The 137,398-nt window shown below is 54.1% G+C and overlaps 7 protein-coding genes and 1 pseudogene across 22 annotated transcripts; 5 read left to right on the plus strand and 3 right to left on the minus strand.

Annotated features, from left to right (window-relative positions):
* Positions 1–710: 710 nt before the first annotated feature.
* On the plus strand, positions 711–46,990 carry STIM1 (stromal interaction molecule 1). 9 transcript variants are annotated; one of them, XM_085216697.1, is made up of 14 exons: positions 711–838; positions 1,194–1,397; positions 15,250–15,383; positions 19,216–19,330; positions 22,203–22,314; positions 23,197–23,312; positions 28,911–29,088; positions 32,155–32,332; positions 34,712–34,879; positions 35,525–35,625; positions 36,236–36,471; positions 37,763–37,843; positions 39,741–40,119; positions 45,338–46,990. In XM_085216697.1, the coding sequence occupies exons 2-14, from the start codon at positions 1,289–1,291 to the stop codon at positions 45,855–45,857; spliced, it is 2,427 nt and encodes an 808-aa protein (XP_085072823.1). In that variant the 5' UTR covers positions 711–838; positions 1,194–1,288; the 3' UTR covers positions 45,858–46,990. The 9 variants fall into 9 exon arrangements, with proteins under 9 accessions (XP_085072823.1, XP_085072822.1, XP_085072821.1 ...); XM_085216696.1 differs by having other exon boundaries at positions 783–859; XM_085216695.1 differs by lacking the exon at positions 711–838 and having other exon boundaries at positions 1,061–1,397.
* Positions 46,991–47,544: 554 nt separating this feature from the next.
* LOC100545254 (sodium-dependent proline transporter-like) lies at positions 47,545–53,925 on the minus strand. Of its 4 annotated transcripts, none has more exons than XM_010706257.4 (15): positions 53,789–53,925; positions 52,327–52,525; positions 51,540–51,671; positions 51,299–51,447; positions 50,763–50,812; positions 50,521–50,659; positions 50,310–50,444; positions 50,101–50,204; positions 49,855–49,979; positions 49,653–49,765; positions 49,197–49,331; positions 48,983–49,082; positions 48,585–48,703; positions 48,303–48,476; positions 47,545–47,728 (listed from the first exon to the last, which is right to left on the minus strand). In XM_010706257.4, the coding sequence occupies exons 1-15, from the start codon at positions 53,852–53,854 to the stop codon at positions 47,594–47,596; spliced, it is 1,875 nt and encodes a 624-aa protein (XP_010704559.1). In that variant the 5' UTR covers positions 53,855–53,925; the 3' UTR covers positions 47,545–47,593. The 4 variants fall into 4 exon arrangements, with proteins under 4 accessions (XP_010704559.1, XP_085072831.1, XP_085072832.1 ...); XM_085216705.1 differs by lacking the exon at positions 53,789–53,925 and adding an exon at positions 52,842–52,960; XM_085216706.1 differs by lacking the exon at positions 53,789–53,925 and adding an exon at positions 52,685–52,705.
* Positions 53,926–58,055: 4,130 nt separating this feature from the next.
* Positions 58,056–75,893, plus strand: RRM1 (ribonucleotide reductase catalytic subunit M1). The gene is made up of 19 exons (XM_085216692.1): positions 58,056–58,338; positions 59,108–59,196; positions 61,303–61,480; positions 61,904–62,004; positions 62,581–62,640; positions 64,440–64,479; positions 65,317–65,479; positions 66,239–66,380; positions 66,947–67,030; positions 67,645–67,806; positions 68,298–68,377; positions 68,869–69,070; positions 69,972–70,121; positions 71,033–71,254; positions 72,182–72,258; positions 72,565–72,700; positions 73,285–73,380; positions 74,201–74,389; positions 74,706–75,893. The coding sequence occupies exons 1-19, from the start codon at positions 58,194–58,196 to the stop codon at positions 74,886–74,888; spliced, it is 2,499 nt and encodes an 832-aa protein (XP_085072818.1). The 5' UTR covers positions 58,056–58,193; the 3' UTR covers positions 74,889–75,893.
* Positions 75,894–87,166: 11,273 nt separating this feature from the next.
* Positions 87,167–88,132, minus strand: LOC100545720 (olfactory receptor 52K1-like). The gene has a single exon (XM_085216693.1). The coding sequence runs from the start codon at positions 88,130–88,132 to the stop codon at positions 87,167–87,169; it is 966 nt and encodes a 321-aa protein (XP_085072819.1).
* Positions 88,133–92,097: 3,965 nt separating this feature from the next.
* Positions 92,098–93,064, minus strand: LOC100545870 (olfactory receptor 52I2-like). The gene has a single exon (XM_010706254.3). It carries the CDS (start codon positions 93,058–93,060, stop codon positions 92,098–92,100), a length of 963 nt encoding a protein of 320 aa, XP_010704556.1. The 5' UTR covers positions 93,061–93,064.
* A 15,975-nt stretch (positions 93,065–109,039) lies between these two features.
* Positions 109,040–110,184, plus strand: LOC146545862 (olfactory receptor 51H1-like; annotated as a pseudogene).
* An 11,935-nt stretch (positions 110,185–122,119) lies between these two features.
* LOC100546335 (olfactory receptor 51E2-like) lies at positions 122,120–135,414 on the plus strand. 4 transcript variants are annotated; one of them, XR_792317.4, is made up of 3 exons: positions 123,497–123,614; positions 130,853–133,666; positions 133,761–135,414. XR_792317.4 is itself a non-coding variant. In XM_010706252.4 (2 exons), exon 2 carries the CDS (start codon positions 130,901–130,903, stop codon positions 131,855–131,857), a length of 957 nt encoding a protein of 318 aa, XP_010704554.1. In that variant the 5' UTR covers positions 122,120–122,255; positions 130,853–130,900; the 3' UTR covers positions 131,858–135,414. The 4 variants fall into 4 exon arrangements, 2 of the variants coding, with proteins under 2 accessions (XP_010704554.1, XP_010704552.1); XR_792316.4 differs by having other exon boundaries at positions 130,853–133,367; positions 133,472–135,414; XM_010706252.4 differs by lacking the exon at positions 123,497–123,614 and adding an exon at positions 122,120–122,255 and having other exon boundaries at positions 130,853–135,414.
* Positions 122,138–130,888, plus strand: LOC100546179 (olfactory receptor 51G2-like). 2 transcript variants are annotated; one of them, XM_010706249.3, is made up of 2 exons: positions 122,138–122,255; positions 125,908–130,888. In XM_010706249.3, exon 2 carries the CDS (start codon positions 125,936–125,938, stop codon positions 126,908–126,910), a length of 975 nt encoding a protein of 324 aa, XP_010704551.1. In that variant the 5' UTR covers positions 122,138–122,255; positions 125,908–125,935; the 3' UTR covers positions 126,911–130,888. The 2 variants fall into 2 exon arrangements, with proteins under 2 accessions (XP_010704551.1, XP_010704550.1); XM_010706248.4 differs by lacking the exon at positions 122,138–122,255 and adding an exon at positions 123,499–123,614.
* Positions 135,415–137,398: the final 1,984 nt, after the last annotated feature.

Genomic DNA, 137,398 nt, shown 5'->3' on the forward strand with positions numbered 1-137,398 from the left:
TTACTCAGAGAGTGGGGAGGTGCTGGAACAGCTGCCCAGAGAGGCTGTGGATCCCCGTCCATCCCTGGAGGTGTTCAAGGCCAGGTTGGATGGGGCCCTGGGCAGCCTGGGCTGCTGTGAGATGTGGAGGTTGGTGGCCCTGCCTGTGGTGGGGGTTGGAGCTTCGTGATCCTTGAGCTCCCTTCCAACCCAAACCATTCTGTCATTCTGTGATTCTGTGATACCATCTTATCCCACCTCCATCCCCATCCCGTCCTCATCTCCATCCTTGTTCCCACTGTCATTTCCCATCCCAGTTCCCATTCCCATCTCACCCTTTCCCCGTCCCTATCCCCATTTTCAGGCCCAGTTCTTGTCTCCAACCCCATCCTAATTCCCATCCTCATCCCATCCCATTTCCATCACATCACCCATCTTCATTCCCATTCCAACCTTTGTCTCCATCCCCATCCCATCCCATCCCATCCCATCCCATCCCATCCCATCCCTCCCATCCCATCCCATCCCCGCCGCTCCCAGCCCCCATTGTCCCGGGGTGGGGGATGGGCGCTGCTTTTGGCCCCATTCTCCCTTTGCCGCCGCTCGCTGCGGTCTCCGCACACGGCGTCCAATTCTGGTCACCCATCCAATCGCCGCACTCAGCCTTTCCTGTTTAGCTTTCGCGCCGCGCCGGCAGCCCCGCTCCTAGCCTGCACTTCCCCTTCTCGTCCAGCAGATGGCGCTGCAGCGCGGCGGAGGTGAGAGGGAGGGGCGGGTCCGAGCGGAGGGGCGTGGCCAATATCCCGCGCTCCGATTGGCCGAGCGTGGCGGGGCGGCGGCCCCGCCCTCTGTCAGAGAGGTGCGACGGCGGCGCGGGCGGGTGCGCGGCGGGAGGGGAGGGAGGGGGGGCACGGGGAGGTGGGGGCGGCGGGACGGAACGACAGCGTGCGGGGAGCGGGGGGCGGTGCGGGAGTAGAGAGCGGGAGGAGGGGAGCAGCCGGGAGGGGGCGCGGGGCGGGGAGCGGCGCCGGGCCGGCGGGGGGCGTGGTCTGATATAGGGCGTGGTCAGATGGGGGCGTGGTCAGACTTGGGGCGTGGTCACGTAGGGGGCGTGGTCGACGTGGGGGCTTGGACAAAACGGCGTTGATATCCGGGAGGGGGCGTGGTCTAGCCGACGGGGGCGTGGTGTCACGTGGCCCCGCCCCGGCCGGCAGCGCGCAGAGCGGCGGTTCGAGTCCCGGTCCGGCGCTGACCCGGCTGTGCCCCGCGGAGCGCGGAGGCCTCGATGCGGATCGGGAGCTGAGCGGCCATGGAGCTGCGGGCGGCGGCGGCGCTGTGGGTGCTGTGCGGCTTCCTTCTGCAACCGGGCCGGGCCGAGCGGCCGCCGGGCTCCCACCTGGACGAGACGGCCATCGCAGGTACGGCCGGGCCGGGGCGGCGGGGGGGGGTCGGGAGCGGCCTCGGGCGAGCGAGCGCGGGGCGGGCAGCGCCTCGGGGGGTCCGCGGGCCTCGGGATGGGATTCGGGGCCTCCAAGGGCCCGGGGGGGGTTCTGAGATCTGGGCGGTCAGCGGGCCGTAGGGGGGTCCGAGCCCGGCCCGGTGCCGGTGGGACCCGGAGGGGCGGCGGGGTCAGAGCGGGTCCGGAGCCCCGCAACGGGAGAACCGTCCGGGCAGCGGCCGTCGCGTGGGGAGCGGCGGCTGCGGGGTCAGCGGGGGGCGGAGCGGCTGCGGGCGCCGCCGAGGGGACGCCGGAACCGGCAGAGCCGCTCCCGCACGGAGCGCTGCCCGCAGCCGCCCCGCATCGCCGCGGCCTCCGGGGGTGGGGGAGGTGAGGTCGGTCCGACGGCCGGTCCGGCTCCGTTCCGAGCGCTCCGGGGGCCGGCCGGGAAAGTGATCTGCGCGGCCCCGCGGCCGCAGGCAGGTTTGTGCCTGCGAGGAATGCTCCGGGACGGCTATTTTTGGAGGCGGCGGCGGCCCGGGGTGGTTCAGCTGCTGCCTGGGAGCGGAGCGGGCCGGGCTCCAAACCTCCACCTCGATGCGCTGCTCGGCCGCCGCCATCCACGTGCAGCGGGTGGGAGCAGCGCAATGCTGTGCGCGATCCGCGTCCGGACCGCCTCCCCTTTGCTGTAGTGCTGGTGGAAGCTTGGAGAGCTCACAGATGGGTTGGAAGGGAGCCCAAGGATCACGAAGCTCCAACCCCCCACCACAGGCAGGGCCACCAACCTCCACATCTCACAGCAGCCCAGGCTGCCCAGGGCCCCATCCAAGCTGGCCTTGAACACCTCCAGGGATGGACGGGGATCCACAGCCTCTCTGGGCAGCTGTTCCAGCACCTCCCCACTCTCACAGCAAACAACTTCCCCCTCACATCCAACCTCCATCTGCCCTCCCTCACCTTCCAACCATTCCCCTGTCCTGCTGTTATCTCCCCTTTCCAAGAGCTGACTCCCCTCCTGTCTGCAGGCTCCCTTTAGGTCCTGCAGGCTGCACTGAGGTCACCCCGCAGCTTCTCTTCTCCATGCTGAACAAGCTCAGCTCCCTCACCTGTCTTTGTAGGGAGGTGCTGCAGCTCACAGCTCAGCATTGGGTGCCCTGGGCTGGCAGGGAGAGCAGCAGGTCATTGCTGGACCCGATGGTTTGGGGTGCTGTGGGAAGCAGGAGTGCAGCTCGTGGCTGGCTGTGCACACAGCTGTGTTGCTGCACCATCAGCTCCGTGTGCCCAACGTGCTCACAGGGATGTGTGTCCTTCCCTGCTGTCCTGACCCACTGGATGCTTTGCTGTGTGGCTGCAGGGCAGGGTCGGGGCTGCAGAGGTTCCTCAGATCCTTCTGGGTCTGCATTCTGTGGCTGTCCATGCTGGGATTTTTGGCTGGATGTGGCACCTAGCAGGAGTCCAGCTCCTCCAGAGGGCCGTCCCCATGCCTGGCAGGTATCACAGAATGGCCTGGGTTGCAAAGGAGCACAGTGCTCATCAGTTCCAACCCCCTGCTGCGTGCAGGTCGCCAACCAGCAGCCCAGGCTGCCCAGAGCCACATCCAGCCTGGCCTTGGATGCCTGCAGGGATGGGGCATCCACAGCCTCCTTGGGCAACCTGTTCCACTGCCTCACCACCCTCTGCATGAAAAACTTCCTCCTCACATCCAACCCAAACCTCCCCTGGCTCACTTTAAAGCCATTTGCCCTCAGGGTGATGCTGGGCTGCACACAGTGGGGTTCTGGCAGCCTCAGGCCGTGCCTCCAGCAGGTACGGAAACATTGGAGGAACAGAAGGAAGTCATTACAGGCATTACATTACCCTGGCTGTGGGTTTTGTACACAAATCCTCCCTGCTTGTTTATGCTTCGGACGCAGCTTTGGGTGCCTGTGTTGGCTTGGCTTCCAGGCCTATTTTTAAGCAACCTACTTTTTCCACTTAGGAAAGGACACGGCTTGGGGGGAGTCCTACCCTGAATGCCCCGTAGCGTAGATGGGGATGGGGATGCTGTCCCATGCACACGCTGCTCTGATGGCCCAGTGCTTCTGCATCCCCAAAGGGCCGCGTTCTGGGGTCAGATGGATTCATCCCTTCCGATTTCTGCTGCTCCTGTGCCTGAACGTGTGCAGTTCTTGGAGCACAGGAACACAGCAAGCAGGGGAACGTCAGGAATGTCCCACAGCTGAGTGGTGCCGGAGCACTCGGAGAGCTGCAGCCACTGCAGGAAGGGGGAAATAGCACGGGATTAAGGCTGCTCAGCATTGCCTGCGTTTAGATCTGTAAGGCTGCCAGCACATAATTAATCTGTGACTAAGCAGAAGAAGAAGTTGTTTTTTCCTTCAGACAAGGAGAGGTGGGAGAAACCTGAATTTGGGGCCGGGAGGAGGATGTGGGGGGAAGAGGGGGGAGGTTGGCCTCTGCGCCCAGGTTGGATGAGAGGTGGTGGGGTCAGGTTGGGTATTGGGGAAATCCCTTCTCCAAAGGGCAGCCAGCATTGGCACAGGCTGCTGGGAGGTCACCCACCCTTGGGGTGTCCCAGAGCCATGGGGATGTGGCACTGAGGGAGGTGGGCAGCGCGGTGAGGTCATAGAATGGCTCCAAGATCATCTGGTCCGAACCCCCAGTGATGTTTGAGGTGTTTCCTGGCATCGATAACTGTATGATTGGATGCCGTGGAAATGGGAGATGGGATCCCATTTATCACAGAGCTGCAGAATTGTTTTGTTGGGACCCCCGCCATAGGCGCGTGCGCTCAGCTCGGGGTCCCAATGCCCACCCACAGCCTTGGGCTCCCCTAGCAATGGGGTCCACAGCCCCAGGCAGTGCCATGGGCTGAAGGGCATCCCTTCACATCCCGCCCAGCCCTCCCTCCTTCAGCTTACAGCCATCATCCCATCCCATCCCATCCCATCCCATCCCATCCCATCCCATCCCCATCTCTGTGCCTCATACAGCACCAGGCGCTTTGGGAACGCAGCCTGAAACCTCTGCTGTTGTTGGGAGCTGGTAGTCCATAATTAGCTTACACAGAAATGAAGTGGTCTGGCTCTAAACGGAGCTAATGGGCACTTGAATTTGATTACTCCTGCTGCTAATCAACTGTTGCAAAGCGTGCTGTAACAAAGAGCTCAGGGTTCACTGCTGGCATCTCTTATCAGCGCCTGAGCGCTTCGTAGGAGCATCTGTGCCCAAGAAGCTGCCATGGTGGGGGTTCCTCCAGCTGTGGAGCCCCAGGTGGGGGACCGGGGCTGTGTGTCACCACGTCACAGTGTCACCATGGCTCTGTGCTGGGGGCAGTGGGCTGTTGGTGGTCCCACACGTGGCACATTGTGCGCTGGGGGCACCCATTGCAGGGGGCTCAGTGCCCACCCTGCACCCACACAGCTGGGGGCCGTGGGTGCCAGGAGCACAAGGACTGCTTGATTTCTGCCCCCTGCACTCCAGGTGCTGTGGTTCTCATCCTGCATCTCATGTGTTTGTCCTGTGGCCGTGGTGGGACGCGCTGCTCACCAACGCAGGGCCGTGCAGGAGGCTGTTTGCTCAGCTGGGCGTGGGGACAGATCGGTGCCAGCTGGGTGGCTTTGTGCCACGGGGCTTTGAGCAGCACTTTCTGTCTTTGGTGCTTAGAAATCATCGATGGAGAACGATGCGGTGCCTCTCCTAGGAGAGCCGACCGAGGTGTTGGCAACTGGATTAGAATCACATTGTGAAGGCTGGAAAAGCCATCCGAGAGCCCCAGGCCACCCCGCTGCGCTCAGTGCCTCATCCCACTGCTCACACAAGTGCGTGTCCTGTGTGTGTGTGTGTGTGTGCTTGTGTGTGTGTGTGCTTGTGTGTATATGTGTGTGTGTGCTTGTGTGTGTGTGTGTGTATATGTGTGTGTGTGCTTGTGTGTGTGTGTGCTTGTGTGGATATGTGTGTGTGTGCTTGTGTGAGTGTGTGTGTATATGTGTGTGTGTGCTTGCATGGATGTGTGCTTGTGTGTATATGTGTCTGTGTGCTAGTGTGTATATGTGTGTCTGTGCTTGAGTGTGTGTGTGTGTATATGTGTGTGTTTGCTTGTATGTGTGTGTGCTTGTGTGTATATGTGTGTGTGTGCTTGTGTGTGTGTGTGTGCTTGTGTGTGTGTGTGTGCTTGTGTGTGTGTGTGTGTGCTTGTGTGTGAGTGTGTGTGCTTGTGTGTGAGTGTGTGTGTGTGTGTATATGTGTGTGTGTGCGTGTGTGCGTATATATGTGTGTGTGCGTATATGTGTGTGTGTGCGTATATATGTGTGTGTGTGTATATATGTGTGTGTGTGCGTGTGTGCGTATATATGTGTGTGTGCGTATATATGTGTGTGTGTATATATGTGTGTGTGTGCGTGCTTGTGTGAGTGTGTGTGTTTGTGTGCTTTGTGTGTGTGTGTGTGGGTGTGTGTATATATGTGTGCGTGTGTGTATACATATGTGTGTGTGTGCTTGTGTGTGTGCGTGTGTGTGAGTGTGTGCTTGTGTGTGTGTGTGTGAGTGTGTGTGTATATATGTGTGTGTGTGCTTGTGTGCGAGTGTGTGTGTATATGTGTGTGCATGTGTGTGTGTGTGTATATATGTGTGTGTATATGTGTGTGCATGTGTGTGTGTGTGTGCATGTGTGTGTGCGTGTGTGTGAGTGTGAGTGTGTGTGCGCGTGTGTGTGCGCGTGTGTGTGTGCGTGTGTGTGAGTGTGTGTGTATATATATATGTGTGTGTGTGCTTGGGTGTGTGTGTGTGCTTGTGTGCGAGTGTGTGTGTGTATATATGTGTGTGTGTGTATATATGTGTGTGTGTGTATATGTGTGTGTGTGTGTGTATGTGTGTGTGTGTGTGTATATGTGTGTGTGTGTATATGTGTGTGTGTGTATATGTGTGTGTGTGTATATGTGTGTGTGTTTGTATATGTGTGTGTGTATATGTGTGTGTGTATATGTGTGTGTGTATATGTGTGTGTGTGTGTATATGTGTGTGTGCTTGTGTGTGAGTGTGTGTGTATGTGCGTGTGTGCATGTGTGTGTGTGTATATATGCGTGTGCTTATGTGTGTGCGTGCATGTGCGTGTGAGTGCGCGTGTGCGTGTGTGTGCGCATGTGTGCGTATATATGTGTGCTTGTGTGAGTGTGTATGCTTGGGTGTGTGTGTGTGCTTGTGTGAGTGTGCTTGTGTGAGTGTGCTTGTGTGTGCGTGTGCGTGCTTGTGTGTTTGTGTGTGTATATATGTGCTTGTGTGTGTGTGTGTGTGTGTGCAAGTGATGCAGGGAGAGGAGCTGCTGGTAGTGCTGTGCTAGGAGGGGTTCTGCAGTGTGCCCACCCTCTTCCCCATCCCCATCCTCATCCCATCTCCATTACCATCCTCCACTGCCATTTCTTTACTCAGAGAGCAGTGAGGTGCTGGAACAGCTGCCCAGAGAGGCTGTGGATCCCCGTCCATCCCTGGAGGTGTTCAAGGCCAGGTTGGATGGGGCCCTGGGCAGCCTGGGCTGCTGTGAGATGTGGAGGTTGGTGGCCCTGCTTGTGGTGGGGGGTTGGAGCTTCGTAATCCTTGAGGGCCCTTCCAACCCAAACCATTCTATGATTTCTGTGCTGCATTGCTTTGGTTGGCAGGGAAAAGACAAAGCTCCTTTCTCCAACAGGCACAGCCCTCACCTATGAACAGGGAGATTTATTTTCAGCCTCACCATTGTGGTTGCTGCTGTGGTGACTTTGTGTTCTGCTGTGCCCTGGCAGGGAGGGGAGCTCAGCCCTGTGCAGCGTATGGGAAGCAGAGGTGCTGAGCAGGGCTGCTCCATATGGCTGCATTACGAGCTGTGCCCACCCTCCCTGGGTGGGGGGATGTCATGAATGCTTTCACTGCATGCACTGCACCAGGGATCCCCAGCACTGAGGGTAATGCCATGTGAGTTTCCTGGGGGTTCTTGTCAAGCTGATGGGACAAGGGGGGATGGTTTTAAACTAAGGAGGCTGTGGATGCCCCATCCCTGCAGGCATTCGAGGCCAGGCTGGATGTGGCTCTGGGCAGCCTGGGCTGCTGGTTGGCAACCTGCACACAGCAGGGGTTGGAAGTGGCTGAGCACTGTGCTCCTTTGCAACCCAGGCCATCCTAGGAATCTGTGGCGGGCTGCCCCATGGTGGGCTGTCCCTCCATGAGCTCCTGCCTCTCCTGCAGGCAGCAGTGTTACCCCCCCGAGGGCTGCGGGCTGCTGTCGCTGCTCCCTTTGCACCCTTGGAGCTTTGGTGTAAATCAGAATTGGCGATTCTCCATAAGACGTGAGGGATAAATAAGGTTAAAATGGGGAGAAGATGCCCTTGTATGGTGATATGGGGCTGGTGAAGCTTCCTGGAGTGAATTATGCTGTAAAGGGACGTTCCCTGTTCCTGCTGGGGAAAAGCAGCAGCCCAGCACCCAAGGGAGCTCCACAAGGGGCTCACGGTTTGTGGCTCACTGCATGCCCACCCGGCTGCTGGAACTGCTCTGTTTGCACATAGGTGCTTCTCTTATCTTTTTGGTATGCTGTAAAGAAGAGAGAGATAGGAGAGGAGGAAGAGATGGTTTCAGTGGAAGGCTGGCTTAACTGCTTCCTTCCAGTGCTGCATCTCACGGCTACAACCCAGGAGCTGCTCAGGCTGCAGAGAAAAGGACCACAGTGATCATTTAGTATCAACCCTCTGCTGTGTGCAGGTCACCAACAGCAGCCCAGGCTGCCCAGAGCCACATCCAGCCTGGCCTTGAATGCCTGCAGGGATGGGGCATCCACAGCCTCCTTGGGCAACCTGTTCCACTGCCTCACCACCCTGTGCACGAAAAACTTCCTCCTCACATCCAACCCAAACCTGTCTCCGTTTCAAACCATTCCCCCTTGTCCTTCAGGGGTAGAGCCCAGCAGTCAGAGCAGGCTGCTTGGAGCATCCCATGTGCTGCACAGCAGGCCTGGGAGGGCACTCAGCTGGGGGTGGTGAGCTGTGCATGCTGAGCTGTGCATGCTGAGCTGTGCTGCCGTCACGCTCCTTGCAGGCAGAGCTGCTGGCACGGCTCAGTGCTGGGCTTTCAGCGGCGCTTTGAAGCATCCCATCCATCTCCTTTGATCCCAGCATGGCTCTGTCAAACAGCCGCCGTGCCCACGTTGCTCTGCAGGGCAGCTCAGTGCCGGGCTGCTGCGTTGGTGCTCATCAGTGAACGCTTTTCGGATGCCAGAGGGGAACGATGTGTTCCTCTTTGCTACAAGAAAGCTCGGAAAGCTTTTGCTTCTGCCTGCAGTGTGCAGTTATTGGCACACCTTGCTCTCGTTGCTCCCCGCTGCTGGAGGTCCCCTCTTCAGGCAGTGCTGCAGCAGTGATGCACGGAGGATCAGAGGAGTGGCAGAAGGGTTGTGGTGGTTTAGATTTGGTTTCTTCTCAGCTTTCTTTGGTATGGTGCAATTTCTCAGGCAGGAGTGACTCACCGAGCTCCACGCTGTGGTTTCCTGGCTTTCAGCAGCGTTTCTTTCACTTTGTGTAAGTGATGGTTAGCTTTGCATTGCAGTGCCCCTGGGCTGCACCAATGGGCAGGGGTGGGACTGTCCCTCCTCTGTCTGCATCGTGAGGCCCCATATGGAGCCCTGCATCCAGACCTGGGAGCCCAGCGCAGGAGGGATGTGGGATTGGATCCAGGGGAGGGCAGGGGGGTGCTCAGAGGGTCCAGGGATGCTCAGAGGATGGAGCACCTCTCTATGGAGCCAGGCTGGGGGCGTTCAGCCTGGAGAAGGGGAGGCTGCAGGGAGACTTCATTGCAGCCTTGCGGTACTTAAAGGGAGTCTCGAAGCAGGAGGGAGAGTTGTAGTGCAGCAGCCCAGACCTGAGCAGTGTGAATCACACTGAGCTGCAAGTATCCTCATGCTGAAAGTATTTTAGGAACGCCCTCTTGCTCAGCTTTGTTAATGGGACGTTGTGGTAGGAGCTGTAGGGGATGCACCTCGTGTTCCTAGCAGTGCTTGGATAACCATCACGCTGTGTTTGTGGCATGGAGCGAAGGCTGGGAAAGCCTCTGTTGAGCGTGGTTCCGTGTTTTCATTCAGCGTGTGCTGCTCTCAGAGAGAACATTGGATCACTCCCACGAGGACGTTTGGTTTCCTTGCAGTGGGACCAGTTTGGGATGCAGGCTGGGCAGAGCTGGTGCTGTGTGCAGCCCGTGGGATGCTGCTCTTGGTCACAGCTTGGGAACCACATTGGATGGATGGGCAGCCTATGGGACGTATCCCTGCCCCTGGGGGAGCTGGGGCTGTCGGAAATGGGATTCCCAAGGAACAAAAGCAAGCAGGAGTTGGTTCTGCTGGCACCACACGGCGTGATGTGTGCTGTCCCCATCCCCACCCATGGCCACCCCTCCCAGCCCTGTGCAGCTCGCCAGCCTGGCTGCTCACAGCCCTGGGCTGCCCCATCCCTCAGCCTGCAAATGATCAACGCTGCGATATTGAACGTAATTAAGGAATCCTGGCCTGCAGGACGTGGAGGCACTGCTGCACCGAGCAGAGGACTTCCTTAAATCTAAAGGGCCCTCCCAGTTTGGAGAGCTGTGATGGTTCGATTGCCATCAGCACAGAGGGGAAGGAATGCATGAGCAGTTTGGTTATTTGCTTTGGTGTTACGCAGTAACCCAGGCTTTGGTCATTGCAGCCCTTTGGAACTTTCTCTTGCCTTTTGCAGCCCGTCTCGACCTGCTGCTTTCCAGCAGGCTCTGTGCAGAAGCGCTGAGCTTTGTAGGGCTGGGTGAAAGCAACCCGCTTGCCTTCCGTGGGCAGAAAGCAAACAGGGACCCCTGGGCTGCGGGGAGGGCTGGGGGTGCTGGGATGGCAGTGAACCTCAGGGCTCTGCTGGTGCTGGGAAACTGATTGCGAAGGCAGCGGGGCTGCATTGGGATGAGCCGGGAGATGGAAATTTGGGAGGGGGTGTTGCAAAGCACTGAAGAGGTGGGATGGCAGAGTTGGTTGGGAGCAGTGGCTGGGGGTGCTGGGATGGCTTCGCTGCTGTTAAAGCTGGAGAACCTGAGTGCCACGAGCAATGAGAGGACTGAGGGCAGTGAGCTTTGCAGAGCTGTGCCAAGGAGAGGAGCCCAGCTGTGCACCCACTGGCATGGCATGGTGCTGCTGAGCCCCATCCTGGTCCCTAAGTTGCAGCAAGTGTGATGCAGGGGGGGCTGTGCTGTCCCCCGTGCCTGCACTGGGCTCCCCATATCATCCTGGAGCACATTGGGACCCCACAGCTGCTGTGCTGCTGTGCTGCTGTGCTGCTGTGCTGCTGTGCTGCTGTGCTGCTGTGCTGCTGTGCTGCTGTGCTGCTGTGCTGCTGTGCTGCTGTGCTGCTGTGCTGCTGTGCTGCTGTGCTGCTGTGCTGCTGTGCTGCTGTGCTGCTGTGCTGCTGTGCTGCTGTGCTGCTGTGCTGCTGTGCTGCTGTGCTGCTGTGCTGCTGTGCTGCTGTGCTGCTGTGCTGCTGTGCCACAGCAGGGCTCTCTCCTGTTTCAGGTGCCCCTCCTTGCAGAGGCACCCAAGGGTGTAGCTGAGTGTATCAAAGATCAAACGATCTAATCGTGCCTTTTGTTGGCACCTTATCTGGGCTGCTTTCTTCCTTTGTGCCTTGTGCAATCTGTTAAAGAGTAAATATTTGATTGCTTCAGGAGCTCCATGGCGGAGGATTGGGGTGTCTGCACTGCTCTGTGTCTGAGCACAGAGCTCAGCTTTGCCGCTCTGCCATTGGGCTGTGCAGGCAGTGGTGCTGCTGAGGGGATGGTGATGGAAGGCAGCAGTGAGAGAGCATGAATATTTCAGTAGTGCTGAGCCAGATGTCATCCAGCTCCAACCCCCTGCTGTGTGCAGGTCGCCAACCAGCAGCCCAGGCTGCCCAGAGCCACATCCAGCCTGGCCTTGAATGCCTGCAGGGATGGGGCATCCACAGCCTCCTTGGTAACCTGTTCCACTGCCTCACCACCCTCTGCATGAAAAACTTCCTCCTCACATCCAACCCAACCCCCCCCCGGCTCACTTTAAAGCCATTTTTCCCATCCCAGCTTGCTGCTTTGGTGACATCTCAGAAGCTGGACCCTCGTGGTGTGGGAAGCAGCGCAGGCAGGAAGGTCGTGTGGAGCCCTTGTTTGTATTAACACAAATATGTAAACACTTCCTTTTTTCCCTCCAAATATCGTACGCTTTCTTTTTGGCTGCCGTTTTGGTGTTGATGGAAGCAGGCTGTGTAAATCACAGCTGTTCTAATTGAGCTCCATCAAGTCCCATCCCCTCAGCCGCCCTCATTGACGGCACCTCCTGCCCCACTGCCCCCAGTGGGGTGTCCTGGGGGGGCTGTTGGTGGGACTGTTCTTCCTTGGGCCTGGAATTGAAGCACATCGCTTCTTAAAGCACCTGTTGATGTGGGACATCCATCAGCATGGGGCTGAGTGCCTCCTGGGCTTCTGGGGGGGGGGGGGGGGAAGCTGCTGCATCCTGGGGGGTGCTGGGCAGCTCCAGGGGGGCAGGGTGATGGTGGGGCTGATAGCAGGGAGATAAGGAAGGGTGAGGTGACAGGAGGAGGATGAGTCAGTGGGGCTGTGGCTGTTCTGGGGAGGGTCTTTCCTGGCATGGATGCTGGGATGAGGGTCTGTGCGTGGCTGCGGGAACCAATCGCAGCCCAAATCACGGAGTTGTGGAGTTGCAGAGGTTGGAAGGGACCTCAGATGATCGAGTTCAACCTCGTTGCTAAAGCAGGTCCTGCAGTAGGTCGGTGCCCAAATGGAGTATCTGCCCTGGGGGGGTCCACCTCTGGGATCCGAGGGCTGTTCCCATCAGGCTGTGATATGCGCAGGCTGTTTGAAATGCAGTCTTGCTTAATCTGCCATTAATCTTAGGCAGGGCTGCTCACCCAGCCTTTGTTCTTTGTTGGGGGATGGCTGTGCCTGGGGTGGCCCCCGGGGTCCCTTCCTTATCAGACTGCCTTATCAGCACGAGCTTCATCGCTCCTTCCGGCCTCGCACTCACACTTCTTTCTTCATACCCAGGCTGCAATTAATTAGTCAGCAGCACCCAGGCCACAATTAGTGAGCAGCACCCAGTGTTGTGCAGCATCAGGGCAGAGCAGACAGAGCATGAGGAGTGCAGGGACACAAAGTTATGGTAGGAGAACAGGCACAGCATCTCGTGGTGCCCCACATCCAGCTCTTCGTTGGTTGGCTCTCATGAATTCTTAGGAATAACTGTGAATGGGCACTTATGGCTGAACCTGCACTCATTTAGGAACCCTGGTATGGATGTAGGGTAACTGCAGTGTTTGGTTTGATCCTGTGCTCCAGTGTGAGCACGTGAAGCTCTGGCAGTAGCAAAATGATGTCTTGGTTGCTGTGCTCCTGTTTGCTGCCTCACTGAGTTGCCAAGGCTCCCCTTCCACAGAACCACAGAATGGTTTGGGTTGGAAGGGAGCTCAAGGATCACGAAGCTCCAACCCCCCACCACAGGCAGGGCCACCAACCTCCACATCTCACAGCAGCCCAGGCTGCCCAGGGCCCCATCCAACCTGGCCTTGAACACCTCCAGGGATGGACGGGGATCCACAGCCTCTCTGGGCAGCTGTTCCAGCACCTCCCCACTCTCACAGCAAACAACTTCCCCCTCACATCCAACCTCCATCTGCCCTCCCTCACCTTCCAACCATTCCCCTTGTCCTGCTGTTATCTCCCCTTTCCAAGAGCTGACTCCCCTCCTGTCTGCAGGCTCCCTTGAGGTCCTGCAGGCTGCACTGAGGTCACCCCGCAGCTTCTCTTCTCCATGCTGAACAAGCCCAGCTCCCTCAGCCTGGCTTTGTAGGGAGGTGCTGCAGTCCCTGCTCATCTTTGTGGCTCCTCTGGACCCTCTCCAACAGCTCCCTGTCTTTCTTGTCCTGGGGGCTCCAGCCCTGGACGCAGTGCTGCAGATGGGGCCTCACAAGAGCAGAGCAGAGAGGGACAATCACCTCCCTGTCCCTGCTGCCACCCCTCTTCCCTTTCCTGGGCCTCTGTGTGGGGCACTGGTGCTGGTATCAGTGCTGCTATCAGTGTTGGTGCTGGTATCGGTGCTGGTATCAGTGCTGCTATCAGTGTTGGTGCTGGTATCGGTGCTGGTATCAGTGCTGCTATCAGTGTTGGTGCTGGTATCAGTGCTGGTATCAGTGCTGCTATCAGTGTTGGTGCTGGTATCGGTGCTGGTATCGGTGCTGGTGCCTCACATGTTGCAGCAGGCAGCTGGGCAGATGCAGGCAGTGTCCCTGGGCACAATCAGTGCTGCTTTGCTCACTGCACTCACACAGCATGCAGCAGCAAACCCTGCACTTCCCTTCAGTCACCTCTCCTTGTCCTGGAGGATCCATCGCTGGGCTGGGATGAGGTTTGGGCCCTGAAGTCATGGGGGTTTTCCTGCCTCATTTCCTTGGATTTCAGTCTGAACCTCACAGCTCCTGATGGGAGCAGGGCTGGTGGCTCTTAGGCTCATTTCCCATTGATCTCAAGCAGACTTTGCTTGGAAACTCTTACTGTGTGTGTGCTTACAGAGAGTCCTGCACAGCCTCCATTGGGCAGGGGCTCTCTGCTGAGCTCACAGGACCACCATGTCTTGAATGGGGTGCCTGGGCTGGGGGTTTGGGGCTGTGGGGTCTCACTGTGGATGAGGTGGGATTGGAATGGGATGGGATTGGGATGGGATGGGATTGGGATGAAGATTGGGGTGGGATAGATGCTGCTGGTGGAGACTCAGGTGTGCAGCAGGATCTGCAGTGTTATCCTTGAACCAGAGAAAGCTGTGTGACAGCAAGCCAGAAAAATGCATTTCTTGCTCAGGAAGAAGGGTGACTTCTCTTAGTTGGTGTCCTGCAGGAACACCCTGCTCTTGGGCACTGTGCTGGGGGGAAAGATTGGCTCCAGCAGCAGTGATGTTTTGTGCGTGGCTGGGGGCTGTGCCATGGGCTGTGCCATGGGTTGCTTTCAGGTTGTGCCATGGGTTGTGCCATGGTTGTGCCATGGGCTGCTTTTGGGTTGTGCCGTGGGTTGCGTTGAGGCCGTGCCATGGGTTGTGTTGAAGTTGTGTTGGGGCTGTGCTGTGGGTTGTATTGGGGCTGTACCAGGGATTGTGCCATGGGTTGTGTTGGGGCCATGCCATGGCTTGTGCCATGGGTTGTGCCATGGGTTGCCTTTGGGTAGTGCCATGAATTGTGCCATGGGTTGTGCCATGGGCTGCTTTCAGGTTGTGCCATGGGTTGCTTTTGGGTTGTGCCATGAATTGTGCCATGGGTTGTGCCATGGGCTGCTTTCAGGTTGTGCCATGGGTTGCTTTTGGGTAGTGCCATGGGTTGCTTTTGGGTTGTGCCATGAATTGTGCCATGGGTTGTGCCATGGGCTGCTTTCAGGTTGTGCCATGGGTTGCGTTGAGGCCGTGCCATGGGCTGTGTTGGGATTGTGTTGGGGCTGTGCTGTGGGTTGTATTGGGGCTATGCCATGGCTTGGGCTATGCCATGGCTTTTGCCATGTGTTGCTTTTGGGTTGTGCCAATGAATTGTGCGATGGGTTGTGTTGGGGCCAGGCCATGGGTTGTGCCATGGGTTGTGCTGGGGCTGTGCCATGGGCTGTGCCATGGGTTGTGTTGGGGCTGTGCCATGGGTTGTGTTGGGGTTGTGTTGGGGCCGTGCCGTGGGCTGTGCCATGGGTTGTGCTGGGGCAGTGCCGTGGGCTGTGCCATAGGTTGTGTTGGGGCCATGCCGTGGGCTGTGTCCTGGTCTGCCTCACCATGGTGTTTCCTCCCCCAGCAGAGTTCTGCCGCATCGACAAGCCACTGTGCCACGACGAGGATGAGCAGCTCAGCTTTGAGGCCGTCCGCAACATCCACAAGCAGATGGACGACGATGCCAACGGCAATGTGGACGTGGAGGAGAGTGATGAGGTTGGTGCTCCGTGTCTCCCTGCTCTTTTCTACAGCCCTGCGGGGCTGCCTGCATCCCAGTGTGCCATTCTGGGGCTGTGGGCTGCGCTTTGCTCAGCTGGTAAGGAGATGCCATCCCATCAGTCTGAGCTCTGGTCCCAGCTGTGTCTCTGAGCACTGCAGTCCCTGCAGTGTGTGGCTTTACTGCTGTTCTGGGGGCTCCTGTGCTTCGTCTTTGGTTACATACAGGCTGTTACCAGCTGGGAGACGGGTGGGTCTGCTCACATGCCCGTGGTTTTGGTTCATTGCTTCTTTTGTAACTGTGGAGCAGGGAAGGCCATCTGCTCTGCTCAAACTTCCCCTTGCCATCTCTTGGAGCAAACACTGCTGTCCCTTCCTCTGCACTCATCCCCCAGCACACCTGGAGCAGTTACCACACCTTTGTGCCCACTGCAGGGAAAGAAAACTCATTTCTGTTGTCTTGGCCTTTGAAATCTGAGCCGATGGCTTTCTGAAAGAGAAAGGAAATGATTGCTTTCCTACATGAGCACCAAAAGAAGCCACGACTGCTGGAGCAGGGAAAGCTTTTTGTAGTTTATATCAGCTCCTCCATTGCAGCGGCTGCGCAGGGTGAGGGATGCTCTCCTCTAAGCCAACAGATAGAGGTAACACAGTTGAAGTGTTGGAAAAAGGCAGACCAAGGGGCTGTGCTACGGGCCACGGGATCCCCATTCCTCACCCTATAGAAGGCTGGGGGCTCAGTGTGGGCTGGCAGCACGGGATGGAGGGGTGCAGGGCTGAGCAGAGACGCTGCTGTGCCCTGAGGGCTCAGTGAGGCTGTGGCTGATAGGGGAACCCTGTAGAACACAACCCTGCGTGTTGCTGTGAGCTCACCGAAGTGCAGCCTGCTGCTTCTGCACCCACAGCTTTGTCCTTTATTGTCTCATTCCGCTGTGCTTGGCAAAGCAGAGGCTCTGAGAGCCCCTCAGTAGTGCTGTTCAGTGAGCAGCCCTGCAGAGCCCTGCTCTGGGATGCATCAGACAGAAATAGCCGTGCAGAGGGTTGAACCCCACACCCAAAGGCTGTGCTACGGGGCTGCTGCTCCTGCAGGTCCGTGTCCCCAGGTGGGCACAGCAGCCTGGAGCAGGGCTTGTGGGACGCGTTCAGCCCGGTGCTCCCATCCAGCAGTGCCATTCCCTCAGCCTAAATTCCACTGGGTGGAGTAATTAAAGCAAATGAAAGGCTTTTTCCCAGTCAAAGAAATGAAAAGCTTTCAGCTGCGTTCCCTGCAGCGTTCCCCTCGGCGGCTGCAGCTCTGCCTCCATTCCTGGAGCTGTGCTGGGTTGTGTTGGGGCTGAGAAGCAGCAGCACTGCCAGCAAACCCTGCCCTGCCTTGGGATTCCTGCTGGGTCCGTCCTGCCTGCTCACTCTGCAGTGTTGCAATGTCATATGAGCAACAACATTCATGTTGCTGAAGGGCTGCAGGACCCGTGGCTCAGCCTGGGTTGCTGCTGCCCTGTGAGCACAGCCTGCATGGCCCCCCATCTTCTGCCCCTTCTCTTGTGCCTGGCTTTGAGATTTCACCTCTCTTGTATTCAAAACGCTGATTTTCTTGTGCAGGGTCCCCGTGGATGGGCACCTGGGTGCAGTGCTGGGCAGCACTCATGGGCCACCACCCTCCATCCTGTCACTGCCACCAGGTTTTGCTTTGCTTTCCCTTTGGGTGATGAGCACACCAGGCTCCTGCTGGCCATATAGCAAAGCCATGTGGGTTGCACACTGCTGCATCGCTCCGGGAGCACTCTGTGTGCCCTGGGACAGCCACGCTCAGGTGTGCTTCACACTGGGAAGTGCACAGATCCTGCCCTGCTCTGTGCTGCCCTGCAATCCTCACTGCTTTATTCCTTCCTTCCTGGGAGCCAATTTTCAGCGAAGCAGGAGCTGACATCCCTGACCTCAATTGAAGCCAAAGAGCTGTCCCTCGTGGGAGAGCTTCTAATTAGCAATCTATTTCTGCTCCCTTTGCTCACCCAGAAGGCAGCTGTGGTGGTGCAGTGCTCGGATGGGGCTGCTGGGCACACCAGGAGCTGCCAGCCCATATTCCCAAGGAAACGAGGGGTATCCCTCCACCCTGCCCATCCTTCCTCATTCTCATCCTGTGGCCCCATGGCCCTCAGCCACCTCCAGGCGTGAGCACACAGCTCAGGCAGTGAGCAGAGCTGCAGCCTGACCGTCCCACAGGCAGCAGCGCTGTGCGATGCTGTGCTCAATGCGGAGCGATGCAGCACTGGTGGGCAGCGTGGGGCTGTGCTGTGTGTGTTAAGGTGCCCCTCGTCGAGTCCTTAAGGCTGGAGAAGCCCTCCAAGAGCCCCAGCTCACCCCCCCGTGCCCACGCAGCCGGGATGCTGTCGGCCTTTTGGTCGCACTGCTGCCTCCTGCTCAGCCCCAGGCCCTTTAACACTGCATGGTGTTGCTATGGCCAACGTGCAGGAGCCAGCACTGCTCTTGTTGGCCCCCACCCGCTGCCCCCAGCCCGGCTTTGTGGCCGTGATCCCAGTCCCCGCTTCCCCCCCAGCCCTCCCCCGGTGCTGCAGGGAGCTCTGAGCGATCGCTTTCCCTCTGTGCTCCCTGAGCTAAATATACCGGGCAGCAGCTGGCCCTGCTGTGACATTGCCACGTCCCATAGGTCAGGGCTGTGGGACGCGGAGCTGCCGCAGGATTTGGTGCTCAGCTGTGTGCTGGGAGCAGCCAGGGCTGTGCTGAATGCACCCTGAGAGCTCCGAGAGCGAATGCTGCACAGTTGTAGTGCTCTGGCTTCCATTAAGGCACCATCTCCTTCTCTATGGGCAGCTTTAAGAACTGTTACGTTCTTCTTGCTCTTGGAGCGGGTCCAGAGGAGGCACTGAGATGCTCAGAGGGCTGCAGCAGCTCTGCTGTGAGGAAAGGCTGAGGGAACTGGGCTCGTTCAGCTTGGAGAAGAGAAGCTGCAGGGAGACCTCAGTGTGGCCTTCAGTGCTTGGAGGGAGCGGATAAACAGGAGGGGGAACGGCTGTTTGTGAGGGTGGGTGGTGACAGGACAAGGGGAATGGTTTGAAAGTGAGCCAGGGGAGGTTTGGGTTGGATGTGAGGAGGAAGTTTTTCATGCAGAGGGTGGTGAGGCAGTGGAACAGGTTGCCCAAGGAGGCTGTGGATGCCCCATCCCTGCAGGCATTCAAGGCCAGGCTGGATGTGGCTCTGGGCAGCCTGGGCTGCTGGTTGGTGACCTGCACACAGCAGGGGGTTGGAGCTGGGTGAGCACTGTGCTCCTTTGCAACCCAGGCCGTTCTGTCATTCTATGATTCTTCACCTTAAAAGCCCTTCAGCAAAAAAGACTGCTTGCAAATTATAGAATCAGCAAGGTTGGCGAAGAGCTGAGGTCAAATCCAACCCAGCGTGCTCACTGGTAGCACCAAGAAGGCTGGAAGAGTCCTCCAAGACCCCCAGCCCACCCCACTGTGCCCACGTCCCCCAGTGTCACATCCCATGGCTCTGGGACACCCCAGGCATGGTGACCCCCCAGGCAGCCTGTGCTGGTGCTGCTCTTTGGAGGAGGAATTCCCCTGGTAGCCAACCTGGCCGTCCCCCAGCATGACTTGATTCTCACACCACATTGTGCTGGTGGGGATTTCAGCCAGGAATTATCTTTGAATGATGCTGAATGTCCCAGGAATGGGAATCTGAGCTGCAGTGCTTCCTGCAGTGCTCCCTGTGACATCCATTGGCTGCGGGGCATTGCAGGGAGGGCAGTGGATGGGATGCTGTGCCTGTGCTGCTGGAAGGGTTAACGGAGTGCTGCTGCTGTTTCTTCTCCTAGTTCCTGAGAGAGGACCTGAATTACCACGACCCCACCGTCAAGCACAGCACCTTCCATGGTGAAGACAAACTCATCAGCGTGGAGGATCTTTGGAAGGCCTGGAAGACCTCTGAAGGTAAAAAACCCACAAAACCAACCCAACCCAAACCCTAACGACGCAGGCAGCCATGCGGAATGGTGCCAGCACTCTGGGCTTGACGTGGCAGCATGTCTGTGAGTCCCAGAAGGGCACTGATTTCTGCTTTGCTGCCCTTTATGTGTCACTTTTCCAGCTTCCTTTTTTTGGGCACTTCTGGATTTTGTGGCTCTCCGTGCATTTTTCAGCTCTTCGTGCAGCCACCTGAGCATAGCAGGGGAAGCACCAGCAGCAGAGGGGTGGCCAGCAGGGACAGGGAGGTGATTGTCCCCCTCTGCTTTGCCCTCATGAGGCCCCATCTGCAGCACTGCGTCCAGGGCTGGAGCCCCCAGGACAAGAAGACAGGGAGCTGTTGGAGAGGGTCCAGAGGAGCCACAAAGATGAGCAGAGGCTGCAGCACCTCCCTGCAAAGAAATGAAATGTGGAGGTTGGTGGCCCTGCCTGCAGCAGGCAGGTTGGTGCTTGATAATCCTTGAGGTCCCTTCCAACCCAAGCCATTCTGTGTGTGTATGATCGCTTTCATTTCTCTGTTCCTATAAATATATGTTAGAATAGGGCCATGTGCTGCCCTTGCCAACTCCTCCTCGAGGTTTGGGTCACATTCTATGGGGCAGCAGCATCCTCTGTATGGAGCAGAGCTGTGTGGCACTTTGTCTAGTGATGGAATTACCCACAGAAGTTTGCTGAACCCCAGAGGCACCCTCAAATGGAAGTAAAGTCCTAAACCCAGAGCTGTCCCGGGTGCATTGGGCACAGCAGCTTACCCAGGGCTGGGGAAGTTCAGTCCCTGGTGGGAAACTCCCAGCACTGCTGAACCGGTGAGGAAACTTTTGGGTTCTCTGCCACTTTATGGCACAGTTTCACTTTCTCCCCAATCAGAATGTTAGAGTTTCTGTGCTGAGAAGCATTAAAACTCCTCCTGCCGCCCTGCTCTGTGTTTCCCCTTTAGAAACTTCTCTCCTTTTGCTTTTGCTCCCTTCCTGTTGGTTACATGTGCAGGAAGTGGTGCATCTCTGTGCAGCATCACTTCTGGTGGCAGTGAGTTTAGTCAGCACTCAGCCTTTGCTTTCTCATTTCTCTGTGTCTCTGCCTGATAACAGAAAGGGCTTTTCCAGCATTGCTGGCCTCATCCGGAGCCCCATTTGGGCAGCTGAAGCTGAGCTGTAAAACCACAGCTCCTCGTGGAGCTGTGCCAGCACTGGAGGTGCAGCCAGGGCACACGTGTGTGTGTTTGCTGCGTCCTGTTGCTCCTCCTGCCTGCCCTGCTGTCCACGTGTACTTTTATAGCACAGAACCACAGCTTGGGTTGGAAGGGAGCTCAAGGATCACGAAGCTCCAACCCCCCACCACAGGCAGGGCCACCAACCTCCACATCTCACAGCAGCCCAGGCTGCCCAGGGCCCCATCCAACCTGGCCTTGAACACCTCCAGGGATGGACGGGGATCCACAGCCTCTCTGGGCAGCTGTTCCAGCACCTCACCACTCTCACAGCAAACAACTTCCCCCTGACAGCCAACTGAAATCTGCCCTCCCTCACCTTCCAACCATTCCCCTGTCCTGCTGTTATCTCCCCTTTCCAAGAGCTGACTCCCCTCCTGTCTGTAGGCTCCCTTTAGGTCCTGCAGGCTGCACTGAGGTCACCCCGCAGCTTCTCTTCTCCATGCTGAACAAGCCCAGCTCCCTCAGCCTGTCTTTGTAGGGAGGTGCTGCAGCCCCTGATCATCTTTGTGGCTCCTCTGGACCCTCTCCAACAGCTCCCTGTCTTTCTTGTCCTGGGGGCTCCAGCCCTGGACGCAGTGCTGCAGATGGGGCCTCACAAGAGCAGAGCAGAGGGGGACAATCACCTCCCTGTCCCTGCTGCCACCCCTCTGCTGATGGAGCCCAGGATCCCATTTGCTTTCCGAGCTACAAGAGCACACTGCTGGCTCATGGATCCACTGGGGGCCATGGATAAATCTCTCAATGCTTGTGGCTCTCAGAAGCAGATTGAACGTGGTTGGGATGCTGAGCATCCACCCCTTCCCATAGAAGAGCAGTGCAGAAGGGCTGGGCAGGTTGGGGTGTGGGGTGCCTGGGGTCTGAGCAGTGTCATCAACAGCAATTCTCATAACTTGAGACTGTCAGAAGACACTTCTGGAATCTGTGCTAACTCATCCCAGGCTTCGTGTGGCTCCCAGCAGGGAGCAGAGGCTCTGCCTGGCATTCTGCCCTGGGTCAGTCAGAGCTCCTGCAGGCCATGTCTGCCCAGCAGTGCCTCGGGCCCTGGGGCATGGCTCCTGCTGGGTGCTGGCTTCCATCCCAGCCCTTCCCATGGCACAGAAATGAGTTTCCTGCAGTTTGTGGGCTGGGGATGATAACTACAGGGAGTTTCCTTAAGCTCGGGCAGTTTGCTAACATGCATCTGAGTCAGTTCCCAAGTTTGTTGGAGATGATACCTTCCTCTGAAGCCTTCTGCCAAGCCGCTGGCCCTGCTCCTGTCTGTTCTGCCGTGGTTCTGCTGCAGGCACTGAGCTCTGCAGTGAGCTGGGAGATGTTTCTCGTGTCCATGGGGCAGTGGATGGACTCACTGCCTTCCCCAGGGATCACATCAAAGAATTGTAGAGGGGCTGTAGGGGCTGGAAGCGACCTCCAGAGATCACTGAGTCCAACCCTCATACAACAGGCTCCATACATACAACATACTCCAGCAGGCAGTGCCAGATGCTGCCGTTCCAACCCCACGGCTGTTCCCCCTTTGCTGAAGGCAGATGGTGGAGGTGCACGCGTTGTGTGGTTACTGTTCACGCTGATGCTGCCCGGATGGTTTCAGCAGTAATAATGCGAAGCTGCTGGTGTGTTTCTTGCCCACAGTGTACAACTGGACAGTTGACGAGGTGGTGCAGTGGCTCATTACCTACGTGGAGCTGCCACAGTACGAGGAGACCTTCAGAAAGCTGCAGCTGAGCGGACACGCCATGCCCAGGTCAGTGCTCAGCCCGGGGATGCGTGCCAGGGATGGAGCAGAGCCGAGGCAGCGACAGTGTGATCCAGCCCTGTGCTGTGGGTAACTCCTGCACCAGCCCAGCTTGGCTCTGGCTGTGCGGCTGTGCTGCAGGCTTCACTGCAGGGATGTGCATGCAGACAGGTAGGCCAGGTGCTGAGGCTGTCAGTGCTGCTGTGCTGGCTTGCAAAGCAGACATCGTCAGCCCGAAGCTGTGTGCTCAGAGCTGCAGCCCTAAGCTGGAGCAGAGCAGGTCCAGGCAGTGCCCGGCTCTGCCCACGTTTCCTTTGTAACTCATCGTCCTCGGCACAGGGATGGTCTCTGCTGGCTGCATCCCGCATGAGAAATGTGCTCTGCGATCCGTAAAGTCAGCTGTCAGCAGCTGGCAGTGTAGATTTGATTAGTAGATGTGTGCATGGTTAGCAGGGCACTGAGAAGCTTGGTTTGCCTAGGAGGGAATGTGAGCAGTCAGGATGAAGGGAAGCCTTCGCTTTTCTCTGGTGCTGTAGGCAGGGATGCTGCTTTTGATACAGACCTGGAACAGGTCGCCCAAGGAGGCTGTGGATGCCCCATCCCTGCAGGCATCCGAGGCCAGGCTGGATGTGGCTCTGGGCAGCCTGGGCTGCTGGTTGGTGACCTGCACACAGCAGGGGGTGGAAGTGGCTGAGCACTGTGCTCCTTTGCAACCCAGGGCATTCTATGAAATCTGCACCAGAAACAACGCGATTTGAGGGCTTCCTTTAGCCCTGGCAGCTCTCTGCTCCTGCTCACCCCATTTCTCTGTCCATAGCTCCCATATTATTCACTGCTGTTCCCTTATGGATTGGGATGGATATGACTGCGCCTCCTCCTTGCGTTTCACAGATTAGCAGTGAACAATGCCACCATGATGGGGACTGTCCTGAAGATGACAGACCGCAGCCATAGGCAGAAGCTGCAGCTGAAGGCTTTGGACACTGTGCTCTTTGGTCCTCCTCTCTGTAAGTAACGCTGCACGGCTCCTTAAGTGCAAGGAGCTGCGTCTGCTCAGCATCAGACAGCAAAGACCCAGCTACGTGGCCCAGGCTTTATGAAGTCTGCTGGGTAATTGCAGTGAGGCAGAACCTGCAGCAGCTCGGCTCGGAGCTCCAGCCCTGTCCTGGAGGACTGGGTTTGCACTGAGCTGTGAGCACAGCTGGAGGGAGGGGAGTGCTGGGATGGCACTGAGCTGAAGGAGGGCCGGTTCTGGAGCTGTTTGTGAGCATCTCCTGATGATCTGGAGGCCCTCTGATTGTCTCTGCAGCTCGGGGCGCTCCTTTGCATGCGTTGCACCTGGCTCACAGCTGCAGTCTCATTATTGTGAGCCTCTCCTGCTTATGCACGTTGTCCTCATTAAGACTGATGCTTTGGGGAGGTATCTGAGGCCTGGCTCTATCAGGACCCTGTGGTTAAAGCTGCCCCAGTTCCTGCTGGCATGCCCAGCACCAGGGAGGAATTTGGTTGGCAGCCACACAGGCGCTGTAATGGCAAAGTAAATTGCTTTTAATGGCTTTGGATTAATGCTTATTCTCTGTGTTTGAGGAGCTGCTGGGCAGCCGTCCTGGCACGTACCATGAGCTGCAGTTGTGCACACAGCAGCACAGAGCTGTGCAGAACTGAGCAGTGCATGGCTGCACCGCCTGCATCAGTTCTTCAGGGCTTTCTCCAAGGTTCCTAGAAGACAATTTTTGGGATATGGGACCAAACTGAATGATTTACCTGTGCCCATCCCACGGCTGTGCCCATCCCAGAGCTGTGCCCATCCCACAGCTGTGCCCATCCCAGAGCTGTGCCCATCCCAGAGTTGTGCCCATCCCAGAGCTGTACCCATCCCACAGCTGTGCCCATCCCAGTGCTGTACCCATCCCAGAGCTGTGCCCATCCCACAGCTGTGCCCATCCCAGAGCTGTGCCCATCCCAGAGCTGTGCCATCCCACAGCTGTGCCATCCCACAGCTGTGCCATCCCAGTGCTGTGCCCATCCCAGTGCTGTGCCCATCCCAGAGCTGTGCCATCCCAGAGCTGTGCCATCCCACAGCTGTGCCCATCCCAGAGCTGTGCCCATCCCAGAGCTGTGCCATCCCACAGCTGTACCCATCTCACAGCTGTACCCATCCCACAGCTGTACCCATCCCAGAGCTGTGCCATCCCACAGCTGTACCCATCTCACAGCTGTACCCATCCCACAGCTGTACCATCCCACAGCTGTACCCATTCCAGAGCTGTGCCCATCCCACAGCTGTACCCATCCCAGAGCTGTGCCATCCCAGAACTGTGCCCATCCCAGAGCTGTGCCATCCCAGAACTGTGCCATCCCACAGCTGTGCCATCCCAGTGCTGTACCCATTCCAGAGCTGTGCCATCCCAGAACTGTGCCCATCCTAGTGCTGTACCCATTCCACAGCTGTGCCCTGAGCTTCTCTCCCCATGTCTGAAACTGCATCTGGCCTTGTTAATGCAGCTGTGCCACGTGGCTGTGCTGCAGCTGCTGTAGGAACTGCTCCTGGTTTGTGCTGTGGGGCTCTGGAGGTCCTTTCCCAGCACTTCAGATGTTGTTCTCGGCCCCCCCCAGAGCCCCTCCTGGTTTCCACTGACATGCAGCTGAAGTCTTTTTGACGCCGTGCTCATTTATCCCCAGTTCTGTTGGCAGTCTGGGAGCGTGGGTGGGCTGCATGCTTTGGGCTGGATGGCAGCAGGGGGTGATGCTCTGCTCTGCACTGCACAGCGGGTGCTGCAGGGGGACGGACCGAAATCTCCAACAATGGCGAATTAACTGTGCTGCTCGTTTAATAGCACAGAGAGCTCCTTTTGTGGGAAAGGCATTGCAGTTGGTGACGGAGGCTGCATTTTAGTGTAAGATGTAACAGCTGCAGCACCGCCTGGGCTCCGTGTGGCACCGCGCAGCACCCACTGCTGTGTGTTGCATCCCATGGAGCAGCTGTGATCCGCTGCTCCTCCCAGCAGCAAAGGTTTGATCCTTACGGAAGCAGTGAGGCTGTGGTTACCCCTCGGGGGGCTCTGCCTGTCTGCCCATCCCTCCTGCTGGCAGTGCAGGACCTGTCTGCAGGGCGCTGCTGGTGCTGGACGCCGACCTGCAAACACGGATCAGAGGGACTGGAAATGATGGATGTGCAGCAGAGTGCCAGGAGCTGCTCCTTGGGAAGAGGATGTTGTGATAATCCATCCGGAACGGGAAGTGGGGCCAAGGCCAAGATCTTGGTTCTTTTGTTAGTGTTGAATTTGTAAGGGAGCGTTTTCAGAGAGGCGGAGCTGCTCCGTGGTGCTGCGCTGGGTGCTGGGCAGGGGATGCTTTGGGCCACGGCCTCGTGCTGCTGCTGCGGGGCAGGGGGAGGTGTGGGATGCACTGCTGTCCCCCCAGCTGGGGCAGAGTAGAGCAGCAGGGCTGTGATTTCCCTCCTCCCGTGCGCCCGCGGGGATGGGTGCACCGTGTGTGTGCTGGCAGCATGCAGCCCATTGCTGGCAGGGCAGAGTGCTGGCAGTGACAGCTGGCACTGGTTGTTTCTCAGCCATATATTAACAATCCAACCCCGGAGGTAAAGGTCGCTCCTATTGAAAACAAACAAACAGAACGGCGTCGTTACCCTAAAGGAGATGATGCACATCTTTGTAAGCCGTGTCAACGTTGCCAAGCGGTGCTTTTTATTGAGCCAGTTTCTGCTGAGCCTCTGTTAATGTGTTTCTGATGGATGAGAGGTGATGGTTCCTTATCTCCTAGTGGGGCAAGCTGAGTTGGGAGTGCGGTGTATCACAGGCAAAGGTGCCTCGAGGTGCTGGAACAGCTGCCCAGAGAGGCTGTGGATCCCCGTCCATCCCTGGAGGTGTTCAAGGCCAGCTTGGATGGGGCCCTGGGCAGCCTGGGCTGCTGTGAGATGTGGAGGTTGGTGGCCCTGCCTGTGGTGGGGGGTTGGAGCTTCGTGATCCTTGAGCTCCCTTCCAACCCAAACCATTCTGTGATTCTATGACTCAGGTTGGGAAGGTGGCTGCTTGCAGGCACTGCTTTGTGGTGGTAATGCAGCCCAGCAAGAGGGGCAGCTCATGGGGGGCTCACACAGGGGAACCCATTGGGGTGCCCACATGTTCTGGAGCTGCTGCACCTGGCAGGTGGGATGCCATGTGTCTGCCTGCAGCAATGAGGAATCCTGCTGCTTTGCTGTGTTTTTCCATTGCGGTCATAGCTGCACTGTGCACCAAATGCACGGGAGGGATGGCTGCAGGGAGCAGGGCTGGGATGGGAGCAGGGATGGGATGGAGCAGGGATGGGAGCAGGGCTGGGAGCAGGCAGGGATGGGAGCAAGACCAGGAGCTGGGATAGGAGTAGGCAGGGATGGGAGCAGGGCTGGGAGCAGGCAGGGATGGAAGCAGAACCAGGAGCTGGGATGGGAGCAGGGATGGAAACAGGCAGGGTTGGGAGCAGGGCTGGGAGCAAGACCAGGATCAAGCAGGTCTGGGAGCAGGAATGGAAGCAAGACCAGAAGCAGGCAGGGATGGAAGCAGGCAGGGATGAAAACAGGAGCAGGCAGGGCCGTGGGAGAGGCAAGGACAGCACGCAGGGTCAGGCTGCAGCACTTGGACACAGCGCAGCGAGGGCAGAGGATGTCACTGGTAATGAAGTCCCTGTCATTGGGATGCAGGGATGGGATGGGAGCAGGGCTGTGTGTCATGTGCTGCTGGGGGGACGCCAGCCTTTAACAGCCTCATCTTTTCCCACTTACAGCAGTTGTTGTTGGCTTAGAAGAGAAATGCATCGGAGAGCCAAGGTCAAACACAAGGCTTGCTGTCCTAACAGCAGATTTACTGTGCTTGTTGCTATTAAGCATCTGCTTTTCCACCTGCATTTTGAAGCTACCTTCATGGGATCGTGGCCTCATTTCGAGCAGCACGGACGGGAATTAGACTGGATTCTCATCTTAGGGCTTTTCTGCTTCAGCTCTGTAGGGATGGCAGGGATTTATCAGAGTGCAGAGCTGCGCGTGGTGACAGAGCTGGAGTTGTCACTGCTGTTGTCGGTGTCAGTGAGTGCCACGTGTGCTGGTGCTGCTCTCACTGGGGATTTCATACAATCATGGAATCACAGAACCTCAAAGGCTGGAAAAGCCCAGGGTCCCCAACCCACCCCACATCCCCACAGCTCTGGGAACCCCAGGGTTGGTGACCCCCCCTCGCTGTGCAGCTGTGCTGCTCTCTGCAGGAGGGGTTGTTCCTCCCTCCCCTGGGATTTCGGGGGGCTATAAATACTGCTGGTGCCTCCCAGCTCCAAATGACAAGGCATTTCTTTAGGACTGAAGGTGCTGCTGACTGCTCAGCAGCTGCTCTTAGGAGAGGAGAGGATGAGCTCTCGTGTCCTTTACACCCATGGGTTCCTCCCAGCACTGCAGAGAGCAGCAGGGCGCGCACTGGAGGTGGAGGAACAGATCCATTCCATGCTGGGAGCAGACTGCTGTGGCAGCCATCCTCCCCACTGAAGGCACAGCTCTGCCTTTATGTGCCCTTCTGTCCCACTGCACACAAGGTGGGGATGCACACCAGCACTCCCTCATGCTGTGCCAAGCTGATGCTGTGTGCTCTGAAAGCTTTAAGTGCTCACAAATGGAAAGGAGGGGAAGTGAAAGCCCTGCGCTTGCTCAGTCATTTTGAGGGAGGATGTTTTATGGTTTGTTTGTTGTTTTTTTTTTTTCCCCTCCCAAAAAAGCCTGTGTTTTAAGGAAGCAGAGATGAACTCGAGGCCTTGAAAGGCTCTTTGGTCCACATTAAAATAAGCGCACATGGAGCAGACACAGAAATAGAGATAAATGGAGATGTGAGTCAGAGCTGGGCCAGTTCTGCACTGCTCTGCACTGTGCTGTCCCAATGCAAACGTGCACAGGAGCAGAGGGGTGCAGGAGAAATTGATGCTCAGAGGGCTGCAGCAGCTCTGCTGTGAGGAAAGGCTGAGGGAACTGGGCTGGTTCAGCTTGGAGAAGAGAAGCTGCAGGGAGACCTCAGTGTGGCCTTCAGTGCTTGGAGGGAGCGGATAAACAGGAGGGGGAACGGCTGTTTGTGAGGGTGGGTGGTGACAGGACAAGGGGAATGGTTTGAAAGTGAGCCAGGGGAGGTTTGGGTTGGATGTGAGGAGGAAGTTTTTCATGCAGAGGGTGGTGAGGCAGTGGAACAGGTTGCCCAAGGAGGCTGTGGATGCCCCATCCCTGCAGAAATCCAAGGCCAGGCTGGATGTGGCTCTGGGCAGCCTGGGCTGCTGGTTGGCGACCTGCACACAGCAGGGGGTTGGAGTGAACACTGTGCTCCTTTGCAACCCAGGCCATTCTGTGATTCTATGAAATCTGGGAGCAGCTGGTGGCTGTGCTGCTGCCCCTCTGCAGTGCTGACCAAGGGAGGAGAGCTGCTCTCCCTGCACAGCTCCGCTCCTGAGCTCCAGCTCCAAAGCAACCTGCTGTAGGGGGGATGGTGACACGATGTTAAATGTCCCAGCTCAAAGCCCCCCTCCCAAGGCAAACAAACGACCTCCCCACGCTGTGCCCTCAGCAGCCTTTCCTTCTCTGGCAGTGACACGACACAACCACCTGAAGGACTTCATGCTGGTGGTGTCCATCGTCATCGGGGTGGGCGGCTGCTGGTTTGCCTACATCCAGAACCGTTACTCCAAGGAGCACATGAAGAAGATGATGAAGGACCTGGAGGGCCTTCACAGGGCTGAGCAGTCCCTCCACGACCTGCAGGAGAGGTAAGAGCTGTGTGGCCCCCATCGGCTGCTGGCTTTGCTGCTGGTTGTTCCTCGTTGGGATCTCCCACCTCGTTTGCTTTGCAGCTCTCCCCCTCAGTGCAGTGTGGGTACCCTGAGCTGCCTGGTCTGGTGACCCTGCACATAGCAGGGGGGTTGAAACTGGCTGATCACTGTGGTCCTTTTCAACCCAGGCCATTCTATCATTCTATTATTCTATGGCTTCCCCCAAACACACAGAACTGTAATGCAGATCTGTACCTCTCTGGAAAAAAGAGCTCTTAAAAGGATGGGAGGTAACCCAGTTTGCTTGCCGTCATCTGGGAAGGCTGCTGCTCTGCCTGGCAGCCCCTTGGGAGCCATCCATGCATGGGAGGTGTTGGAAAGCCTTTCTGTGATCACATCAGTTGGTATCTGCATGATGAGAGGCACTTAGAAGTGTACCAGGCTGCCGGTGCCCAGCGCAGCACATCCACGTCAGCACTGCAGATGTGTGACCTGCTTTCTTTTTGACTTGAAGGGTTTTCCTGTCTGCCTGCCAAGGGAGCGGGCTGTAATCCACAGCTCATTTCACACAGCTTTGTGGAGTTCTCCATCACAGCCAGGATATAACCTGGAGAACCAGGGGACCTGTGGGTGTGCAGCTCCTGCAGCCGCCGCTCGCAGCAGTGCTCATCCGTGGCACCGTGCAGGACAGGGGATGGGCAGGGCTGTGCTGGGGGGCACCTGGAAAGGAGCAGATGGGCTTGGGGAGCTCAGCCTGAGCTCAGAACCAGGTGAGGAGGCGCAGAATCACAGAGGTGAGGGGGCTGGAGGGGTTGGAAGAACCTCCCTCGCCCTGCTGGCCGCGCTCCGTGCTCTGCTCCCCAGGTCCCATTGGCCTTTCTGGGCACGCTGCTGGCTCATGGCCACCTTCTGGCCACCAGGACTCCCAGGTCCTTCTCTGCAGAGCCCCTCTGCAGCAGCTCAGCCCCGACTGTGGTTGTTCCTCCCCAGCTGTGGGATTCTACACTTGGCCACGTTGGACGCCCTCAGGTTCCTCTCATCCCAGCTCTCAGGTCAGGTCCCCATGGGCCTGGGCACCAGTGAGGCGGTTCTGCTCAGCAGTTTGCTTTCTAGGAACTCCTTTCTGGACCTCAAACCAGGCTGTCCCCACTGATGGAAGTTCAGTGCTGAGCACATCTGCGGGACGGCCCCGTCTGCTGCTGCTGCTGCTGCTGCTCTTCCTGTCTCTGCTGTGTTCCTGGAGATTGGAGAGGGGAGCACAGACACTGAGGGCCATTTGTGCTCATCTTTTGGGAACATCCATTAGCACTGATGCTTCCCAGTCCCCCGAGTGGCCCATCATGCAGATAAGTTCACATCAGAGCACATCCCTCTGGTGATGTGCTGCTGAGCTGTAGGTCCATTCGTGCCCATGGCACAGTGCTGCACTCCATCCTGGAGCTCACTGCATCAAAGGGCTCAGAGGGTGGCTTTGTCCACTGCCAGCATCAGAAAGCACAGCTCTGCTGTGAGCAGAAGCCAGTGGGAAGGGAAAATGCAATGGTTGTGCACGCTTGGAAATTGCCTTGAGGATAAAACTCTTATGAAAGGAATTCTGCATCATAGCATGGGGAAAGTTCTCCTTTAAATAGAGATATTTGGATGGTTTGGAATTCTTATGGCCCTACTGTGGGAGAGCTTCAGCAATGAGCTCAGGGCAGAGAGCGTGGGTTTATCTGAAAGCTTGGAACGCCTTGGCAAAAACCTCTGTTAATTGGGAAGAAAAACACTGGAGTTTCTCAACAGAGCTGTAAATTGAAAATAAACCTTTTCCAAGAAGAGAGCCAACATCGTGGCTGCTGAGAGGCCAGATTTGTTGTCGATTGCTGTCTGGGTGCCAAGGATGAGCCTGCAGAGCAAGGGTTCTTGGGTCTGCATCCTTGTTCTGTGCTCTGCTCTGTGCTCAGTGCATCCTTGTTCTGTGCCCTGCTCATGGGCTCTGTGCATCCTTGCTCTGCACTCTGCACTTGGGCTCAGTGCATCCTTGTTTTGTGCTCTGCTCTGTGCTCAGTCCATCTTTGCTCTGTGCTCTGCTCTGTGCTCTTTTCATCCTTGCTCTGTTCTCTGATCACTGGCTCAGTGCATCCTTACTCTGCTCTGCTCTGTGCTCAGTGCATCCTTGCTCTGTGCTCTGCTCTGTGCTCTTTGCATCCTTGCTGTGTGCCCTGCTCATAGGCTCAGTGCATCCTTACTCTGCTCTTCTGTGCTCTGTGCATCCTTGTTTTGTGTTCTGCTTTGTACTCAGTGCATCCTTACTCAGTGCTCTTGCTTCTGTGCATCTTTGTTTTGTGCTCTGCTGTGCATCCCTGTTTTGTCTTCTGCTCATGGGCTCAGTGCATCCTTGCTCCGTGCTCTGCTCTGTGCATCCTTGCTTGCACTCTGCACTTGGGCTCAGTGCATCCTTGCTCTGTGCTCTGTTCACAGCTTCTGTGCATCCTTGTTTTGTGCTCCACTCTGTACTCAGTGCTTGCTCTGTGCTCTGCTCTGTGCTCTTTGCATCCTTGCTCTGTGCCCTGCTCATGGGCTCGGTGCATCCTTGCTCTGCACTCTGCACTTGGGCTCAGTGCATCCTTGCTGTGTGCCCTGCTCATGGGCTCAGTGCATCCTTGCTGTGTGCCCTGCTCATGGGCTCAGTGCATCCTTGCTGTGTGCCCTGCTCATGGGCTCAGTGCATCCTTGCTGTGTGCTCTGCTCTGTGCTCAGTGCACCCATTCTCCCCGCTCTGCTCGTGCTGCACACATCCCTGGGCTGTGCACACCACAAGCTCAGCGTTTGCAGCAGGGCTGCAGAACAGCCCCTGCGTGCTGCACAGAGCCGGGTTTGTGGCTGAGCATCGTTTTTCCCTTCTGCCTGTGCCCGTTGGGGTGTGACGGGCAGGAGCAGCTACAGCTGAGGTGGGTCCCTCCGTGACGATTTCCTTCCAGCTGTGATGGGGGCCGGCACAGTGTGAACAGGAGCGGCCACCATGGGCTCCTATGCACGGCACCTCCTGCTCCTCACAGCTCCCATCTCCCTGTCCTGCAGGCTGCAGAAGGCCCAGGAGGAGCATCGCTCCGTGGAGGTGGAAAAGGTGCACCTGGAGAAGAAGCTGCAGGATGAGATCAGCATCGCCAAGCAGGAGGCGCATCGGCTGCGAGAGCTGCGGGAGGGCACTGAGAATGAGCTGAGCAGGCAGAAGTATGCAGAGCAGGAGCTGGAGCAGGTGAGGGGTGGCCCGTGGTGCACAGACACACACACACACACACGCAGCATGCCATAGGAGCAGCACGCAGCCAGCACTGAGCCTGCCCTCCGTTGAGCCCGGTGCCGTGCTGCTCGTAACACCTTTTTGCCTTTGCTTTCCCACTTTGTGGAGGAAAAGATCAGAGAATCACAGAACGGTTTGAGCTGGAAGGGACCCCTGGGGTCCCCCAGAATCATGGAATGGCCAGGGTTGGAAGGACCTCAAGGATCATGAAGCTCCAACCCCCTACCGCGTGCAGGGCCACCAACCTCCCCATTTAATACCAGACCGATGGCGGATTTGGTGCCACTCCTTGCAATGAGCACAGCTCCACCAGTGCTCAGAGCCACCTGACATCACCTGGCCCTTCCGTCACATCCCTGCAGTGACTGGGGGAGAGGTGGTGGCTGTGGGGCTGCCCCACGGGGCAGGAATGCTGCCTGGCCTGCAGCTGCACCCCACCATCCCCCTCCAAAGCACCAACCCTCAGATTTCTCTCTTTTCCATCTGTGGGTTTAGGAGAGATGTGGGGCAGCTTTGTTGTTCTGCTGTTGGCTCCAGAGATGTCCAAAGAGAACTTCCTTCCAAAAGAACCTGATGCTTGGTTGGGATCTGTGTGGGTTTGTGCAGTGTTTGCAAACATCGGTTTTAAATTCACACTGTGTATGTCCCTGTGAATCCCTAAGTTACATGTGGGAATGTATGGGAAGTTACTTATGGGAATGGAAATGCAGACCTTGGGAGAGTTTGGTGTGTGATGCTGGCAGCAGTGATGTGCGAGTGATGCATTTGTGTGGCACTGTTTGAGTAATGCATCACAGGTCAGAAAAAGGGCTTCCAATGCCACATCTGAAAGCCCAGGGAATCCCAACAAGGGCTGGAGGGAAGAGATGGAAATAAACTGCATTGCTGATGGTGGCTCAGCAACAGGGAGCAAAGGGAGGCGTGGGAGCTGTGCCTCACAACCACCTGGTGCCCAAACCTGCAAAGCTTTAAAGCCCAAAGCACAAATGCAGCTGCCCCTCCGTTTCACCCAAGGGAAAGTTGTGCTGTGACCTGATGTGATCACAGATCAGTTCCAGTAGAAATAGTGTGAGGCAGCACCGTGAGCCCCACAGTGCCACGAGGTGTTCGTGTGCCCCAGCCCAGCTCCCATCCTCTCCACCTGGGAGGAGGAAGGAGAGGAAAGCAGAGCCCAGGCTTTGCACTGGGTGGGCAGAGGTCAGCGCTCAGCCAGCAGGGAGCCGTGCAGCGAGGTTCCTTCCTCCCCTTGTTGGAGTGAGAGCAGTTCTGACGCCCTCAACCCCCATCCAAGGTCCCAGTTTGTCACACGACCTCTCCACAAACGCACTGAGCTCCATTTCAGAGCCCGTGGGTGTCTGTGCCCACCTGCACAGCAGTGCTGGGGCCGTTCTATGGGGCGCCCAGCTCTCCAGGCCTTCCTGTCCCACCTGCTGCCAACTCGAGGGCACTCATCCACTCCACCACTCCTGCCCTCGGGAAAGCTGCCAGCCAGAGGTGACTTAACCTCTCTGTTGTTTCTCAGAGGCCTTCATGAGGGATGCCTCCAAAGGGTGAGTATGGCATCGTCCTCCTGCCCCCACCGTGTGCCTGTAACACAGCCACCGTCCCGGTGTCCCCCGCACACAGTAACCCATCACCCCCACTGACCATGGAACTCGTCTGGTTGTTTGATGCCGTGGATATTAAACCAAAAGTTTCTTTTGCACCCTTGGTTCTTACCACTAAAATGGTTCTGTGGGGTTGGGAGCTCCTGCTGGAGCGCAGCAAGTGGTGCTGAGAGCTCAGTGTTTGGGGCTGGGCTGCTCGCAGCAAATCTGTCCTCAGTGGGTCCTGCTGTGCCCAAGGGCTGAGCACACAGCACAGCATCAGAAGGCACTCACTGCTTTATGAACTGCCGCTCAGTGGTCAGAATGGGACCTTAGAGGTCATCACAGGGGACTGTACACCACATAACCCTCGTTTGGGTTCATTCCCTGTTACGGATGTGATGCACACAGCACACAGCACACGATAGGCAGCACGCAGCAGGCAACAGGCAGCAGATTTCATAGAGTGGCCTGGGTTGCAAAGGAGCACAGTGCTCACCCAGCTCCAACCTCCTGCTGTGTGCAGGTCGCCAACCAGCAGCCCAGGCTGCCCAGAGCCACATCCAGCCTGGCCTCGGATGCCTGCAGGGATGGGGCATCCACAGCCTCCTGGGCACTGCGTGGGGTCGGTGTGAGCCAACTGTTGGACCAGCACTGGCTCCTGTTTGCCCCCCATTGCCCCCATTCCATTGGTGCAGCACAGCAGCCATTCCCTTCCCCATAACACAGCACTGCTGCCTCTCCTCAGGTCCGTATGGCTCTGAAGAACGCCGAGAAGGAGCTGGAATCACACTGCAGCTGGGCTGCCCCCGAGGCCCTGCAGAAGTGGCTGCAGCTGACCCACGAGGTGGAGGTGCAGTACTACAACATCAAGAAGCAGAACGCGGAAAAGCAGCTCCTGGTGGCCAAGGAAGGGGTGAGCATCTCAGCATCCTGCTCTGAGATCTTCCCATCGCTGCCTGGGGGAAGGTTTGGGAATGGAAGCTGCACAGCGTGTTCTGTGTCCTCATACCGTGCGCACAGTCCCTGTTCTGGCTGTCCTACATGCACAGGCAGCACCGTTTCTTATGAGCTCACTCACTGTAGCAATGAATCACCCTCCCTGTATTCCCAGTTGTTCCAAGCTTTCTGTGCCAGCCGAGGAGCTGAGAGCTGCAGGGGAGCTGCTGTAACATGCATTCAGCTCTGTGGATGTGTGCAGAAGCCAGAGCTGACGGCTCACAGGAGTCCATGTGCCCTAACGCACCGTTGTGACGTGGGACAGTTCTATCCTTAGGAAGGCCGGGGCAGGCTCTGGGAGAGCCCCTCCCTACATGAAGCAGTTGCTTTGTGTCCCTCTGACTTCCGGGGTGCCGTAGGGCTGGGGGTGCAGAGCAGCATCGCCCTGCTCACCCCACGGGCTGGGGGTCACCCTGCTGCCCAACACTCTCACACCACTCACACGTGTGCCAGCAGCTGCAGGGATATTTCTGTCACGGCCCCTCCAGGATGTTCTTGTCCAGGAGGAAACACGAGGTCCTCTTCTTCCTCTGACCTTTCCTTCTTTCTGTTAACATTCCAGGCTGAAAAAATTAAGAAGAAGCGCAACACTCTGTTTGGAACATTTCATGTTGCTCACAGCTCGTCTCTAGATGATGTGGATCATAAAATCTTAACTGCAAAGTGAGTGTCTCCTCAAGTCCTCCCATCCCTGCTTCTCCTATGAGGAAAGGCTGAGGGAACTGGACTGGTTCAGCTTGGAGAAGAGAAGCTGCAGGGAGACCTCAGTGTGGCCTTCAGTGCTTGAAGGGAGCGGATAAACAGGAGGGGGAACGGCTGTTTGTGAGGGTGGGTGGTGACAGGACAAGGGGAATGGTTTGAAAGTGAGCCAGGGGAGGTTTGGGTTGGATGTGAGGAGGAAGTTTTTCATGCAGAGGGTGGTGAGGCAGTGGAACAGGTTGCCCAAGGAGGCTGTGGATGCCCCATCCCTGCAGGCATCCAAGGCCAGGCTGGATGTGGCTCTGGGCAGCCTGGGCTGCTGGTTGGTGACCTGCACACAGCAGGGGGTTGGAGCTGGGTGAGCACTGTGCTCCTTTGCAACCCAGGCCATGCTGTGATTCCACGACTCCTCCCAGCCCTGCTGTGCTCTCAGTGCTGACCGTGGCTGGTCCCGCTCCCACCCACCAACGCCCTGTGTGTGAGACCAAACCAAACCCACACGGAGCCCTCCCATAGCGTTCTAAAACAGCTCGGGGTTGTGCTTTACCTTCAAGCCCTCCTGCTTTGCTTGCAGGCAGGCACTGAGCGAGGTGACGGCGGCGCTGCGTGAGCGCCTGCATCGCTGGCAGCAGATCGAGCTGCTCTGCGGCTTCCAGATCGTCAACAACCCCGGCATCCACACGTTGGCATCCGCCCTCAACATCGACCCGGGTTGGATGGGCACCCCGAGGCCCAACCCGTCCCACTTCATCATGACCGACGACGTGGATGACCTGGATGAGGAGATCGTGTCTCCCATGTCCATGCAATGTATGCGGCCGTGGGGCGGGGGGGGAGCAGAGAAGGGAACTGTAGGGTCGGTGCTGGGGGAGCTGAGGGGGGCTGCGTTGGTGTTTGAGGATGGGAGGGAGGGTGGGCGCTCGGGTTGGCACTGCTCACATCCTTAGAGGAAAGGCAGAGCCGGGGGCACCGCGCGCCTCTCGCTCCGGGCTGCCGAGATGTTGGGTTGCATCTCTTTGTGTGGGAGAACTTTGTGGATCAGCCCTGGCTGCAGCACCCGCACCCACACGTGGCCTCGCTTCTCCCAGCGTGCAAAGTCCACCTGCAGCCTCCTGTCTGTGGTTGTGTGAGAGGAAGGGAAGCCTTGGCAGGAGCGGTGCTGGCAGCAGAGCAGCCCGTGCTGACGGCACTGGATGCCGCGAGCTTCCCAGTTTCTTCAGGTGATTTGCTGCTCAGGTCCTCCTCAGCGCTGGGTCTGTAAGTGGCAGGAGGTGGAGGAGGAGCAGAGGAGCCCTGTGCTGCCTTGTTGGAGCCCATCAGCTCTTGGACAGGGGAGATAACAGCAGGACAAGGGAAATGGTTGGAAGTCGAGGGAGGGCAGATGGAGGTTGGGTGTCAGGGGGAAGTTCTGTACAGAGAGTGGGGAGGTGCTGGAACAGCTGCCCAGAGAGGCTGTGGATCCCCGTCCATCCCTGGAGGTGTTCAAGGCCAGCTTGGATGGGGCCCTGGGCTGGTCTGAAATGTGGAGGTTGGTGGCCCTGCATGCAGCAGGCAGGTTGGAGCTTCGTGATCCTTGAGGTCCCTTCCAACCCAAACCATGCTGTGATTCTGTAATATTCCCTCCCCTGGGTTCAGCTCTGCGCAGGGACAGGGAGAGACCAAAGGTTTGGAGCAGGGCAGCAGCACAGAGCACCCAGAGGTGAAGAGAGATCTGCAGCAGCTGGGAAGGCTGCAGGAGGGATGGACTGTGGGCATTCCATGGGATCAACAGGTGCAGGGCATGGAGCTTTGGGCACGCAGTGTGTTTTAGGAGGAAGTTTTTCATGCAGAGGGTGGTGAGGCAGTGGAACAGGTTGCCCAAGGAGGCTGTGGATGCCCCATCCCTGCAGGCATCCAAGGCCAGGCTGGATGTGGCTCTGGGCAGCCTGGGCTGCTGGTTGGCGACCTGCACACAGCAGGGGGTTGGAGCTGGATGAGCACTGTGCTCCTTTGCAACCCAGGCCGTTCTGTGGTTCTATGGTTCTATGATTAGGCAGCAGCAGGAAGATGCTCAGGGCTGCTGCTCCCCACAGTCACTTCTTTCTCTCCCCCCACCCCCCAGACGCAGCCTGGCTCTTTGGGCGCAGGTTCAGCGATCGCTCGTCTCTGTCCTCGGAGGATCAGTCCCTGTGGAAATACCCTGGTTTGGTTCTTTTTAATTATATCCACGTTATTTTGTTCTATTCTCTGCCCTTTTTCTGGACTAAAAATACATACACAGATTTTCCAACTTTCTGGCACGGAACAACTAACAGATGTACCTCTGTACATGGAGTCACCCTCACTAACACCAGGGAGGAGCCTGGTGGGATGAGGAAGAACCACAGCTGGCTGCACGCTGGGGGTTTGGGTTTAGAAAGCAAAAACCCGTTGGGCTGCTGCTGGGCAGTCGGAGTGTTGCTGTGGGTGGCTGAGGGGATCTTCCCTCCCAGTGCCTTCCCCAGAGCTGTGTGTAATGAAATATGCTGAGCAGTGCTGTGTGCTGTGCCAGTCTGTCCCCAGGCTCTGATCCTGGGGCTGAAGGCTGTGAGCAGAATGATTGTCTGCTATAGGACTGGGGGATGTTGTGGATGCCCCAGCCCTGCAGGCATCCAAGGCCAGGCTGGATGTGGCTCTGGGCAGCCTGGGCTGCTGGTTGGCGACCTGCACACAGCAGGGGGTTGGAAGTGGCTGAGCACTGTGCTCCTTTGCAACCCAGGCCATTCTGTGATTCTATGATGTGAGGCTGTGCTGCAGCAGGGAGGGCAGGGCTCAGCTTTTGGTCCCAAGCTCATTGCAAGGGAAAGGAGAGCACAGAGCTGTAGGGGCCAAGCTGGTAAGTGGGGATAACAGCAGGAGAGACCTCATGGGGAAAAGATGTATCCCAGGACAAGCAGACGCCCATGGAATCACACTGAAGAAGACCACCAATGTGAAAATAAAGCTGCCTAAGTGATGCTTGCTGTTCCTTCTCCCACTCGAGGTGTCCCTGCAGGAATCCCGCATTGCTGCCAGCAGAGCAGCAGGAGGATCTGATGTCCCTGAGGGATGTTAAGGCAGTGATGTGCTGGTTCTTCGATTCCCAAAAGAGCTCTCCTTCTGCCTCACTTCTGAGCTTTCCTCTCTGTTCACCTCCGTAACCGATTGCACATTTACTCCTCGTGCTGTGTATGTCATCCTGAACACCTTATCTCCTGCAGAAGGGGAACGCCTCGTGTGGATGCGACAGAGAATGGACTGCATGGAAGCAGCTCTGCTCCAAAATCTGCAGCGTAGGGTTTGGGGCACAGCTGATGGACTGAGCTCCCTGGCCATGGGTGACTTCAGTGCTGCCCTTTGGGACCAGCCCTGTAATATCCATCCCCTATAATTCCAGCTGTGATGGCACCTAACGTAGGTCCCATCCCTGGAGGTGTTCGAGGCCAGGTTGGATGGGGCCCCGGGCAGCCTGGGCTGCTCTGAAATGAGGAGGTTGGTGGCCCTGCCTGCAGTGAGGGGTTGGAGCTTCGTGATCCTTGAGGTCCCTTCCAACCCAACCCGTTCCGTAACGCTGTGATTAGTACCCAGTTCCCACGTGTTTGCCACAGAGGGCATAGAGCTGAGCTGGGCCGACCCCCAGGCTGCAGAGGAGTGGGACAGCCCAGCCACGGGTGCGGGGTGGGTCAGTGCCTGTGCTGGGGGAACCAGTGTACCCCAAATGTGCTGATGTGCCGCAGAGGAGCCCAGCAGGGAGCAGCCAGGTGGGGCTTGGCAGGGTGAGGCGCACAGCTGCAAGCAGGACGGTCAGATAAGGTGTTCAGAAAGCAGCTGCACTGGGAATGTTGGGCACAGCTTCTCACCAACCAACCATTAACGTGGCATGTGAAGCAGCAGCAGCACCAACCTAACCCTTCTGCTCCAAAGCATTGCTGTGGTCCGTGTCACATCTGCTCCAAAGCAGTGCTGTGATCAGGGTCACATCTGCTCCAGAGCATTGCTGTGGTGGGGGTCACATCTCAAAGCACTGCTGTGGTCGGTGTCCCATCTCACAGCACTCAGCCCTCTCCCTTCTCTCCTTGCAGCTCCTGCTTTGCCCAGCACCGTTCGCCAGCGCCTGGTGGACCCCCAGCACGGCCACGGATCTCAGAGGTTGGTAGAGAGTTACGTGCACAGCCAGCATGAGCCGGGCCAGCCTGCCCAGCACCCGGCGGGCCGAATGTCCCTCCGTCGAATGCACAGCCTCTCCTCCGGACAGTCTTTCAGTTCTGACCTTCCTGGCACCGCTCCGTCATCCACCACAGCCACCTCTTGCTCCTCATCCGCCACTCCTGCACCTGCTTCCCATGTCCACCCTCTCTATCACCATCACACCACCTCTTATTTCCTTCAGATGGACTCCAACCCCGATCTGCCCCCTCCTGATGTCACCTCTGGAGCTCGCTGTGGCACTGAGAGCTTTGGGTATATGCCGTTTCTTTTCTCGCTCCCTCTCTCCTGCTGTGTCCCAGGGCTGCTGCTTGCAGGGCTGCTTTCTCTCCTCCATCCCTCCCCGCTTTCCTTTGGGGTCTCTGCACCGTGGTTTACCCATAGCTGTGTTTCCTCCCCCCCCTCCCCTCTCAGGGGTCCCAGGGAGCGCTCTGCTGTCCGTTCCCATCCCCATGAGCTCAGCTGTAGGTAAACCCAGGGGTGCTGGATTGGCTCTGGGGCACTCAGACCACGGCTGGGGGCTGCAGATGAGGGGATGCAACCCACTGAGCAAACACTGACCTTGCAGGAAGGCTTTGTGCGTTTGGGGGCTTGCAAAGGAAACAAGATGGGTGCGTGCTGGGAGCTCGCATTGGAGCTGCTGGACGCTGTGAGCTCAGTGCTGACAGGACCTGGAGATCCATTGCATTGTGCTTCCAGCTGAGGGACCTCTGAGCAGCAGTGCAAGGCAAGGGGAAATGGCTCAGGACAAGGGGAAGTGGCTTGAAGTTGAAGGAGGGCAGATGGAGGTTGGATGTCAGGGGGAGGTTCTTTAGAGAGCGGTGAGGTGCTGGAACAGCTGCCCAGAGAGGCTGTGGATCCCCGTCCATCCCTGGAGGTGTTCAAGGCCAGCTTGGATGGGGCCCTGGGCAGCCTGGGCTGCTGTGAGATGTGGAGGTTGGTGGCCCTGCCTGTGGTGGGGGGTTGGAGCTTCGTGATCCTTGAGCTCCCTTCCAACCCAAACCATTCTGTGATGCTGTGAGGCAGAGCTCCATGTTCCCAGATCTCAGGCTGCTGTGCAGTGCCTTTCAGGTGAGAACTGGGGGCAATTCGGGGCCCTCTGCTCACACAGCAGCCATTGTCGCCCCACATCCTCTCCTGCACAGAGCTGTGTGTGGGTACAGCTGTGCCGGGCAGCATCCTGCAGTGGGGCAGAGCAGGGGATGCTCAGAGGGAGCAGGAGGTCCTGCGTCACCCTGCTGGGCACCCTATGTCTGTTGGGAGCTGCAGCGAGGCCCCCAGGTCTGGGGGGCTGCAGTGATCATTGTGCCCCATGGACCCCCCTCCTGGAGCTGCCCCACAGCTGTGCTGCATCACCTTCTTCTGTGCTGGGCTTTGGGAAGGGAGCTGATGGGAGCAGGCTGGGGGAGTCCTGGGGGGGGCTGTGCTGCTCCCATTGACCTGCCCTGGCAGGCAGCCATCCCAAATCACCCACCTCCATCTGCCCCGTGCTGTGCAGCACACTGCAGGGCCTGGCATCGTGGTGCAGCATGGGCTGCTGTGGTGTGGGGTGCTGCACCATGGGCTGCTGTGGCACGGGGTGCTGCACTATGGGGTGCTGCATGTTAGCAGGCTCTGAGCCCTAGGCTGTACCTCTCAATGGGAGACCCAGGGAGGCACCAGTTTTGCTGCAGAAAACCACAGCACCGAGTCCAAAAGCAGCATCGTGGTTTGCTGGGCAGTGTTTGTTTGAGGATTAGGAGAAGCAGCGTAATTAAAACGCCACTTAATTAATTACTGCCGATGTGGGTCCGGTGGAGGCCTTCCTGGCTCTGGGATTGCTCCCAGCTGCCCTGACCTGGCTCTGCAAGCAGCAAACAGCTGAGTGCTGTGCTCTGCTGTGCTCTGCTGAATGGCTGCACGGGTCGGTGCTGAGGGGCTGCAGAGGGAACCCGATTAGAACAGGTCGTTAGCAGGGAGTCGTGGCTGGCTTCTCACATTCCCCTCCATCGCTCAGAGCTAATCAGAGCTAATTGCTGCTCGCTGCTTGCTCTCTGTCCCCAGTGGTGCGGCACTGTAGTCCTGCAGAGCACGAATGGTTGGTTGGCCAGGTTGGATGGGGGCCCTGGGCAGCCTGGGCTGGTATTAGATATGGAGGTTGGCAGCCCTGCACGCAGCAGGGGGGGGTTGGAGCTTCGTGATCCTCGAGGTCCCTTCCAGCCCAAGGCATTCTATGGTTCTGTGCTTTGGTTCAGCTCTGCGGGAGCAGAGCCCTAAATCCACGCTCTGCCTCTGTTTGTCACGGAAAGCAGCGCTGGAGAGCTGGGTGAAGCGGAGCTGTTGCTTTGATGTTATCAGCAAGCTGCATCTGTGGCAGCTCAGTGCTCCTGGGCAGGAGGGATTTTGGACTGCAGGGTCGGCTCAGCCCACGTGGCTGTGCTGGGGGGTGAGGAGGGCTGCCCAGAGCCCTCGCAGGGAGCTCTGCCGTCCAGCAACCGCTCACTGTTTGCTTCTCTTTTGCAATTGGCTTCAGAGGATCCGGTGCGAATAAGGTCAGAGCTGTGTGAGTTGGGAGGCTGATGTGTGTCTGTCCGTGTCACCGTGGGGCTGGAGGGGCTGCAGGGCTGCCTGCACAGGGCTCTCTGTGTGCACAGGGCTGTCTGTGCACAGGGGTTTCTGCTCACCGGTGCCGGCTCTCCGTGGTAGCAGTGGGGAATGGGGGAGGTTGGGCTGTGAGACCCCAACAAGGAGGGGAGGCAGCAGCTGAGGCAAAAGCAGAGGGGCTGCAGTTTGTCTCAGAGCAGTGCTGAGCACAGCACCCACAGCTGCAGCAGGAGCCCATTGCAGGAGCTCATCCCACGGACTGCAGGGCTGAGCAGTCCGTATTTCTTTTCTCTTGCCCTCCCATCCTCTCCTCTCTTCCTTCATCCCCGCCGGCCCTTCCTTCTGCCATGGTTTGCTCTCTGCTTCTTTTGCTCACCGAATGCAGCACATCCACATCTCCCTGCTGGCTCCCATTCCTTGCGGGCGGTTTGGATTCCTGGAGCAGTGATGGAGGAGGCGCAGATGGGAGCAGGGAGGGCAGATGGAGCAGAGCAGTGCGCAGCTCCTGCCTGCAGGCTGCTAAAATCTGCTACAGCCCATGGGTGTGAGCACACCCAGCTGCACACAAAGGAAACGCCAGAGGTGCTCAGGTCTCTCTGTGCTCAGATCTGAGTTCAGGAAAGGCAGCAGGTGGTGGTTTTGCCATAGCACAGGAATGCTCAGTGGCACCTTCCACTCTGTGCTCTGCACCCAGCCCTGGCAGCACGCTGTCCTAACAGCTGCAGGCAGCATTTCCTGTGGAAAATCTATGGGCAGCAGCAGGAACTGTGCCAGCCCTGTTGGCGGAGCCTCAACTCTGTGTCCTCTGTGCCAGCCCTCTTCCTTGGCAGGGCAGCGTGTGGCTGGTGTCACATCCCCATGGCTACTGCCTGGTGTCACATCCCCACGGATGGCCGTGGTGTCACATCCCCATGGATGGTGCTTGGTGTCACATCCCCATGGACAGCCCTGCTGTCACATCCCCACGGATGATCCTGATCTCACTTCCCTACGGACATTTGCCACATCCCCACGGATGACCCTGATGTCACATCCCCATGGACAACCCCAGTGTCACGTCCCCATGGCTACTGCTTGGTATCACATCCCCACGGATGACCCTGGTCTCACTTCCCCACGGACAGCCCTGGTGCCACATCCCCATGGATACTGCCTGGTGTCACATCCCACAGATGGTCCTGGTGCCACCTCCCCATGGATAACCCCGATCTCACATCCCTACGGACAGCTCTGGCCGCATGGACCACGCCGGGCTCCTTCCTCCTGCCCATGGTTCGCACCCCACCGATCGGGGGGCGTCCCACAGTGCTGACAGCAGTAGAACCACAGCAGTGGCCCCTCAGTGCCACCAGTGGAGGTGACACCCTGAGGTGACATCCCTGCCATGTCCTCGGCATCACCCCTGCTGTGAGCGCAGAGCAGCTGTCCCGGGTCAGGTTTCCATCGCGTGCAGTTGGAGGCAGAGCGCCCTGCGGCCCCAGAGGACGTTCCCCATCTGCTGGCTGTGATGTTGTGGCTGCCGTTGTCTCATGGGTTAAGAATGGCCCCTCGGGAAGGAGGAGCAGAGGCTCTGCGTCGCCTCGTGGGTGCTGCGTCAGCTCACGGGTGCTGCGTCACCTCGTGGATGCTGCAGGGTGCAGCTCCTATTCTTGCTGTAGAATCCCTCCCGTTCGAAAGGACATCTCTTGCACCAGGCACCTCGGTGCTTACAAAGCCTGAGTTGGCTTTAGAAGAGAAGAACACTTTGGTGCCGTTCCAGCTTCGAGGAGCAGAGCAGCAGGCGTTGCGGCTGAGCTCACTTCTTGCAGGCTGCAGTGGCTGACGTTGATGCTTGGGTGAACTTCATGGAGCCGTGAAGGCTGGAAAGACCCCCACGATCCCCAGCCCACCCCACTGTGCCCACTGCCCACATCCCTCACTGCCCACATCCCTCAGCCCACATCCCCAGGGCTCCTGAGCACCGCAGGGATGGTGACCCCCCCGTCCTTGGGTAGCTGTGCCGGTGTGTTGCCTCTCTTTCCAAGAAGAAATTGTTCCTCGTACCAACCCCTCGTACCCGACCTGACCCCACTGTTACCCAGGGCTCGTGGTCAGCCGCAGATCCACGTTCTTTTCCGTGGCTTTGTTCCCAAATACCTTTGTTACCACCGCAGAGCTCTGTGCTGTGAGGGCCGCCCCGCCTTCCTCTCATTGGCGCAGTGCTGTTGGGTGACCCACAGCGATCTGTTTGTGGTTTCTCCCATCGACGCCCTTTCATACAGTGCTGCCAGGACCATTGGGGACACCCGGGGACACCGCGTCCTGATGGGCCCGGAGGGGCAGAGAGTGTGGGGCAGCAGCGCGTGGCTCCGTCCCGTTGAGGACGTGGGGCAGTGGGGGCAGTGGGAGAGCGCTGCGGCTTCCCCTGCCCTGTGGACCCCCTCCCCACTTTGAAAAGGAGCCGTTCAGGGCAGCAGAGCAGCATTGCATTGCTTTTGGCACCGCAGGAGGAAGGCACCGGGCGGGGGCACAAACCGCTGGGCTGCGGGGCCGGGGGGGGGGGGGGGGCGCGGGCTGGGCTGCAGCCCCCGATGGGGCCGGGGTCGGTCCGTGGGTGCAGGGCTGGGCTGAGGGCCGGGGGGCTCGGGCCCAACTGCGGGGCCGGGGCCGCACTGCTGAGCTCGGGGCCGCTGCCGTGGGTCGGGGCTCTCCGTGCCACGGCTGCGCTCCGGCCGCGCCTGCGCCCCGCGTGCGGCCGACGGGGCCCCATCCCGGGAACCTGCAGCGCCCGCGGGGACGTGCGGGAGGACGGAGCCGAGGGCAAGGTGTGGGCGCAGCTCCCGTCCCTCCGCCGCGCTGCCGTCCGGTCGGTCCGGGTGCCGCTAACCGTCTGTCCATCCTCTCCGTGCAGAGACCTGACGCGCTGCGACTCCGAGTCGTCCATCCCGCACCTGAGCGAAGCGCAGCGCCTGCCCAGCGCCGCCCCCAAGCTGCTGGCCGCCCGGCCCGCTCTGCTCACCCGATCCATCGAGGATGCCGGACCCGGGCACACCCCAAACGGAGGCAGCCGACACGCGGAGCCCCCCGGCCCGGAGCGACCGTCCGAGAGCCCCTCGGTGATGAAGAAGATGATGATGGTGAACCACGGCATGGAGAAATCCTCCAGCCTGGGGGAGATCGGCCACCCGGCGGCCTCCAAGCACAGCCACTCGGATTCCTCGCGGTCGCACAGCCCCAGCTCCACCGACCCCGACACCCCATCCCCCATCTCTGACTGCCGGCCCAACAGCTCCAAGAGCACCCGCATCCCGCAGCTGGCTGCCAAGAAGGGCGCAGGGGATGAGGACGGCAGCCTGACGGGCGACGAGATCGACCCGGGCCAGAGCAAGAAAAAGTTCCCCCTAAAGATCTTCAAGAAGCCCAGGAAATAGAGGGGGAGGGCGGAGGAACCCCACGGAGCGACCCGCTGGCACCGGGGGAGCGCGCCCGGCCCCGGGCGTTGGGAACCGCGTCCCCGCGGCGAGAGGAGCTATTTAAACTTATTTATTGGCCGGGCTGAGAAGCCAGAAGGCATCTGCTCCCCCCCCCCGAAGGCGACAGCCGCCCTGTCTCACCCCCCCTCCCCGTCGCTGTAGTCCCTGGCTTTGCTGTGCATGGCTTCCAGTTATCCGCCTCCGCTCGGCCACACGGCGTATTTGGGTTTGGTTTCAATGCGGTTTTATTTGTATTTTTCTATTTTTTACCTTTTCTTTTTCGGTTCTTCTGCCTCCGCCGCCCTGCGCACAGTCGGGGCGCCGGGGGTCGGGGGGGGCCGGGGGGATGGATGCCCTCCTGGCTCCCGATGGGCTCTGAGCCCCCTCCCCGTGGTGCTGCGTTCTCCCGCTCGCACCCCAGCAGCGCTGCCCGCTGGGGTCACCGGGGATGGAGCTGGGGCACAGCAGCCGCCTGTAGCTCCGTGTGTCTGCCTGGAGAGGGCCGGGTTGGGCTCGGCTTCGGGGCTGGGGGCGGCGCAGACGGATGGCCGCACTGTGGGGTGGGCTGTGTGCCCCACAGGCGTGGGCGTATGGGGCGAGCGGAGGCCCAGCGGGTGCCTGAGGCCGCCGGAGCTGCTTTGCTCAGGGCTGATCTTTGCCCTGGCGCTCGCTGCCCTGCCCGGCCCCCCGCACAGCACCGCTATGGGGGGCGGCCGCTGCCCCGAGGCCGACCCAGACCCACTGAGTGCAGAGGTGAGGGGATGCCGGCAGCCTCTGGGGCCGTGCTTTGTGCCGGAGGAACGTATCCACATACATTACCAATACGGGAAGGGCTGGAAAGGTGTTTTTCGTTTCGTAGGTGGTAGTTAGACAATGACACTGTTGCTTTGAGATAAGTGAAAATTTCCTCTCAGTGACTTTAAGTGCCTGCAGTGCCCAATGCTGCGCTCCGGGCGCTGCTCCCGGAGGGGGGGTCGGAGATCCACGGAGCGGAACTGGTGGTGACGCCTCTGCCAACTCGATTTATTTTATTTTATTTTTGGGTCATTTCATAAAACTTTTAAATCCAATAAAGCATGTAGTCTATTTTACGAGCAGGCGCCTGCTGTGCTCTCTTCCTGCCCTGCAGAGGTGGGGTCCCGGCTGGGAGGGTCGGGGCAGGTTGGTGCACAGTGGGAGAGCCGCTGCAGGGCTGGGTGCCCAGAGGAAGGATGGATGGACACCAGGCCGGGCTGAGGACACCGCCCAGGAGAGCCCGGGCAGCCTCCAAGGAAGGCTCTGCCACGTGGGCTCATCCCCACCTGGCCTGTCCAGCAGTGTGTGGGGATGACGAGCTGGAAAGGAGCTCATTGCATCGGTGTGCTGCAGCCCCTGAAGCTCCAGGCTCACCCTTGGGCCATCCCAGCCCCGGGCTCAGGATGTGCACAGGGCCACGCAGAGGCGGCTGCTGCGGGCAGAACGCTGCCAGCCCCACTGGGTGCATACAGCTGCCCCGAAGTGCTGAGGAGATGGTACCCACGGGCCAGCAAAGGGCTGGAGCGCAGCCCAGACCGCCAGCCCTGCTCATAGAGAGTCCCTTCGAGGCGCCTTTTGGAGCACACAGAACGTTTCCAGGATAGAGGATTTAAATCCACGCTGGGATCAGTGATCACCAACCTCTGGGATGCATCACCACGGCGCTGCGCGGCGCCGGTTCAGCTCTCGCTGTGCGGCGGTGTGGTGAAGTCGCTGCTGCTCAGGGTGATGGTGAAGGGCACCTCGATGATGTCCTCGGTGCTGGAAGCGGCCCTCCCCCAGGAGTGGAGGGGCTGCATGGCTTTCTGGAAGCGCTGCGGGTGCGCGAGGGTGGGGGGCTGCTGCAGAGTTGTTCAGCCCCCACTCTGCATCCAGACCTCATGGCTTCAGCCCCTTTTCTCTCTTGGTGAGGGGAGAGCATCACCCCCGGTCTGTTACTGCCCTCTGTCCTTGTCTCCAGCAGTGGGGCAGCCCCTGCTCTGCCCCAATCACTGTTCCCATCCCCATCTCAACACCATCCCCATGTCTGCATTCCTGTCTTTCTCCCCACCCCCATCCCAACTCCATCCCCATCCCCTCCTCATCCCATCCCCATCCCCAACCCCACCCCATCCCATCCCCATCCCATCCCCATCCCATCCCCATCCCCAACCCCATCTCCGTCCCACCCCCATTCCATCCTGACCCTCATCCCATCCCATCCCCACCCCATCCCATCCCCATCCCATCCCCATCCCCAACCTCATCTCCGTCCCACCCCCATTCCATCCTGACCCTCATCCCATCCCATCCCCACCCCTATCCCACCCCCATCCCATCCCCACTTCCACCCCATCCCCATTCAGTCCCTATCCCCGTTCCACCCCAACCTGCCCAGTTCACACTCACATCACTCAGTGTCCCAGTCTGGTGGCACAGAGCCACGATGGCACCGATGGGGATCTGCACACAGCTGAGGACGCCCATGCAGACACCCAGGCTGGTGCCCCACGCTGGGAACTCATAGGTGCCGTAGTGCAGGGGAATGTTGTACATATCCAGGAATGTGAAGATGAGTGTGAACTGTGGGGATGGAGTGGGCAGCAGTGTGGTGACGGCACTGTGGGGATATCAGGGCCACCCGGGCTGCCCCCCTGACCGAGAGGAGCTCAGGCAGTGCCCAACACTTACCAGCAGCAAGCAGGGGGTGAAGAAGACCCAGCACACCTTGAAGCAGCCCAGCACACGGCTGTACCACGGTGGGCAGCGGCAGATCATGGTCACAATGTCCCGGCAGAACTGCTCAATGCCTGCGGGACACAGGGGGTCACAGCCAGCCCCCCACCCCAGCAGGGCTCTGTGCTGGACACCCACAGCCTCTGTGCCCCCCCCGGGACATCAGGATGGTGCTTGGCGCTGAGCAGCCCCACATGTGGATGGGCAGTGCTGAAACCGCTTCCCAGGGCGCAGGGAACATCACAGCCCAGCTCTGCTCCATGGAAGCCCCCCAGTTCTGCCCATGGAACCCCTCAGTTCCACTCCATGGAGCCCCCCCAGCTCCGCTCCTTGGAGCCCCCAGCTCCGCTCACCATAGCAGGAGGCGATGCCGATGCACATGAGGAGGGTGATGATGATCAGCCCGAAGCTGGTGCTGTAGGTGTCAATGAGGGTGAACCAGAAGATGCCACCCTACGAGTGGGCAGGACGTGGGGTCAGCGCCTGGGATCCATGCAGGGGGGCAGGCACTGCCCTCTGTGCCCCTAGGACAGCCCCCAGGATGCATCCAGCATGGGCCCCACGCACCTGGGTGACGAGGAGGAGCCCCAGGAGGTAGAAGGAGAAGCAGAGCACAGCCAGGAGCATCACCTTCCTCTTCCCCTCCCGCAGGGCTGGGAACTCATCCATGATGGCGGTGTTGATGGCCTCGATGTTCCCAAACTGAGGGACAGGGATGTCAGGAAGGGTAGCAGGAAACCCACCTTCACCAGGAGGTCCCCACAGCACCTTGTCCCCATCGCACTGAGCACATGTGGCCTTGGGTGCATCCCCACCAGGGGCACATAGCTGCCTCACCTCCCTGGGTGGACCCCAACCATGGGGACGTGGCTGCATCCCACCCCAGTGGCAGCCCCACACACAGAGCCCCCCAGCCTCACGTTCTGTGCACATTTTGCCTCCTGCATGCCGAGGTCAGGGTGTACCTGGCACCCCAAGGCCAGGCACAGGGCGGGACAGGGGGCTTCCCAGTGTGACAATCACCAAAGTGTCCACTCCCAGCATGAAGAGCATCAAGAAGAAGAGGATGGACCAGAACGGGGAACCAGGCAGCAGGGAGAGTGCCTCAGGGTACGCCACGAACGCCAGCCCAGGGCCTGCAGAATGGGGACATGAGGATGTGGGAGAGCACCGTGGTGCTCAACTGCATCCCCTCACACAGCACCCCGTGTCTCCAAAACCATACCAGACTCAGCGACGCTGCCCACAGGGATGTCCCTCTTCAAGGCCATGTGTCCCAGCACCGAGAAGATGGCGAAGCCAGCAAAGAAACTGGTGCAGCAGTTCCCGATGGCGATGACCAGGGTGTCCCTGCCAGGAAGAGCATCACTACCCCATGTCCACGGGGAGGAGTGGGGCACCCGCTGGGGCCACGCATCCCCAGGGACCGCGCATCCCCCTTGCTGCCCCTCGGCACCCACCCCCAGCTCACCGAACGACGTTGTTGTCAAATTTGTTGTAGGAGGCCATGGAGAGCAGCCCCCCAAAGCCGATGCCCAGTGAGTAGAAGATCTGCGAGGCCGCATCGCTCCATACCTGGGGGCATGAGGCCATGGGGGGCTGCAGGGTCCCACCGCCCCCACTGCCCTCATCTGGGGGTGCCCACGGGTCTCACGGTGCCCGGCCCCGGCGTGGCGTTACCCGTGCACTCAGCAGCTTGCTCCAATCCGAGGAGAGGTAGAAGCGGACGCCATCGAGGGAGCCGGGCAGCGTGGCCCCACGCATGATGAGGACGAGGAGAATCAGGTAGGGGAAGGTGGCCGTGATGTACACCACCTGCACAGGGCACAGCTCAGCCCCGCTCCGTCGGTGCAGCATCCCCGAGCCCCAGCCATGCCCCCGCCCCGCTCACCTTGCCTGAGCTGCGGATGCCCCCTAGCATGCACAGGAAGACCACGATCCAGGCTGCCAGCAGACACAGTGCAAGCAGCCACTGCACAGAGCCGGGGTCACCAAGGCCAGAGCTGTGTGTCACTCCCAGCACCTGCTCGCTGAGGTGTGGGGATGGGAGTCAGTGGGACGGGGATGCTGAATCCCAGAGCCCCCACACTGCGGGACCGGGGGGAAGGAGCCAGCTTGCTTCCACCAACTTACTTCCAGAAAGCCTCACTGGCACTGGCATGGGTAGCACTTCCTGATGCATTCTGCAAAATACCATCATCATCATCATCACCATCACCACCATCATCATCATCACCACCATCATCATCATCACCACCATCATCATCATCACCACCACCACCATCATCATCATCATCACCATCACCACCATCATCATCATCACCACCATCATCATCATCACCACCACCACCACAACCATCAACATCAACATCATGGCCATCATCATCACCACCACCACTCCCATCATCATCATCACCGCCACCATCACTACCAAAGCCATCACCATCACCACCACCCCCACCATCACCACTCCCACCATCACTCCCACCATCACCACCATCATCCCCCACCCTTCCCACTATCACCACCATCATCATCACCCTCCTCCAACCCTCCCTGGCCCCAGCCCCAGCCTGATCTGCTGCCCCTTCCCCAGCTGCGGGTGAAGCCTGACCCTGAGGGATCCCCATCCCTGGATCCCTGTCCCATTCCTGCTCAGGGCTGCTGACCTGGCAGAGCTCGGCGTTCCGGGGGGCATCGCAGGACCAGGGCAGGGGGCTCTGGAAGGACGAGCCCAGGTAGTAGAACGCCCAAGCGATGATGACGTTGTAGTAGATGGACACCAGGGAGGACACAACCAGCATGCCCACACCAACACCTGCACCGGGGAGAGGGGCTGCTCTGTGCCTGCCTTGGAGGGCTGGGAGCTGAGAGGGGCACGGGGAAAGGTGCCCTTGGTGCTGGGCCTACCTTGCAGGATGGGGCAGCACTTCCAGACGGTGATGGGCCCCGCGGCCCCGTACTGCCCCAGGCTCAGCTCCATCAGGAAGAGAGGCAACCCCACCAGGAGCAGCATGAGGAAGTAGGGGATGAGGAAGACGCCTGGGAGGAGGAGAGGGGCAGTGGGTCGGGGGATGGCCAGAGGACACAACAGGTCCTGCAACCCCCCAGGAGATGGGCACAGGGCAGGGAAACCCCCAGGCTCCCCAGAGAGCTGTGAGCACCCATCCCTGGCCTCAGGTGGGGTTTCGGGCCCCTGGACTATGGGAGATGTTCCTGCCCATGAAGGGGGGTTGGTGGTATTCGAGGTCCCTTCCCACTCAGACCAGGAGCCCCGTGGATGTGAAGCCCAAAGGGCAGCGTGGGCTCCTGCTGCCCATCCCAGCCCCAGGGAGCGCCCAGCTGTGTGCACCACTTCTTCCCCACTGCACTGCACAGAGCACGGAGTGCTGGCAGTGGGACACTGGGGATGAATGGAGGGATGGACATACCGAACCCCACACCCATGCCCCGAAGCAGAGTAGCATCCACAGCCCTGCCCTGGGGCCAAATTCCTTGGTGAAGGCAAGGTGCAAAGCTCGGCCCGGGTGCATCCACCCAGCTGCAGTGCTGGGCGCATCCTCATTCCTGCATGGCACCATGGAGCCAACTCGGGCACACTGCACTTTGCAGTGGGGTTAAAGCAGTGGGGCCAGAGGGCAGCGCAGGACCTGAGCCCTCCAAGCACACTGAGCCCCAGCGCCGGGGCAGCACCCACCTCCTCCATTGCGGTAGCACAGGTAGGGGAAGCGCCAGACGTTGCCCAGCCCCACGCAGTAGCCCAGGCAGGAGAGCAGGAAGGCGTGCCGCCCAGCCCAGGTGTCACGGGGTGGGTTGGGGGCCGGGCTCCCCACTGGAGCTGGGGGCTCTGCCCAAGGCTGGGGGGTGATTGGATCCTGTGTCTGGAAGATGTTCACCTGCAGAGGAACAAAGAATTGGGAACGCGTGCCCAAGATCACACCAGAGCAGAGGAGGATGAGGAGGATGGGGTGAGGAAGAAGCATCGCTGCGCACACAGTGCCAAGATAAGATATTCTGGCTCAGGGCGGTGTGCAGGGGCTCCGAGCTCAGCTCACATGCATCAGGACTTGGGATGAGCAGGACAAGGGCTGGGGCTCCTTGGCCTGCACCACTCCTCCCTAACAATGCGATGGGCCATAGGGAAAGTGATCTGCATCCAGCTGCATGGAAAGCACTCTTCCAGCTCTGCAGCCCCCAAAATCCAGCACGTACCTCCCTGCAGGCAGCAGAGCAGCCATGAGCAGCTATGTTTGTGGCATCATGCAGTGCTGCAGGGTGATGCTGTGGGGTGCCCTGGGATGCGGGCATTTGGGGTGCTCAGAGTCTCTGCAGGGCACTCCTGGCTGCTCTGGTGCAAAGTTCATGGGCACTTCCCCTCAGTGCCAGCGCCAGCGTGGGGCTGTGCCCCACAACAGAGCCGCCCCTGTGCCCGTGAGATAACAGAGTGCTGCACTGACTGTCTGGGCGACACAAACAAATGCAGATTGCAGGAACCGTGCCACCGGGACAAGGCCACAGGGAGGGCTTTGCCCTTTGCCTGGTGCTGCGTCAGAGCCGTCCGGGAAGCACAGCATGGGGATGCCCCATGTGATTACAGGAGCCAGCCCGAGCATGGAAACCAGGGGGTACTTAAGCCTGGGGTGCTGCTCCTGCACTCTGCACAGCCACCCAATGCACCCACATCCCAGCCATGGGGTCACAGCATAAGCCATTGGGTGAAGAAAGCAGGGAAGGCAGCGGGGGCACTTCAGCCCTCTGCAGATGCTCAGGCTTCTGCTGTGCATCAGCTCCTCTCAGCTCAGAGCGGGGCGCAGCAGACACAGCCTGCCTGGGTGGGTGGGAGCCCTGCCCTGCACCCAGCACAACACCCAGCATTCTGAGAACCTCCGCAGCTGTGCCCCGTGGGGATGGGGGCACTGCCTGATGGCAGTGGGGCTGCCCCAAAGGCTTCCAACCACTGCAGTGCCTGAGGGACAACGCGCTGCATGGGGACAAACCCCCACGCAATCCGAGCGTCCCCAGCGCTGCTCCCAGCAGAACTCATTGCGGGCACCCAACCTCCATGGGGCTGGGGAGAGGGGGACCTGCACCCAGCGGGCCCCCAGTGCTGAAAGCAAGGTCAGGACAGTGCAAGGATGTCCCCAGGGCCCCAGTCCTACCGTGGGCTCCGTTGGTGCGGCGGGGGCCGGGAGCCCCGTTGTGTGGAGATCCCCGCTGTGCGGCATTTCCTTCTGCAGGGTGTGCTCACCTGTGCCAGGTGCAGCTCCGCCCCATCTCACTGTGCACCCAGGTCCTGCCAGCCCTCAGGCAGCCGTGGCTGCGTGGTCCCCCCATGCTACTCGTCCCATAGCTGTGAGCTGTGGAGCCAAGGTGCGTGCTGGGGTGGCCGGCTGCAGCTCCAAGCCTCTGTCAGGTCGTGGTTTCAGTCTGCGCTCCTCGTGTGCCTGGGCTGAGACATGCAGAAGAGCATCCCCGTGCCCTGGCAAAACCACAGAATCGCAGAAACACCAAGGTTGGAAAAGACCTCCAAGATCACCCAGTCCAACCATCCACCCATCGCCAACAGCTCTCACTAAACCACGTCCCTCAACACAGCGTCAAAACATTCCTTGAACACCTCCAGGGTCGGTGAATCCACCACCTCCCTGAGCAGCCCATTCCAGTGCCTGGCAGGAGAGCATTAGGGCACTGCAAACTTCTGACCCAGTGCAGAGGAGAGGTGATGAGCTCCCACCCTGTGCTGCAGGCATGAGGGCATGAGGAAGAAGGGAGAGTGGTGCTAAAGGATGCAGGGATCCTCTGTGCCCTCCAGGCTGGACATCAGCCCAGCATGAGGAAGGAGCTGTGTTGAGAACCTCCCGTTCCAGGTGACGTTTGCTGGTTGCGTCCCCCAAAACACCCATCGCTGTCACCCTGCTTTCCCAGCTGGTCTCCGGAAAATCACCCAGGCCAACAAGGAGCAGAGAAACGGGCTCTGCATCAGCAGCTGAAAGAGAGCTGAGGTTAAAGCTGCGATCTACCCATGAAGCAGTTCTCCTATAGCACCCCATTCCAGCACGGAGCCATCTGCTCTCAGCATCTCTACCTCCAATCCAGGGACACTGGGTCAGATCACTGCCCTGCTCTGCATACCAGCTCCTGTCCATCCCAGTGTTACGTGCATTTTTCATGGGCAGTGCTCTGGCTCCGCCTCACTTTGGCCATGTCCATGATGCTCCATCCGGGGCTGTTTCTGACCTCTGAACAGAGCAGGTTCTTCAGAACCTGGAAATACCTCTGGAGCCAGGACTAACCCCCACTGCCGGGAAGGGAGAAAGGAGAATGACCTCCAATACAAATTTGGCTCTTCTCATCCAACAGCACCTCTGCGGGATGGGAATCGGACTTGAGCTGCCCAGTGTCCACTAAGCTGGCGACCCTGAAGGAACACAAAAAGTCTTTGAGGGCTGACTGCAACTGAATTCATGTGAGTAAAAGGAAACCAAAGAAGACGGAGCCGTTCTCTTGGTGAGGGTGGTTGCCTTCATCCCATGCCATCCACCAGGAGCTGCTGTGGTCCTGGGGCAGTGCAATGTCCTGCAGCCTGCAGGAGAGCAGTCTGCAAACGAGCAGCATCTCTACAGATGGGTCTGGGCCAAGGAATTAAATGTAATTCCACCCAAATGAGGGAAATGAAGAGGTATTTTTAGGTTGGGTCATTTTGGTGGCCTTGTTTATTGCAGTGCCTTATGAAAAGTTGCCCTGAGAGACACATTATTAAAATTGGGACATTAGCATAGTGTATAAAGATGCACAGAACAACCAAGATGTGGAGGATTAGAATTTTCCATCCTATTTTCTCCTCATAGAGCAGATCCCATAAGAAACCACACAAGAAATAAGATGTTCACAACTTCCCCTGTAGCCCAGAGGCATTCAGACCCCAGGTCCAGAGAGGGCTCCACATTACAACATCACAGCTCATAGGGGTGGGATGCAAATCCCTGCATCTCTCTCTTGGTCCATCATCGTTGGCTGCACCGTGCCAGGCTCCCAGGTGCTTTCAGAGCAACTCAGAGCACGAAGGCAAGAGGTGGCTGGTTGGAATTGACCATCTTTAATGACTGGATGATTCTATGAGGTGGGAGCCATGCACTCCTCGGGTCTGTCGCCCTTATCCACAGCAGAATCAGATCTGTTGTCTTGTGGCTTCACACTGTGGGACTTGGAGGTGAAACAACCTTGGTTCAGCTTTGGGTCCTGTCCCAGCTCGGTGCCATTCAATCATACAGCCGAGGCAGCCTGCTCGAACAACCCCTGCCATACAAACTATAGCAACCCGTGAGCACAGAAGCTCCATTCCAACCACAGCTGCCTCGGGGCTGGGTGGAGGTACAGTGCTGTGCAGCCTCAGGAAGTTTGGTTTTCGTGTTACATTTCCTTCCAAATTTGCCTCTTGGGCGTTGATGGTGGTTGTTCTGATCTTGCCACAGCCCTGCTGGAGGGGAGGAGGCTGCTGTTCCCCTGCAGCAGTTTAACCCATGACGCACAGTCACAACACGAAACAACTGCTCCACCTGCTATTGTTTTTCAAAAAAGAGCGAATAAAATACAAAGCACCTGAGGGCAAAGATCTGTGAGCAAAGCACAGGCTTCAAATGAATCAAGACGCAGTGTTTTTTCCTTCTGCAGGCCTTTTTCCAACCACACAGAGAAACAAACAACCCCCAATTTATTTCCATTTCCTGATCAGTTCCAGATATTCCTTCTGTCACCTCTCGGAAACGAGAGCTCGTTGGTGTCCAGCCTTGGTGCATGGTGCTCCCAGGCTGGATGATGCACTACATCTTCAGAGCCGGGCTCAGTGCTGAGGGATCAGCAACTGCCATGTTTGCTGAGCAGTGATGGAACCAAAACAATGTGCAGAGAGACAGTCAGAAACAAGGGGCTGGAGTACACGGCCCAGGGAGTGAGGGGTCACTGTCCCTGGAGGTGTTCCAGAGCTGTGGGATGTGACAGTGACTGGACACGGCCAGTGGGCACAGTGGGGTGGGCTGGGGTTGGGCTTGGGGATCTTGAAGGGCTTTTCCAGCCTTCTTGATTCCATGGCTCTATGAAATGGGGCTACATCTGCCTGGTGGATGGCCATTAGGGCCAGTCCTGTTCAATGAACGTCTTCATCAGTGACCTGGATGCAGGAATTTAATGCATCCTTAGCAGGTTTGGTAAGGACGCCGTACTGGGAGGTGCTGTTGACTCTCTGGAGAGACGACAGGCTGTGCAGAGGGATCTGCATAGCTGCTTAGAAGGGTTGTTACTGATAGGACAAGGGGAATGGTTTTAAAGTGAGCCAGGGGAGGTTTAGGCCGGATATTAGAAGGAGGTTTTTCCCCCAGAGAGTTGAGAGGTACTGGAACAGGTTGCCCAAGGAGGCTGTGGATGCCCCATCCCTGCAGGCATCCAGGGCCAGGCTGGATGTGGCTCTGGGCAGCCTGGTCTCTGAAGGTCCCTTCCAACCGAACCATTCTATTCTGTTCTAAATAACAGAGTTCCCAGTTGCTGCATGCCACCAGGGACCTCACTCAGAGTCCCACAGGGCCAGCCCCAGGCAAGGGCAACACACCATGAGGAGACTGCAGTCTCACAAAGCAAAACTGAGCGTTTCTGGTGCTGTGTTCATCTCAGCTTCCCTTCCCCACACTACGTGGGTGCACCTCTTGGTTGAAAGAGGCGCCGTTATCACAGCACCCAGCACATGTCAGCAGAGGAAGTGCTGACGGTTGGGGTTGTGTTATGCGTACAAGCTCCAGCAGTGCTTCGGGTGCTGCTGTCCTCGAGCACTGCCTGGACCCTGGGGCATTTTGAGGGAGTTGTGCAGGGGTACGTGGAGCTGTCATAAGCACGGGGGGAGCAGCCAGCCGCTCAGCACTGCCTCTCCCAATGCCTGAAGGGTGGCCACGGCCTCCTGAGACACCAAAGGGCTTTCTGCCATGATGCTATTCCTGTCTGCATCTAAGGGCACAGTGTCCCCACGACTCCCACAGCACTGTGGAGCTGCCTGTCCCCAGGGTGCTCTCCCTTCTCAAGGTGCCCCTCCCAGTCCCTCACAGCAAGATGTGGGCTGGCTGCCATGACAGCACACAGGCCTCCATGACAGCACATAAGCTGCTGTGTGCCTCAGGGGTTTTGGCGTTCTTTGGAAGGGGAGGGAGGGCTGTGGGAGAATCGTGTGGAGAGTCGCATTAAATAAGAGGTTTAAAAATATAAATAGTATATAAATAGTATATTTAGTGCAATCACCAGTGTATTGTGGTTATGCGCATCGCGAAATGAGGTATTATGGCCCTTCGCAGCCGCCGTACGTCGCGCCCTCGCGCGGCAGCGAACCGCCTTGAGGGGGGAGGAGGGCACCGCCGCCATCTTGGAAGCAGGCAGGCAGCCCTCTCTGCCCTCGGTGGTTGCCGCTCCCCGGGAGGGCACGAGGGGGACGCGGGGGTAGAGCAGGGGTTGAGACTCCGCTAAGGACAAGAAACAGCTCCGAAGCGGCTGCGGAGGGGAAAGAATGAGTCGGTGCCCGGATCCAAGATGTCGCCCGCGGCCTCAGCCGATGGGGGCGGAGCGTACGGTGGCGCGGCGGGGTCAGCGCGGTTGGCGGGAGCGGGAATTGGCGCTCGGCAGCCGTTGGGAGCCCGCGCCGCCGCCGCCGCAGCCATGCACGTCGTGAAGCGCGGTGAGCGGGAACGTGGGGGCGGGGGGACCGCGGGGAGCCGCTCCGGGCTCCGTCACGGCTTTGGCCACGGAGCCCCGCCGGGCCACACGGCGTCGGTGCTGTGGGGATGGGCTCCTCGGCCTCCTCGCTGAAGGAGGTCGCGGCGAAGTGGGGGTCGAGCTCTGCTCTTGTCAGTAGGAGGAGAAATGATGGCCTTCGGTTGTGCCAGGGGGTGTTCGGGTTGGATATGAGGTAGAACTCTTTGCACGGGATGCCCGGGGAGATGAGGGAGGTGTGATGGCGCCGGGCACAGCTGGCACTGAGGGACACGGAGTCACCAAGGTTGGAAAAGACCTCTCAGATCATCCGGTCCGACCAACCTACCGCCAAAATAACCCCGCTAAACCACGGCCCTCAGTGCTGCTGAGAGGCGTTTTGTCAGCACTGAGTGTTCCTTGAGCACACACGGCATGGTGGGATGGCTTGGGGTTGGATGTGGGGGTCTGGAGGCATTCAAGGCCAGGCTGGATGTGGCTCCGGGCAGCCTGAGCTGCTGGTTGCACATAGCAGGGGGTTGGAAGTGGGTGAGCACTGTGCTCCTTCGCAACCCAGGCCATTTTATCATTCTAGCTGGCTTTTCCAACCTTAAGGATTCAGTGAACCCAAATTGGTTGCCCTTGGTGACTCCCAACCTGGTTGGCTCTTAGTGTGAGGTGCTGGGTGGGATGCTGTGCTTAAATCATCGATTTCTTGTTGTTGGAGCTGCTGTTTGTAACCTCTTTCCCACCAGATGGACGCCAGGAGCGTGTCATGTTCGACAAGATCACGTCACGCATCCAGAAGCTCTGCTATGGGCTCAACGCTGACTTTGTGGATCCAGTGAGTGCCCTTTTTCCTGCTGGCCCATTCTCTGCCCCTCATGTATATTATCCAGGTGAAAAGAATATAATCACAGAACGATAGAATGGCCTGGGTTGAAAAGGATCTCAGAGATCGATTTTCAACCCCCCTGCTGTGTGCAGGTCACCAACCAGCAGCCCAGGCTGCCCAGAGCCACATCCAGCCTGGCCTTGAATGCCTGCAGGGATGGGGCATCCACAGCCTCCTTGGGCAACCTGTTCCACTGCCTCACTACCCTCTGCATGAAAAACTTCCTCCTCACATCCAACCCAAACCTCCCCTGGCTCACTTTCAAACCATTCCCCTTGTCCTGTCACCACCCACCCTCACAAACAGCCGTTCCCCCTCCTGTTTATCCGCTCCCTTCAAGCACTGAAGGCCACACTGAGGTCTCCCTGCAGCTTCTCTTCTCCAAGCTCAACAAGCCCAGTTCCCTCAGCCTTTCTTCACAGCAGAGCTGCTCCAGCCCTCTGACCATCTCAGTGCCTCCTCTGGACCCGCTCCCAGAGCTCCACGTCCTTCCTGTGCTGGGGGCTCCAGGCCTGGACGCAGTGCTGCAGATGGGGCCTCACAAGAGCCAAGCAGAGGGGGACGATCACCTCCCTCCCCCTGCTGGCCACCCCTTTTTAATGCAGCCCAAAACACAGTTGGCCTTCTGGGCTAGCAGTGATCTCTGCCAAAAGCCAACAGCTGTGAGCAAGGTGGAGGTGTTATCTGCTGTTCACCTTCACAAAAAGAAAGCACAGCAACCTGTGCAGGAGCTGTTGGCAAATATATTTGTAACACATTTCTTTTAATTGTTTGTGTTCTGATGCTTTTTGCTTCACAGGCACAAAGTGTGAGGTTGAACTGTGGGAAGGTCTCTGCTTTGCCTGTTCTAAACTGCTTTGGATAGATGGCCCAAATATGTTGGAGTGATTGAGCTTCTTGTGCTTAAAAAGAGTGGTTTGTCGCTCTGACTTACAAATATTGGTTGTGGCAGATTGCTCTCAATTTCAACCTGCAAAGCTATGTGGAAATCAGACCTTGAAGCTCTCTTAAAACAAGGTGCCCTGTCTGTCTGTGAGAACCCTCCTGCCATTGTAATGTCTGTTTCCTTTGAGCTGTGTGGGATTTGGATTGTGTTTGATCCCACCCCCGTAAGCTCCTCTTTCCACAGCTTGTGCAGAGGATGACTCCTCGTTTATGGCTATGAGATTGGTTCTGCACACCTGCATAAAACATCTGTACATTTGCAGCTGCCATCTTGGGCTCTTCCCATCTCTGAGATCTACTGGTCTGTTTTCACATCTTAATTTGCAACTGTACGATAATTAGCATTCTTTACCAACAAGTGTGGTGCTCTTCAGCCATAGATGGGGAGGAGGAGCACTGGTGATTTGTTTTCATCTCGGCAAGGCTGAGACACAGCTGTGATCTCAGTGGGAAGGATTTGGTGATGAGGACAAAAGCAAGATTCCTGTGCCTGCTGAGCGCTCCCACCTTCACGATGAAGCTAATTGAACACCAAGTTCTGCACTCTCCTGTGCTCTGCAGCAGTGTGTGTGCTTTTCCCAGGAGGGGTCCCAGCTGACAGGTGGAGGTTAGGCTGAGCTATGGTGCAAAAGCCAGCATATCCCAGCAGGGCTGGTTTTTTCCTCTCTTGCTGTATCACCGTAAGCATAGCACTTCCACGTCTCATCAGGCATTTTACAGTCAAGCTTCAGCTGGAGTTTCAAAACTTCCAAGCAAGCACTCTTTTAAATTGACTTTTTTGTGTGTTTTTTTTGTTTTTTTGTTTTTTTTCTGGTGAGCTTTGCTGTACTTCAATCCAGCCTTCAGGAAAGTGTCTGCTTAGAAAAGCTTGTTAATGGTTTTGTTCTGGTTTAATGGTTTCTGCTCTCTTTGCTTCTCCCTGCTCTCCCTCCTGCCCCTTTATCTCTTGGTTTAGAATTTTAGGAGCCAGTGTTTCGCTAGTTTTGATTTGCTTTTCTAATTAAGCAGTGCCAAAGGTATTGCTCAGAGTGGAGAATGTCTCGTACCCCGAAAGGCCAAAAGAAGGAGTGTTTCCACACGTAGCTGATCTGCACTGTTTGCCTTTTCCAGGCCCAGATCACCATGAAGGTGATCCAGGGGCTGTACAGCGGAGTCACAACCGTGGAGCTGGATACCCTGGCTGCTGAGACAGCTGCAACCCTGACCACCAAGCACCCTGACTATGCTATTTTGGCAGCGAGGATTGCGGTGTCCAACCTGCACAAAGAAACTAAGAAAGTATTCAGTGGTAAGTCTGCCTGGGGGCATTTAGATGGTAATTAGTCAGAAAGGGAGAAGGGGTTTTAGAGGGTGTAAATACACAAATGTTCCTTCAGCAGAAGTTACAGAGTACTCAGAGTAATTAGAAATGCCATGGAGATGAAAACAGATCAGTGAGGAATGGAACTGATTGAAATCAGGATGCACCCACTGTCCTTCCCATTTATTCCATGTTACAAATCCTATGGAAACCATTACCAGGAAAGTGCTGAGGTCACCAGATCGGTGCTAACACTGAGCAGGTAGAAGAGAAGATGTGTTTGTGTGGACCTGGAAGGGATTACCTCTGAGGATGGGTAGTCCTGTCTGCTGAACCCTTGAAAACAAATGACAGATGTACGTTCACATAGCTCTGCAGTTACCTTTCTTATTAAATATGTTTCTGTTGTAGATGTGATGGACGATCTCTACAACTACATAAACCCTCACAATGGGAAGCACTCACCAATGATCTCCAAGGAAACACTCGACATAGTTTTGGCCAACAAAGATGTATGTAACACTTCCCCAGTCCCAAGTTTTGGAAATAGTGAACTAGTTCAGATGATTTATCTGCCTTATTTTTAGGGAAGCCATTTGTTTGGGGACGAAAAGCCCATATAGAAATGAATACAGATGATAAATGCCCTGGAGATTTTAAAAGAGGGTGTAAGAATGTCCTTCATGTAGGGGTGTTTTCCTGGAGGTCCTCTTTGTCCTGACAGCACAACGCCTTCATCTGGGAGAAAGTACTTGGTGATGTAGCAATGTGTTTGTGCACAGAGGAGGGAGAGTCTCATTTCAAGCTGTTCCAGCCTCATGTTTTTATTGGGGAAGTTGCATTCCTGTTTTGATTATATCTTGTATTTCTTGGTGTAGCCAACAATTGTGCCCTGTACTTGAAAGAAATTGTGAACACTGTGTGTTTGTTGGAACCTGCCTGTTGCTCCCTCCTTCCTTCCCTCTGGTGTGGTGTCTGTTTCACTGGATCTTTGGGGCTGGAAATATCAAACAGTGACAGCATTGTTATACCTGAATATGAGGCCGCAGAAGTCAGATGATCTATTTTTCTCTTTTATTTCCCCTCAGCGCCTGAATTCTGCAATTATTTATGACAGAGACTTCTCCTACAACTATTTTGGCTTTAAGGTAAGAGCACATTACTCACCTTACTCAAGATAACCAAGCCCTGCCGTGTTGATGCTTTTCTGGAGCTGAGTCACCTGGGAGGGATGGGAATCCTTGCAGAATCATTAGGTTTGAGCAAGAAGGGCATCAGTGGGTTGGTAAAAACAGAGAGTACCTGCACCAGGGAGTTGCCTGACTGCATGACTCACGTGCTTTCTTCTTGGCTTTGCAGTGTGCCCATGGCTGTATAACATTTTAGCTGTCGGGCTCTAAGCTTCTGCAGCAGATAGCTCTGAATGTGGCTGGAAGCTTCCCAGCTCATGCTGTTCCTCAATAATCGAATTCTTAATAACCCAAAAAAGGATTTTTTGTTGTTTTGCCATTGTTTTGTGTAACAGTTCTCAGTGTGCCAACCTACGCGTTGTCTCCTTCCATGCTGCTGGAACATCTCCCCCACAGCCACACCTGTCTGCTGTGCCCCCACCATCTGCTGCTGCTCCCCTCCCTGCACGCCGTTCTGTGCTGAATGGCTTTGGGCTGTGATGCAGTGAGCTCTGCAGGGTTAGCTGGGGAGCACGTGGCTTTTCATCATAGAACCATGGGATGGCCTGGGTTGCAAAGGAGCACAGTGCTCACCCAGCTCCAACCCCCTGCTGTGTGCAGGTCACCAACCAGCAGCCCAGGCTGCCCAGAGCCACATCCAGCCTGGCCTTGGATGCCTGCAGGGATGGGGCATCCACAGCCCCCTTGGGCAACCTGTTCCACTGCCTCACCACCCTCTGCATGAAAAACTTCCTCCTCACATCCAACCCAAACCTCCCCTGGCTCACTTTCAAACCATTCCCCTTGTCCTGTCACCACCCACCCTCACAAACAGCCGTTCCCCCTCCTGTTTATCCGCTCCCTCCAAGCACTGAAGGCCACACTGAGGTCTCCCTGCAGCTTCTCTTCTCCAAGCCAAACCATCCCAGTTCCTTCAATCTTTCCTCATAGCAGAGCTCCTCCAGCTCTCTGATCATCTCAGTGCCCTCCTCTGAACTTGTTCCAAGAGCTCTTTCCATAGCATTCAGTGCTTCTGGTGGCTTGTTGGCCACTGTGGGTCTCCAGAACTGGTGATCTTTGTGTCCAGCTGTGTCTGGTAGCTTCTTCCACCAACACGTGTGCTGTGCTACACTCAGTGGGGGGGCAGGGGGCTGCAGTGAGGAAACCACTGTGGTGTGTGGATCAGAGCAGCTGCTGAATGGCCAAGGGTGGAAAGAAGGGACCTTGAGGGGGTGTTTGTGTGTTTCTGTATGTACATAGATACGCATTTCTGACCTTCCCTGCTGTAATTATTGCTGTCATTCGTTAGCCACAAGTCTAAAAGGCATCTGCTCCAAGTGTGAGATTACCATATTTGTTGGGCTGTGTGTTCAGCACCCCGCACAGCAGATTGTGATGCAGGTTGTCCAGAAAGCATTACCACAGTGAAATTAATTATGCTGAGAGATGGCATGATGGAGAACAGATGCTCTTCTGTTATCTAGTCTGAATTCACTGCGGGTTAAAAGGCAGCGATGAACCTTGCTGCTCCATGCTCCCCTGCCATCATCAAAGCAGAGTCCTCAGGGCTGGAGTCTCCTGGTGGGTTTCTTTGTCAGTCATTGGCCCCCCAACATGCTGTGCAATTAACAGGAGGAGCAGTGGAGTGCAAGGCTGGTGCCTCTGTTGAAACCTGGGATGAAGAGCATGTGAATGCTTGGGGTTGGAGCTCTCTGTATTAATGGGATGTTTTTTAAGCTGGAAATGTGAATGACCACTGAAATGTTCTTCCTCCTTAGACTTTAGAGCGCTCCTACTTGTTGAAAATCAACTCGAAAGGTAAGAACCATCAGTATCAGCTCAGTGCATAATTGAAAATCAAAGCCATGGCACTGAGTAGGGAGTGGGGAGGTAGACAGGCTATCTCATGGCTTTCCTACAGAAATCCAGCCAAAGCACTCAGTACTGACTTGAGCCAGGTGAGATGCTCTCTGAGCACGTGCAGCATCTCTTCTTGGCCAGGAATCTGCCATCCCTCTGGTGGCTGGGCTGTGCTTGCATGAAAAACAGCTGATCACTGAAGAGTGGCACTGTGGCAAGTGTACAGGAGTGTTCCAAATAATGTCAGTGTGGCCTGGACAGCTGAGCTTCACCTGTCTGCTAGATAGACCCCAGTGCTTTGAGAGCTCTGGTTATCTAGGATGAACTAGTTTCTGTCTGAGAACCTCTTCCATGATGCTAAGCACTTGTAAATGAGTGTCAGTTGAAAGGGCTGCTGTGCTATCACTGCCAACCACTGCAGGCCTGACAATCCCAGGACACCAGAGGTGGAGGTGTTAATTGTAATGTCATAAATATAGAGAGCAATTGGATGCTGGCATGGATATTGGATTGCATTTTAACTGTTAATATAGATTTTTTTCCCCCTCATGAGAGCAGTGGAACAGGTTGCGGAGAGGGGCTGTGTGGTCTCAGCCCAGGAGTTCTTTATACTGCTCTGATCCTCTGGGCTGATTCCTGAGCTATAGACCTGCAGAGTCTCTATTCTCCTCTATTCTGTGGATCTATGAGAAATACAGCTCTTCAGGGGCCCATTGCACATCACAACTTGTTCCTCTAGTCTGTACTAACTGTAACATAACTGTTCTTGTCTCCCTTTTGCTGCTCTGTTTCCAGTTGCTGAGCGTCCTCAACACATGCTGATGAGGGTGGCAGTGGGAATCCACAAAAACGACATCGATGCTGCGATTGAGACTTACAACCTTCTGTCTGAAAGGTGGTTCACCCACGCCTCACCCACGCTGTTCAACGCAGGCACCAACCGGCCACAGCTCTCCAGGTACCTTTGGCTTCCAGGTCTGGAGCCCCAGTGCAAGACAGACAGGGAGCTGTTGGAGGGCGTCCAGAGGAGCCACAAAGATGAGCAGAGGCTGCAGCACCTCCCTACAAAGACAGGCTGAGGGAGCTGGGCTTGTTCAGCATGGAGAAGAGAAGCTGCGGGGTGACCTCAGTGCAGCCTGCAGGACCTCAAGGGAGCCTGCAGACAGGAGGGGAGTCAGCTCTTGGAAAGGGGAGATAACAGCAGGACAGGGGAATGGTTGGAAGGTGAGGGAGGGCAGATTTCAGTTGGATGTGAGGGGGAAGTTGTTTGCTGTGAGAGTGGGGAGGTGCTGGAACAGCTGCCCAGAGAGGCTGTGGATCCCCGTCCATCCCTGGAGGTGTTCAAGGCCAGGTTGGATGGGGCCCTGGGCAGCCTGGGCTGCTGTGAGATGTGGAGGTTGGTGGCCCTGCCTGTGGTGGGGGGTTGGAGCTTCGTGATCCTTGAGGTCCCTTCCAACCCAAGCCGTGCTGTGTTTCTCTGATTCCAAGCTTTCTTAGTGCATAACTGGAGGAAGATCAAGTTCTGGAGGCTGGGTCTGTTCCAATGAAGTGCTGTCACAGCTTCCGAATCGAGTAGCTGTGTTTCTGGGATTCTTTTATGAAGGCTTGAGAAGTGTTCTTTGCACAGCACGTTAAGGTTACAGTGCCATCGTTTTTCTGCAGCCCTAATGAAGTTCTTAGTTTTTTTGTTGGTTTTATTTTTGTTTGTTTCCATTAGTTGTTTCCTGCTGTGCATGAAGGATGACAGCATTGAGGGAATCTATGACACTCTGAAGCAGTGTGCCCTGATCTCCAAGTCTGCTGGTGGGATTGGGCTGGCTGTGAGCTGCATCCGTGCCACGGGCAGCTATATTGCTGGGGTGAGTGTGCAGGTGGTGTATGCAGCAGGGCAACCTTCTGCTGTGGGGAAATGTCTGCATTCCAGCTGCCAAAGCAGCACTGCTTCTGTCGAGACAGCTGAGCACAGCAGCTCGTCCAGCTCCACAGACCTTCCTTTCAATGTGCTTTAAAACAAAAAGCTTGGTTTCCCTTGGTGCTTGGCTTTGCTAAGAGAAGTCCTTGCAACAAGCAGATCTCATGCTGCTGCCTGATCAGACAGTTCCAACTAATTTATGTATCAGCAGCCTAGGAATATGCCTGGAGGCCAATTGGCCCTTTCCCTTTTATAGTTCAACTACTTAAGGTGTTCAGTGGACAGATGTGGATTTTTTTCTTTCGGTCACTGTCTGTGTAAGCTCTGCAAGGCTCCAGATTGCCTTGTGTTGAGGAAATGAGTTAATGATGGATTTCTTTAATTTAAAAAAGGAAAGTGTGAGTGGTGGTGCCACCAAAGCACTGACAAGTGATCGTTTTCCAGCTTTCAGGAGTTCTGCTGATAGCTGAAAGTTGCTTTTTTGGTAACAGTGGTTTTCCTGTGCTTCTACAGACAAATGGGAACTCCAATGGACTTGTTCCTATGCTGAGGGTGTACAACAACACTGCTCGCTACGTGGATCAAGGTGGTAACAAGGTAATGGCTTTCCATTAAACTGGGGGGAAAGAGGGGAGCCACACCAGGGGGAGAGTTCACCTGTGAAAGGTTGGAACAGTGACATCAGTGATGCAGTGGTAGCTGACACGTTATTAAAAAAGGACTTCTTTCCCTCCTTGTTGGTAGCCTAGTGTTCTCCTTTGACTGTGCATTCCATCATGCAATGGAATGGTTTATCTTCTGGTATGTGTCTGCTGCATGAGATGTGCACCTAAGATCATCTCTTGCAGTGGTTATCGATCACTCCTTGGATTGAATCAAGCTGTAAGGCTGCAGAAAGTTTCTTGTTCTGCATCCTTTGCATTCAGGTAGTCCAGAGACCAAGGGAGGTAGGGCTCAGTAGGTAAACCTAGGAATTGTCAAGCTCTTCTGTTGACACAGAGGAAATAATTTTCATTAGGAATCTGGAACTACTAGCATGGCCTCGCTCCAATGAGGGCAACAGTAATACAGAACAGCACATTGAAATTGCTTTAATGAGGCTGTCAGACTGACTTCAGTTAGTTCAAGGCTTTGTGTGCCCATGGCAGCAGTGTGGGAGGTTTCATCTTCAGGATGATTTGTTCTGATCTTGGCTACGTTGTCTGTATCAGAGACCTGGGGCTTTTGCCATCTACCTGGAGCCGTGGCACCTGGACATCTTCGAGTTTCTTGACTTAAAGAAGAACACTGGGAAAGAAGAGCAGCGTGCCAGAGACCTTTTCTTTGCCCTCTGGATTCCTGATCTCTTCATGAAGAGAGTTGAAACCAACCAGGTAAGGAGCTTGTTGGGTGCAGAGGAGGTGTTAATGGAGGAGCACGGCGTTCACAGAGTGGTGCAGAGCTGTCCTAGGAAGTTGCTGTGCCCCAGCTGAGCACTAGGTTGTGCAAGTGCAGAACTCCAGTGGAACTCTTTGCTTCAGGGCTGAATCAATTACACACTTATGTGCCAGATTTGTACTCTGCAGTTTCCACATAGCATCAAAATCTCAGTAATTAGATCCTCAAACGACTGCTTGTTATTCCTTGAAAATGGGAATCAGTCACCTCAGGATTCCGAGTTCAGTTTGTCATAAGGATTCCTACAGTTGATTTTTAAATAGATCAGACTACTCCAGTAAACACCTTCCCCATGCCTGCTAGAAAAGCTGGCTCCTGCTTTTTCAGGATGGGGAATGTGAGTTTACAGCAGGATCTGCTGATGAGGTTGAATGCTGTTAATTAACGAGGCATCTACAGATTTTGCGGATTTTTTTCCTTCTTACAGGATTGGTCCTTAATGTGCCCAAATGAGTGTCCTGGCCTCGATGAGGTGTGGGGAGAGGAGTTTGAGAAACTATATGAGAGGTAAGGAGAGTGAGCAGACTTTTATACGGTGGCCACCTGATTGCAGAACTGCCCTGGTGTGGTGTCTGGGAGCCAAAGCGCAGGGCTGCCGTGCTGGCTTAGAGGGGGCTGCTCAGTTCAGCTATCACAATGATAGCAGTGGCACAGATGGGGATATCCAGTTACTGCTGCTTCAGTTGTGAGCTGCTCAGTGCAGGCTATGCATGAAAGGTTATTTTAGAGTGAAGTTCTGAAATGGTCCCTACTTAAAGCAGTAGGTGGCTCTGTTTTGAGTGAATTGTGTAGGGTGCTTTAGGGAAAGCTTCCTATTTCCTTTATCCAGAACAGCCCGAATACTTTGCTGTTCAGGCTCTGCTGGCTAATTTGAAATTGAGTGGGGTTGTGCCTCCTTGGGAACCTGATGAGTAGATTGATCATAGAATCACAGGATTGATTCCTGTGCTGCTTCTGGAGAGTCTGGGAGTCACCAAAGCACCGTGTGCCCTTTGCAGCTATGAGAAGCAAGGTCGTGTCCGCAGAGTGGTGAAGGCCCAGCAGCTCTGGTACGCCATCATCGAGTCACAGACAGAGACTGGCACGCCTTACATGCTGTACAAAGACTCCTGCAACAGGAAAAGCAATCAGCAGAACTTGGGGACCATCAAATGCAGCAATCTGTGCACAGAGATAGTGGAGTATACCAGCAAAGACGAGGTGAGTGGAGAGCAGCAACTTGCAGCAGTTTAGGAAAGCAGTAAATGTGCTCGTTGCAGCTTTTTAGAATATCACCAACCCTGGGTGGGGAAGGGAGCAGGTAGCTAAGGAAGTCACGGGGATGTTTTCACTCGAGTGCGTGCAGCTCTTCCACTGTGTGTGTGGGTGGGTGTGGGGAGGTGTCCCCTCCTTTCCAAGTCCTGTTGAGGATGGGGTATTAAAACAAGGTACCCATCAAAGTGGACCTCTGGAGCTTGGGAGATAAATGAGCTTTGTGGCTTGCAGGCGGGTGGTGTAAGCACCTCCTACCTCCAGATCTGAATTTTCCTAATAATTGTCCCTGAGTTCTCCATCTCATTTAAGTGCTCTGTGGAGCTGCTGTGCTTGGACTTCAGCATTTGCTAACAAAAGTAAAGAAAGGATGCAGAAATGAGTTAGTGCTAATGCTACGTGAGACATCTCTAGTGCAGTTAAGCTCTTGAGGCTGTTAAAACTGAAAGCATCAGCTTCTACTGCCTGAGCTGAGCCGAGCTGTTCCAATGATCCTGGGGCTGGAAATGAAGTGATTGTTAAAAAATAACAAGGACAGGGCTCTGATATGTTCTGGATCTCACGAGGATCATCTGCTGATTCTAATAAGAAGAAATTGGGCTTTGTTTCTGGAAGGAAAGCTTACAGGCTAGAATTTTTATGGTGACACTGATATCAGCTAACTCTTCTTGAATTGTTCTTGTCCTTTTTCCAGCTCGTAAAAGGCATACAAGTGAGAAATGTGTTTTTACAGCCTTTTAGCTTGCGTGGTGCTTTGCTTGGATAGAGAGCACGCTCTGGGATTGAGGTACTGTGTCTTTTGCAGGGGGTGTTGGCTGACACATTGTTTTCGATGTTTTCTTCTCCACAGGTGGCAGTTTGTAATTTGGCCTCCTTAGCCCTGAACATGTACGTCACTTCAGAGCACACCTACGATTTCAAGAAGCTAGCTGAAGTCACAAAGGTTATTGTCCGAAACCTGAACAAAATCATTGACATCAACTACTACCCTGTGCCAGAGGTGAGTGCTGTGCTGCACTGCTATGGAGCTGGCAGCCAACCCAGGAGCTGTGACAGGGGCTCTGCTGCTCTCTGCAGTCCCAGTTTGAAGGAATCGCTGAGGGATTCTGTAAACCTGTGGTGGCACAGAGCTGGGGGCTCCCATAGCCACCAGTCTGCAGCTGTGACCTCGTGGTGGTGGCATCTTCAGCCCCCACCCAGAGTGGCTCCTTAGAGAAGCACCTGTAGTCAAAGCTTCCCCTTGAGATGGTTCTGCAGGTGGATTTGTTGGTGTGTGTGTGGACTTCCATAAAGCACAGAGCAGCATGAGGCGTGAAGTGGGGAGCAGAACAGAGGGAATGATCCTGGAACTCAGCCTTGAGCTGAGTTTTGTACATTTTTGGGAGAGTGTGTGGATAGTTTTGTGGAAGGGAAGACAGGGTTGGGAGTTCTTGAGAGGGGGGTGCAGAGTTACGTGCTTTGCAAGAGCACAGAAAGGCAAGCAGCAGGGCTGGGTGCTGGAGAAGGGAATAAGCAAATATTCCAAGTTGAAGGCCAAACCTGATGAAGATCACTTTTTTTTCCAAGCACGTGCAGTTAGAGTACTTGAATTCAAATATCTTCATGGATCTGTTTTTGAAAGAGATTTAGTATTCATTTCTAATCACACCTTTATTGTGTCAGATCGAGCAATCAGAATTAGCGATCACTTCAAACCAACTTGATCCGACCCTCCAATTCCTGCCTTACCAAACACTCAGCAGTGGGGAGCTGGGCGGAACTCAGGGCTGGGTCACTGCAGCAGAACGGACCGCCAATAAAAATGAGGGCAGCCACGGGGGGAGGTCAGAGTTCCTCCCGGAGTTTCTGTCCAACTTTACTCTGTTTCCACGTAGCTCAAGTCACGATTCCCCCTGCTTGAATCCCCCGCAGGCGGAGCGCTCCAACAGACGCCACCGCCCCATCGGCATTGGTGTGCAGGGCCTGGCTGACGCCTTCATCCTGATGAGGTTCCCCTTTGAAAGTCCCGAGGCGCAGCGCCTGAACCAGCAGATCTTTGAGACCATTTATTATGGGGCTCTGGAAGCCAGCTGTGAGCTGGCTGAGCAGCAAGGGCCGTACGAAACGTATGAGGGCTCTCCTGTCAGCAAAGGGGTAAGTGCCAGGAAGTGGCCTGCTTCAGGGCCAAGGCTTTGAAGTACAGGTCGTGTGATTGCCTGTGGGCTTTGATACAGAAGGAGACGTGTGACTGAGACTTTGTAATCATAGAATTATAGAATTGCTCAGGTTGGAAAAGACCTTAAAGGTCATCAAATCCAACCGCAACCCAACCATCCTACCCTAACTCTAACAGCCCTCAGCTAAATCATGGCCCTGGGCACCACATCCAAAGGGTTTTCAAACACATCCAGGGATGGTGACTCAACCACCTCCGTGTGCAGCCCATTGCAGTGCTTAACAGCCCTTTCTGTAAAGAGGTGTTTCCTGAGATCCAACCTAAACCTCCCCTGGTGCAACTTGAGGCCATTTCCCCTCCTCCTGTCAGCTGTGAGAACAGACCAGCCCTGCTCTGCTGCAATCACCTTTCAGGTGTTGGAAGAGAGCCATAATGTCTCCCCTCAGCCTCTTTTCCCCAGACCAAACAGCCCCAGCTCCTTCAGTCTCTCCTCACAGGCCATGTTCTCCAAGCCTTCCCCAGCCTTGTTGCCCTTCTCTGGCCCTGCTCCAGCACCTCCATGTCCTTTCTTGGGTACTGAGGTGTCCAAAACTGAACGCAGTGCTGGAGGTGAGGCCTCACCAGTGCAGAGTACAGTGATGCATCAATGCAAAGGGTGCTGTTTTTCTTCCATCATTCAACTACTAAAGTGCATTAAGAAATGCATGAGATAAATGGGGGTGAAGGGGAAGACAGAAGAAAAGCTTCAGCTTCTGCTGGGAGGCCCTTCTGTGCAATTAAAAGATTGTGAGATTATGACGGAGGAGCTTAGCTGAGACTGAACCTTAGAGGACAATTAATGAGAATAGCAGATCGATTTATAACATGATTTATGAAGTACAGAGAAAATAATTTGTGTTCTTCAGATTCTTCAGTATGACATGTGGAACGTCACCCCCTCCGATCTGTGGGACTGGAAGGCTTTAAAGGAGAAGATTGCAAAGTAAGTAATCTTGCATGGTTAGTTTCAAATGCAAATTGCATTGGTTAGATTATGACTGAAAACAAAAGGTTGGCTCCAAGAATTCAAATGGCCCTGTTAGATTTCCCTGTTACTTCCTTCTCATAGGTTTTTCTCTGTGGATGGCTTTCTTTGTTTTTGTGGTTACATACAGGGTGTGCCCACCCCATAGGCTCTGTTCTAGCTGAGATGTCTGCGTGTGAGCTGAGAATTGCTGGTTTGTTCCTGGGTCTTTTCTCTCCTTTCTCCCTTGGTTGAAGCTTTCTAACTCATGGCTTTCCTTGCCAGGCATGGTGTCAGAAACAGCCTTCTCCTTTCTCCCATGCCAACTGCTTCCACTGCTCAGATCCTGGGCAACAACGAATCCATTGAGCCCTACACCAGTAACATCTACACACGCAGAGTCCTTTCAGGAGAGTTCCAGGTAAGCACTTGGGGTAGCTTTGCCAAAGAGCTTTTCTGTAGTTTTAGTTTCAGTAACTTTCATCATCGAAAAAGACAAAATGGAGGCTACTGATTGATTGCTCTCCTATGAGGAAAGGCTGAGGGAACTGCAATTGTTCAGCTTGGAGAAGAGAAGCTGCAGGGAGACCCCAGTGTGGCCTTCAGTGCTTGAAGGGAGTGGAAAACAGGAGGTGTGTCTGGGCTGTGTGCTGGCTGCTATGGGGTATGCAAAATTTTAAAGAAGTGCTGCTTTTCTCTGGGAAAAAAACCAATCCACTTCATTAAACCTTGACACCCTCTGCTGCGTGGGTCAGGTGCAGGGCTTCTGGACAGGTGCCCCAGCAGTCCCAGCAAGGAGAATTTTGCTTAGTGCTAACTGGAGAATGAAAGTTTGGCAGTGCTGCACAAGGTCTTGTGTAAATGTTAGAAAATCCCTACGTGTGTTGGTGTGGATTTTTCTCCTCTAGGTGAAAAACCTCCTCTAGGAGGTGCGTCTGCCCTGTAAGGCAGGGCAGGAGCTTAGAGCATGCAGTGCTTTCATTCCTTGGCCTTTGCTGCTTACAGGTTGTGAACCCACACTTGTTGAAAGATCTCACAGAGAGGGGTCTGTGGAACGAGGAGATGAAAAACCAAATCATTGCCCACAATGGCTCCATCCAGGTATGCATGGAAACGAGGGGGGCTGGGACTGTCTCCAGTGTGAGGAATGCTGGTGGGTCTGCTGGGAGCAGATTTGCCACACGGTGATTTCAAGGTCTGCTGTGCACGAGTGACTCAACCAGCCTGGGAGGAGAAGCCTTAGTCTGGAACATTTCCATTAGGAAGATGAGGGAATGTGCCTGAGTGGTAATTTGTTCCTGCTGGAGCTTGCCCATGGAACAGAGAATTCCAATGGAAATATGCAGCTAATTATTACTTGAACAAATAGAGAGCTGAGCTGCTTTGCTTTATGCAGGTTCCACAAATGTTTGGATTCCCTTTTATCACGGAGATTGTGGGGGGGTAATTTTGTAGCAGTGAGTGGGTTTGAGACAGGAGCTGAGTACGTGGCGTCCAGATCTGGGAGGTGTGTGGGGGAGAATATGGGATGGATTATTTATGCTCTGGAGGCTGAAATGCTGCTGTGCCTGGAGTCACACACGCTAAAAAAAGTGCATCCTACTTGTGCAGTTGGACATGAGTGGGAGTGCTGGAGTGCTTCTTGTAAAGCCTCACAGCTATTTAGAGCAAAACATGAATGTCCTATTTGAAAACAGCTTTTCTTCTCTAAATTCCCCAACGTAGGCCACCTTCTGAAAGCAAGCAAGGTTTCTTTGTGCTCGAGTGCTTTCAGATCCAACATGTTTGGGTTCAGTGAGGGAGCTGCAGCTGCAAGAATTCTGATGTGGAATCAGTGATTTGTGAAGGGTTTGTGTGCATGAATATGAACATTTGAGTTATAACATTGGGTTATGCTGCATTGGAAAACTCTTCCTTTCAGAATATATCTGAGATTCCTGCTGACTTGAAGCAGCTTTATAAGACAGTGTGGGAGATTTCCCAGAAAACTGTCCTCAAGATGGCAGCAGACAGAGGAGCTTTCATCGACCAGAGCCAATCTCTCAACATCCACATCGCAGAACCCAACTATGGCAAGCTGACCAGCATGCACTTCTATGGGTGGAAGCAGGTGCGTGGGGGGGCTGGGTGGGAGCTTTGTTCAGAACAAGAGAGCAAATGGGGCTCGGTAAGTGCTCTCATGAAAAACTGGTCTCAGAAGGGTAAAGGACCATTTCCTCCCAGGAGTCCAGAGTTACTAGTGGAATATTTCTCTCGAGCAATAGAGCTGCAGATCCCGTGGCGTTGCTCCCATGAGCTGTGCCCACAGGGCATCACTGCGAGGCAGTCACGGTGGTGTGGCTGCAGGAGGGCAGAATCAGCAGCTCCTTTGGCTGTATGGCTGGCCAGCCCGTTCCAGCTGCTGGATTTGTGCTTTTCCTCCGCAGGGTCTGAAGACTGGCATGTATTACCTAAGGACAAAGCCAGCTGCTAACCCCATCCAGTTCACCTTGAACAAAGAGAAACTCAGAGAGCGGGAGAAGGCCTCTGAGGAAGAGAAGGAAAGGAACAAAGCAGCCATGGTGTGCTCCCTGGAGAATCGTGATGAGTGCATGATGTGTGGCTCCTAACAGCCCTGCAGTGCCAGCAGAGCTGCTCCACCCGTGGATCCCATCTGAGATAGGTGCATTTAGTGTCACTTCAGGGCAGAGGAGCTTGCTGGAGCTGTGGCAGGAGGGTGATCACTGTAGTGTATGGTAGCTTCCCCAGCTGAGGATTAGGGGATGGTGCACGTGTATGGGTAGAGTGCATAAAAAGTTTGTATATTGCTTTTGTAGCTGGGCTTCCTGGAAACCTAAGTGCTCTTGCATGGTCTCAGGTTGAACCCTATAGAAAGAAGTTTTCCTGAACAGATAGGAAAAGTGCTAACGCCACTTACAGGTCTGTCCTTGGGACTGGAGACACTTCTTTTCATTTACTAAAGACTCATATTCTGTCTTCAGACAGAACCTGATTGACGTGTTCTCCTTTGCCATGACAAAACACCAGGAAAAGAACCCTGGGCTGGGTGTGTGGTATGCCTGATATGCAGTCTGCCTTGGCAAAGCAGCAATTTGTGTTAAGCTTGGAAAGATGATGTGTGCACATCTAGCAATGAGGCCCTTCTCCCACCATTTATCCCCATCCCCAGCTCTTTCCAAAGATGCAGCATGGTGGTGGGTGTCCTGCTGCTTGGAGGTTTCCTTTCCTGCTCTCAGCCTGAATGAAGGACACTGCACTCAGTTCTGCTTTTCAGCTCTGAGCAGGAAATGGCAGAATTGCTGCAGTGTGTTCTATTCTGTATCAAAAACCCATTCAAGTCTCTCTCAGTTTGCTGCTAATACAATTCCATGCTGTCCTTGAGCAGAAAGCCTCAGCAGTGCACACCCCATCTTTTCTGAAGCGCTGCATTCATCCACCCCAGCTGGTTACTTGGAATTTTAGGAACATGTTTTTTTACTTCTCTATGTACTTAACTATCTGCTCTAATGCCATGGGGCTTCATCACCCAGTTCTTAAATATTTATTGAATCCATGTACCATACGACTAACTCTTTAATCCACAAAACTCAATAAAATGTGGTATGTCAAAGGAATGAAGGGCGGCATCTTGGGAATGGTATTTTGATTAAACTTGTACTGTAACAGCTGGAGACAGGAGCCTTTTTTGGTGAGCCCTGCACCTAGAGCACGCAGTTCCACGTCTGAGGGCTGCTGCTGTGTGTACCAGGATCCTGAGTTTGCCTGGGTACCCTGCTGAGCTCGGGGTGGTGTCTGTCCTTCAGAAGTTTGGGGCTAAAGGTAAGGCCACGTAATACCGTGTCCACATTTCAGCAACGTGCAGGGGAGGTGGGCTGAGTTCATGGAGCAAACCTGTGGCTGTGCCAGAAGTAAGGTTTGGACCTTTGTGTCTTTTTTCTCCAGCACTTGTTCCATTTCTTCTGCTTCCAATTCTTTTTATAAGGCGCCAGTGAAAACATCTTGGGAAATGCCTCTCTTTGCTTCCAAGGGAAGATGGTTAGGTCTAAGTACCACTTCTGGCAGCTGTGCGTCCTAAGGAATATCACCAAGAAGAGATGCTGCTGTCTGGACCAGCGTGAGAGCTCATGTAGACAGGAGCATGGCTGCTCAGAGCCAGGCACATCCTCTGCAGCTGCCTCAGCCTTTGCTCCTGGAGCACTGCAAGGAGAGGTTTGGGGGTGGCTGTAGCTGGACAGCACAGCACTGATGTGTCCATATAGAAACAGGAGCAGCTCCCAGAGCAGCTTACACTTCCCCTGTTCTTGGAGTTTACTTTTGCTGCCACCTTTCCAGGGTGCTTCCAAAAGTGAGAGCTGTTGAAATCAGCACTTATGCCTGACCTGATTTCCTGGGGGAAGAGTGCTTCATCTCCCACCCGCTGGCAGTAGCCAGGAGAGCAATCTGTCACTGCTTCAGCAGGGTTAGTTTTACTCGCTTCTTTTTCTGACACAAGTTTCTGTTAACTCAGCTGCAGTTGAACTGAAGCAATGCTTTAGGAGGCTCTTTCCCTCTTTAGCATCTCCCCACTTGATGATCTCTAGGAAGCAGCTCCGGGCTGCAGAGAACAAAAACATGCCTCTTGGTAATAATGGGCAGCAGCCCCCAGGTTACAATTGAGACAAGTCAGACCCAGAGGCAGAGTGAAGGACCAGGACAGCTGGGGCTGATGAGGAGCAGCCTAGGCTGTGTCCTGGCTCTGCCTTAACAGCCTTGGAGCACACGAGCAGCTCTCACTGGCACCAAAACCAGTGTGAATCCAAACTCCTGTGCAGTGCTGTTGGGTCTGGGGTAGCTGCCTGTAAGCTCTACATTAGCAAAGCCCTTGCAGAACTTGGTGAGAAATGTAGCCAGGAGCGCTGCTGCTGAGATTATCTCATTTCCCAGGGCTCAGTTTACAATTGAATTATGCTGATCTAGAGGGAACCTGAAGTACTAATCCCATCTAACTCCATAGCATTATTCCACGAGGCACTCTTAGCACCCATGGCATTTAGAGACCTGTGAGGAGGTCTTGTGGTGCAGAACTTGAAGCTGGCGGGGGTTCTGGGAAGTTCCATCCTCTGCAGTCACGGAAAACTGGCACCCAATGTTGACCCCAGTGAGGCTCAACAAGGACAAGCGTAGGGCCCTGCAGCTGGGGAGGAACGGCTGCAGCATCAGTACAGGGCTGAGCTGGTGGAGAGGAGCTCTGCAGAGAAGGACCTGGAGGTCCTGGTGGAGAACGGGTGGCCATGAGCCAGCAGCGTGCCTGTGTCTGAAGGCTGGGGGCAGGGGATGGGGCTGGGCTCTGTTCCGTGGTGCCCAGTGCCAGGACAAGGGGCACCAGCATAGACTGCAGCCCAGGGAGGTCCATCGGTGCTGTGAGTGGGGCAGAGCTCCAGCACCGCTGCCCTGAGAGGTGGGGATCTCCCTGGACACGTCCAAACCCAGCTGGATAATGTCCCGTGCAAAGACTGAAGGGAACTGCTTCAGGGGTTGGAATGCTTCGTTGCTGTCACTCGGAGCTTCCCCAGATTCCCAGCTGAATTACTGGTGCTGCAGCCTCAGCTCTGCAGCCTTCTCTTGGTAGGCACGGAGAGACGGATCCCTCCTTACCTCTCGCCAGCAGGAGGCTGTTACACCTCCCAGCTCCCTGCTCACTCAGAGAAGCCAGCCCGGTCTCATCCATTCATCTTGTGCATCATTATTTTCTGATCGATCTCTATCGTGTCGGTTTTCTGACTGACTTCACGTGGGTTCTCTCCTGTCTGTCAGAGCCCACGTCTGGTGCCGAGCCCACAGCTGCATCGTGCAGAGCTGAGGATCGCCATGACTGTGTGTGCAGCCCTTCTGTTCCGCTTCGTAACGAGACAGATCTGAATTCTGCTCCAGCCCTGGGGTGAGTGCAGCCCTCCTGCTGGGGCTCAGCCACACCGAGCTGCTGCAGCTCTCACTTCCACCCTTCCTCATCGCCTCTGTGTGTGTTTGAGCTGATGCGTCTTAATTGAAGGCAGCCAAGTGTGACTGTGATTCCTAACTGCAGCTGCAATGCAGTGGGAAAGCACGGATCTCCGTTCCCCCTAAGGCTCTCCTTGTCTGATTTTCCTATTTTAAAATAGATGCTTGTAAACGTATCGCATTCTTGCTAAAGAAAGTGGCCAATGAACTTCTTGTTGATGTTGTTGAGAAATATCAGATGGAAAATACAGAACAGTGCCTACATCTCTGCCCAGCATTCATCTTCCTAGAGCCTCAGTCCTTCCTAAAGCCTTCCTAAAGCCTCTGACTGCTTGCCCACCGTGCTGCTTATTCCCTTCTTCACCCCAGCAGTGTTTTTTCATGCCTGAGGACAATGCTTTCCCTCCTCGAGATCTCTGCTATGTGGTCCTGCTCCTTCCCACCTCCCCTTGGTTGGTCATAGCTTTCAAGGCTCAAACTATTCACGTGATTGATGGTCTTTTTCCGTGTGTGATTCCATGAGTGGATGTGATGGGGATGGATTGATGATTGGACTTCACATAGTCACAGAATTGTAGGGTTTTGAAGAGACCTCCGGAACTCATTGAGTCCAGCCCCCCTGCAAAACAGCCTACAGCAGGCTGCACAGGTGGGCATCCAAGCAGGTCTGGAATATCTCCAGAGAAGGAGAATCCCCAGCCTCCTTGGGCACAGCTCTGCCAGGGTGAGACCAGAGGGTGGTGCGGACACAACGCTCACGTGTTACGGTGGTCGCAGATGACCCTGTCCCCATATGGCATGGGATGGAGGAACAGGGGGTGAGCACTGAGCAAGGGCACAGCACTGGGGACAGAGCTGATCTCAGGCCTCCTGCACCACTGAGCTGGGACACAGCACGCCTGGCGGCAGCTTTCTGCCCCGGGCTCCACCTCCGTGGTGTGTAACACTGTTCTGAACAGCGAGGAGCTTTGCTGGCTGTTGTTGCAGTGAACTGACTCTGCTTTAAGGCACTGTGTTGTGCTGTCAGGTTTTTGTTGGCAGAGTTTGCTGTCCAAATTGGACAGACGCCCTGCAGCCCTGTGGATATTTGGGCTGAGTGCTATGCTGTGACCCCAGGCTTGGTTTTTGTGACACTAACTCGTTTATTTTATTAGATTAGAAATACCAAAACATTTCTTTCAAAAGCAAAAACAACAAACAGCAAGAATCCAGAGGCTTTGAAGCTGCAGACAGAAAGCTGTGTGTACCCCTGCCCAGATCCCACTGCTGCTTTCCACCTCCTTGAATAGGAAGCCCAGGCTTGGAGCAGCCTGCTCGGCTCCGCACGATGCCCGTGGAGTTCTGCTGCCTGCCACAAGTGCTCTCAGCCCTGCCTGACACCTGATGGTGCCTCCTGGGCCATGGGTGAGTATTGCAGCCTCTGGGGCCTCTTTTAAACACAGATCCAGGTCTGATCCAGGAAAGGAGCAGAGATCTCAGGAAGCTCCGTGCTGGAGCAGAAGTATCTGCTTTTGGCTCTGAACCACATTCAGCATTGGACAGCTGTGTGCTGTCCAAATGTAGGTGCCTGTGGGGAATGAGGAGAGCTTGGGACGAGCAGCACCGTGTGTGTTTTGTCCTTTGTTCACTGCAATTTTGGCAGGCACTGCCATTGTAACACTCATTCTTTCTGCACTCATCTGGTGGGCACATCACAGAACGAAGCAGTTATACAGACCAGATTGCTGGGCTGGGGCCAATGGGGCCAACAAGGACCAGTGGTGGGTGCCACACTTGGCTCACACCGACCCCAGTGGACTGGGGTTGGACTGGGGGATCTCAGAGAGCTTTTCCAACCATCCTGATTCCATGATTCTCTGATCTCCCGCCCCCCAGGAGATCAGCAGTGTCCTCCCTCAGCTCCTGCTGCCCAAAGGAGGTCACTGCTGACCTCTCACATGCTTGGGCCAGGTGGCAGAACTTGGAAATGCAGGTTGTCTCCATTGTGACTCGGGCTGTTAATGCTGAGGGCCGGGATGGAGAAAGCTGTGAGATGCAGCACCCAACAGCCACAGCTCCCAGCCCTTGTGCTGCTCTGTCCTGCTGCTCACAGGCAGTCTGCTGTGTGCTGCTCCCTCCTGTGTGCTGCTCTGTGCAGGGAAGCTGTGTTTGGGCAGCCTGAATCCTTCCTCTCAATTTGTGTGACTGTCGGATGCTTGTAGGGGCGGTTTGAGCACGGAGAGGAAATTACAGAGCTTGACAGTGTTCAGCTGGTTCAGAGAGGCTGGGAGTTGTGTGTTAGGGTGCATACAGTCTCTTCTTACTGCTTTCCTTTCCTTTGACCTGCCTTTACAATTAACTTTTGTGGCATGCCATCAAAGTCTGCTCTTCTCCTTTGATAGAACGTGTTCAGGGCTCCATTTCCATGGTGATGAGTGGCTGCTATCTGCACAGAGACGTTATACCTTCACACAGGGCTCCCCTGCACTTGCCTGTGGCTGTGGCTCGGAGCAGACTGATGCTGAGCTGCACCAGGCCCTGGGTGTTACAGGTGAGCTGTCTGCAGCGCTGGGCTGTTGCTGTGGTCCCTGCTGTGCTTTGGCAATGGCCAACGAGCAAAGCAGTTCTGGGCTTGGCCTGGGGGCTGGGAGGGCAGCCTTGTGTGGCCGCTCTGGTTGGAGCTGAGAAGATTTTGATCACAGGGTATAAGAAGAGCCTGAAGATCGGCCGGTTTGTGTGGGGTAGAGAAATCCAGCACAATTCCTTGAGCAGATCCAACACAGTGCTTTCATGTCTCCTGAGATGCAGTGGCCCTGGGGCTGTGCACAAGGGCTGTGCTCAACTTCTCCCTCTGCTGAGATCCCCAAAATGAGCCCTTTGCAGTTGCACAGGTGCGTCTGAGCAGGGTGTGTGTGCTGGGCATGGCAAAGGACACCAGGCAGCTGAAATGAGGCTGGTGGGGTGTGTGTAACACCAGAGCCTGCTCCCGGCATGTGGGAAGGCACAGCCCTCTGTGTCTGATGGGGATCTGGAGGGGATGGGGCTCCCAGCGGAGGTGGCTCTGGGGTTTATGAAGAGGGACAGAGCCCATTCCTGCTCCCTGAGACACTGAAGCCCCACCAGCTGGGATCTCCGCATGTGCCCCAGGAACAGGGAAGGAGTTAACAGGATTCTGCTAGCACGGTGCTGGAGGCTGAAAATACAGCTCGGCTTCGCAGCAGGCACATGTGGGGTTTTGGCAGGGAAAGTGGCTGTGTTTCCTGCAGGATTACGTGTTCCTCCACGGCTGTGTGTGGGCTTGGCCCCAGGTAGGTCTCTCCAGGGTTTCTGACAGCACTGCAGTGACAGCCCTGCTCTGCGAGGGATGGACGGAGCACTCAGAGCCCGTGAGTCACTCGGGATGCTCGAGGCAGCCTTATTAATTAGGACGCCTCAAGGCTGTTCACAGCGAGGGCTGCAGCAGTGCTCCTTCCCTGCTACAATTAAGGCTGTCGCCGGCAATCTGGATGTCAGGAGGAGGTCTGGACGTCCCTCCGTCCTGCTGACACCTCCACGTTGGCAGATCTCATCAGCCCCTGCGGTGTGTGATGAGACTCTTAATGTGCACAGCAAACGAGGTCGCTCCTGAGCCTCGGTGTCCACCTGTGTGCCCCTCCTGCTGCTGCCTGATGCCACCACCCTTCTCCTTGCTCCTTGGCAGGCCCCAGCTCCTCCTGAGCTGCCCTGGGGCACTGCTGCTTTGCTGGGCCCATTCCCATGGCCGGGAGTCATTAGGATCAACCCTTGGTGGGTTATACCCCATCTCCAGTCCGTGTGCCAGCAGTCATTTACTGGATGAGTCACATCAGAGCACAGCTTGGGCAAAAATCAGGTCCTGGTTGAGCAGGGACTTGTAACCACCCCCTCCCTCTGTGCTGCACAGTCAGAATGGAAGGAGGAGAGGCAGGCAGTGTGAATGCTAAGTATGACGTGGAAATGCTGAAAAAGTCCAAAGTCTTTCAGGGATCTGAAAGCAGCTGCTGGAGGCCATGCCTTGGAGCCAGCCATCCTGCTTCTCCCCATGTGAACTGGATCAGGGGGATGTGGCCCAAACCATGGAAGATGAGAAGTGCTGAGATTCTGCCACTCCTGGACAGCAGGGTGACCTTGTTCAGAATGGCATCAGCACAGTGCTGTGATGAAGGTGAGTGTCCCATCCCTGCAGACACCTGAAGTCGGGGGCTGTGAGCACCTGCAGGGAGTGGGACCCGATGGCCTTTATGAGGCTCTTCTAAATTGCTTGGGCCCTGTGATGCAGTACAAAGCCAAAGGGAAAGGGCCCCAGAGCCCAGCCCCAGAGCTGCCGTGGCTGAAAGAAGCCATCAGCATTCCTTTTCCTTTTGCTGCTGCTCAGTGCCAGGCAGGCACTCATTAATTCTCCACTGAGGATTTCAGAGATAAATGAACACCTCCCCTTGCTCTGCTGGGGGAGAGGTGCTGGTCCTTCCGCACGAACCCCAGTCCTGCCAGCTCCTCTTTGCTTTGCTTCCAGCTCTGGCTGCTGCAGTCTCACCGCCCCATAGGGCAGCACCCACACAGAGGGGTCCCACGGATCCTTATGGGATGGCTGCCTGCCCTTTGGGGTGTGGGGTGGGCAGCCTCATCTCCGCTCGCCCTCCTCTGTGCATTTGAACCCTGTAATATTGGGTCTCCCTCCTTGGGTGCCTGCCTCAGCCCCTCTGCCCCATTGCCAGGGAGATGTTTCCCATGGTGGCAGATGGGTGCACATCTTGGTATTGCAGAGCCTGAGCAGGCATTGCCCCCAGGGCAGTGCTGTCAGCCCCACAAGGGAGCACAGCTCAGCGTGGACACCCTGAGCTCTGTACAGCAGGACGCTGTCCCAGGTCACAGCTCTTATTAGAAATCCTCTGGTTTGGGCACAACCACAACCATCTGCAGTGTGCACAGCAGCAATGCAGGGGCCTTTCCTGCTCCCATCTCAGTACAGCCCATCATTCTGTTACCTTTAGGGAACGGTGCCTGATTTGCACTCTGAACCCAAATCTGTGCTCCTCAGTGTTTCCATGGAAGCTGAGGCAGTTTCCTGCAGGCTTTTTTTTATATTTTTTTTATTTTTTTTTGCATAGCTTCTCATGCTGTTTGCATTTAACCCTTCGTGACGTAGCACAGCGGTAGGATGGATGGGGAAGTTATGGCAGTGCTGGGCCCGTTGCTCACTGCTGGGGCAGCTCATACAGCCCCATTGCAGGCAGGGCCTCATTGGGTTCATCCTGCCTCAGCCCCATGGGTCCCATCGCGCTGCCACCCCCTGCATTGCCTTCCCATCACTAACACCCTCTTGTGTCGCTGCCTCCCTGCAATGCAACCTCTCATCATTGCCATCTCCCTGCAGTGTCACCTCCTTGCAGCAGTGCTTTCTGCACTGCAATCTGCCTGCAGTGCCACAGATCTGAAGTGTCAGCTTCTCCTCACAGCCATGGGAGGTGGCCGTGCAGGGAGGAGGCAGAGCTGGAAGGTGGGAGTGACGTGGAGGTGGCACTGCAGGGCTGTGGCACTGCGGGCAGATGGCAGCGTAGGGAAGTGGCAGTGCAGGGCAATGGCACTGCAAGGCAGAATCACAGCATCACAGCACGGCTGGGGTTGGAAGGGCCCTCAAGGATCACGAAGCTCCAACCTCCCCACCACAGGCAGGGCCACCAACCTCCACATCTCACAGCAGCCCAGGCTGCCCAGGGCCCCATCCAACCTGGCCTTGAACACCTCCAGGGATGGACGGGGATCCACAGCCTCTCTGGGCAGCTGTTCCAGCACCTCACCACTCTCACAGCAAACAACTTCCCCCTGACAGCCAACTGAAATCTGCCCTCCCTCACCTTCCAACCATTCCCCTGTCCTGCTGTTATCTCCCCTTTCCAAGAGCTGACTCCCCTCCTGTCTGCAGGCTCCCTTTAGGTACCCCTCTGCTGATGGAGCCCAGGATCCCATTTGCTTTCCGAGCTGCAGGAGCACACTGCTGGCTCATGTTCAGCTTTTCCTCCATCAAGACCCCCAGGTCCTTCTCTGCAGGGCTGCTCTCAAGGACCGCTCCTTCCAGTCTGCATAAATGCCTGGGATTCCCCCGGCCCAAGTGCCAAACTCTGCACTTTGCTGTGCTGAACCTCGTTAGGTTCACCTGGGCCCAACCTTTCAAGCCTCTCGATGTCCCTCTGAACGGCATCCCTTCCTTCCACAAGGCAGGGGACACCGCAGGGCAATGGCACTGCAGGGCTGTTACACTGCAGGGCTGCGGCACTGCAGGCAGATGGCAGAGCAGGGCTGTGGCAGAGCAGGGCTGTTACACTGCAGGGCTGTTACACTGCAGGGCTGTTACGCTGCAGGCAGATGGCGGTGCTGCCGTCCGGCCAGGAGGTGCCTCCCGCACTCCACGCGCGCTCCCAGCAGCGCTGACCTGGATCCACGGGACGGGGGAGCACTAAGGACGCACATCGCCGCGCCTTGATCGTTGCCACGGTCCTTCGCCAGCTGCTTTGCAATCCCCCGGCCAGCTCCCAGCTCCTGCTTGCAGGGCTCCGGCTGGCACAGCCCAATGCAGCGCAATGGGATCTTGGGGAAGGTTGTGGAAGGACTGCCGGCCCTCAGCCCGGCAGCCCCTAGGGTCGCTCAGACTATGCTCTGGTTTTGTCCCTCTGTTCCTTCCAGGATAAAACACCCCGGGGTTCCCGGGACACTCAGCGTTTGGTGCCAGGGTTGTGCCTGCGCAGGGGGATGCAGAAAACAGGAAATGCAGGTCGCAGTACGACCTCTATCCCTGAGCTCTGTGATCCAGCCCTGCCCACCCCTCTTAGGCCTGGTGGCACTTGTTCCAGTCCAGCAGCTGGGATGGGAGGGATGCAACTCAGCCCCTACTGCCACCTGCACAGCCCTGGAGGGATGGCAGCAGGGGTGCAGGGTGCCTGGTGCTGGGTGCAGCGGGTCTGGGAACACGGGGATGCTCAGCACAGCAGTGCTCAGGGCTGGGGATGCAGAAGGATGAAGAGTTTGCTGTGGTGCTGCTGTCTGGAAAAGCCGTGACATGGTCCGTGTTCAGAGCGAGCCCCTCGAGGCCCTCCCCACACCACCCCCATCTGTGTCCCCACAGCCCCACCATGAGATCTCCATGGGGGGAAGACGTGTTCTGGCCCCTCCATCAGCCAGGAACAGGATTTTGCTATGGAGCATCAGAGTGCGTAGCTGTGATGCCGTGAGATGAGCGCAGCCCACAGAGGGAGCAGGCTGATCTGCCTGCAGAAGGCCACGTGCCATCATCAGCCCTGCGCCGTCCCCTCGCCCTGGGGACTCCAGCATCCCTCTGTGGTGCTTTGGGGCTTTCTGGTTTTCTTTCCAGGCTTTTGAACAACTCGAAGTTAAACACAACTAAACTTTGTTTTGTTTTGTTTTGCTTCCATTAGGCTTCTTTCCCTGGGAGCAGTCCAATTAGCGCTAATGAGCTGGACGGTAATTACAGGAGAGTTGATTACAGGTGGCTGTTGCGGGTGGGGCCAATTAGCGGCGCTGGGGATCCTGCATTGGTTTCTTGGGGGGAGCTGAGAGTCGGTGGCTCTGTGTGGGGGGAGCAGCCCACATCCCCACAGCCCTGCGAGGGGAGCCCCGGCCAGCAGGACCCACTCCAGCCCCCATCCTTACCCCTCCTCCTTAACCCCAGCTCTGCAGGGCGCATTGGTGGCACTGGGACACGTCCATCCCCTGCTGCAGTTTGTCCCCTGTGCAGAGGGATGTGTGTTTTGGGGCTGTGCTGTCCCCTGGCACCTGGCTGTGATGTGTGACAAACAACAGCTGAGCCCAAACTTCTCAGAGGTCTGTAAAGGCATCCTCCCAATCCCCCCCTTCTCCCCTCATGCCCCTCAGGGCCAGGGGCTGAAAATGCAAAGGTGAAAGGAGAAAGCCTCTTTGGTGTCCCCTCCAACCCCTGCAGCCCCATTCCAGACAGCACCTCAAAGTGCTGCACCTCCCACCTGGGGCTGTGTGCGGTGTAAGACGTGCTGCTGGGCAGTGCTCATTTGGCTGGGGTTAAAACACACTGATTTTGAGGGACAGCAAAGTGCAGGGCTGTGCTGTGCATTGGTTCAGGGGCTGCCTTTGAGCAGCAGACCCCGCTGGGGTCCTGAAGGGTTAAGCTGTTGTTGGCTTTGGATGCTGTATGCAAAGGAGAAATGAAAAATGAATGCGTGACATGTGATTAATGGTTGGAAGTGTCAGGAGGGTAATTGGTGCCATGATGCTACCAATTGCTGCTGATGGTGACAGAGCTCATCCTGCAAACTCCATCAGTCAATGAGGAAGGGACTCTTTCCTTGGGGGTCTTCAGCCCTGGGGCTGGGGGAGCTGGGAGCAATGGGGCATGGTCAGCAGAGAGGGGTTGGGTGGGACTTGGGCATCTTTTCCAGCCTTAATGATTCCATGGTTCTATGCCTGGTTCACTGGAGAGCTGGGCAACAGGAACCTCATGCAGCTCAACCAGGAACCCCTGGGCAGGAGCAGCCCAGCACACTCCTTTGGTCTGCGAGGTTCAGGTCTGCTTGCTGCTATCAGTGTGGCCGGGGCTCTGCAGAGCTGAATGAGTCCGACAGCAGTTCTGAGAAAGTGGGAGCAGGCATTGCAGCAAGCAAAGATGGATGGAAGCATCACGTTTTACAGGAAATGTTTTATTTTCTTTATCCTCTCTCCAAAGCAGGTGTTAACCCACATGCACTCTTTGCAGAATTAAAAAGCAATGCTATTGCCTGAAATGAGCTGTGACCATTCCTGTCTCCTGGCCCGGGTTCCCTTCGCAGTCACTGCAGAAAGATGGACATTTCTGGGGTCAATTCATTGCACGCACTGTCACGCACAGCCTAGGGCAGGATGAGCAGTTTGCTGGGCATGCCTTGCTGGCTCAGTGAGCATCTGAGAACCTGAGTCCTGGCAACTGCTCCAGCAGTCGGAATATCCCATCCCGGATCTGCTTCATCTTCATGCCATAAATGAGCGGGTTGAGCATGGGAGGGACCGTCAGATAGAAATCAGCCACCAGGACTCGGGTGTGAGGTGCCAAGCCAAGAGAGAACATCTGCAGGTACATGGAGAGGAGGCCGCCCATGTAGAACAGGAGGATGACGGACACGTGGGACCCGCAGGTGCTGAGGGATTTGAGACGAGCCCCGCGGGATGGCAGCCTCAGCACTGACCTGAGGATCATCCCGTAGGAGAAGGTGATGAACACAGAGTCTGTCCCGACCAGCAGCGTTGCCACGATGATGCTATAGAGATGGCTGGCTGATGGGTCAGCACAAGCCAGCTCCACCACGGCCATGTGCTCGCAGTAGGAGTGGGGGATGACCCTGTCCCTGCAGTAGGGTAAGCTGGTGAGGAGGCACATTAAAGGGGTCATGACAGCAGCTCCCCGGGCCAGAGAGAGCAGCCCTATCTGCGTGGTCCGTGCCTCGGTCAGGATGGTGATGTATCTCAGGGGGTTGCAGATGGCCACGTATCGGTCAAAGGACATTGCCAGGAGCACCCCTGACTCCACGGCAGTGAACATGTGGATGAAGAACATCTGGGTGAAGCAAGCCTGAAAAGCAATCTCTCTGGAGCCCAGCAAGAATACACTCAGCATTTTGGGAACTACAGCAGTTGTGAAGATGAGGTCAATGACAGCCAGCATGGAAATGAAATGGTACATGGGCTCGTGGAGACTTTTGTCCAGCCTCACGGCAAGCAGGACCGTGCTATTTCCCAGCAAGGCCATGATGTACATAAAGCAGAATGGGATGGAAATCCACGTGTGGGCATCTTCCAAGCCAGGGATTCCCAGCAGGAGAAAAGGCAAAGGAGTGGTGTTGGATTGGTTGGGGACCAACATGGCACAGCTGACTTTAGTTCCCTGCAACACAGAGACAGAAAGTTTTGGATTTTGCTACCATTTCTTTGGTCATAAAACCATGTACACATGGCATCACAAAATGTAGGGAAAACCTTTCAGGATCTGTTACCCACAGTCAGGTTTTAAAACTGGTGCTGTGGTCGGTGCTCTGCATGGCAAAACTGAGCTGAGAAGCTGCAGCCAGAGAAACGATGTCTCGAGCAGCAGCCATTGCTACCCTCAGCTGAGGAAGGTTGAATTATGTGGCACCAACAACCCACGTACTCATCAGTCCACGAGGCTGAGGGACAAAGCAAAGCAGAACACAGCCCTGTGTGGCGTTCATGTCATAACAGAGTGGGATTCTCTCATTCCTGGCAGGCAGTGCACAGTGCAGGCTGGTGGGCAACTGGAGATGGAGAACCTTGGGTTTTTGCCCCAGCTGCACTGATCCCATGGTTATAACCACACACTTCTCTTCCCCTCTGACCCTGCCTGTCTGCTCCCTCCAGCTGCAGCCCCCTGTCCTGCCTTCCCGTGCTTGGCCACAGAGGCACTTCTCATCACAGTAAGTTCATAGAACGGGTTGAGTTGGAAGGGACCCCTGAACCCATCTTATCCCACTCTCTGCAGTGCACAGAGACCCCCACAGCTCCGTCAGCGCTCACTGATGCCCTGACCTCGGATGTCTGTAGGGATGGATCCAGGGAACTGAATCGTAGCATGGCTTAGCTTGAGAGAATTGCTATCCACACAGCTACAAGATCGCAATTTAATTTTTTTTTTTTTTTAATATAATCTCTATTTCCCCCCTGTGCATCCAAAATTGCACTGCCTTTGGTATCCCTGAGGTGCTGCCCACTGCTCTCACAGCCCCTGCTCACTGGGATGCAGTGGGAGCCACACCACGTGTGCAGCTCAGGGCAGCCGGTTCTTCTCAGCTCTGTCAGTTTCTTGGCCTGCCCTTCATGACTTTGCCTTTCCCCACGCAGTTTGCATTGTTTTTAGGAAACCCGATGAGAGCAGCACAGAACAGCTCCCAGCCTGGGGCCAGGCACTGCAGTACCGTGCAACCAGCGCCTGTTGTGATGTTGGGTCTGGCAGCTTCAGTCGAGGTCCCTCAGCCATTCCATTCTGCCCTCACTCTCCTGATGCCTCTCAGCTCAGTGCCATCCCACCTGGACACAGAGCAGCAGCGGTGCATCTCCAGACCCTACACACACACACACACACAGGTTAACCAAACTTCCCATCTCATCAGAAAACAAAATCAGGTTTGTTTGACAAGAGCTATTTCCCGCTGATTGCCGTTAATTGAATTAGGCTTAACTCGATTCCAGTTCTGTAATTCTCTTTTGGCCCCATCTCCTGTTGGCCGCTGGGGCAGCGCGCGGGCGCTGACGTCAGGCTGGGCGCTGTGCAGATAACAGCACTGTCTGATGTCTCCTTGGGGCAGTGCCAGATTGGGGCAGGATGGGGACACACATGCAGTGTACCCGGACCTGCTGCTGCTCTTGTCTGCCTCTCATGCAGAGGATGAATGGCTCCACCTGCTTTTATCTGGTTTCCCTACTGAAAAGCTCCCGACGTGCAGGAGGTCCCAACGTGTGCCCCACTCCTCCTCTGCCCCATTTGTTGTCGTGGCTGCAGCTCCTGCCCCATCCTGGCCATGCAGTGCTTCCCATCAGCCCAACTGCTCATGGCAGCTCTCAGAGATCCCTGCAGTTCCCCATTCTAATTTCCCTCTGCTTTTGTCAGCTTTAGAAAGCAGAGCTTCACAAGAAAGCAGTGTTGCATCTGCAATACATTGAAGCACTGCCTCCAGCCCCTGGGCACCACCAACCTCTGTTCCTGTAGTTCAGCTCTTTGCCATCACAGCGGAGCCCCTTCTGCTGGATGCAGAGCCCTCACATGGATAAGATGGGCCCTGTGCTCTCCTGTGACACTTTATCACATCTTCCAGACACGGCCCTTCCCACCCCAGCTCTCCCTCCCTCCCTCCCTACCCCAGACCCCCTGGGGCAGTGTGAGCTGTGTTGGGCTCATTATAGATTGGTTATAGAAAAAGAAAAAAATTTATTTTTTCAGTGAACAGTTTCTGCTTTTTGTTAAACTACTGATCTGTGTCTTCATTCTAATGGGAGGCTGAACTGATTTCTTACAGGAAGTCCCCAACCGTTACCATTCCCTTGCTGGCTCAGCTCCTGTGTGTGCGCCCACAGCCAGCCCCCACCCCAGCAGCCCCATCCACACACATCCCCACATCACACTGCTCACAGCCACCTGCAGCGCAGGGCAGAGCTGTGGCTGTGCCTCAGTCCCCCCAGCGATGCAGCAGGGAGTCCTGCATGGAGGTTCCCAAGGGCACGAGTCCTCCATGGGCATCTGCTGCGAGCTCTGATCAGCGCCAGGGGGACACAGCATGAACCCTCCTTCTTCTCTCCCGCCTCACTTATTTTTCAGCTGGCTAAAGAGATGGGAAAGTGAGGCAGCAACACGAGTCACAGACCCTTAGAGCCACAGCGGTGGGAAGGGACCTCTGGAGATCCCCCAGCCCAACCTCTGAAGCAGCTCCCTGCAGTCTATGCACAGGACAGCACCCGGGTGTGTTTGGATGCCTCCAACAAGGAGACCCCCCACCTCTCAGAACAGCAGTGCTGGGGCTCTGCTCCTCTCACAGCACAGAAGTGCTGTTCCACAGGAGTACAGGGGGAGGATCCCCTCCCTCGCCCTGCTGGCCACATTCTTTTTAATGAGCCCCAGGATCCCATTGGCCTTTTTGTCCACAAGGCACACTGCTGGCTCACCGTCGCCTGTTGTCCACCAGGAGCCCCAGGTCCTTGTCCGCAGAGCTCCTCTCCATCTCACAGACCTGTACTGATGCTGTGGTTGTTCCTCCCCTTGTGTAGGACCCTACACTTGTCCTTGTTGAGCCTCCCTGGGTTCCTCCCTGCCCAGCTCTCATCCTGCCCAGCTCTCACTGACTGGCAGCAAAGCCTTCTGGGCTGTCAGGCACTGCTCCCAGCTTCATTCCATCACCAAATTAGCTGAGAGGGGACCCCATCCCTTCATGGGGAAGGGTCTGAAAGCAAGGGGTGTGAAGAGTGCTGAGGTTCCTTGGGTTGTTTGGCCCAGAGCAGAGGAGGCTGAGGGGAGGATTATGGCCCTACAGCCCCCCACGGCCCTACAGCCCCTGGTGACCCTACAGCCCCCCACGGCCCTACAGCCCCTCATGGCAGCCTGTGGCTACCTAACAAGGAGGAGCCACCAATAGAAACAGAGGGAATGGCGTGAAGCAATAACAGAGGAGTCTGAGGTTGTATATCAGGATGTTCTATGATTTTGTGATATATGATTCTATGATTCCATATTCAGGAGTCCCGGGAGGCATTCCAGAACCATGGAGATATGGCACTATGGTCAGTGGGTATGGTGGGGGTGGGGTGAGGTTGGGTTAGGGTTTGGGTTGGGATCTTGGAAGTCGTTTCCAATCTTAAAGATTAGATGATGATTTCTCACTCATCTGCCTTACACATCCTAAAAGGACTGACACTACAGTCCCTGCAATGTGTGACAGTCTCCTGCTGACAGCAACAATAGGTTTGCATTGAGTCAAAAAGACACCGTAGAAGAAATTTCCCCATTTTGAATAGAATCTGTTTATTGATACAAATACATGTGCAGTTGTGAATTTTAAATGATCACAGGGACATTCACAGCACAGAGCACATCCCAAAACCCAAAGCTGATGGCTGCACCTCTGTCTCTTATAAGAAGGAAGGGCAAGGCAGCCCGGCATTTGCTCATGATCCCGGTCCCAAACACCTCCTGTCGCACTGCAGGGTCTCACACAGTCATTAAAGCCAACAAGTCCTCCCCCATTCCCTCACGGCTTCCATTCCCTGCGTGCATCCACTGGGAATGGAATGGGTGCTGTGCTTGTGTGGGTCAACAGCCCTGGAAAGTCACTGAGTGCTGTGACAGCCGTGAGCCTTCCTGGGAAGCAGCACGTTGAGCACTGCCTTCTGGATCCGCCTGGTCCTCATGCTGTAGATGATGGGGTTCAGCATGGCGGGGAGGACGAGGTAGAGGTCGGCCAGCAGAACCTGTGCACGCACAGACACAGCTTGGCTGAAGTGCTGCACGTAGATGGAGAGCAGGCCGGGGATGTAGTACAGCATCATCACACAGATGTGGCACCCGCAGGTGCTGAAGGCCCTCCTGCACGATGCCTTGCCCAGGACGGCTTTCAGGATCATCAGGTAGGACGCAGCAATGAAAGCTGTGTCCATGCCTACTATCAGAGAGGACACAGATATGCTGTAGAGTCTGCTGGGGTTGGGGTCTGCGCAGGCAAGACTGGTGACAGCCATGTGCTCGCAGTATGAATGGGGAACCACGAGGGAATGGCAGTAGGGGAGGTTTGTCACCATCCCTGTCAACGGGACCATGAAAAGTAGTGCTCTCACCACGATGGCCAGGCATATCTGGGCAACTGTTTGTCGATTCAGGATCATTCTGTACCTGAGGGGGTGACAAATGGCAACGTAGCGGTCAAAAGCCATGGCCAGGAGCACTCCTGACTCCTCTGATGTCGTGGAATGAACAAAGAACATCTGAACAAAGCAGGCGGTGTAACCAATCTGGTTGGAATGGAGCCAGAAGATGCCCAGCAGCTTGGGGACGATGGACGTCACTATCACCACGTCGATGGCGGCCAGCATGGCCAGGAAGCAGTGCATGGGGTCCCGCAGGGACCCGTCCAGCACAATGACCAGCAGAACCATGCTATTTCCTAGCAGGGCGAGGATGTACGCTGAGCAGAAAAGGATGCCCAGGCAGATGGGGAAAGCTTCCAGGGTGGGGACACCCACAAGGATGAAGGAGGAGGAGCTGCTGTTGGGGTGGCTGAAGGGGCCAGGAGCCATGCAGGAGGATCTTGCTTCTATGCTTAAGAATGTGAAAAAGACCCCGGAATGGGATCCATGGGATGTGCAGAACTGAGGGTGCGAAGCTGAGGGCAACGCACTGATGCACGTGCCATATAGGAACCCAAACTGTTACTGCTATGTGTGAGATGGGATCTCTGTGATGTAACACGACTGGGAGAAGGGAACAGAGCAAAACTGCTGATGAAATGGGGCTGTTGGATGGCAAGAACTTCAGATGCTGCTCACGTTTCAGACTGTGCCACCGGCGCTCACCAGCAGTCTCCTTCAGTCCGTTGCTTGTGGAGACGTTTCTTCGTTGGCTGCTCACCACCGCCCAGCTGAGATCCTGGAGTCAGCTGCAGGAGGAGGGGATGCTCAGCACTCAGCTTCCCTCGGGCTCTGCTGCCGAGTGCTCCTGGCTGCCCTGCACCGTGCACTACACAGAGCTCCTCCAAACGTGCAAGGCGAGATCTGATGTCAGGAGCTGCCCTGGGACATTGAGCACAGCCATGGCAATGCCATTCCCCACTCCATTCTTTCAGTCACTCATGTGTGGAGCCTGCACAATTAGGTGTTCTGTTGTCAGGAGAAGCTTGAAGGAAATACAAACCCTGCAGCGGAGACAGGGATGCTGTGGGTACCCGGGCTGCTGTCACCAGGGAAGGGGTAAAGGGATAAAAACCTGCAGGTCTGAGCTCCGAGTGCAGAGAAGAGCTCCAGCGCAGGGCACAGAGAGCAGCTCCCTCCCTGCCTCCTTCCCTCCGTGCAGGGCTGTGTCCTGGGCCGAGCAGGGGCTGCAGGCAGCAATCAGACACAAAGCACTCGTGGACACCAACCTCTGGCCTGACGTCCGTCCGGACCCGGAGCTGGCTCCCCAGGTGCAGCCATCCCAGCAAACAGATGTGCTGCCAGAAGCTCTCTCCCACAGCCGGTGCCTGCGATGGGTGTCTCGGCAGCGCTGCAGAGCCCGACCCGTGGGGCTCCTCGGCCTGGCTGGGGGGAAGCAGCACGGCAGAGCTGTGCAGCCCGAGCAGAGGCTGTGCTCTCGCTGTGAGCAGGTGGGGCTGGAAGGCAGAGCGGTGCGTCTGCACGGCGCGGTGCGGAAGGGCCGGCTGATATCCGTGCTCTGCAAAGCCCCCGCGAGACCCCAGGTGAGGCTGGGCTCTGCGCTGCCGGGAGGAGGGGATGTTCAGGGCTGCTTCAGCTCCTGTCATTGGCTCTCTCTCGCAGTGCCGGGCCGTTGGGTGCTGGGGGGCACGGAATTCCCCAGCGCCTGCCTGGGGCTCGTGAGACCAATGCACCAAAAGTAAATGAAGAACTCTTTGATGGTGGGAGAGCGAGGCGGTTTGGAAACTCCACGTTTCCGTTCTTCTGTCCACGCAGAACCACAACAGCCGTCTCCTCTGCCTGCTGGGCTCCCCAGAAGAGTCTGTGCCAGAACACGGGCAGGGAGGTGGATCTCATCAGCCCCGAGCCCTGGCAGCACCATGCAGCGTGTGGGGGGACGATGCCCACGGGTCATACATACAGAGACCCTGTGGTGGCAAACCTCCAGCACGAGGCCTTCATGGATCGTTAACGGGCTGCCCAGCCATTATCCCTTATAGTCTGGTGAAGTCCCGGCCTTGTCTTATCCAATCTTAATAATTCTGTGACTCTGCTCCATTCAGCCTTACTCCTATTTCCAGCACCAATAGCAGACCTGTAGGGAAGGAGGCAAGAGCTGATTCCTGTCATACTTCCCTTGTGTGCCTGCCCATCTTCCAATAATTTGAAGCTCAGGGACTTCCTAGTCTGGATATGCTTTCTCCATTCTTAATAACCCCATCCCCAAATCCATCTGAGCTGGTTTTTGGAGCAAATTTTATCATTTATGCTGTCAGTCAAGGAGTTTCACAAATTAATGGTACTTTCAGGGAAAACATGCACAGAAGGTGAAATTAGGCAGAATGGGAAGAGATACACGTTTCTCAGGCACTACTTTCCCCATTGTGCCTAAGGGACAGATTTTATCTCCCTGGTGTTCCAGACGTTTGACTTTCCTGACCTCTACACAATCTCTGCCAAGCTGCCTTGAGCCCTCCACATGACACAAGCCAACAGGCACGTCGGTCTGTTTCTAGTCACTGCTTTCTGCAGTGTAATGCCAATACCACGAAGCCAACACCGTGTGAGCTCTGCCAAGATAATGCTGGCCATAAGAGCTCATTGCAGAGAGGGCTCTTCTTGCAGTGCGGTCAGACATCTCGGCCATTGATCCAGGGATGCAGAGCCATCGATGGCATGAGCCAGCTTGGCGGGAAAGAAAAGTGCCTCCTCCTGCCAGAACTGCTGATCTGGAGAGGGCAAACACATCCGAGATCCTACAGTCCTTCGCTGGTAAAAGCACATGCTTTTCCATCCTCTCACTCAGAGGCAATCTGCAAACCCGTGTGCTGTTCAGGGCAGTGTTACTCATTATTCACCCTGTATTGCTAAGCTATCCAGATTATTAAAAGATGCTCTTCAACGAGCCTCAGACTCAGTTTTTCTTGGGACGTGGTGCCTTGGTTTGCCTTTTTCTAGTATATTCATAGTCCCACTCCTCTGGCATCACCTGATGTACAGCAGCCCCCCCTGGGGAGTTGTCCCCACTGCCCCGCAGTTTCACCCATCTTACAGCTGCCTTTTGCTTCATGCTCTCTCCTGTCTATTTGCCCACAGCCTCACGCAGTGCCTCAGGGCCCAGGCTATGAGGACAGCACTCTGGGGCCGTGCCCCAGCCCTGCTCAGAACTACACACACAGAGGAGGTGCCCTCCAGACCCTCAGCCCCAACCCAGCCTTGCACGGAGTCCTTCGCTTCCACCAACACACCCCAAGGACAGCTGCAGCTGCAGCCCATTTGGAAAGGCCACGTTAGGGAGATATTGCAGTAATTTTGGTGATTTTTGAGCTGTATGTCAGGGAGCAGCACTTTGAGACTTCAGGTGGAGCAGCACTTCAGGTCCTGTCGACACACTTCAGAGCATTTTCTGTGTAATTCAGTGGCTCGAAAAGCTGATCGGATTATGCTTCATGCAATTTGTCAGTTCAGTAATGTGCAAAGTGACAAGTTTTGATCACTGCAGTAGTCAAAATCCTGCAGATTTTCTAGAAATGAGGAACACTTCCAGCCAGCCTTACCTGGCTTACTGTACTCCATTAGATTTGCCCCCAGAGAATGAGGTGCTCAGTACTGAACAAAGAACCACAGGAGCTGCCACGTTTGGTTGCTTGCAGATTGGCAAAGTGTTCCTGACCTCTTAAGAAGTGAATAGATCCGTAGATCCTAGGTTGTGAAGTTGAGATTTTAACTCTCTCCTCAGCCATTTTATTATAGATCTGCTTCTCTGCTGCTAAGTAGTGATCATTGCATTAAACAGGTTTGATGGACTTCACATTTCTATGCAGTTCTCAGATGTTGGACCACATCAGCCATGCAATCTGAGTCCATGTAAAACACAGAGCTGACTGCTTTTGCAACCAACTAACAGCCACCCAGCATTCCTCATCAGCAAGAGTCAAACATCTCTTGAATTTTGATTTTAAGAGCCTTAGGGTAACCATCCAGCCCTCACCACATCCCCAGTATAAGATCAACTCATCTCCAATAGATAAACGTACAAACGTACCACAATAGTTCACTGCAGAGACACCTTCCTTTTCCCAGAGCACCTCTTTCAGAACATTTTCCTACTGCCAAGCCCATTCCTCGCCAGAGCTCATGGCTTTTGTGCTGCCATGACAAGAAGGACTCATTACCTTCTTGATGATGTTTGCCATCCTCTTCAGGTGAAAAGGAGTGGACCAGAGCTATGATGAGATAATGGCAGATCTTAGATGAGTGGATCACCAGATGTTAAACCTACATGCCCACAGCTTGTTTGAAGTTGGCTTAACCGTGGAAAAGCCTGCATGCAAATAGTCAGCACTGATGTAGTCAATTCATGCAGGAAGGTTAATTGAGGTCACAAGTCTGTAGCTGTCAGTTCTCCACCCCAATATTCACTTAATTGATGATGTCTGGAAGTAATTAAGTAGATCATTAAGCCAGTAAGAGACAAAGTTCATGTATATATATTGGCATATCTGGTGGCTTTTAGGGCAGATTGCTTTATGCTCACCTCAGTCTGCCTGAGAGCTGAACTTGGCTCAGAGCTTGGCAATGTGCTTAAAAATATTGGCGCAGCCCTGGGTTAAATGCAACCTTCCACCCAGCCCAGCACGGTGCTTTGGGCTGGCCCTGTCATCCTCAAGGACTTTTTGTGTCTCACGCAGCTGAGCAAACTCCTCAGCTTGCTAAAAGGACTCACATGCATCGTTAATGCATCTTAAGGAACCTGACCACCCTAATCGCTCACTGCTGGCTCAGAAGAGACTGTAATCATCACAGACAAGGAACTGCTGCCTGGGAGTAGCCAGGAATAGCAATGGCTTGTAAACAAATGTGCTTCTTCTCCCCACTGCTTGGATTATCTCTGTCTCAGCATTTAAGCAATGATGAACTAATTTTTTAGAGACTGGTCCATAAAGGTGAAAGGTTTCATAGAATCATAGAATCACCAAGGTTTCATCTTTGTCTGAAGAAGAAGAGCATCTGGAAATAAAATCATAGAATCATTCAGGTTGGAAGAGACCTCTAAGATCACCCAGTCCAACCATCAATACGTCACCACCATGTCCAAACCACATCCCTCAGTGCCACATCCAGCCTTTCTCTGAACACCTCACAGACGGTGACTCCACCACCTCCCAGGCAGGCTGTGCCAGCCTCACCACAACATTTTTTTCATCCAACCTGAGCCTCCATGACACTCTTTAAGGCCATAAATACTTTACAACAACTCCTCAAAGGAAGTTGTGGCCATGTAGGAGTCGGCCTCTGCTCCCAGGTAACAGTGATAGGATGAGAGATAATGGCATCAAATTGTGCCAGAGGAGAGTTGGGTTGGATATTAGGGGAAATTTATTCTCTGACTGATTGGCCAGGCTGCCCAGGGAGGTAGGGGAGTCATCCCTGGAGGTGTTCAAGGACTGTGAAGATGTGGCACTTGAGGAATGGTGGGATGGATTTGGATGGATTGGGGTTGGATGTGGTGATCTTAGAGGTCTTTTAAAACCTTCATCATTCTATGGTGATCTCACATGGGAGGTCTAGCTGTTCTCCCCAGTGTCTTCCCTTCTCCAGGCTGAACACCCCCAGCTCTCATCCTGGCTCCTTAGCAGAGGTGCCCCAGCCTCTGAGCATCCCCACAACCCCCCTTTGGCCCCACCCCAGCAGCCCCACATCCTGGCTCCAGGGCTGATCACAGCACTGCTGAGGGGTCTGAGAGCAGAGCAGAGAGGGACCTGTATTCATCCTTGGGGTTGCCCCTACCCAGGTACAGGACTTTGCACTTGACCTTGCTGAACCAACTGTTGTTTGCAGAGGCCAACTTGTCCAGCCTGTCCAGATCCCTCTGGATTGCACCCCTTCTCTTCAGCACATGGACTGCCCCACTCAGCTTCGTGTCACCCCCAAACCTGCTGATGGTGCTCTCAGTTCTGCTGTCCATGATGTTGACAAGGGCATTGGAGAACACCAGGCTCCGTGCTGAGCCTTGAGGAATACCACTCATTACTGGTCTGCACCTGGACACTGAACCATTGACCTTGATCCTTTGAATGAGACCATCAGCCAATTCCTTACTCTCAGAATGATCCTTCCAACAGATCCACATCCCTCCAATTTACCGTCAAGGATGTCATGTAGGACTGAAGAATCATAGAATGACAGAATGGCCTGGGTTGCAAAGGAGCACAGTGCTCACCCAGCTCCAACCCCCTGCTGTGTGCAGGTTGCCAACCAGCAGCCCAGGCTGCCCAGAGCCACATCCAGCCTGGCCTTGAATGCCTGCAGGGATGGGGCATCCACAGCCTCCTTGGGCAACCTGTTCCACTGCCTCACCACCCTCTGCATGAAAAACTTCCTCCTAAAGCTGCCGCTCGTCACCAGTCTCCATCAGTTCTCTCAACTGTGGGCTTTTTGAATGCAACCATCCAACCAATTCCTCATCTGAGCAGTGGAGCCTGCTTGGCAAACTGAGCAGGCTGCTAAATCCAGAGAACTGGAAAATTTCAGAGCGCTCAGCTTTGACGTCACAGTGCTGATAGTGAGCTGGGTGTAAATAACATTCTTGTTTGAGCTCCTTTGTCTGCTTTTTGTTCCTTTCTGTGTGCTTAGAAAATGAGCCGAGGGCCTGCAGGTCCCCTCCCAAGAGCTGCTGGTGCTGCTGGAGGGGGAAGAGGGGCAGCAGCAGTGTGTGTCAGCTGGGACGGGGTGGGCAGTGGGTGACCTTTGGGGTCTTTCACTGTCGTTTTGCTCGTGATTCCCCTCAAACAACAAAAACATGGCTTCTGTTCCCTGAGTTATTTATTGATGCACGAGGCAGCCATGGATCTGATTCATAGGTCAGAGCTTCAAACACTGCACGCAGAAAAACAGCCCACTGTCAACCCACAAAATCCATCATTTTTCTATGGAATGAATGCAACTACAACCCCCAAGTCCTAGAACAAGAAATGTGTTTTACTGCATGTCTGGCATATTTCTAAATCTGGACTATGAAAAGAGGAGATCCCTGTTTGCACTGTGAAAGGAATTTATGGGACGCAGTTTCACTGGCGTGTCCATAACTGTTGCATCTCTGACCTTGCATTTGCAACTGCAGACCAGGAGGTGAGAAATCCTCACTCCCAACAAGGTTCCCTGGCATTTTATGTTCTTCCTTCAATATATTTTCAAGATAAACTCCACTGATGGGCTCAGCTTGGGTGCATGATGATCTCTTCCCACGTTGGACCCATTTGTGCCCAGCATAGGGGATCCCCCAACATCCCCCCTCGGTCCCCAACCCCAACCCCAACCATCCTGCCCACACCAAGCGCACCTCCCCATGGGTTTCTGGAGCCACATTTACAGCCTGTTTGTGCTGTGCACATAATGAGTGAAGTTACTTTGCTCCTAGCTCGGGAAATGAAGATCTTAATAAGAGATCTCCCAGAAAGTTCTGTTTCCAGAAAGTGGTACTTAGCTGTTTCTTCCAAAAATACATTTCTAAATGGTAGGCAGTGAAAAAAACAAAACGAAACAAAACAAAAAACTCTCCCCAAAAAACCCACTATGAAAATATTAATATTGGATGAAAATATTTTGTAACATCCATCTCTGCTGCTGCTACTTTTCTGGGATGCACTGAGATTACTGCAAGGAAGGGAATAAATACCAGAGAGAGGTTACTGCTGCAGGACTCTGACTGCAGCCACTGAGCCCTCCACCTGCAGGGCTTGTGCAGACTTTTACAGCACCAGTTCTGGTTGCACAAAGTATATCTGCTCTACAGTTTCCAGCCATAAATTATTATTTGTGTTATGATAGCAACTGAGAGCCAGCCGAGGGTGGGGCAGCATGCAGCACAGCAGTGGGAGAGAAGTGCGTTTCTCATCCCCGGAGTTATCGATCCAAGCAAAGGAAAATTAACAGCTGGGTGAGGTTCAGAGAGCAGTACTGGAAACTGTCAGTAAAATCAGGACCTTACTTCAGCAGGCGTGTTGGACTTGAAGATCAACAAAGGCCCCTTCCAAACCCTATGACTCTGTGAACCTCCTCTTTATTCACCCTTATCCCATGAATGATGAACCTTCATTATGTAGATGCTCCCTATGGTGATATGGACCAGCAGAGCCAGGTCCTTCCCAAACCAGTGCACCACCGATCAGTGGCACGTAGAAGGCCAAGACAGGCAGATATGGGCAATGCAGGTGCTGAACTCCTTGAGCCTCTGCTTCCACAGTGACAGCCCCGAGGGCCAGAACAGAGAGACGTTGAGGACATGGCCAGGACTATGGCCAGCACCACGGCCAGCACCACAGCCAGGACCATACCCAGCACCATGGCCAGCACCATGGCCAGCACCATGGCCAAGACCATGGCCAGGATCAAGCCCAGCACCATACCCAGTGCCATACCCAGTGCCATACCCAGCGCCATACCCAGTGCCATACCCAGTGCCATACCCAGCACCATACCCAGTGCCATACCCAGTGCCATACCCAGCACCATACCCAGTGCCATACCCAGCACCATACCCAGTGCCATACCCAGTGCCATACCCAGCACCATACCCAGTGCCATACCCAGCATCATACCCAGTGCCATACCCAGTGCCATACCCAGCACCATACCCAGTGCCATACCCAGCACCATACCAGTGCCATACCCAGTGCCATACCCAGTGCCATACCCAGCGCCATACCCAGTGCCATACCCAGCACCATACCCAGTGCCATACCCAGTGCCATACCCAGTGCCATACCCAGCACCATACCCAGTGCCATACCCAGTGCCATACCCAGCACCATACCCAGTGCCATACCCAGTGCCATACCCAGCACCATACCCAGTGCCATACCCAGTGCCATACCCAGTGCCATACCCAGCGCCATACCCAGTGCCATACCCAGCGCCATACCCAGTGCCATACCCAGCACCATACCCAGTGCCATACCCAGTGCCATACCCAGCACCATACCCAGCGCCATACCCAGTGCCATACCCAGTGCCATACCCAGTGCCATACCCAGCACCATACCCAGTGCCATACCCAGCGCCATACCCAGCACCATACCCAGCACCATACCCAGTGCCATACCCAGCGCCATACCCAGCGCCATACCCAGCGCCATACCCAGTGCCATACCCAGCGCCATACCCAGCACCATACCCAGTGCCATACCCAGTGCCATACCCAGCGCCATACCCAGTGCCATACCCAGCGCCATACCCAGCGCCATACCCAGCACCATACCCAGTGCCATACCCAGTGCCATACCCAGCACCATACCCAGTGCCATACCCAGCGCCATACCCAGCGCCATACCCAGTGCCATACCCAGTGCCATACCCAGCACCATACCCAGTGCCATACCCAGTGCCATACCCAGCACCATACCCAGCGCCATACCCAGTGCCATACCCAGCGCCATACCCAGCGCCATACCCAGCACCATACCCAGTGCCATACCCAGCGCCATACCCAGTGCCATACCCAGTGCCATACCCAGCACCATACCCAGTGCCATACCCAGCGCCATACCCAGCGCCATACCCAGTGCCATACCCAGTGCCATACCCAGTGCCATACCCAGCGCCATACCCAGTGCCATACCCAGTGCCATACCCAGCGCCATACCCAGTGCCATACCCAGCACCATACCCAGCACCATACCCAGCGCCATACCCAGCACCATACCCAGCACCATACCCAGCGCCATACCCAGTGCCATACCCAGCACCATACCCAGTGCCATACCCAGCACCATACCCAGCGCCATACCCAGCACCATACCCAGTGCCATACCCAGCACCATACCCAGCGCCATACCCAGTGCCATACCCAGCACCACGGCCAAAACCATGTCCAGCAAGGTGCAGCCCTTTACATCACTGCCCTGCACTGAGGGGATGGTTCACCTGGTGCTCACCCAACAATCCTGCTTTTGACAAAACCACAAACCTGACCTTAGAATTGGTATGCAGATCACACAGTGCCGCCTGTCTTCTCGTAGGTGCACTCTGAAACCTCTAAAGAGGCCCAGGGTCCAGACAGGCTCCCATGGAAATGCTCTGCGTTTACCAGTATATGTCACAGTGGATCAAAATGGTGATCTGATGATAGTGTACATAAATTATAAAAATTAAAACCTCTCATTTTTTGCAGCTTGGCCTCTTTGTAGTGTTGTAAGCATCCAGCCCAAGTCTTGGAGCAACTTTCTTTTCTGAGAGAAGGACACAGACACCAGTCCCCCTGTTGTCGTTGTTTGAGCAATTAAAATTGAGTTGGGCTGCAGGAGGCTCTTCTTTGCCACAAAGCTACCCAGGGCCAGTAACTGGTATCTCCATGAGAAATAGGGACTGGATGAAGAAGGGATGAGCAAAACAAGTGCTGCAACCTATTTCAAGAAGAATTTGTCCAGCGCAATACACCCTGAAGATAAGGAATCACAGACAGCATGGCCAAGAAAAAACACATGGGCTTCAGACCTGTTGCACTGCATGAAGGATGAGGCAGCTCACAGTGAAACAGATGGAACAGAGGTGAAAAATTCCCACTCTGGGAAAGATGTCAGGGGAGAAATGAAGCCCTGAAGCTGATGTAATTGAATACTGACATGAAGTCCATGCAGATTTGCTTGAGCCTTAAAGTGAAGAATGGTATTTATAAAATATGCTATTACGGCTGGTAGTGGGAATTTATAGACAAGAATGAAACAGAGAGAATGGAACACCTCTGCTATGAGAATGGGCTGAGAGCTGGAGCAGTGCAGCCTGCTGGGAGAGTTGAGAGCAGCCTTTAGTATCTACAGGGGCTGTAAGAAAGAGGGGGACCCTGTAGCAGAGTCTGTGTGATAGGACAAGGGGAAATAGTTTTAGACTAAAAGAGGGGAGACGTGGATTTGACATAAAGGAAGGAGTTGTTTACAATACAGCTGTTGAGGCACTGGCACAGGTTGCCCAGAGATGGTGGTGCCCCATCCCTGGAGACACCCAGGGTCAGACTAAGAGGACAGTGAGCACTGATGGAGCTGTGGTTGTCCCTGTGCATTGCAGGGAATGAGACCAGGTGGCCTTTAAGGGCCCCTTCCAACTCAGATGATTCTATGATTCTATGGATTCAGTCTTACCTCACTGAAAAAAGTGGAAATATTCTGTGACTCCTGCAAGAAAGGAAAACAACCCCTGTATTTCATGTTCCCAGTACAGCCATTGAGCAAGTTGCACCATTACCACCTGCAATAACACTCACAGCACTGCGTGCCGAGGTGCTGGGGGCTGAAAGTCACCACTGCTGCAAACATCTGCACTCCCAAAGGGAAAACACAAAGAGATGGTGTTGGAGAATGAAAGAAGTGGCAGCAAATGGCTTTGGCCCATGGCGAGCAAATATTACCTTACCCAACACAGAAGTCTCAGGAAAGGACAAAGGACTGTAAATTAAAGTTGCAGAGGACTGTGTAGGTAAGTAAAAAATTGCCCTGCCAAGTCCAAAGGAAGCACGTCTCTGATTGCTCCAAGTTTTGCAGTTTTTGTGTTCATAGCACAGCTTGGGAATTTGGACATCTCAGATCCCTGAGACGTGCAATGGGGCACAAGGTAATGAAACCTCAAACTGAAATATATTCATAAAATGCCACCTGGGAATCATTCCTTTCCTCCCCGAAGGTTCTTCCTGATGAGCAAAGCAGTCAGAGCCTTTCTGAGAGCTGTGAAGGTGTTGGAGAGGTTACTTCAGCCCCCAGAACCCACAGGGAACTTCTGCTCAGTGCTGGCTTTGCTCGCTGTAAGCTGAGCCACATCATGTTGAGAGGCTGCTTAACCACTGCTCTAATGACTCCAGGACTGGGGAAGTGGCTGATTGTACCCTCAGGGCTCCTCCAGCCTCTTGCTGCTTTCTTTCAGGAGGGGGTTCTCTGTTTCAGACAGCCCTCAGCCATCCCTCTTTGAAGGCTCTCTCCTTCTGAGCTCAATGTAAATAATTCAGACCTACATCAACTTTCAGCAAGGAGCTCCTCTCATCTGTCAGCCACCTCGCTAAGGTTTGTTTCGTCGGAGCCTCCCCACCACCAGCTCCATTTGGTGGCCTCTGGTTACAAGGCATGGCAAAGCCACAACCCTGCACAGTCCCTGGGTGATGGGTGGTTTGTAGACCTGCACCATTCACACTCTGCAAGTTTCTCAAGGTAAAGTTCATGATTATAATATGATATCATAAGACAACGATCCTATTGGATGGAGATTTTGGTTTGATCTATCTTTTCTGGGATCCCTTTGGCGACTTCACCTAGGGATTGAAGGGAGCCATCAGTTACCAGAGCTAAGTGACAACACCAGGAGGTGGCCAGAGGGGACATGCAGGCTGCTGGAACACTGACCAGCTCCATCATTTGTAGCAGGGGATCAGGCTGATGATGCAGCCCTGAGGACCAATGTGCTCACTGATGTGCATGGAGCAGGGAGTGCTTCCACCATGTGATGTCCCTGAGAGTCACACTCACAGCCTGTGAGCAGACTTAGCCAGGCTGGATGTGGCTCTGGGCAGCCTGGTCTGGTGGCTGGTCACTCTGCACATAGCAGAGGGTTTGAAACCAGATGATCATTATAGCCCCTCCCAACCCAGGTCATTCTATCATTCTATGATTCTATGAGCACAGCTGTGCTCTGCTCTCCACCATGATCTGAGCTGCTGCTCCATCTTGCCCTGGCTCAGGGCTGCTCACTGGAGCTGAAGAAGCTCATTCAGAACCAATAGGGAATCCCAAATGCAGACAGAATGGTGCTTTCTTTACTTGAAGTCATTTTTGCTAATGGGAGCAGTGGTCACTTCGCTGAAAGCACTGAGATGGACATTTAGAGAACAGTTTATTCATTCCTCAGTGGTCTATGGCTGTGTGCTCCCCTATGGCAAAAGGGGGAAAAAATTCCCCTTCCTTTCACAACACTCTGGCTCCCATTTTTCTATAATCCCTTGATCTGATCCCGTATCACAACCAGCAGATGAGCTTCAGAGAGCTCTGCTGTTTGCTAACCCTACCTGTTTCTGCAGAACAGAAATTGCTCAGGACAGCCCAGTTGGTGCAACTTCTGCACAGAGCAGAGGGACTGGAGCTATTCTGCATTGTTTCAGAAGGCATTCAAGTTGGATATTAGGAAAAATTCCTCCTCCAAAGAGCCTCTGGGCACTGGCACAGGTTGCCCAGGGAGTGGGGGGGAGGGGGTCACCATTCCCGGAGGAGTTCCAGCACCATGGGGATGTGGCACTGAGGGACGTGGTCAGTGGGCATGGTGGGATGGGCTGGGATTGGTCTTGGGGATCCTAGAAGTCTTCTTCAGCCTTCGTGATTCCATGATTCCATGATTTTACAGTTCTATCATTTTATGATTCAGTGGCCAGACACCTCTGGAGAAGTGCTGCTGCATGCACAGGCATAAGGATGGTGTGATGCTGCATTCAGTGTGTCTTTTTAGCACTTCCCTTTCCTACACAAAAGCCGATCCCCTGAAGGCCAGGCTGGATGGGGCTCTGTGCATCTGGCCTTTGGGAGGTGTCCCTTCCCATGGCAGAGCTGGGCTGTGGGAGTTGAGGTCCCTCCCAACACAAATCATTCTATGATGCTTTTTCCAGTAATCAGCACCTCAGTTCTGGTCTGTGCCAAGTGTCACTGCGGACCCAGCATCCTTCCTCCCCCTTCATGGGGAGATCCATCCATTGCACTGCCTGGATGGAGCCATGGTGCTTACAACCACTGCACAGCAGCCAAGTGGGACTGCTGGGGCACCCACAGGGCTCAGTCTGCAGGAAGAAGTACAGCCAGAGCATGCAGCAGCTGCAGTGCTCCCGGAGCCCTCAACATCCTCTGCTGTGCTTGGGGCAGGGTGGGTGGGTGCCTGCAGGAGGGCAGAACAGAGGTGTCCCTGCAGGGCAGTGGTGATGAGTTGGAGGCTTGAAGCAATGCAAGGAGTTACACAGGTTTCTGGTCGAAGCAGCGAGCCAGCATAATAGAGAAGCGCAAAGACTTTGCTTTACTAGATGAGTAATTGTTTTGCTTAGCATTAATTATGATTCAACAAATTCAGATGGGCTTAATATAAAAATTCAACCTCAGTAAGTATAAGCTCATCGTGAATTTTCCTCAAGTGCCATGTTAGGGGTTGGAGCTTGATGACCCTTGAGGTCCTTCCAACCCAAGCCATGCTATGACTCTATGAATGTGAATAGGACATGTAAGCCATTTTTACAACATCTTTGCCCCCACCAGAAGCCAAGAGGGGTCTTCACATCCTCAGCTTTAGGTCCTTTACACTCTCAGCCCCTTCGTTGTGCCAACCTCCCTCCCCCACACTGCTTGGTTTGGTTTTGGGGAACTGTCCTCCCTCATCCCACGGGCAGTCAGGGCTGATGCTCATCCTTGTGTCTCCCTCTCCCCAGTGGGTGTCTGAGTGGCTGATGGAGAGATAGAGCTGCTTGCAGGTGGCCCATAGCACCAAACAGAGATGCACTGTTTACTGTCTGCTTTTGCAGTGTTTGCCATCAGGTTTTATTACAGTCTCGCCATAGCTGAGCCTCTGAATTTCTTCCTTTACATTTAACCCTTTTTGTTGGCTGTAAAGCACAACTCCATTTTCCTTCCATCAGAGTTACTTTGGTTAAATGTCCTGCAGGTTTGCTGATAAAAGTCCCTTAAAGATTACACATTTTGCCACAGTAACACAAAAAATAGAAGAAATCAATACAGACACAATCCTTCTCACCTCAGAATGAGGCATTACTTCTCATGGTCAGACTGCACTGGGGTCAGGGCACACAACGATCCTTCTCTGCCTTCCTCTCCCTGGATATTATGAAGCATTTCTTCTCCAAAGAGCACAGCTGCCCAGGGAGGTGGGGGGGTCAACGTCCCTGGAGGTTACAGAACTGCGGGGATGTGGCACTGAGGGATGCGGTCAGTGGTCATGGTGGGAGTGGGCTGTGACTGGGGGTCCTAGAGGTCTTTCCCCACCTTAAGGATTCCATGATTCTCTGATTCCCCCCCACTCCATGCCCTTCCCTGTCCTGCAGGGACTGTATGGCTAGGGCTGCAGAGTTGTGCCCCAGCTGCCCCGTGCCCACCACTGCAGGGAGCAGCCAGACACACTGACCTCCCAATTCCATCCCCATCCCATCCCCATCCCCATCCCCATCCCCATCCCCATCCCATCCCCATCCCATCCCCACCATCCCCATCCCATTCCCACCCCATCCCATCCCTATCCCATCCCCCCACCACCCCATCCCCACCCCATCCCACCCCACCCCATCCCATCCCACCCCATCACACCCCATCCCATCGCATCCCCATCCCATCCCCATCCCATCCCCACCCCACCCCATCCCATCCCCTCCCCATCCCATCCCACCCCATCCCCATCCCATCCCCATCCCATCCCCACCCCATCCCACCCCATCCCACCCCACCCCATCCCATCCCACCCCACCCCACCCCATCCCACCCCATCCCACCCCATCCCACCCCACCCCACCCCATCCCATCCCATCCCACCCCATCCCATCCCATCCCCATCCCACCCCACCCCATCCCACCCCATCCCATCCCATCCCATCCCATCCCATCCCATCCCATCCCATCCCACCCCATCCCACCCCATCCCATCCCATCCCATCCCCATCCCATCCCATCCTATCCCACCCCATCCCATCCCATCCCATCCCATCCCATCCCATCCCATCCCATCCCATCCCATCCCATCCCATCCCATCCCCCATCCCCATCCCCATCCCATCCCCATCCCCATCCCCATCCCTATCCCCATCCGCTTTCCTCCCCCAAACTCCTGCTCTGCCCACAGCTGAACTGCTTTCAGGCTCTTCTCAGAGGGGTGAGCACTCAGCCTCTGAAGCCTGATGTAGCTGAAGACTGGGGCTACAACCAAGGGAGTGGTGTTAAATGCCACACTGCTCTTTCTTTGTCTGCTGTGCACAGCCCAGTCTGTGATCCCAGGGCTGGCCCAGTGGATTTTCCTTGATTGACACAATGGATGTCGAGAGGTTTCAAACTAAAAGAGGGGAGATTTAGATTGGGTATAAGAAAAAAGTTTTTTGTAATAAAGGTGGAGAGGCACTGGCACAGGTTGCCCAGAGAGGTGGTGGGTGTCCCCTCCATGGAGGCACTCAAGGTCAGGCTGGAAAGGGCACTGAACACTAACGGAGCTGTGGGTGTCCCTGTTCATGTGCCAAAGAGCAACAGTTCTTGGCTCTCAGGAGCTGGTCCTCCCCGCACTGCTGCAGTGGGGTGTGTGGGCTGTGTCACAGCAGGGCTGTCATTCTGGGATGCTGTTATTTCCTGACCCCTCAGCACATGAGATGCTGGCTTTTAACAGGACCAAATCCAGCTCCCTGACCTTCACCCTCACTGGGATTCCTGGTGTGCTGCTGAGCAGCCATTGGATGGCATTGCTTCTTTGCTGCCTCTCCCTCCTCACGCTCCTGGGAAACGGCACCTTACTTCACATGATAAAGACTGATAAAGACAGCCTCCATGCTCCCATGCACTATTTCCTCTCCATGCTGACTGTGACTGGACTTGCCTCTCTCCACCCTGCCCACCATGTTGGCCATTTTCTGGTCTAAGTAGAGTTCTGTCTGTTTTGAGACATGCGTTGTCCAGATGTACTCCATCTACATCTCCACCATAGACTCCGGGATCCTGGTGGCCATGCTCTGACTGCTTCATTGCTATCTACCACTCTCTGCACTATGGTCTGTCCTGACCGGTCTCTGATAATGAAGATGGAGGCAATTTTCATGCAGGGCATCTGCACAGTGCTCTCCATTGCTGTTCTCATCAAGAAGATGCCCTTCTGCAGGTCCCAACTGCAGTTCCACTCCTGTAAAGGAGGACAGGGATCATCAGGACATGCTGAGACTGATGTGCTGGGTGAACAGTCTGTATGGGTAATGGTCGTGATGCTCCCTGAGCATCCTTCTGTCCTACGCCATAATCATCAGGGCCATCCTAAGCATCGTCTCCTGGGAGGCACGAGCTAAATCCTTCAGCACGTGCACCTCCCAGCTCAGTGCCATCCCGGTGTTCTACATCGTGCTCATCACCCTGTTTGTCACTTACAGATCCAGAAGACACCTGCTGCCCCTGATCCCATGCTCATGGCTGATTCCCGAATCCTAGTGCTGAACTTGCTGGTGCACATCTGGAGGAGCATCAGGTCCTCATCCTGCTCAGCCAGAGGGAAGTCCAGCAGCACATCCAGTGCTGGGGAGGGCTCCTTCCTTCCTCTGCAGATGGGTTTCTCACAGGCAATGCCTTATCCTGGAGAAAAAAACACTCCAGGAGAAACCTGTCACCCCTTTTGCAACACAGCTCTTTTCCTCCCCATGGAGGGATGGATGACTGCAGTTCACTTTGGAGGGCAGAGCTGGGTGCACAGTGGTGCTCTCCTCCCTGCAGGTGGGGGAGGAGGCTGCTGGGAGCAGCCAAGGAGTCACTCTGATGGCAGATTCAGGCTCTGAAGGAGTACAAACAATGCTGCCAGACTTGTGCTTTTAATTACGAGCCTCCTCACATCCACTGATTGCACAGAGCTCACAGTTCCCAGGGCTATGTGATCACATGAGACTCTGCAGCCTTCATTATATGAATCATACGTTTCTCAGCTTGGCTATTATGAAGAACAGACATGATCTAATGGCTGAGGACACAAAGCCAGGGAGCTAAGCCCCATCTCCTTGCAGGGTCTGCAAGGGGAGTGTATGCTCTTTGCTGTCTCATATTATCATCCTCTCTGCCTGTAACTCTTTGGGAGCACCCCAGAAACTCCTCCCCACTCCCAGGCTATGGTTCAATGAAGGTAGGTTGGCTTGGGGTGCAATATGCACGCAGCGCAGTCCAACACATCCTGTGACATGGTGTTTTCTGTGGCTACTTTCCCATGTTTCCTTCATGATGTGTCATGGATACTCTTCACCCCCAATCTGGCTGAGCTGCCCCTTTCACTAGATGAGCCCCCATGCTGTCCCAAGGTGATCCACCTGCTGTCCAACACCCTTTGGTTGTGTAAAATAAACCTCCCTGCAAGCCCAATCCCTGCGACTTCATCCTGCCTGCTGACCACAGCCAACTATCTTGTCCATTTCCTTCTGCCTCCTTCAATCCTTCATCACGGTCTGCTCCCCTCCTCTGGGTTATCTCATATGTCAGTGAGTGCAAAACCTGACCTGGGACAGTTCCAGAAGAGCTTTGCCAAATGCTGCATCATTGCTCCCAGCCCTCTTGCAGCTCTGCTCACACATGCTCAGCATCCCAGATGGGGCATTGCTGCGGTGTGATGGCATCCAGGCGTGGCTACACCCCAAGGCTGGGGCTGCTGATGTGCCCCAAACTGTTTCCCCATTGCATTTGTGCACTCACCCCCTGGGAGCAGCAGCACATCCCAGGAGATGAGGGCTCCAGAAAGGGGGAGCAGAGTTAAGAGGAGGAGAAAGACCCACCAGCACCAGGCAGGGTGGGATGAGCAGCACTGAGGGATGGAGCAGAGGAGAGCACTGATTCCAGCACAGGCACAGGGCAGGAGGTGTGCAGCTGTGCAAGGAGCTGTGAGGTCAGGGCTGGAGCTTTCCTCAGCTGTTCTGAGAGCTGCTATGGAGAATGCACACACGGAAAGGACCATTGAAGTGAAAGGGAGATAGGTGCCTGGGCAATTTTTTTTTTTTTTTTTTGCAAATGTGAGAGTTACAGGAAAACTGTACTTGGATTTTTCTTTTTCATTGGCCAAAGGAAATGCTCTGTGTCCTCCACTGCCTGTGAGATGCTGAGAAGCAAAAGCAGCCAACACTGCTCCTGTGCATGCTGCAAAGGGTTGTGTCACTCAGACATCGGCCTCTGCAGGAGAAACAACCTCGGAGCAGAAATAAAGGTGGCTGCAGGGAAATGTGAACGTGAGAAGCTGCCAGAAATTTCTCCTGTAATTTTCCCCAGGGTTTGTAAAACAGATGTCTGCAGCCCAGCATGCAGCTGCACCAGGGGAGGACCAAGGAGCTGGTACAAGCAAATGGGATCCTGGGCTCCATCAGCAGAGGGGTGGCCAGCAGGGACAGGGAGGTGATCGTCCCCCTCTGCTCTGCTCTTGTGAGGCCCCATCTGCAGCACTGCGTCCAGGTCTGAGGACCTCCAGACAAGAAGGACAGGGAGCTGTTGGAGAGGGTCCAGAGGAGCACAAAGATGATCAGTACTGCAATCACCTCCCTGTCCCTGCCGGCCACCCCTCTGCTGATGGAGCCCAGGATCCCATTTGCTTTCCGAGCTGTAGGAGCACACTGCTGGCTCATGTTCAGCTTTTCCTCCATCAAGACCCCCAGGTCCTTCTCTGCAGGGCTGCTCTCAAGGACCGCTCCTTCCAGTCTGTATGGATGCCTGGGATTCCCCCGGCCCAAGTGCCAAATCTTGCACTTTCTTCTGTTGAACCTCATTAGATTCTCCCAGGCCCACCCTTCAAGCCTGTTGAGGTTCCTCTGAATGGCATCCCTTCCTTCCACAAATCACCATCCTATGATTCTGTAATTCTGTGAGCTGAGCTGCACAGTGATCTGGGCTGCCTGCAACTTCCATGGCCGGGGTTTGGGTGACAGAGGAGCAAACCTTCATCATCTGTATCCCCTCAGCGTCATCACCCAGACAAGCTGTGCACAGGGTTTTTCCATTCTCCTGCTGAGGTTCCCTGGCTGCTTTGACCTGGACAAGGTTGGGTTGACCTTCCCATGGGGTCTGAGCTCTCAGCAGTGTGACACTGTGCAAGCATCACACATGGTATTGCAGACAGGCAATCTGACATGAGTTTGAGTGTTCTGCTAATTGCAGTGACTCAGACTGCGGGTGCTGGGGAGAAGAGCTACTGTTTGCAGCCTGTGAGTGCAAAGCAATTCCCTGGACTGCTTTGGGATCAATGCAACTGATGGCAGTCAACTGCTGACAGCTCTGGTGGTGGATTTTACCACTTCCCTACAGGCAGAATCCACCGTGGGGCTCACTGCGGAAAGCTCTGTTCATTGCAGACAGCAGTGCTGGATGACAGTGGGACTCTGTGCCACCACCCTGCCCACACCTCTCCATTGCCATCCATACAGCAGTTCCAATGGGACCCCAACCCTTCGCTCACACTCTGCATGATGCTATTGTGACGTTAATTTCTTTGCATTCTACATCTGCATTTACTTTAAGACCACCTCACCTCCTTTCTGGACTCATGTCTCCATGCACCTTGCTGCTGTGGATGCAGGTCTGCAATGGAAACGCAGCCCTGAGGCGTGCATCAGCAGTGCAGCAGCCCCCAGACCCACTGCTGCCCCACTGCCTCTGAGTCACAACCATGTGCAGCCTTCCTGCAATAACCGCCAGGACCGCATGCCTTCCTAACCTTCACTGTTTGCTTTTCAGTGTTTGACTTTCCGTCAATGGCGCCCAAAGTAATAATGTACATTCCGAATTTTCTATGCTTTCCAGCTGTCGATCCCTTTTTCTTTTCTGCACTTGCTCAGCCCTCCACCTACGTATTATGCTTGCAAGTTCACCAAATCCTCTCTTGCCAGCAAAAAGCGTAAGTTGTCAGCTTTACACCAGCACTGCCGTGGCCGGGTCAGTGCAGTGACTCTGATGATGCTATGAAAGGATGAGAAAATAAACCACGTCCAATCACTGCCTCACTTGCTTCTTATGTTGATCAATATTTATATATTTTTTTCCCCATCTCACATTGTAATTGGTGCAGATTTCCTACTGGAAAAGCAAACCATGCATCTCCCTTGCAATGGTTTCAGATAATGTTTGAATCAACAAATCTCACAGATTTCCTTCCAAGAAAGAGAGAAGGCTCCTCACAGCAGCACAGTCTCATCTGCTCTGCCCTGACGGTGCTGATGGAGTTACAGACCATAAACAACCCAGGTCAGTTCTGGGATACACTGCTGCACACCACTGAGATACTTGGGAGATTTTTTTTATTTTTACAGTAACCATTCAGCTCCTCTATTTGTGTATCATGGGATTTCACAGTCAGGAGTTTTTGTTTAATTTCAGGGACTTTGTAGTAAATCAACACAAATGGAGTGATGCTGAGAAGGGGACACATTCAGTGGGAAGCAGTTTGGTTTTTCTTTGGAACTGGACATGAGTTCCCCTTCTGACCTTGTTTTAAACCACAGCATCCTCTCCTTGTACCTCCATATCCACATGTTTGCACACCACCATGCAGAGCAGCTTTTATCTCCATGCAGACAGATTTCACACATCAGTTTCAGCCTTTAGCATGAAGTAGGTCATAGCTGAGGCCAATGAGTTGGACATTTTAAGTATGCAATGTAGGGGCAACTAAAAGGGGATACAGCTTTTCAGAAAAACTCTAGAAATCCACCTTTTCTCAATGAAGTCTGAGTTTCTTCTGCATTCGGTGACCCAAATTTGGGACTACATGTGGGCTCCTATGACAGTCAGAGGCGATGAGCCAATGCAATCTCTGCAGAGTCTCTCCGCTATGGTGGACTGAGCAGCTCTGCAGTCTCAGGCAAGTGAACCTCAAATTAAATCCCCCTCTTTGAAACTACATCCTCCACAGGGAAGCCTTCATCTTAAATCTCACCCTGGGACTGTGACACATTGGAGGATCCTGAGAGCTCCCTGGGTTGTGCGCCTGCTTTTGGCCCATTGGTATCTCTCCAGAAGATCCAGTTCATGAGTCAGCATTGCATTGTGCTGTGCAGGTCCCCGGATTTGCAGAATAATCCTAATTTCCAGCTGTGGGAGGGAAGTGAGGCTCCGTGTGTGCCACTGCCCCTGATTGAAGGGTACGTGGTCAGCCCATGCCTGGTCCCCAGGGCTGGGCTCTCTCATGCCCTTCTCCTCCTCATGGCACCTTGGTTGGGTTTGGCTATTCCATCGTGTCAGGTTCTTGCAGAAGGAGAAAGTTAATCCCAGCCCAGTGTGAGGGATGGACCAGATGACCTCTTCACGTCTCTTTTGACCAAATTGCCTATGAGTTCTGTGATCAGCACGGGACGGGCAGCACACCGTTGTAGCATCATGGCTTTGATGATCGAGGGCAGTTGGTGGGCATTCATTTCTGCTTCTATTGCAGGGCACTGCATTACCAACTCTGGGCTGTAGTGCCAGAAACTATTGCCCAGCAAAAAGTGTCTTCCATCATCAGATGTCCATCCTAATGAGCTAGAAAAAAGAAGTAATTCCGTTAGCAGCAATGAGATTATGACTTCACTCGACAGCAGTAACTCGTATCTCAATTATCAGATCTGCTTGGCTCTTATCGTGCTCCCTTTTAACAGCAGCCATCTGATAATGCCTCTCAACCGCCAGCCTGAATTTCCACCAGCCTGGTGGTGTCACAGTAATTTATTTTGGAAAGCAATAACAGTTTGGCAGAATAACTTACCCATTTCATAGCTCTGCTCCCAGTGCTGATATCTTCTTAAAATCGTGGCGTAAGCCCGACTGCTGCTCTGCTTTCTGAGGGACCATGCCAACCCGCCTGGCCAGCAGGCTGATAAAGGTGAATCAACACATTTGACCTTATCAGAATGAAATGATTTCAAGCTTGGGAATATGAAAAGCTTTGGTGAGATCAAAACCCAAAGTCTGTTCCACTTTCTTAGATTGATGCTTTGGAATTTTTTATCTATCTACACCTGGTAAAGACAAATGTGAAGTTGCTGAGGCACACATGCACCATGGTTCATAGAATCATAAAACCAGAGAATTGTTGAATTGGAAGAACCCTCCAAGATCACCAGACCAACACCAGACCACCCCGCCATGCCCACTGCCCACATCTCCCAGTGCCACATCCCCACAGCTCTGGAACATCCCCAGGGATGGTCACCCTTGGAGATGGTGATATCCTTTGGAAAAGGGACTTTCCCTAATATCCAACCTGACCCTCCTCTGGTGCAGCTTACGGCCATTACTCTCATCCACCTTGCCTGAGATGGGACCAGACAAACTGGAGACCACGTGTTAATTGATTTGTACCATTCCTCTTTTTCTGAGAAGGAAACACTCCTGCAGAGCAGATGATGCCTGTTCCTGCACCCAGCAAATACTTGGAGTCATTGGACCCCATTTTATGCACTCAGTGAAGGCTTTCCATAGGAGTTCAGGTGCCTGAGCCCTCCTCTGTCACCTCTTGCAAGAAAAGAGCAGCTCACATCTAACAGCAGGAGACATTTCCCTCTCTGCTGGAGACAGAAGGGGAGGCAAAAACTGCTTTTCTAGTCACAACAATGCTGGTACATGGAACAATCCTTTCTTCCCACACTGATTTTTCCTTTATTCCTTTGAGTTTCACTGTCCTAGATGGCTGTAGCTGCTTTCCATGCTGCTTTGGCAATTGAATGGTCACTACGGCTCTCAGAATTATTACAGTTGGAAAAGACATCCAAGATGACCAAGTGCAGCCCCAGCCCATCCCCACCACGCCCAATGGCCCCGTCCCCATGCAGTGCTCCCTCCTGCTGATGGCCATTCCCACTGTGAGGAGTTCTCCTGTCTGCCAGTCACAGCACACGTGCTGGGTGCCAGGAGCACTCTGGGATGACACAGAGGTGACGCCCAGAGCAGCGAGTTCCTCAGTTCTGCCTCAGTGTTCCTCCCAAGCAGGGCGAACTCTCTGCATCCCAACTCCTGTTTGCAGCCCTCAGAGAGTGTCATTGTGTTGGTGGAGGTTTGGGACGTGCTGTACATGGTGCTGCTCCAGCCTGCATTTCACCAAATCGTCTGCAGGTCGTGCTGACCCACGTTCACCCCTCTGCTGCTCTGAGTCACCTTTGTCCACCAGCTTCTCTTAAACAGGAAAACGAGATCGAAGGCTTCACAGTGTTTGCCGATTTCTCTCACCTTGTTTGATTTTCCACCCCACACACTAAAAGCAGAGGGTTTGCTTTCTTTGCACAGAACTCCCTGTCCCTCCTGCACTTTCCGAATCCCCTCACTGGATTATTTACCTGCCGTGGTCAGCCAGGCATTAAATATGTCAATGTTTGCCCATGCAGGCGCTCCGTCGCTGTGGCTGAGGATCTCATCTGTGCCACTCGGGGCAGCACAGGAAATTGGCTGACACAACTCCGCTTCGCCCAGCGCTTTTGTGGAGATTTCAATTAGAGACACTATTTTTTCTGCTGAAAAGTCCAGATGGTTTGGCCCTCTGGAGCACGGGCTTGAAAGAGCTTTGTAAGGCCTTAACTCTTTGTTCCCTGCAGGAGAAGGTGCTGCAAGGCACTGTGTGCCCCAGGCTCTGCGCTGAGGTCACCCACATTATCTAGCAGGTGGGGAAGTTAAAATGGGGTGGGCTGGAATGGAGAATAGAGTTGGAGACTGCAGGTCTCCAGCAGAAAGCTGACTTTTATCAGCAGCACTGAATGAAGAGTTCCTTTGCACACCCCTCTGGGTATCACAGAGACAGGCATCACTGAGTCCCAGAATCATAGAATCATGGAATATCACAGAATCCTTAGGGTTGGAAAAGCCCTCTGTGATCCCCAAATCCAACCCCACCCACACACAGAATCACACACAGAACGGCCTGGGTTGGAAGGGACCTCAAGGACCATGAAGCTCCAACCCCCACCACAGGCAGGGCCACCAACCTCCACATCTCACAGCAGCCCAGGCTGCCCAGGGCCCCATCCAACCTGGCCTTGAACACCTGCAGGGATGGACGGGGATCCACAGCCTCTCTGGGCAGCTGTTCCAGCACCTCACCACTCTCTCTCTAAAGAACTTCCCCCTGTCATCCAACTCAATCTGCCCTCCTTCAACTGCAAACCATTTCCCTTGTCCTGCTGTTATCTACCCATTAAAAGAGTTGACCCAACCCATCCCACCGTGCTCACTCACCATGTCCCCAGATGAACTGAGTTGTCACTGTGGGTGCAAACCCACAAAAACTAAGAATCATTTGGAAAAATGTCTGAGCACCAGGAAGATAAACACTAAAAAGAGAAATGCAGTTGTACAGCAGAGCCTGGGAGGGCCTGAGAGGGTTAATCACAGCTACTGCACAGTGCTTTCCTGCAGGGCACACAGCACGGGGCTGGAGCCAGAAGGTCTTCTGCAGCTTGGAAGTTGCCTAGAAGCCCTGCACTGAAATGCCTGAGATATCTCAAATGGCTGCTGGACTTCTGTGGCTGAACTGCCAAGGGATCAAGAGAAGGGAAGCTGGGATGTGGTGCTGCTGAGTGTTAGCACCAGGCACAGAGCAGGCTGAACAGAAGAGAGGACCTTCTTTCTCCCTTTGGCCATATTCAGATTCCTGGCTGTGAAAAGGTGATGTTCACACAGCACACAGCATCATGCAGATGATGTCTGCAGCAAAACCTTTCTCCACGTCCTGATCCAAGTACTCATATAACCTCATCTCTAACAGCTGCCCTTCACCTGAATCCTGCCCCCACATGCTTACTGCAACCCAAGCAGGAGGACCCCAAAGCAGGGATGCCCACTCTTATGGGGATCCCTTATCAGTGCAGCTGCTCTGAGCCACAATCCTGCTGAGCTTTCCTCCCCAGAACTGCTTTAGGGCCTCAGCAGATGGCTGACGTAGAAAAACGTTGCATCACAGCCTGGAGATGTTGGTTCCAATGTGGTCAGCTGCCCCTCTGGTGGAAGCAGAGGACATCCTCTGCTGTAAATCCTCCTTGTAAACGACTGTTTACATGGGTTGATGGTGATAGGACAAGGGGAATGGTTTTAAAGTGAGACAGGGGAGTTTTAGGTTGGATATGAGGAGGAAATTTTTCATCCAGAGGGTGGTGAGGCAGTGGAACAGGTTGCCCAAGGAGGCTGTGGATGCCCCATCCCTGCAGGCATCCAAGGCCAGGCTGGATGTGGCTCTGGGCAGCCTGGGCTGCTGGTTGGCGACCTGCACACAGCAGGGGGTTGGGACTGGTCAGCACTGTGCTCCTTTGCGACCCAGGCCATTCTGTGATTCCATGACCCTCCCAAGGAGGAAAGGACATCCCTTCTGTGCTGCAGCCCCTCCATCCAGGCAGCAGGGATAATTTTGTCCAGCTCAGCACAGCCATTGTGGCCAAAGAAAACACATTCAAACAAATAGGATCAAACTGCCTGTGCATTTCTGAAGCTTTCTGAAGCAGAGAAGGATGAGGAACATGCATTGCTTTTCTTCCTCCCCCTGTGGAAGGGGACCTCCATGGTCTCGAGCAATCTTCAACCCAGTGCTGCGTTGGAGAGACATGAAACCTTGGCAGCAGCACACTTCGCTCCTTGTTTGAGAGCTGTGCTCCAGCTGTGCCGTGCTCAGTACTGCAGGGAGCAGCCAGAAACACTGACCTCCTCATCCCCATCCCTGTGCTCATCCCATTCCATCCCTCTTCCAGCCCCAGGCTTCCACCCTGCCCGCACTGCAGAGCAGTGCATTCTCACCTCTCAGTTCAGATCTGTGCATGGACGGGGCTCACTGTCAGTCCGTCACCCATCTCTGAAGAATCTCTCAGGAGAGAGGAGTAAAGCCAAAAGCGGTGTCAGTATGGTGATTTCAGGTAGCCATGGTGCTCCTGCCCTTCTGGATCTTACTAAGCCCTTTCCTGTTTCCTTTGCCTATCTCAAATGAGCATTTATTTGAACAACTTTCACGGGCTTTTCATGGGAGGACCAAACCCCCATTTCTTCCTCCCCTCCTCACCATCCTTTCTCACAGTCCATCGGATATCAAGCACTGACCTCTGTCCCGTGCAGTAAATAGGATTAGGACTGGCTTAGGCTCAAACCATAAACATTTCCAGCAAACAGATGGATGCTGTGCCAAGTGGCAGCTGCATTCCCTCCCATATGTGGTTCTGGGAAATTTTTTTTTGTTTTCAAATGGGAAAATAGATGGACACCTCACATCCTTTCCTATATATATACACATTCTGTGCTTCTGGGAAAAGGAATTAAGCAGGAAACCAGAAAGCACAGCTGTGAGAACACACTATGCAAAGACTATTGCTGGCAGCCTCATGCACATGGGTGACTCAAGTCAGAAATCAGAGGGAAATACAAGATTCTGAGCATACCTGGCACAAGACAAATCAATCTTACACTGTACAGTTGGCATATTATAGAGTTGCTTAGATTCTGGTGATCAGTGTTGAATGTTCTATACTGGAAGGCTGAGTCTGGTTCCTCATTCAGCCATGGCTGTGCTGGGTAACCCTGAGCAGTTATTTCCATCTCCAGGACATCTCCAGAAGACCCCATAAACCCCTTCCATGAGCCAATGTATGCTGCCATGCTGCTCAGCATGCTGACTCTCAGAGAACCTCCAATGTACATCCATGCCAGAAGTGGGTCATCATTTCAGCACGTGCAGGGTAAGCAAGGAGGAGAAATGTTCTCCTTGGCTGTTCCCAGGGATGATGCTGAAGTTTGCAAACCAGATCATTGCTTCCTCTCGGCTCAGTTTGCATTCTCCCAGCACAGGAGGCTGGAAGCTGCCTGGCATGTAGGGTAAATGATGTCAGAATCCCAGGGGAAAGAAACTAGAGGTGCCAGGGTGCATGAAATATGAACATGTGCATGTAGCTTGGGCTATAAGGAAAGCAGAGGAAGAGAAACTGTGTTGTTCCCTCAGATTGGATCAGTCCAAGGAGACTCCAGCTTCTGCCTTTTAGACTCCAGCTTATGCCTTTTCCAGACACCTGTGGAAAAAACAGGTCTGGAAGGACCCTGGGAGGGTCTCTCTTCTGTGCCTTTGCCCCGAGGCAGGCTCAGCTCAGCTGAAACCAATACTGAGAGATATTCAGAAGAACACCTGTGGTGGTGCCTCCATGCCCATGCAGCCCTACGCCCTGTTCCTACTCCCACCCCTTGCCTAACCTTGGTTTGTCTTCCCACGATGGTGCCTTAGTCCCACAGGCATGGTTATCCCCATCTCCTTGCAGTGTCTTTCTATATTGCTCTCTGTCCTCTCCCTGCTGCCTCTGAGACCCCACACCACAGCATCTCAGCTGCGTTTTGTGCTCCTTATGGCCATCTGCCATTCAGCTGCCACTTCCTGATGTAAAGATGTTCCCTGGATAGGGCTTGTTGGCACTGGTGACCGTAAGAACTATTCTACTAGATGAAACTATTCTACTCGTCCCTGCAGCCTGCTATCTCGTACTGAAGAATGGCCGTTAATGGCCTTCAGGAAGGTGATTTACAGTTTGTCCTTCTCATTATATGTATCCCAGTGGCCAGTAATCAGCATAGAGGTTACCTGAACAGGAGGCCACACCTTGGCCATCACACTCAATAGAAAACGATGAATCCATCATGCATTAATTTTCTAACACCTTCTTGTACATGCATGTACCTCCATCTCCCGCAACATACAGTGGCAAAGAATAGAAACATTCTGTATTTATTTACTCTTCCCTTTTCATTATCTTACAGACCTTCCTTGTCATAGAATCATATAATCATAAAATCACAGAATCACAGAATGGTTTGGGTTGGAAGGGAGCTCAAGGATCACGAAGCTCCAACCCCCCACCACAGGCAGGGCCACCAACCTCCGCATCTCACAGCAGCCCAGGCTGCCCAGGGCCCCATCCAACCTGGCCTTGAACACCTCCAGGGATGGACGGGGATCCACAGCCTCTCTGGGCAGCTGTTCCAGCACCTCACCGCTCTCATAGTATTATATATATATATATATATCCTGTATTGCTTTTTTGTCACTTCTGAGGGTTGAAGAGCCATTGTGTAATAAACCCACTTCTTCAGGATCTATCCCATGCCCCCAGACCACCGCCACACCGCTGTGGGGCAGCCCAGGGTGGAAAACTATTAGATTAGCTCTGACAAGCCTTGGTCTGGCAGGCACAGAGATAGGGGTTAAGACTGATTTCCACCTTGCAGCTGAGGTGGTAAAGATAAATTTATTACCACGAGAGGTTTAGATACAACAGGCTGCTGGGACATCGGAGGGGATATCTGCTAATCTGTCTGTGTTTGGTTTTGTAATATTGAGTTTGTTTTTATTGTGCAACACATTATGATTTTAATTAAACATTTCATGTCTCGCTGGTTATGGAAGGAGGACAGCCAACACCATTTCACCTCTGTTATTCCCCTGGAGAGATGCTGCAAGCATGCTTCTTGCAAAATTTATTATTATTTGCATTACAGATCCATTCTCACAATAAAAATGGTGAGTATTGCCAGTGTGCAGCAGCATTTGCCAGGCATAAATCACAGGGAGCTATAAACACGTCGCCCAATAAACCATCAGGAAAAAAAACCGTGCCTGCCGGGAGAGCATCATAAATGGGAAAGATCATTTACTTCACACACTATTTTCACTCGTCAGCCTCGCGCTGTTTGCGCACGGGGAGTTGGGCTCCGGCGGCTCCGATTGATTGGCTGCAAGGCCAGGACAGGCCAGTCCTCGGGGCGCCTTATAAACCCTGCCCTCCCCACACCACGACCTGGGCTGTTCCCCTCTGCATCCAGGCTCGTAAACCAGGCTCATAAGGAACCCAGGCTCATAAGGATCCCAGGCCCACGCTGCAGCGCCTGGTGAGTACCTGAGCGACGAGCAACCTCTCGGCCACGCGCACGTTGTGCTCCTGCTCATCCCAGCGTCGCGCTTTGGTGGATGCTGGGGTGGGTGGGGGTGCACATCCCACTGCTGCTGGAGATGTGAACGCTGCTCGGGGCTGGCAGTGCTGGGCGGGATGGGTGAGTGCTGTGATGCTGCTGTGCTGTGGGCTTTGTGCACGAACCGGGCTGTGCTCCTGCTGTCTGTGGCCTGGCTCAGCCAGTGGGAGTGGCACATTCCCGTTCTTGCCTTGAAAGCCAACAGGACTTGGGCTTCGTGGGTGCTGTGTCCCCAGAGTTAATCTGCATCACTTCACAGAGGGGCTGAGCCCCCACTTGGATGCTTGGGTTGGATGCAGTTGTGGAAATAACAAAGTGTCCTCTTGGGGGAAAAAAAAACACAGATGTGTTGGGCTCACCCTTCCCAGCCCCTGCACTTGCCTACACTGAGGTGCCCCTAAAGCACTGGCACTTTGCTGAAGCTACTGGCAAAAACTGAGGTCAGAGACAGGCAAAGGGGTGGCCTGTGAGGGATGGAGAGGGGGAGAGAGCAGCACAGCTGGTGTGTGCCCTCCATCAGGCACCTGTATGCCCACCAACCCTTACCCTGAGCTCCAGGATGCTGAGCAGAAGCACAGCCCTACACTGCAGTGACAGATCCTTCTGGGCTGGCCAGGAGCACTGCTCAGGTGCTGCCATTAATCTTTCAATTCATGCCCTGTAAGTGGGTGTTGATTTCCTCATCAGGGCTCATCAGAGCTCTAAGTGCTGTCCCACGATTTTCAGCTGGGTCATGGATGTATACCTCTGTGTTATGTGGTATATATACAAGTATAATATAAGTATTATATATATAAATGTACAAAACATAGATGTGTGCTTATATATTTTATATATTCTAAGCATTTTGTACATTTCTGTATACATATTTATGTTATTTTTGTACGTACACAAGTAAAGCATGGAGGGAAAAAACAGCCTGGAATGAGATCGCTCTCTGTAACCCATAGGAGCACACCATAAATCAGTACAGCTCAGCAGTCAGGAAAGCCCATTTCTTTTGGTGTTGTGTAGCATGGCAGGAATTTTCAGTGCCTGACAAAGCCAGTTTTGCACAAAGGCTTCCTTGCAGAAGGAGAATCCCTGACAAACCACAGTTTGCTCATTTCCCAGTGGATGCTAACAGTCTTTTGTTTTATCCACTTCCATATTTCTGGAAAGCAGTTGAATCCCAATATCTCTGAGAGTCCTGGATGTCTGCCAGAGGCTGCTGGAAGGGAGACAGGCAGACAGGCACCAATGCCTGCACACAGTTTCTTCTTTTCCCCCATTCTCCAGGTGAGTCTGGATGGCAGCAGATTAATTCTCACTTATCAAATGCCGTGGCATAAGCAGAAAGGGATGGCTCTCACCTTAGAGAGCACCAAGCTGTCAGCTGGGACCCGAGGTCCCTCCGCACCTCTTCCTTTGCCAGTGTCAGCCACTGTCCATGCAACAGGGGAAGTACAGCTGCCCTTTGGTGGACATGGCCAAAGCTGCACCTTGCACTGCCAGGTCCTCCTGAATCATAGGACCACAGAGTGGTGTAGGTTGGAAGAGGCTTTGAAGATGATCTATCTCCAACCCCCCTGCCGGGGATGAAGTCTGGCTTGCCTTCTTCCTGAACACGGGGCTGCCTGCTGACCAAGGCAAGTCATGGGGATGTGTGGCTGAAAAGAAACCCAAGCTGGGCTCTCTGGGGGAAAGGAAATGACTTTGGGGCTCTTCCTCACTTCCCATCGGTTACATGTCGCTTTGGCCCCAGAGCAGGAAGATGTTTGTCCTTGCTAAGCGTTGGGTTTCATTGCCACAGTTGAAAGCAGGCTGAGAGTTTAATGGAGCTAAATCATATTAGGAGCATAATAGATACATCATGGAGGATATGCGTGTTTATTCAAAAATGAACTGCATTGCAGTAAACCCTCTTGCTCATAATTCAGGCACTTTTTGACCTGCTTGCTTTGTACCCTACAGAAGGTATATTAAGACTGTAGCCACAAATATTTATTTTCGTTAATCAGCTCTTGTTTTCTACTTCCACTGTTTTTCCTCATCCACATCAACAGTCTTTCAGTCACAGAAGGCACAGAGAGAGCTCAGGAGCACCATCAGCTTCTCCAGCATCTTCCGGTGCATTGTCTCTCATGCAGTATGGATAGTGCTGAGTTCAACCCCATTGCTAAAGCAGTTCCCTACAATAGGTTGTGCGAGTGGGCATCCAGCTGGGTCTGGAATATCTCCATAGAAGAGACTCCACCACCTCTCTGGGCAGCCTGTGCCAGTGCTCCATCACCCTTACTGTAAAGAAGATCTTCTGCATGTTAGTATAGAGCTTCCTATGTTCCAGTTTTAAGCCATTACTTCTTGTCCTATTGCTACACACCACCAAGAAGAGCCTGGCCTCGTCCATTTGCCTCCCACCTCCCCTCAGATATTTATAAACACTGACCAGATCCCCTCTCAGTCTTTTCCCCAGGCTGAACAGACCCAGGTCTCTCAGCCTTCCCTCATACAGGAGATGCTCCAGGCCCTGAATCATGCCTGTGTCTTTCCACCGGACTCTCTCTAGATGATCCCGGTCTTTTTGGAACCGGAGAGCTCAGAACTGCACACAGTATTTGAGGTGTGACCTCACTGGGGCAGAGCAGAGGGAAGGATCCCCTCCCTCACCCTGCTGGCCACACTCTGTGCAGTGCACCCCAGGATCCCATTGGCCTTTTTAGCCACAGGGCACACTGCTGGCTCATGGTTACCTGCTGCCCACCAGGACCCCCAGGTCCTTCTCCACAGAGCTCCTCCCCAGCAGCTCAGCATTGACCTGTACTGATGCTGTGGTTGTTCCTCCCCAGGCACAAGAATCTATATTTCCTCTCGTTAAACCTCATCAGGTTCCTCCCTGCCCAGCTCTCCAGCCTGTCCAGGCCTTGTTGGATGGCAGCACAGCCTTCAGGTGTGTCAGCCAAACCTCCCAGCTTTGTACCATCAGCAAACCTGCCTGGGGGGGGGAATCTGTCCCTTCATCCAGGGCGCTGATGGAGATGTTAAACAAATATATGATGCTTATTTATTGTCCTTCAACAAAGCAGTCGTGTCTGACCGATCAAACTTCTATTAGTGTTTCTCATCTGTTTCCAGTGTTGAAGTCTTCACTGAGACACCAGAGTGTGATTTTTCCCATCCTCAGGTCCTTCCATCTCCAGTTAGCACCAAACATAGGTCGGTTTCTTCACAGCTTAGTCTTGGTTGGGATGACTGTGAAAAAGGCATTTACTCAAAAAAGCAACTCAGTCTGTGGAATCTGTAGACAAAAAACAGTAGTTGCACTCACCAGGAATGTTTTAACTTCGATATTCAGTAAAAATATACGTATTTTTTAAGAAAAGTCGATTCTTTTTTTAAAATAATTTTACAGTTTAATGGTCAGTTGAGAGTGTAGTTATATGCAACACTAAGGTAATCCAGACAGTGTCCTAAGCGACACAGAGGCATCTGCATAGTGGGGAGGTGGAAGAATGTGGGGCTTGTCATTACACAGTTCTCTATGCAGTGGAGAATCCAACTATGTGGAGTTTCTGTTGTTGATTTGTTTTAGGTATAGGTCATGTGAGATCTGAGCTGGAATGGAGCATGACTCACATACCACGTGGGAATTCAATGGCTCCTTCTATCAGCCTTCAGCTTTCCTCATGATGGGCATCCCAGGCCTGGAAGCCTTTCATCACTGGATCTCCATCCCTTTTTGTGTGCTCTACCTGATTGCTCTCTTGGGAAATTGCATCATTCTATTCGTCATAAAGAAGACCCAAAGTCTTCACGAACCCATGTACTACTTTCTGTCCATGCTAGCAGTCACTGACCTGGGGCTGGCTTTATGTACACTGCCTACTACTTTGGGCATTTTTTGGTTTAACATCCGACGGATTGGTTTTGATGCTTGTCTCACTCAGATGTATTTCATTCACATACTGTCCTTCATTGAATCCTCCGTGCTCCTGGCAATGGCATTTGATCGCTTCATTGCCATCTCCCATCCACTTAGATACCCATCCATACTGACCAAGACAACTGTCACAAAGATAGGTCTGACAATCATATTGAGAGGCACGGTCTCCCTTCTTCCAATACCTTTCTTGCTCAAGAGGTTAACCTACTGTGGGAAGACTGAGCTTTCCCATTCTTTCTGCTTCCATCCTGATATCATGAACCTAGCGTGCGCAGATATAAAAGTCAATATCTTCTATGGTATGATTGCTTTGTTTTCAACAGTAGGGATGGACTTTATCTGCATTGTGCTGTCCTACATCCTGATCATTAAAACTGTTATCAGCCTTGCAACTAAGGAGGAGTGTCTCAAGGCTTTGAATACATGCGTCTCCCACATCTGTGCTGTCCTAATATTCTTCATCCCAATGATTGGACTGTCCATGATTCATCGTTTTGGAAAGAACTTTCCTCCTCTGGTTAGCACTTTGGTGGCCTACACCTACCTTATAATCCCACCTGCTCTCAACCCCATTATCTACAGCATAAAATCCAGCCACATCCGTGAGGCTTTGTTCAGGGCACTGAGGAGGAAGTATGAATCTGACTGGTAGTTTCTGTCACCTGCCAGAAAATGCTGGTGGACTTTTTCTGTGGTCAGAACCAGTGGACTGGTTTCTTAGTGCTGTACCCATGGGTGTCACTGCCAGGCAAAAGAAATGCTCATCTCTCAACCCAGAGCTGTGATTTTCCTATTTCATCTTAGCATGATGCTTGGTCCTTTCCAACAGCCTGCACACACCCCAGGTGTGGAAGCCACACTTTTGGGGAAACAATTACAGAGAAACGAGCTTCTCCTTTTGAGTTACACAATGCAGTGGAGCAAGGAACCTCTGCAAAATATTTTATGGCACCTAGAGGTCAGATAATATGTAAGCTTCACCTGGGTTCCCTTGCATGGGATCATTGCTCCCTCATTGCATGTTGCTGCATAACTAACCAAGACCACAAACTCTGCAGGACAGGAAGAGGCCAAAAGAGTCTGAAGTCACTCTGGATATCACAGTGAGTAATTTTGTTCAACTGGAAACACCCCCACAAGATGGAGATCATTTCCAGAGGTTGAGCACAGAGCGTTTTTGGAAGATTACATCGTTTTAAGTGAACTCACAATACTTGGTTCACCTAACATATGGCTCAGCCTTAATCTTCATCTGTATTTCTAAACTGCCATACACATTTACACTGCTGCTTCTGCACCTCCTCTTGCTTTCTTTGAGCCTTACTATCCTACCAAGTCTAATGTTCAAGCCATTGTTTTTTTTGTACTGAATGTAAAGTACCATATATTCAAATAAAATATATTCAAATAAAATACACGTATCATTGAAAAGGAAAAAAAAAAAAAAAAAAAAAAAGAAGACAAAGCCTTTTTTTTCCTATTTATCTAATAGGTTGGAGTTGTTTAAAGTCTTCAAGATTTGCTGTATGTGAGTACAGTACTGTATGAGTTAGGTATGCATCAGGATGGTGCTTGGAGGTCGGGTGTGGATAGCTCTCTCACTGATGAGAGGTTTCAAATCTAAAATAGGAGTGGCTAATCTTCCTGACATTACTGACCGTGTACTGCAGTCTTCCAGCTAAGACCCACCAGGCACCAAAAGTCCCCCTCAGAGGGATGGGAAATGGAGATCTCCAGGGTCAGGTCACACATGGATGTGGCAGTATCTCCAAGCATCTTGCTCTTTACCAAGATGGATCTCAGCCAGGCAAGCAGAAGGGTTTCACCACCCTCTTGTCTTGCTTCGTCCCACAGGCAGAATGAAACTGCCCCACATTTTCCACACCTCCTGTGTTGCACTTTCATTGGTTTTAAGCCACATTTGGGGCAGATTGAGCCTTTGTGCAAAGAAGGACTGGTCTTCATTTACCCTGTGAGGGTGAAGAAGCAGAGGGTATTGGGACAGCACTGCATACCAGAACTGGGCTGTTGCTAAGCTTCTCCCACTTCAGACTAACCCAGAATTGGTGTCTTTTCCTTTTTTTGGTCTATTCATATTTGCACGTCTAATAAAGACAGAAAAGAATAATGAGAGTACTTCTCCATAAGAAAATGGAAAGGGAGAAGGGATGATTCCCAAGGGGAGGACTCCCAGGACACTCTTTGCATTGTGTTGAGCTAGTTATTTTGCAGTGTCCCCGTGGGCCCTCACATAGGGTGAAATACTGTTCAGCAGTATTTCACACCACAAGAACTTCTGTCCAAACAGTAGGCACGGCAGCTCCTGCTTGCGTTGAGTGGCATCTGGTGGGAGCTCTTTGCTCAGAATACCTACGGTCCAGCCTGGTGCTGGTAGTCATCTGCTATCGAAGGAGTAGGAGAACAAGTAAATCTTTCGGCAGGAAAGCCTAAAAAAGAGCTTTGCTTGGAGATGCTCAGCTTGCAGGATCCTCACACAGCACTGCTCCCTGATTGAAAATTTGCAGACTATTCTCAGAAGCAACAAAAGCCAGAGGAGCCTGTGCTCCATCAAGGACACATGCATTCAGATGCTGGTGGTGAGACAGAGGAAATGCATAGGGAACGTATTGGTGCAGCTGGAAACCATGCCGGAGTGAGGATGCAGTGCATTTGATGCACCTCCATCACCCAGTTCAGCAGAGCTTCATCTGCCTCCACGTTTCCTTCCCAAATGGAGTAGCTGCAGGGCACCAGGCAGGTGTTCAGGATCTGAGAACTGGTATAAGGTACTGTCCATTAGGAACACACATTCACAGATCTTAGTGGCTGCTTCTGGGAATGGGAAAATTAATTGTGGTTTGACATCTGTGTGAGTGAAAAAAAAGACAGACGAGCCACTTAAACCTACTAATTCCTGTTCTGTGACGCTCTGAGCTCTGCACTTTGTACCATGGGATCACGTACAGTACTTGTACTTGCTGATGGATTTATTTCCTCTGAATCAAGAGGGCAGTGTGAGACACATCACAGGCATGGCTTAATGAGGAAAGGAGAGGAGATGGAGGAGGAGCAGGAGAACAGGATGGAAAAAAGAAGAAGGAGTGGAAGGGGAGGAGGAAACATACAGACAGTGTGGCCTTGTAGAATTTAAAGGAGAAAAAGTTCAGATGAAAAATTCTGATCAGCTCCAGTAACAGAAGAAGACAGCAGCGAGCACTATGACAGCATCAGCCCATTCCCCAGAAGTGCCCAGGTTTTGAAATCTGAACATACAGGCTTCAAAACCCTTGGGAGACACTGTACCAGAGGTGAAGAGGTCCAGGAAATGGAACACATTCCCTCCTCACTGCTGCACGGGATGGGAAAAGCAGAGAGGACTGCTCAGTGGTGAAGGCTGTTCCACCACCTACTTTATTCTTGGGAGTTCATTCCATGGGACAAATCTGGTCAGTGTTTATGAGTCTTTTCTGAGATCAGCCACAGTGGTTGCTGTTAGTGGTCCTCTGGTTGGGATGGCTTCTCTGTCTGCATGTGCTCACCTCTTGCCAAATGCAGCCACTGGGGCTTGCTGGTGCAAAGATCAGCCAGGGAAAACAAATCTGCACTCCCTGGTGTTTTATTAAAGGTACGGACCCAGTTCTCTGCTCTGCATAAAGCAAGCTCCTTCTACGGATGGTGTTCATCACGCTAGCAGTCCAAAGTCGTTACTCATTTCTGAAACGTGGGCACATTCCTCAGTGCTGAAGAACTAAAGATCAACTGAAACGTCCAGGGAGTGTTGACTTGTTGTGTCTCTCCCAGTTGCATTCTCTCAAAAGAAATGAATAGGATGGCAGAGTTTTAGCAGTGAGAATCATGCTGTCCTTACACTTCAGTGGGTGGCAGGTAGGTTGACTCAGACACTTGCTGGCAGTTACTGAAGCGTTTTGTACATTCCACTTGCATCTTGGTGTAAGTGGTTTGCTGCAAATGTCCTTGCTAGAATAGCTTTCAAACAACTTGATACCAACAGTCTGCCTACCGTGTTTGTAAATTGTGTATAAAAAGCTGGCATATGAGTGTTATTTATCATAGAGTCAGGACAGAATAACCTCCCATCAGGGAAATAAGCTATGATTGCTATTTTAGGATGAGTGCTTCACCATAGATGTGCAGTAAAAACAGTGTTTTTTGCAAACAAACGCTACTTTTAGAATCATTTGGACTAATAACCTACAGTAAAAATGTGTAGCATTCCTGTTTTACATGGGTGGGGTGGGGAATTTGTAGTCAGAAAGCTCAGCAATACTGCAGATAGCCTTGCTGTGGTAGTCAGGCAGGGTCTGTACCTCTGTTCAAGTCTTCCCAGAGTGCCCCAGGCAGCTGGGGTTGTACAGCTATGTGGTGGTGACACTGCTGTTGTTTCAGAAATTGGTGCTTCTTCCCAACACCTTTAAATCCCAGTATTTTTAAAAATCTGATCCATATGAACGGAAGGGCAGCTTAAAGCATATGTTTCTGACAGGACAGTATAGTGCATATGGGAAAAGCTCAAGCAGAACTGGAGTTGTGCAGGAGCAATAAAAATCTGTTTTATTTGGTTTTGCCCTTGCAGCGGAGGACGTGCCACAGCATAGCATGACTGCTCTTCGCCCTGCATGCCATGCCCTTCCCCAACAGCTCTGACCTCAGCCCATCCTCCTTCATCTTGGCCAGTATCCCAGGGCTGGAGGCTGCCCATTTCTGGATGGCGATCCCTTTGTGCTCCATGTACGTCATGGCTGTAGCAGGCAACTGCATGGTGCTGTTCATCGTCAAGACGGAGCCCAGCCTGCATGTTCCCATGTACTTCTTCCTCTGCATGCTGGCTGCCATCGACCTGGCCTTGTCCACCTCCACAGTGCCACGTGTCCTCTCCTTCTACTGGTTCAACACCAGGGAGATCAGCTTTGGAGCCTGCCTTGTCCAGATGTTCTTCATACACACGCTCTCGGCCATTGAGTCCACCGTCCTCCTGGCCATGGCTGTGGACCGCTATGTGGCCATCTGCCACCCGCTGAGACATGCTGCCATCCTCACCAATGCCACGACGGCAAAAATAGGGCTGGCAGCCATGGTCAGAGGAGTTCTCTTCTTCCTGCCCTTGCCTTTACTCCTCCTGCCCCTTCCCTTCTGCAGCTCACGGGTGCTGTCACACTCCTTCTGCCTGCATCAGGACGTGATGAACCTGGCCTGTGCCAACACCACCCCCAGTGTGGTGTATGGCCTCACCGCCATCCTGCTGGTCATGGGGCTGGACGCCCTCCTCATCTGCGTCTCCTACCTCCTGATCCTCAAGGCTGTCTTGCGGCTGGCATCGTGGAAGGAGAGGCTCAAGGTGTTCAGCACCTGCATTGCCCATATCTGCGTGGTCTTGGCCTTCTACGTGCCACTGATTGGGCTGTCTGTGGTGCACCGGTTTGGGAAGGATCTGGCCCCGCTGGTCCATATCATCATGGGGAACATCTACATCCTTGTGCCAGCTGTGCTCAACCCCATCATCTACGGGGTGAGGACTAAACAGATACAGAGGAGGATCCTAAATTTCATTCACATACGCAACAATAGAACTGCCCAGTGACCTGTGCTTGGATGTTGTGTCCTATTTCCACTCATTGTCTCAACTTGTTTTACACTCAGAGTCCTTGGAGCTGGGGCTGTCCTCTGTGCAGCACTCAGCACATTGTAAGAGACTCTAAGGTGCTATCACAGGGTAAAAAGAAAATAACAGCTGTAAACTCCTTCCAAGAATGCTTACTCCACCAAACCTGGAGTGAATGTACTATGATGATCCAAATCCAACCCTGATCCAGCAGATATGGGAAGGAAAAATGTCTCAGCAAACTAACAACGTCTTGACACTGCACTTCTTTGTTCCCATCTCCTCTCCAACATTTGCACACCTGAGTGAATGCCACAGTGGTTTCTGAATGATTTACATAATTCATCATTTTTGCTTGTGATGTGCTCACTGTCCAAAAACATTTTAGCAGAGATCTTGGCTAAAATTTATTTTTAAGTAATGTAATTTTTACAGGTGGCCTTACAGGTGCAGAAATGCACTTTAAAAGTGCTCCACCTCTATAGTCTTGTTCTGATCTACTGGGTGTCCAGTTAACACAGCTCTGACCCCTCACAGCTCTTGACAGGCTGTTGACAGGGGTTGTGAAAATAATTTTCATTTATAATTATATTTTAAAAAACCAGCCTGTCAAGAGAAAAATGAGGAAGTTGTAAATGTGAGGGATACTCCCCAGCTGAACAAATCACTATTTCCAAATGGAAGGTGTTTTATACTTTGACTTCACACGTGTATGAATTTCCAAAGGAGCTCAAGATCTCCACCTTTCAGATTTTTCTTGTAATTCCAAGGTATTCTGCATTAAATCAGAATACCTCATAGCCTCTCCTCTCTGTAGTCTCACAACTCTTCTATCAGTGGGAAGCTATAAAAATCTTTAAATGTGATGGAAGTCTTCAAGTCTAGGGGCCAATGAAGATGTGAAAGATGATGCAGATGATTTCGTGGTTTGAAGTGCATTTGTTTTGACTGACCTTCACCAATCCACAGGCACATACTTAGAAATGTAGCTTATCAACAATGTTTTTCTGGAGAACAGAAAAGAAAAAAAGAACAATGTACAAGACATTTTTCATTGACATTATCTCATAATTTGGAAAAAGGTTAAAGATCTTGGGAAGGGATGTTGTGTAATCGGACTCTGCAATGAAGCACACTGACTTAAAGATGCTCTCATATCTTTTCTTTCCCTAACCCATTGAAAATCTTTATGTACTTTGTCTTTATAAAAATGATTTCTTCTTCGTAAATAGAGAAAGATCCAAGCAATCCCTTCTTTTCCCTCCTGGCTTAAACTCTTGCCTTGTTGCTTGTTGGCTATTTTAAACTGTGCTCTTCATCCCCGAGGTAGCTGTGGAGTCGTCCTCCTTGGAGATCTTCAGAAACCATCTGGGCTGCATTGCCATGGGCAGGAATGTGTTTGCTGTTCCCACAGATCGACTCCGGAGCAGCTCCTGGAATTCCTCTGGTGAGAGGGCTGGGTGATCTTTAGCTGGCTGTCTCTACACAGGTGAGTAACAGTGAGGAAGTCATTTGGGTGCGAACCCCTTCATGTTAGGACATCCCACAGATGACCAGAGGTACCAAGGACTTTCATGATCTCTGCTTCATTAGGAGGTCCAGGAGCTCTTGAACACTGCTATCTCCATCAGCAGAATATTATCAAAGAATCTATGGTGCAATTCGGTTGGAAGGGAGCTCCACACGTCTCCAGTCCAAACTCCTGATCAGTGCAGGGGCGGCTTCAGGGTCAGACAAGGAAGCAGAGCTGTTCGTCCAGTCTGGTGCTGAAAGCCTCCAAGGACAGATGTAGGTCAACATCTTTGGCCTCTAGTGCAAAGACTGACAGCCCTAACTGTGAATTTTTTTTCTCTTTTTATCTGACTTGAACCTCTCATTTCAGCTCACGCTTGTGTCTCTCATCCTCCCACTACACCACCCTGTGAAAGCCTGGCTTCATCTTCCCAGTTATGTCCTCACGGGTAGAGAAAGGCTGCTCATCTTGGGAAGAGCCAAAGCTGTTCTCCTGAAGCTTAACAAGCCTATTTTCCTCCTCAAGTATCACTGATCCCACCTCAGTCACCCTGCTAGCTATCAGATGAATATTCTCCCCATTGTCAATGCCTTTTTTGTGCTGAGGCCCCAAACTAGATTGGTTATCTAGATGTGGTTTAGCAGGTGCTGGGTAATCCCTCGAGGACATGGCCTATCACTGTCTGGAAAGGTCAGCCCAGAGCCCAAAACAATGAACACTGGGAGGGACTAGTAGAGAAGGAGAAAAGATCAAAACAAAAATGCCGGGAGATGTAAATCTGCACTGGCTCACAACATACACGTGGAATCATGCTTTGCAGTCAAAGAGTCATAGGGTGAACTTCTTTTTAGTGCTAAATGGATCAGAATCCTTGGGGAAAGCCTACATAATTATATTTAGATATGAAAAAAAAACAACAGTATTTTGGAAAACAGCGTAAGGAAAATGTACTATTTCCATCAGAGAGAATGGAAGCAAAGAAAAGCAAGCAAACACCCCAGAAGTGCAGAGGTTCAAGAGCTCTCCTCCCTCAGCGCTGCCAGGCGTGGGCACACAGAAGCAGCCGTGGTTCTTGTCCAGAGCAGCAGACCAGGGAGCTCTGTCATTCTTGAAACTTTCATCATTGTGTTGTCTTTGATGTGGTTATCACTGTGGCACCTTGTCCATCCACCACCGCCACTGGCTCTGATGATGCATGGGATGTTTATGGGATTGCATTTGCGGGGTATTAAATTCCAGAGAGAACTTTATGCCTATCTGTCCTCCTGTCCAGCATAGATCTTGTGTTGCACGAGGGGTGTCTTACATCTTGCCCGTAACACCTCGTTGTGCTGAAAGAGAATGCTCACCCAGAACACATGCTGCTTTGCTCCAGGGCCTTCAGGTGACAGATAATACTCTGGAGTGTGGCTTGGTTTCTTCTGATTGCTAGCTAACACTGGAGTAAAAGGAGTGTCCTTTTTGTAGTCTGTATTTCTGTAGCTTTGGACTCCATGAAGCACATTTTGCTATAAGCTTTTCTCCTAAATTAAAGCACATTTTATTTCAAAATAAATAATTTAAGCAAGTTACAAGTAGTTTCTACCTGGGACTTAAAAGCAATTTCATCCCTTGTCATTTTTGTCAGATTCTGTTTTATTAGAGCTTGACGTGCAACATATTTTCATAAAAATGAAAACAATCTATACCTGCCTAATGTGATCTGAGAAGTGTGAATGAATTTTTCAGATGGCTGTGACATTGAGAAATGGCTCCTGCTCGTTCTCCATATGTTCCTTATTTTGTTTCCTTTTGTACTGAGAGGAAAATTAATAAAGGAAAATGAATGAACCATCCTGAAAATGTTTTTTTGTTTTTTGTTTTTTTACTAGCCATCCATTTCTCAGAAAGACCTGTTAATAGACCCACAGAGAAGGGAGGTATGATGAATTCCTCTTTAAGGAGCCTTTTGGGTCCCTGATACACTTGTTCATTGTGGAGTCCCCAAATCAACACCATCCTGAAGTAATAGAAGGCTCCAGTGAGAGGCACACAGTGTCTGAATTCCTCTCTCCACCATGAGTAGGGCCAAGTGCCAGAGGTGGGGATGGACAGATTTTGCTGGTCTTCACTCAGCCCCAGGTACCTCACAGAGGAAGAGGAAAGAACCAAAGTCACTTGCATAAGGGAGAGAAAAGGGAAAGGAGAAATAAGGACAGAGAAGTAGGGGAAGGCAGAACGCAAGGAAGGCTTGCATACAAATGGAGAAAGAACAGGAAGTCACAGCAGCACAGAATTGGCAAAGGAGTCAACAAGGAGTGACATGAGACCAGTGCAGTGGTTGGAAAGGAACTATCAGTGTTGATATATTCACTAATTGTTTGGATTGATAGAGTTTAAGTTCAAAAGGAAAAAACAAAGGCTTATTACCTGCAAGACTCTGACGGAAATTGACATGGCCAAAGATTTGGTGCAGAAATGTAATAAGAAAGTTCATCAAGAGGAAGATGTTCCTGGCAATGATAGAGAAGGAGGCTTAGACAACCTTTAAGGGACCTGTCCAACCCAAATCAATCTTTGATGCTGTACTGCATGGACACCACAGAAACAGCACAGGGAGGTACTCTGTGCCCTACCACAGAGCAAGTAACTCAACAAACTCTGGAAGATACTGCGAGAAAACACAAAGAAAACTGACCACAGTTTTACACCAAAACTGTACCATAGACTGTGAAGTCATCAGCACTGAGGTGGATAAAAGTTGATTTCTTTTGTGTTTCTTTTTTCTCTGCCTAATTACATGATAATTGGCAGGGGAAATTCAGAACTCTCCGCTAAGATTTACCTGGCGGCTTATAAATATCTCCTGGTCCCCACAGTGCCCAGTCCCTGCCTGGAAACCTGCAGAAGGCGGGTGAGTATTGAGGGTTGGGGCAGAACTTGGCAGGTCGTGAGGCTCGCACTCTCCCTGGACGTGCCTTGCCCTCCCTTCTTTCTGCTGCCTGCACCTCTCCCACACCCACACCTGTCTGTGCTGCAGGGCTTCCCAAGCAATTCCTTTTCCCCCCCTACGGGGAAAATCCCAGGAGCTCAGCCATGTTCGGGGGCTGAGTGAGCTGCAGTCTGTGCAGGACAGGAAGGGGCACTGCCGGAGCACTTCCTTTGAGGCGGGTTCTCCAAATCCACTGCCACTGTCTCTTGGAGGGCTTGGCTCTGCAATTGCATGCTTCTCACCCATGGCAAACACCCAGTGCCTCTGCTTACAGGAGCAGGCAGCGTGCTTCAGAACACAGATTCTGCGGAGCTGAGGGTTGCTGCTAATGACTTTGCATCCCCTCTGTGCCCTGTTCCAGGTTTACTTTGGACTGCTTTGCATCTGCATCAGTAACAATCCTTTTTGCGTGCTGTATGAGTTTCACTAGGGCCAAGTGTTGGGTCCTGCATTTTGGTCACAACAACCCCAGGCAACCCTACAGGCTTGGGGAGGAGTGGCTGGAAAGCTGCTGGATGGAAAGGGACCTTGGTGGACTGATGGACAGTCAGCTGAATATGAGTCAGCACTGTGCAAAGGTGTCCAAGAAGGCCAACGGCATCCTGGCTTGTGTCAGGAATGGTGTGGTGAGAAGGGCTAGGGATGTAAATGTAACCTTGCTCCTGTACTTTGCACTGGTGAGGCCTCACCTTCAGTACTGCGTTCAGTTTTGAGCACCTCAGTATAGAAAGTGCAGTACATGGAAGTGCTGGAGCAGGGCCAAAGAAGGGCAACAAGGCTGAGAAAGGGCTTGGAGAACATGGCCTGTGAGGACAGACAGAAGGAACTGTGGCTGTTCAGTCTGGGGAGAAGAGCTGAGGGGAGACCTCATTGCTCTCTTCCAACACCTGAAAGGTGATTGCAGAGGGGTAGGGCTGGTCTCATCTCACTGGTGACAGAACAAGGGGAAATGGCCTCAAGTTACACCAGGGGAGGTTTAGGTTGGATATCAGGAAACACTTCTATACAGAAAGGGCTGTTAAGCACTGGAATGGGC

Source organism: Meleagris gallopavo, chromosome 1, assembly GCF_905368555.1.
Source record: "Meleagris gallopavo chromosome 1, MGAL_WU_HG_1.1, whole genome shotgun sequence".
NCBI lineage: Eukaryota > Metazoa > Chordata > Aves > Galliformes > Phasianidae > Meleagris > Meleagris gallopavo.

Bases quoted from the DNA above. Each gene is read 5' to 3' on its own strand.
- STIM1 (XM_085216697.1), top strand. From the start codon at position 1,289: ATGGAGCTGCGGGCGGCGGCGGCGCTGTGGGTGCTGTGCGGCTTCCTT. The intron at 37,844-39,740 runs GTTTGGTTCTTT...CTCTCCTTGCAG, and splicing joins GTCCCTGTGGAAATACCCTG to CTCCTGCTTTGCCCAGCACC. The intron at 40,120-45,337 runs GTATATGCCGTT...CTCTCCGTGCAG, and splicing joins TGTGGCACTGAGAGCTTTGG to AGACCTGACGCGCTGCGACT.
- LOC100545254 (XM_085216705.1), bottom strand. From the start codon at position 52,937: ATGCCCGCATCCCAGGGCACCCCACAGCATCACCCTGCAGCACTGCAT. The intron at 51,448-51,539 runs GTAGGCCCAGCA...TCCCCGGTGCAG, and splicing joins GTGCTGCCCCATCCTGCAAG to GTGTTGGTGTGGGCATGCTG. The intron at 50,445-50,520 runs GTGAGCGGGGCG...TGCCCTGTGCAG, and splicing joins GCATCCGCAGCTCAGGCAAG to GTGGTGTACATCACGGCCAC.
- RRM1 (XM_085216692.1), top strand. From the start codon at position 58,194: ATGTCGCCCGCGGCCTCAGCCGATGGGGGCGGAGCGTACGGTGGCGCG. The intron at 65,480-66,238 runs GTACCTTTGGCT...TGTTTCCATTAG, and splicing joins AACCGGCCACAGCTCTCCAG to TTGTTTCCTGCTGTGCATGA. The intron at 68,378-68,868 runs GTAAGGAGAGTG...TGCCCTTTGCAG, and splicing joins TTTGAGAAACTATATGAGAG to CTATGAGAAGCAAGGTCGTG.
- LOC100545720 (XM_085216693.1), bottom strand. From the start codon at position 88,132: ATGTTGGTCCCCAACCAATCCAACACCACTCCTTTGCCTTTTCTCCTG.
- LOC100545870 (XM_010706254.3), bottom strand. From the start codon at position 93,060: ATGGCTCCTGGCCCCTTCAGCCACCCCAACAGCAGCTCCTCCTCCTTC.
- LOC100546179 (XM_010706249.3), top strand. From the start codon at position 125,936: ATGGAGCATGACTCACATACCACGTGGGAATTCAATGGCTCCTTCTAT.
- LOC100546335 (XM_010706252.4), top strand. From the start codon at position 130,901: ATGCCCTTCCCCAACAGCTCTGACCTCAGCCCATCCTCCTTCATCTTG.